General features: G+C 54.2%; 5 protein-coding genes across 8 annotated transcripts in view; all 5 read right to left on the bottom strand.

Annotated features, from left to right (window-relative positions):
* Window positions 1–1,944: 1,944 nt before the first annotated feature.
* On the bottom strand, window positions 1,945–13,984 carry MTFR1L (mitochondrial fission regulator 1 like). Of its 3 annotated transcripts, none has more exons than XM_064398324.1 (7): window positions 13,846–13,984; window positions 10,633–10,696; window positions 9,167–9,271; window positions 8,426–8,535; window positions 7,733–7,944; window positions 7,273–7,588; window positions 1,945–2,835 (listed from the first exon to the last, which is right to left on the bottom strand). In XM_064398324.1, the coding sequence occupies exons 2-7, from the start codon at window positions 10,645–10,647 to the stop codon at window positions 2,730–2,732; spliced, it is 864 nt and encodes a 287-aa protein (XP_064254394.1). In that variant the 5' UTR covers window positions 10,648–10,696; window positions 13,846–13,984; the 3' UTR covers window positions 1,945–2,729. The 3 variants fall into 3 exon arrangements, with proteins under 3 accessions (XP_064254394.1, XP_064254393.1, XP_064254395.1); XM_064398323.1 differs by lacking the exon at window positions 13,846–13,984 and adding an exon at window positions 10,768–10,875; XM_064398325.1 differs by lacking the exons at window positions 10,633–10,696; window positions 13,846–13,984 and adding an exon at window positions 10,768–10,845.
* A 431-nt stretch (window positions 13,985–14,415) lies between these two features.
* Window positions 14,416–27,130, bottom strand: SELENON (selenoprotein N). The gene is made up of 12 exons (XM_064398320.1): window positions 26,960–27,130; window positions 23,878–23,995; window positions 22,782–22,912; window positions 22,132–22,344; window positions 21,363–21,487; window positions 20,366–20,503; window positions 19,492–19,573; window positions 18,420–18,608; window positions 17,397–17,502; window positions 16,161–16,273; window positions 15,355–15,456; window positions 14,416–14,586 (listed from the first exon to the last, which is right to left on the bottom strand). Exons 1-12 carry the CDS (start codon window positions 27,101–27,103, stop codon window positions 14,416–14,418), a joined length of 1,632 nt encoding a protein of 543 aa, XP_064254390.1. The 5' UTR covers window positions 27,104–27,130.
* Window positions 27,131–29,387: 2,257 nt separating this feature from the next.
* MAN1C1 (mannosidase alpha class 1C member 1) lies at window positions 29,388–85,668 on the bottom strand. Its single transcript, XM_064398319.1, has 13 exons — window positions 85,332–85,668; window positions 83,689–84,617; window positions 65,382–65,478; window positions 47,712–47,827; window positions 45,035–45,115; window positions 43,087–43,181; window positions 39,392–39,515; window positions 37,344–37,437; window positions 34,135–34,250; window positions 33,738–33,957; window positions 32,132–32,304; window positions 31,472–31,587; window positions 29,388–31,101 (listed from the first exon to the last, which is right to left on the bottom strand). The coding sequence occupies exons 2-13, from the start codon at window positions 84,253–84,255 to the stop codon at window positions 30,981–30,983; spliced, it is 1,920 nt and encodes a 639-aa protein (XP_064254389.1). The 5' UTR covers window positions 84,256–84,617; window positions 85,332–85,668; the 3' UTR covers window positions 29,388–30,980.
* A 14,606-nt stretch (window positions 85,669–100,274) lies between these two features.
* On the bottom strand, window positions 100,275–115,836 carry LDLRAP1 (low density lipoprotein receptor adaptor protein 1). 2 transcript variants are annotated; one of them, XM_064398409.1, is made up of 9 exons: window positions 115,669–115,836; window positions 113,895–114,037; window positions 111,795–111,907; window positions 111,233–111,347; window positions 108,137–108,209; window positions 107,782–107,865; window positions 106,147–106,259; window positions 104,296–104,330; window positions 100,275–101,994 (listed from the first exon to the last, which is right to left on the bottom strand). In XM_064398409.1, exons 1-9 carry the CDS (start codon window positions 115,751–115,753, stop codon window positions 101,850–101,852), a joined length of 906 nt encoding a protein of 301 aa, XP_064254479.1. In that variant the 5' UTR covers window positions 115,754–115,836; the 3' UTR covers window positions 100,275–101,849. The 2 variants fall into 2 exon arrangements, with proteins under 2 accessions (XP_064254479.1, XP_064254478.1); XM_064398408.1 differs by having other exon boundaries at window positions 106,147–106,262.
* Window positions 115,837–127,069: 11,233 nt separating this feature from the next.
* The window catches only part of MACO1 (macoilin 1), a 29,175-nt gene continuing 16,984 nt past the window's right edge, over window positions 127,070–139,260 (bottom strand). Inside the window, exons 7-11 of the mRNA XM_064398179.1 lie at window positions 135,544–135,702; window positions 133,547–133,729; window positions 132,230–132,350; window positions 129,591–129,765; window positions 127,070–127,816 (exon numbers count right to left, since the gene is read on the bottom strand). Coding sequence (XP_064254249.1) covers window positions 127,614–127,816; window positions 129,591–129,765; window positions 132,230–132,350; window positions 133,547–133,729; window positions 135,544–135,702 — 841 coding nt within the window. The 3' untranslated portion in view covers window positions 127,070–127,613. The remainder of the gene's footprint in view (window positions 127,817–129,590; window positions 129,766–132,229; window positions 132,351–133,546; window positions 133,730–135,543; window positions 135,703–139,260) is intronic.

The following is a 139,260-nucleotide window of genomic DNA, read 5'->3' on the forward strand; positions in this document are numbered from 1 at the left end:
CACAGGGACACACAGGTGACACACAGAGGACACACAGGGACACACAGGGACACACAGGGGACACACAGGGGACACACAGGGACACACAGGGGACACACAGGGGACACACAGGGACACACAGGGGACACACAGGGGACACACAGGGACACACAGTGACACACAGGGACACACAGGGACACACAGGGACACACGGGGACACACAGAGGACACACAGGTGACACACGGGGACACACAGGTGACACACAGTGACACATGGGGACAGCAGTGGCGCTGCGGGCTGGCTGCCCCCGGGCCGTGCTCTGTCTCACCAATCCCTCCTTGTTTCCAGGCCAAAGGGACAAAGAGAACCGCAGCCCCCGGGAGGAGCCCCCGGGGCTGCGGGGCACAGCCCGCGCCTGGCCAGCACCCCGGGGTGCCCTGCAGCTGCAGGAGGCGCCGCGGGGGCCGGGCACAGCCTGCCCTGGCGCTGGGGAGGGCTCGTGGTGCTGCAGCTGCTGCCAGGGCAGGAGCAGAGCCCGGCCGTGCCCCGCAGGAGCAGCCCCGGAGGGCAGGGGGGCAGAGCCCGGCGGGGCAGGTCCTGCCGGGGCTGGGGACACAGAGCCCGGGGACACACACCTGGGGGCTGGGGACACGGACCCCGGGGACACAGAGCCCGGGGCTGGGGCTGCCCCCACGGGGGTTTGCTGCTGCTGCTGCTGCTGCTGCTGCTGTGCCCGGAGCCCAGAGCCGGCTCAGCCCCTCCGGGAGCGGGGCCAGCTCCCGGCAGGGAGCCGCAGGCAGCTCTTCTGCCAGGACTCGCAGGGGAACAGGGTCATTGCCCACGGGGACAGGGAGAGGGACAGGCACAGCCCCCTCGGGGACAAACACAGCCCCCTCAGGACCTATCCCAGCCCCCTCAGGGACAGCCACAACCCCTTCAGGGACAGGCACAACCCCCTCAGGGATGGGGACAGCCCCGTGAGGACCATCCTCAGCCCCCTCAGGACCAGCCCCAGCCCTATCCCCAGCCCCCTGAGGGACAGCCCCAGCCTCAGCCCTCTCAGGGACAGGCACAGCCCCCTAAGAACCATCCCCAGCCCCCTCAGGGACAGGCACAGCCCCCTAAGAACCATCCCCAGCCCCCTAAGAACCATCCCCAGCCCCCTCAGGGCCAGCCCCAGCCCTCTCAGGACCATCCCCAGCTCCCTCAGGGACAGGGACAGCCCCAGCCCCCTCAGGGCCATCCTCAGCCCCCTCAGGGACAGGCACAGCCCCCTCAGGGACAGCCCCAGCCCCCTCAGGACCAGCCCCAGCCCCCTCAGGGACAGGCACAGCCCCCTGAGAACCACCCCCAGCCCCCTCAGGGCCATCCCCAGCCCCCTCAGGGCCATCCCCAGCCCCCTGAGTTCCAGCCCCAGCCCCAGGCAGCCCCAGGAGCTGGGCTCTGAGCCCCTGTTCACACAGGACTCCCAAGGGAACAGGGTCATCAAGCACTGGTGAGTGAGCCCAGCCTGGCTCTGCTCACAGTGGGGAGTGAGCCCCTTGTGCAGCCCCCAGCCCCTCTCTGTTCTCTGAGATGCTGCTTGAATCCAAATAAAATGTTGTGGAGTTTGTTTCTGAGGGTCTGGCTGTGTCCCTGTCCTGCCCAGGCTGCTCAGGGAGCAGGAGCTGCTGACAGGCCCCAAATGCACCCCAGCCTCGTGCAGAGGAGCCCTGTGGGACAGGGACAGTGATCACATCACCCAGGGGTGCACCCAGGACGGGGGGAGCTCTCCCTAAAACTGGAAATTCCTTCATCTTCCTCCTCTCTGCCACGGAAGTCTCTCATTTTTAAGGTGGGGATGATGATTTAATTTTTCAAGGACATCAAGGAGGATGAAGAGAGCCCCTGGCACCTGAATTTCTGGGATTGCACCCCCAGAGCAGCCCCACCCCGAGCATCAATAACCCCACACACCATCAGTGTCTTATTAAGGCTCCATTTTATAGAAAGGAAAACAAAAAATCATACTTTAAATACAGCCATGGGGGCACTGCAGGGAACGTGGAGCTGGGGGAGAGCTCTGAGTGAGGGGGAACTGCAGCCACAGCCAAGGCCAAGCTCCTGCCCTGGCCTGCTTGGGGTGCTGGGCCCTTGGCACTGGTGCCAGGTCAATGAACAGACCTTTGGGAGCTGAAATAAAACCCAGGGTCATGGGATGTTAAATTACTGGCAGGAAATTAAGGCCATTCTGCCATGCAAGTGTGGGCTGTGTGAGAGAAAGAACACCCAGGGCACACAGAATCCCTCAGAGCCCAGCCAGGGGGTTTTTGGGGAAATCAAACCCCTTTTCCCACCGTGATCCAACAGCCCCAGAGAGCTGGAAGCACCCAGGAGCTCGCTGTGAGCAGCTCTCAGATAAAGGACTGGGGTCTGTCCTGTTCACACTGGGCATGAACTGGTTCTGTCCTTACAGCTCAGCTGAAACCTAAAAAGTGCAGCTACAAAGGACTTCATCCAGCAGCAGGTCCTCGCCAGCCACCAACACCAAAACACAGCTGGAGCAGAGCTTCCATCTTCTTAAAAAGGTTTTTCTTAAATAGAACACCACATGGAAAACACATCAAATCCGATTTCCTAACGAAGTGTCCGGCGCACAAACCGCGTCTGATCAATACAAAGGCAAAGGCTCAATCCTCGGGAGAAGGCAGCTGCTGTGGAGGAGCTTGTGGGAGCAGGAACTCTGCTTACAGAGCTGAGTGCAGCAGCTTCACTTCTCCTTCAGGGCCAGGTCTTCATCCTTCAGGGCAAACTTCCTCCTGAGCACCTCTGCGATGAGCACGGCCGGGTCCTGCTCCTTCAGGGAAGGGCGGCTCCTGAGGGCAGAGCACAGAAATCACTGCAGCCAGCAGAGAGAAATTCCTGTGTGAGAGCTCTGCCTGGCTCCTGAGGGCAGAGCACAGAAATCACTGCAGCCAGCAGAGAGAAATTCCTGTCTGAGAGCTCTGCCTGGCTCCTGAGGGCACAGAGCACAGAAATCACTGCAGGCAGCAGAGAGAAATTCCTGTCTGAGAGCTCTGCCTGGCTCCTGAGGGCAGAGCACAGAAATCACTGCAGCCAGCACAGAGAGAAATTCCTGTGTGAGAGCTCTGCCTGGCTCCTGAGGAACACAGCACAGAAATCACTGCAGCCAGCAGAGAGAAATTCCTGTCTGAGAGCTCTGCCTGGCTCCTGAGGGCAGAGAGCACAGAAATCACTGCAGCCAGCAGAGAGAGATTCCTGTGTGAGAGCTCTGCCTGGCTCCTGAGGGCAGAGCACAGAAATCACTGCAGCCAGCCACAAATTCCTGCCTGGATCCTGAGGAACACAGCACAGAAATCACTGCAGCCAGCAGAGAGAAATTCCTGTCTGAGAGCTCTGCCTGGCTCCTGAGGGCAGAGCACAGAAATCACTGCAGGCAGCAGAGAGAAATTCCTGTGTGAGAGCTCTGCCTGGCTCCTGAGGGCAGAGCACAGAAATCACTGCAGGCAGCAGAGAGAAATTCCTGTGTGAGAGCTCTGCCTGGCTCCTGAGGGCACAGAGCACAGAAATCACTGCAGCCAGCCACAAATTCCTGTCTGAGAGCTCTGCCTGGCTCCTGAGGGCACAGAGCACAGAAATCACTGCAGCCAGCAGAGAGAAATTCCTGTGTGAGAGCTCTGCCTGGCTCCTGAGGGCACAGAGCACAGAAATCACTGCAGCCAGCAGAGAGAAATTCCTGTCTGAGAGCTCTGCCTGGCTCCTGAGGGCACAGAGCACAGAAATCACTGCAGGCAGCAGAGAGAAATTCCTGTCTGAGAGCTCTGCCTGGCTCCTGAGGGCAGAGAGCACAGAAATCACTGCAGGCAGCAGAGAGAAATTCCTGTCTGAGAGCTCTGCCTGGATCCTGAGGAACACAGCACAGAAATCACTGCAGCCAGCAGAGAGAAATTCCTGTGTGAGAGCTCTGCCTGGCTCCTGAGGGCAGAGCACAGAAATCACTGCAGCCAGCAGAGAGAGAGAAAAACTCCTGTCAAATTGCTGAGGGCACAGAAATCACTGCAGCCAGCCACAAATTCCTGTCTGAGAGCTCTCCCTGGATCCTGAGGGCACAGAGCACAGAAATCACTGCAGGCAGCAGAGAGAAATTCCTGTCTGAGAGCTCTGCCTGGCTCCTGAGGGCAGAGCACAGAAATCACTGCAGGCAGCAGAGAGAAATTCCTGTCTGAGAGCTCTGCCTGGCTCCTGAGGGCAGAGCACAGAAATCACTGCAGCCAGCCACAAATTCCTGCCTGGATCCTGAGGAACACAGCACAGAAATCACTGCAGCCAGCAGAGAGAAATTCCTGTGTGAGAGCTCTGCCTGGCTCCTGAGGGCAGAGCACAGAAATCACTGCAGCCAGCAGAGAGAAATTCCTGTGTGAGAGCTCTGCCTGGCTCCTGAGGGCAGAGCACAGAAATCACTGCAGCCAGCAGAGAGAGAGAAAAACTCCTGTCAAATTGCTGAGGGCACAGAGCACAGAAATCACTGCAGGCAGCCACAAATTCCTGTCTGAGAGCTCTCCCTGGATCCTGAGGGACTCAGCACAGAAATCACTGCAGCCAGCACAGGGAGAACCAAATTCCTGCCTGGATCCTGAGGGGCACAGAGCACAGAAATTACTGCAGCCAGCCACAAATTCCTGTCTGCATCCTGAGGAACAGCACAGAACTCACTGCAGCCAGCCCAGGCAGAGCCAAACTCCTGCCTGGCAGCTCTGCCTGGACTCTCTGCAGGGCTTTCCTGCAGCTTTTATCATGTCACAAGTGGAGGAGGTGCAAGAAGAACACCACAAAACAGCAAAAAGGGGAAATTCAGCTCCTTGTGTGGCTCCAGGGGGATCCTGGAAATCTCATCCCCAAAGCTCTGGGTAATTCTTATTCCTCTGTGTAAATAACAAGCAATGAACCCAAAACTTCATTAATTATCCACAGCCTCCATCCCCTCCATATAAACCAACCCTCAGTGAGGTGTTTGGGGGGAAGCCCTGGAAGTTTCTGTTTTTTTCAGTATTTTGCTGCACTCTGGATTTCTGCTTCCCTGTTTCAGTAGGGGAGATCCCAGAAATCCCAGGCATTTCACAGCAGAATTCCTTCCACTACACGAGTTCTGTTCCCAGGGCAATCTGCCTCCTTCAACAAGTTCACACAAGCAGCTCCTTTTAGAGGATTATTTCACAGGAGGCCAAACTCAGTTCTTTTCCCTCATGTACCATGGTTTTGTTCACAGCCTGCAATGATAACCTCAGAGCTTTATTTTTTTTTCCATAGCTGAAGCCCCTCCTCACTCAGAAAACATTATGGGAAGACATTTTGTCTCCTAAAAGACAAAAAAACCCAAACCCTGGAATATTTCCACCAGACACTGGATCAGGCACATTTCTGCAAGCTCCTCACTCGTTCCTGAAGCTTCCAAGGCTGAATTTAAACACAAAGGCTGAGTTTAAACACAAGGCTGGGTTTAAGCACTGACTCCTACACAGCAGCAGCAGAACATCCATGTAATTATCTTTTCAAGCACCTTTTGCATCTTTAAGCACCCTTTTTCCTCCACTTGAAGAGCACCTGACCCTCTTCAGGCCTCCCAGTGCTGCCCAGTTCAGCTGGGGGAGCACAGGGGCTGCTCCACAACTGCACCAGAATGAGGAATTAAAGCTCATCAAATAATGAACATCAGTAATTAACTTAATTTTTCAGCTACCTGCAACTCTTCAGGCAGCTTTAATTAAGCTGTAATAACCCCAAACCAGCACTGCTGTGTGCAGGAGAGGATGATGAGGGCAAAAATGGCTCAGCTGCAGCCTTTGTGTGGCAGGAAAACCAGAGCAAAGGGGGAATTTTGGGAGGGATGGAGCTGTGACACCCCCTGATGCTCTGGCTGTGGAAGCTGAGCTTGTTCCTCTCATCTGACTTGAATTTTTTTTTTTTCAGTGCTGAGAATCTGATTCCTTTCAAACCAAACGAGGAACCAGCAAGTGTGGTGTTTTTGAGAGTGGTATTTTTGGCCAGGAATCTCACACAGCAGAAGGGGAAGTGTGGAGCCCGAGAGCCGAGCCTGAGGCAGGCAGGTGGCACGGCCAAAAGCGGGGAGAACGTTCCCAGCTGGGCAGGATCTTGCCGTGGAGCAGCTTCAGGAGCTCTCATGCTCAGAACTCCTCAGGAGACAAGAGCAGACTCACCCTGCCCACGCCACACGTGTTAAATCCCTGAGTGCTCCATGCTGAGCTTCCCAGCTGCCTGGGAGGGGGAGCAGGGCTCAGGGCAGCATGCCCTCACTCCGAAAGCTGCCAGCACACAGCTGCCCTGCAGCTGGGCAAGCACAGCTTTTGTGTCAGGTGAACCAGCTGGCACAGCCAAGCATTTAAGCAGTTTAAATTGCCCTCCACGATTTCCTATCCAGGAAAATTCTCCTGGATAGTTATTTAATAAATTAATTTTTAATAAATTATATATCACATATATAATTTATTAAAAATAATAGATATATATATTTATATATTAAAATATATATTATATACAACATATAAATTACATATAAATAAATACTATTGTATATATAAAAATAAATTATATATAATTTTATATAATATATAAATAAATACTATTTTATATATAAAAATAAATATATAATTTCATATATAATATATAAATACTATTTTATAGATATATAAATAAATTATATATAATTTTATATATCACATATAAATAAATATTATTTTTTATATATATAAATAAGTTATATATAATTTTATATATCATATATAGGTAAATACTATTTTATATATATAAATAAAGTATATATAATTTTATATATCTATAAATAATATAGATATTTATATTTTAAATATATTTTAATATATATTTCAATATATAAATATGTATTTATATTTTATTATGATATAACTTTATAAACTATATATTTATATATATTTTTATACAAGAATATATAGTTTATAAAGGTATATAGTTATATCTATATATATAGATATAGATTATGCATTTTTATATATAATAGTAAAATATGTATGTAATTAAAATATATTTAAAATAACAGATAATATTTATAATTTTTAATAAATTCTAAATAAAATTACCCCCATGAAAATTCTCCACTATTTCCTATCCCAGAAAGGCAAAAAGGCCAGGACTGAGTTCCCAAGTCCTGTCCCCCAGACCACAGAGCAGCCCCAGCAGGAGCAGGGGGCCCAGGCTCTGCAGGGCCTGACAGAGCACACAGAATTCCATGCAGCACTCACAAGTCTTTGCTCTGCTTCATCCTGTGGATGTCCTTGAGGATGCCCATCATGTCGGCGAAGCTGCTGGCCTTGGACAGGGACACCGAGTCCTCGTCGTCGGCGTCGCGGGGCTCGGGCCGGGCCTCGGGGCCGGGGCACAGCGGCGGCAGCTCGGCCACCGAGGGCGGCTCGGGGCTCTCCAGCTCCGCCTCCTCCTCCGTGATGTCGCTGATCACGAAGGACGTGGTGGACTGGAAGGAGGGCCCGAAGCAGTGCACGGGGGACGAGGCATTCGAGCTCCCCGGAGAGAACAGCTCTGGGGTCAGCTGGGCCGAGGCTGCAAGGGAAACCAGAGGGGATGGGTGAACTCGCAGCAAGGCTTCTCCTCAGCACAACAGAATGGAAAACTAAACCCACGGCCCCTGGGCTGCCCCCAGAGCTGGCAGCAGCCACCCTGAGCGAGGCCAGAGCCCGGCCCCACCTGACTGTGCAGCCACGATCTTGGCGATCTGGCTCCGCAGGTGGCTCAGCTCGTCCTGCAGCTCCGTGGTGCGGCTCAGCGCCGGCAGGCCAGGCTTCTTCAGGGCCAGCAGCTTCTCCTCCTGCTTCCTCAGGTTGGGCACTGAGGCGTTCCTCTGGATCACCGTGAAGGGACTGGGCTTCCACTTGTGCTTCAGCGGGCGAGTGTCACTCCTGGGGACAAAAACCTGTCAGTCCCCAAGTGCAAACCTGTCCGTGACAAAGCCTGGCCTCCCTGAGGGCAGCAGAGCCTCCAACAAAACAAATGAAGCCTCTGTGAACCCTCAGAGGTGCTCTCTGCAGCACAAGGAACACAGTGGCTGCCCCTGGATCCTGGAAGTGCCCAAGGCCAGGCTGGACAGGGCATTTCAGTCCTGGGAGAACTCAACCCTTCCACTTCCTGGCCAAAAACCACCCTGGAGCCCAAAAACCACTCTGTGCACAGAGCAGGGAGTGACACAGGACATGGCACAGGCTCCTGGCACCTCCTGCACGAATTCCTCTCCAGCTACTTTGTCTTTTTTTTCCCCCCTCTCTGGGGAAAAAATGTCATTCAAGAGGCACCACACCAGAGCCTGAGGGGACTGGAAGTCGTGCTCAGCTGAGCAGAGTCTGGCCTGAGCTCTGTGCCAGAGAGCAGCAGAGGAAAACCAACCTGACCCTGGCGTAGGTCTCCTCATCATCTGCTGCAATCCACACGATGTCAGCCAGGGTGGGCACGGGGGGCACCTCGCCCAGGTACAGATCCGAGACACTGGGCAGGACCTGGCAGGGAGGAAATGCTGCTGAGGAGATGGGCTTTGCCCTCCTGGAGCTGCCCCACGTGTGCTGTCAGAGCGCCTGTGCTGTGAGCAGCTGTGGCTGGCACAGGCACAGCAGCAATTCCAGCAGGTTTGCTTTTGTTTGCACAATCATTCCACTTTTTGGAGCTGGGAGATGAAGCCTTTGTGCTTCCCTGGGCCAGCTCCTGCTCCTTCCTGCTGTGTGAGCGAGGCAGGAGGGACACCTGACCCAGGCCAGGCTGCCAAGGCCACGTGCCACCCTCTGGCACGCCAAGTGCCAGCCCTGAGCTCCAAGGGTGACGTCAGGGACTCCACAAATCTGGGAACAGGCCCAGAGGGCTCCAGGTCCCTTGGAGGTCACACAGCAAAACCCTGGGGCAGCAGCTCCACCCTTCCACCTCCCTCAGCTCAGACACTGCCTGAGCAGGGATTTCCTCAAGCTGCCAGTGATCACTTTACAAAAACAGAATTAAAGAAAAAAGAAATTTTTAAAAAAAATTATTAAGCTTCACTGTACTGGTGCAGTGTTTGTGGCTGCAGCTCTGCAGATGTGTGGGGACAGAACAGCACCTGATGGCAGTGCCTGGAACTGCCCCAGGGCAGGGGTCACTCACCTCGAAGGTGGCCCTGGGACAGGGCTTCAGGGGCAGGTTGGAGCCGATCATCCTGACCACGCTGCGAGCTGAGCCATGGGGCTTGTTCTGCCAGATGGGGATGGTCTGCAGGGACACAGCACACTCAGTGCCTTCTGAAACCCATTAAACTGGAAATTCTCCTTGTCAGAGTCTGATTCCTGACTCGTTATCTCTGCACTTGTAACCGAGAACCTGGTGGGAACTGAGGTCCCTGTTTCACAGAGCTGTGTTAGCTGAGCTGGTGACAGCCAGGCAGGTGCAGGGGCGTTCTGGACATGGGTGTTGGACTGAAAACTGAAAGCACTCAGTACCAGGCACTGCCAACAGGCATTTTCACAAAGGAGAACTGGCCAAAGGAGGAAAACAGCCACACAACAAGGGCCCAGGAGGAAAGTGACACCAAAAGAAAGCGTCACCCAAGGGACACTCCTGCTTTCAGACCACCTTTAGCACAAACATTGTGAAATAACCTGGGCAGCTGTGAGTCTCCTTCCCTGGAGACACTCACTGCACCTGCTGCTGAGGAACAGCTCCAGGGCTCCCTCCTGACCTGGGATGAGGCTGAGCACTGCCTGGGTGACAGCAGGTGACAATTCTATCCAGAGCCTGTCCCAGCCCAGGGCACGGGGAGCAGCCCTGGAGAGAACAGCAGAGCTGGTTCAGAGCTCTCGGGACACTTCTGAGCTGGGCTCCAAGGGTGAATGCTCAGGAACAGCACAAGGCACAGAGAGCAGCACAGTGACAAAGCTCAGCCCGCAGCACCCCCAGCAATCGATTCATTGCTGCAGCTCGTTCTGCACTCTGCCTGAGCCCTGCTCCCTGCTGACACCTGCAATTCCTGATGAGCCCTTCAGACTGAACCTCGGGGCTGGGCAGGGAGGGGACAGATCTGTGCCTGGGGCAGGGAGGGGACAGATCTGTGCCTGGGGACAGGGCTGGGGCAGGGAGGGGACAGATCTGTGCCTGGGGACAGGGCTGGGGCAGGGAGGGGACAGATCTGTGCCTGGGGCAGGGAGGGGACAGATCTCTGCCTGGGGACAGGGCTGGGGCAGGGAGGGGACAGATCTGTGCCTGGGGACAGGGAGGGGACAGATCTGTGCCTGGGGACAGGGAGGGGACAGATCTGTGCCTGGGGACAGGGCTGGGGCAGGGAGGGGATAGATCTGTGCCTGGGGACAGAGGCAGGGGCTGGGAGGGGACAGATCTCTGCCTGGGGACAAATCTTTCTCTGCCTGGGGAAGGGGCTGGAGCAGTGCCTGGGAGCTGCTGCCGGGGAAAGGCGCCGGGGGAAGGTTCTGGGGCAGCTCCTGGGGCCCGGAGCCGGGCAGTGCCGGGGCAGGGTCGGGACAGTGTCGGGGCAGGGTCCGGGCAGTGTCGGGGCAGTGTCGGGGCAGGGTCCGTGCAGGGTCCCGGCAGGGTCCGGTGTCCCGGCCCGTGTCACTCACGGCCTCCGCGTCCATCTCCGCTGGCTCAGCGCCGGCCGCTCATCGCACCCGCTCCGCTCGCTCACTGCAACACACAAGGAGGGCTCAGCCCGGCCCGGCCCGGCCCGGCGCGGCTCCCCGGCCCGGCCCCGGTACCTGCGGGCCGGCGGCGCCGCTCGGGGCCGCTGCCAGCGCCGGCCGCGGCCGCTCCGCCGCCATCGCCCGGAACCAGAACCAGAACCCGCCCCGCGCCTTCCGGAGCGCAGCGCCTGCGCCGGGACACGGACGGGGACAGGGACAGAGAGAGGGGACAGTATGGGGACACCCCGGTGCACGTGGACATCACGGTGTAAAGGGGCATTGGGGACACCCCGGTGCAAGGGGACATTGGGGACACCCCGGTGTAAAGGGATACCGAGCACACCCCGGTGTAAAGGGACATTGGGGACACCCCAGTGCAAAGGGGGATATTGGGGACCCCCCAGTGTAAAGTGACACTGGGCACACCCCGATGCAGGGGGGACATTGGGGACTCCCCGGTTCCAAGGGACACTGAGCACACCCCGGTGCCAAGGGACATTGGGGACCCCCCAGTGTAAAGGGACACCGAGCACACCCCGGTGTAAAGGGACACTGGGGACACCCCTGTGCAGGGGGGACATTGGGCACACCCTGGTGCCAAGGGACATTGGGGACCCCCCAGTGTAAAGGGACACCGAGCACACCCCGGGCCGCCCCCGCCGCCCCTCGCCCCCCAGCCCCGGCGCAGGAAGGAGCGAGGCCGAGCTGAGGATGCACGGATGGTTTTACCGGGGCCGCTCCGCCGCCCCTCCCGGCCGACATCGGCCCGGGCCCGCCGCGGGTTTCGGGCCGGGGCGTCACCAGGCACGGGAGGGGCGACAGCGACAGCCGCTCACCGGAGACCGACAGAGGGAACGGGGACAACGCCAGAGGGAACGGGGAGAACGCCAGAGGGAACGGGGAGAACGCCCGGGCAGGGGAGAAGGGGACAGGGACACGGACGGGTCCCCTCGGGATGCCCCAGGCTGCCCCGGCTCGGGGGTGGCTTCTGGGCTCCTCTGCCACTGTCCGGGCTCACCCCGAGAGAGATCACGAGAGAATGAACAGAGACTCAGTGGGAACCCAAAGGCTGGAGCCCTGCAGGGATGGAAGAACCCCGAGGGCTGCAGGAACCCTGCAGTGCTCCCCAGGGGCTGCAGGAACCCTGCAGTGCTGCCCAGGGGCTGACAGAACCCTGCAGTGCTGCCCAGGGGCTGCAGGGACCCTGCAGTGCTCCCCAGGGGCTGCAGGGACCCTGCAGTGCTGCCCAGGGGCTGACAGAACCCTGCAGTGCTGCCCAGGGGCTGCAGGAACCCTGCAGTGCTCCCCAGGGGCTGCAGGGACCCTGCAGTGCTGCCCAGGGGCTGACAGAACCCTGCAGTGCTGCCCAGGGGCTGACAGAACCCTGCAGTGCTGCCCAGGGGCTGACAGAACCCTGCAGTGCTGCCCAGGGGCTGACGGAACCCTGCAGTGCTCCCCAGGGGCTGCAGGAACCCTGCAGTGCTGCCCAGGGGCTGCAGAACCCTGCAGTGCTGCCCAGGGGCTGCAGGGACCCTGCAGTGCTCCCCAAGGGCTGCAGGAACCCTGCAGTGCTGCCCAGGGGCTGCAGAACCCTGCAGTGCTGCCCAGGGGCTGCAGGAACCCTGCAGTGCTGCCCAGGGGCTGACAGAACCCTGCAGTGCTGCCCAGGGGCTGACGGAACCCTGCAGTGCTCCCCAGGGGCTGCAGGAACCCTGCAGTGCTGCCCAGGGGCTGCAGGGACCCTGCAGTGCTGCCCAGGGGCTGCAGAACCCTGCAGTGCTCCCCAAGGGCTGCAGGAACCCTGCAGTGCTGCCCAGGGGCTGCAGAACCCTGCAGTGCTGCCCAGGGGCTGCAGAACCCTGCAGTGCTCCCCAAGGGCTGCAGGAACCCTGCAGTGCTGCCCAGGGGCTGCAGAACCCTGCAGTGCTCCCCAAGGGCTGCAGGAACCCTGCAGTGCTGCCCAGGGGCTGCAGAACCCTGCAGTGCTGCCCAGGGGCTGCAGGAACCCTGCAGTGCTCCCCAAGGGCTGCAGGAACCCTGCAGTGCTGCCCAGGGGCTGCAGAACCCTGCAGTGCTGCCCAAGGGCTGCAGGAACCCTGCAGTGCTGCCCAGGGGCTGACAGAACCCTGCAGTGCTGCCCAGGGGCTGACAGAACCCTGCAGTGCTGCCCAGGGGCTGACAGAACCCTGCAGTGCTCCCCAAGGGCTGCAGGAACCCTGCAGTGCTGCCCAGGGGCTGACGGAACCCTGCAGTGCTCCCCAGGGGCTGACAGAACCCTGCAGTGCTCCCCAGGGGCTGACAGAACCCTGCAGTGCTGCCAGACCCCAGCCTGTCCCACTGGGGTGTCACAAAGTGCAGAGCTAATGCATAGTTACAAAACCAACACTGAGAACCATCCCGGGTCAGTAATTAACCTCACTAGAGCAATTAGTGAAGTGACACTGGTCCAGCCCAGAGGTGCAGCCAAGCTCAGGCCCCAGGCTCAGGTATGGACAGGAGGGCTGGGCAGGCTGGGGACAGGGTAATTGCCACCACCGGGCTCCTCCCAGGACTGGAAATACCTCGTCAGGAAAATTAAAAATTAAAAAAAAAAAAAAGGCTTTTCCCTTAATTTGATTTGGTCCAACAAAATTGTGCTTCAGAGAGCAGAAAAAGCATCACCAGCCAGGGCTGGCTGCAGGCAGCTACTGAGGATGCTTTGTCCCCTCACGTGTCTGTAGGAATATGCCTTAAAACCCGTTTCACTTAACCCTTCCCTCTCTGAATTACAAAGTGATGCTCATTCTGCACCCAGGCATTGGCACAGAGTAGGAGCAACTGCTCAGGGTGGCTTCAGGTAAGGGATAATGGCTTCTGAACAATCTCTTTGGAAAAAAAATCCTGAAAAGATCTTTTTGGACTTCTGGCTTTTAGAACTGCCCAGTCCTCAGCCAGGTGAGGATCTCAGGGCAGTTCCCAGAGGGAACTTCATGGTTCCTCACCCAGCATGACCTGGAAGCTCAAAGCAAAGAGGGGCAGAGCAGCAGGGAGAAGCTCCCAGAGCTGCTGGGGAGGGAGCCCTGGGAGGGATGGATGGGTGGGACACTGCCCACTGCCGTGTCCCTGAGCCTGGGGTCACTGGGGGAGCTCCTGGGGGCTCAAACTGATCCTCACCTGACCCCTCTGATGCCCTGCTGCCCACTCTGGTGTCCCTGTGCCACCCTCAGGGCACTGACCCTGCCTGAGCGAGGCCACCAGGTCACACAGGGCGCTGGGGGCTGCTCAGGGCTGTCACACAGATTGTCACTGTCAGTGTCCAGAGCTGCCCAGGACAGCAGCTGGCCCCGAGGGGAGCAGGGAGCTGCCCAGGGCTGTGGCTCTGTCCTCAGCACGAGTGTTTGGTCACGATGGCAGTGCTGCTCCCTGCACTCAGCAAGTCCTGGAGATCAGCAGCTCTGGCTTGCACCAGTTCCACCAGGCTGAACAGGAGCTGCAAAGACATGAGGGTGGGTGGCACAGCCAGGCAGGTGCCCTGGGAATGGATTCAAGTATTTGCACTCCTGTGGAAATGTGCCTGAACTGAGCAGGAACTCAGGCTCAAACCAAGACCCAGAGCACAGCCCCGGCCTGGCCCTGCCTGCAGTTCAACACCAACGCCTGGCAGGGGATGAGGAGGATTTGCTGTAACCAAAATAGATCTCTGAAGTCTTTGGCCATCTCAGTGGGGCATTCAGGTGCCTGGTTTTAGGGCTGCAGGTATGGTTTTGCTCTGTGCAGCCCTTCCTTCAGGAACTGGAGGTAAGTTGCTGTTGAAGGGTCTTCAAAATTGGTTGAGAAACTAAAGATGCTGCTTTCAACATCTTCAGGCTTCATAGAAGTAATGTCCAGGAAATAGTTGGCATTGATGTGGTGAATCTGGCAAAGAAAACAGATGAGAGGAGATTTTTAAGGGTCAGAAGAATTGCCCATGGCCTGCCTTGGCCTGCAGCCAGCACAGAGCTGACAAGGCTGTAACAGCTCCTACAGAATATCTAATTCTTTCCAAGTGCTAATTCAGGAACCAGAATTTGGGTCTGAATTTCAGTCAGAGAAAAATGTGTGATCTTCCCCCAAGGGTGCTGACCCCTTGCTTAGGTTAAGAAGAATATGTAGGTGATTTGGGAAAACCATGGAGGCTCAGCTCATGTCTGTGAGCAGGACTGGGGAGATGGGGCCTGGGCTGCACCTGAGCTCCCAGCACTGCCTGCTGCCCCACAGAGCTGGGAAAGGGGACACTGAGCCATTGTCACAGCCCAGAGCCTCATGGGGACAGCGAGGGGACCCTGCAGCTGTGACCAGGATTAGCCCAGCCCAGCAGAAGCAGAGCATGTGAGCTCACTAATGGCTGATCTGCTGTGACCAGTCTGGGGAGATAAATGTGCTGGAAGGTGCTGATCAGGAGATTTTCTTCAAAGGATGAGCACAAAGGGCCATGGGTGCAGGAAACAAAGCTACAGTGGCTTCCCAAAGCTCAGGGACAGTGAGGAATCACACTTGGCTCAAGTCTGTTCTGCCCCTGCCCAGAGCTGCTGCTGTTCTCTCTCTGAACTAAAATAGATTTGTTTCAGATTTCTAGTGGAGGGGCAAAGGCCCAGGGGCAGTCCCAGGTCTGGGAGACCCTGCAGAGGAGGAGCCCAGCCTTACCACGGTGCCGTTGGGGAGGCACAGGATCATCTCCACAGGGAAGTTATATTTCTCCAGGTGCAGCTTGGCCAGGTTGCTGTGGAACTCGTTCTCTCTGTTGCTCTGCAGGCAGATACCAAACCCACACATTGGCACACCCCAGAAGTGGCAGAATGGCACAGGGGGAGCCCACAGGACACAGAAGAGAGGGAGGGAGGGAGGGAGGGAGGGAGGGAGGGAGGGAGGGAGGGAGGGAGGGAGGGAGGGAGGGAGGGAGGGAGGGAGGGAGGGAGGGAGGGAGGGAGGGAGGGAGGGAGGGAGGGAGCAGAGAGCTGCTCTGCAGTGCAATGGTAACTGGTACCACTCTCACAGGCTGCTTTCCCATTCCCTTTCAGGCTCTCTCTCTCATTTCAGCTGCAGATCACCCCATCAACTCTGATCCCAGCCTTTCCCAGAGTCTGCAGCTCTGTGACTGATCCCAGCTGACAGCACAGCTCAGAAGTGGGGAAAGGCTCAGTCAGGAGCCTCAGGGTTCAGACAGTTATTTGGGTATTTGGTCGTCCCCTGGGTTGCAGGGGAGTCAGTTGGTTGATGGCAGCAGAGGCCTTGGGCAGGGCTGTCTCACAGAGAATCATCTGTTTTAGCTTTAAACCTGGCACCAGGACAGAGCCAAGGGGGTCACAGTGCCACTTCTCAGCCTGCTCCATCTGGTGTCTGCCTGGCCCCTGCAGCGGCCGAGGGCTCGGAGGGCTCGGAACAGAAATCCCCCCTGGCACAGGAGGGAGCTCCCCCTGCCCCTGGCACCCCCAGCAGAGGGTGAGCCTCACCTGCAGCTCCTCCAGCTCCTTCACCAGGGACCAGCTGCTGATGAAGCTCTCGTTCAGCAGGGCGAGGATGGGCGAACTTTCCAGGACGGTCTCCCGGAGAGTTCGCCCCGAACCTGGCACAGGGAGAGGCACAGGAGGCTTTGCTGTGGCTTCCCCAGCCACTGTCACCATGCTCGGTGCCACCTGCTGAGTGGCAGCTGGCTCTGCTCCCCCCAGCCCTCCCCACTGTCTTTTTGCTCTGTTGTTGGCAGTTTTCCATGGCTTTTGCTCCCCACAGGTGCTGCTGGCACAGAGCACTCAGCAGAGCAGAGCCCAAGCCAGGCACAGAAGGTCCAGGAGAAGTCAGCCATGGAAGCCACCCCGAGTGCCACCTGCTGCTGATGCCAAGCACAGCCCAGTGCTGAGGGGTTTTCAGGGCAGACAGGACTGAAGAGACCCTTCCCCTCCCATCCATCCCTCCTGCCAACGTGGCACAGGCTCTGAGGCACTGAGGGAAAAGCTGCACATTGGGACAGCCCCACGGCCAGGCCTGGCTCTGGCCTCTCCTGTGCAGGTGCCAGACAGAGCAGTGTCCCTTTTCCCTGCCAATGCTGCCTCTTCCCCAGCAAGAGAGAGGAAGGGGAAAGACCAGAGCCATGTCTGCACCTCGACAAAGGCACCTGAATCACAACCTGTCTCAGACAGAGCTGGAGCTGCAGTGGGCAGCTGAGCTCCCAGCAGTAATTCCTACTCCCACTCCAATCAGTGATTCCCACTCCCAGCAGTGATTCCCCACTCCCAGCAGTGATTCCCCACTCCAATCAGTGATTCCCACTCCCAGCAGTGATTCCCCACTCCCAGCACTGATTCCCACTCCCATCAGTGATTCCCACTCCCATCAGTGATCCCCACTCCCACCAGTGATTCCCCACTCCCAGCAGTGACTCCCCACTCCCAGCAGTGATTCCCCACTCCCAGCAGTGATTCCCACTCCCAGCAGTGATTCCCACTCCCAGTAGTGATTCCCCACTCCCATCACTGATTCCCAGTCCCATCAGTGATTCCCACTCCCAGCAGTGATTCCCACTCCCATCACTGATTCCCACTCCCACCAGTGATTCCCACTCCCATCAGTGATTCCCACTCCCAGCAGTGATTCCCACTCCCAGCCTTTGTCTGTCCAGCACCTCCAGAGCCAACAAGTGGCACAAGGTTCCCTGACCCCCACGCCTCCAGCCAGGCTGGCAATGCCCTCACCTCAGCAGGACTGGTCGTCCAGGGCACCCCAGAGCAGGATGGAGTGCACCAGCTTCTTCTCTGCTTGTGCTCTCTCAAAGGCTTCTGTGAAGGGCAGGTAGGAGATCTGGGGGCAGAGGGACAGCGTGAGGAACAGGCACACAGCAGCCCAGCCCCAACAGGAGCAGCTCTGAAGGAGCCAGCCCCAGGGGTGACACACACACAGCTCAATGTGCAGCAGGACCTGCAGATTTAAACGAGTGACAAGTGTGGTGGTGTCCCCAGGGTCCCTGTGTCCCTGGCACCTGCAGAGCCCTGATCTCACACACTGCAGAGAACACCTGCACCAGGGTGGCCAGGCTGTCTGCAACCCCCCCTCAGCTGCTGGGAAATCTGGCCTTGAGATATTTATTCCAAAACCTCCTGAAACAGCCTGAGAACTGGCTGTGAGGGAGCCTGCTCCAATCCCTCAAATGAAAGGAACTGATATTAACATCTTGGCAGCCTGAAGGGACATTTGTAAGCTTGGGCACAAGGAGGCAGCCACCAAAACGTGTCCCTTCAGCCAAGGAAGCAGTGACAGGCAGTAGCCATCTGCTCCACAGGCATGTTAAATAGTTTGGGTCACCCAGAGCTATAAATTTGTGCCTGGCTGCAGGCTGCAGAGGCACAGGCAGATCATGTGTTCTCTGCTGATAAGGAAAGCTTGGTCCAGAGGCACCTGGCTGCTGTGGAAGTAAAAGCCAGAGGAAAAACCCATTTGTAAGCAGCATAATTACCTGCCTGCTCCAAAATCACAGCAGCAGCCATTGATAAGAGGCAGGAAGGATGAGCTACACCCACAGTACAATCCTGGGGACACCTGACACGGAGAATTTGCTCTTGTCTGTGCTGCTGTGTGACCCCAAACGCCCTGGGACACCCCCCAGTGCCCTGGATGCTGCTCAGGCTGTGGCCTCTGCTGGCCCTCAGGTCCCTGGATGGCTCAGTGAGGACAATCTGCCCCAAATCAATGTGCCAAGGAGAGCCCAGCCCCTTCCTCACCTTCTTAAACGGATACATGGCCACTTCCAGCCTGTGGGCTGCCTCCTGCCAGGGGATCTCCTGCTGCCAGGTGATCTCCTCAAACACAAAGTGGATGGGCTCCCCCGAGGGGTCCCTGCTGTCCAGGACCTTCCCGTTCTCATCGTGGATCACGGTGGGCACCGAGGGCCCTGTGGACTCCAGCTCCATCTGCAGGGGAACAGGCTGGCTTGGACCCTGCACTCAGCCCTCTCCTGGCTCTCCCGGGCTCCAGGACAGGACACAGATCCAAAATAACACCCACAGCTCCTCAGGAAGATCTCCCACCTCCTGCAGCTGCACTTTTCCAGTGAAATACCAGGAGAGGAACTTCATTTCCCTCAGTGTGGCTGCACTCTCTGGACTGGAAATGCACAAACTCCACGTTCCCACCTTCCCAGAGGAGATTACTGGCTGTGGGACACCAGATCCTTTCAGCCATGAGGATCTGCAGGGCTCATTGGAAGCTCTTGCTCCTGTCAGCAGCTCAGCCCTGGGAAGCCACGAGAGGGAGCAGCAGGAAAAGCTGCCCTGTGGTTTGTGTTCTGGTACAGCTGAAATGATTCTGCTAAATCTGCCTTCCTGACTTCTGCCAATTAAAAATAATCACGACTCTAGTCTGTTGAATTCAGGCATTCAGAATTCTGACTTATGTTTCCTGTCCCAAGAGCTGGGATTACCACAAAAAAGGGGAACAACCTCGTGCACTTTCTAAATCCAGACCCACAGTTATTCATACCCTGCTCTGGGCTCAGGGCCTGGGCTCAGCTCCTCACTTTCCCTTCTGCCTGTCAGGAAATGTTTTAAAAAAAGGAAAAAGTCTCCAAAAGCTTAGGATTCAACCCACATTGAGGGAAAAAGGAAAATATCAGAAGAGCTGCCAACAGGGCTGCAGAGGACAGCCAGAGATAAATGGCAATTCTACTGTTGTACTGAAATGATCAAGGGAAAGCTCTAAGGAATGGGTCACAGGGGTTCCACAGCTCAGGGCCGTGGCAGCACAAACCCCTGGGGAGAAGCTGGACAGGTGTGGGGCACAGCAGAGGGCACAGACCTGAGGCAGGTATCCAATGTCCACTTCCATGTTGCTGCTCTCGCTGGCCCCGTACAGCCACTCCATGTCCACGTTCAGGGACCTGCAGGGGAGCCCACGAGTCACCCAGGGCTAGAGCTGAGCACAGGAAACCCCAACCAGATGGGAACAGCCTCCTGCAGGGTCAGCACTGACCCAGAGCCTCTGCAGAGCTCTGTGCTCCCTGCAGCAGCCCAGGAACACCAGATCCTGCTGGAGCAGGGCCCAGGCACCCACTCAGCACTCTGGAAAACACTCAACACCTCTGAGCTCTGTCAAATGACAGGAAGGAGAGATGCCTTTGCTCCCTCTTCCTTCCCAGCACTTCACTCGCACATTCTGATCCTGCTGAACTTTTAAAAGTGGTTTTTTGGAAGCAAAAGGCTGCTGGCAGAGCCCAAAGTGTCTGCTGGCTGTAGGAAATGTGCTGACAGAGCCACTGGGGTTGAGTCGCCAGGGTAACGTTGTAATAGAATTGTCACTCTTGTCATGGGCAAAGAGATTTGAAGCTTCTTCCCCCTGAAGCACTTCCAGCTCCTTGCCAGAGAGCAGGAACGAGCTGCTGCAAAGCTCTGCACACAAAATCTTAACCTGTGAGACCCCAAGCAGAAAATCTGTTGGAGGAGGAGCACCAGGCCTTGCTGAACTTCAGTGCCTGCAGCCAGGAACTGGGACTGCCAGTCCTGCCACACCCTGCCTGTCCCTCCCATCCTCCCAGCACCAAGGGACAGTTACTGGGCACGAATCAGGCCCTGGATGGCTCAGGGATGCTCAGTGAGGTAGAAATACATTTGCAGGCAACTGCAGAGCTCAAATCACTGAGATTTTCCAAGAAATGAGAGGGAAACAGCTGTACCTGTTGTTAGGAACAAAGAGCCTGAAGTCCCTGACGTGGGAAGAGTCCTTGGACAGAACAATGTAACCTGTGAACTGCCCCGGGGAAAACCAGAAGGGGAAGTTTGGTGGCTCGTTCAGCTGGAATTCAGCGTGGATCCTGAAAGAGAGAGGAGCCATCAGCTGGGATCCTGCACTGCAGGTGACAGCAGGAAAAGCTGTCTCCAGACACCTGAAACTATGAACCTAAACTGGGCAAGACAGGGGGAGCTTAACAAGCTTTTCATGTCACACAATGAAGAGGGTGAAAGACTGGAACAGATGCATCAGGAGCATCTCCAGTACCCATGCCTTCTGGAATGGGGCAGCCAGGAAGGATGAAATAGTTTATCATTCCTTAAAACACAGGGACAGAACAAGCCTCCCCTCCAGCTTGCTCAGACACATCAAAGCTGTGTGCAACACTGCCAGCAAAACAATTCTGTGGACTCTCCCCCTTGGAAAGACACTCTGATAAACCTAAATCTAACAAAACTCTTGCCAGCCAGATTCTCCCCTTTCAGCCAGGGGTAGAACAAGGGTGATGCCCTGTGTGAGGGCACAGTGGCACTGGCAGCAAGCCCAAGGGTGATGCCCTGTGTGAGGACACAGTGGCACTGGCAGCAAGTCCAAGGGTGATGCCCTGTGTGAGGACACAGTGGCACTGGCAGCAAGTCCAAGGGTGATGCCCTGCAGGAGGACACAGTGGCACTGGCAGCAAGTCCAAGGGTGATGCCCTGTGTGAGGACACAGTGGCACTGGCAGCAAGTCCAAGGGTGATGCCCTGCAGGAGGACACAGTGCCACTGGCAGCACAGGTGACCTCTGGCTTGCAGCTCCCTCCCCTGCCAGCCACAGCACCCGCTGTCCCTGGGGAACACGCTGCACGTGCCACGAGTGCTGTGCCCTCTGCCAGGGCTCCCAGCAGCCCCGCTGGGACAGGGGACAGGCCCGGGGGTGTCCCCAGCCCCCGGGGCTCACCGGAAGGCTATGGTGTAGTAGAAGCTGCTGCTGGCCTGGATGCAGGCCACGGCGCCCTGCGGGGCGAAGCGCGTCCTGACGAAGGGCCGCGGGTGGAACATGCTCAGCAGCTTGTGGATGATCACCTGCAGGGGGAAAGGCAGGAGCAGCACTGAGAACTGCTCCTCCACTCGGCTCCAAAGCAACCCCCACCTGAGCAGGAAGGCCGGAGAATGGCTGTGATTTAACAGCCAGCTCAGAGACCGACCTAATCACACAGCAAGGAGACAAAGCAAGGCACTGCTGTCACAAATAAATCCATCTTCCACGGCTTCCGTGCCATTCCCGTGGTCTGCAGCTCTCCATCAGCCCAGGCAGAACAGCAAACTGATGTGCAAGGCTGCCTCCACCAATGCTTCAGCCTTTGAAGGGGTGGGAGTGCAACCACTGGTCCCAGCAGCACCTGCCTGCAGCCAGGGGAGGGGATGCACAGCCAGGCTGTACCTGCTGGGCACACACAGAGCTCCACCTGCTCACTGCTCCACCAGGAACGATCCCAGGTCCTTTTGGAACAACCCTCTCTGGGAAAAACTATCCTCAAATCCCACACAATTAACAATCAAGATGGAGTGACTCAAGTCAGCCTCATCTGGCTGTCACAGACACACAGAGCTTCTGCCTGCTCTCAGTTTTGCCTCCAGTTTAGGTGCTCCTGGCTATACACTACGGAATTCCTGCTTCCCTGGAAAATCCAGGGATACACATATAAAATCTGAGTTTCATATCTCACCTCTTTGCCCTTGGGAGGTGGAGGGTAAAACCTGTTGTTGGAGAGATAGCCAGTGAAGATGTTCAGCTCACTGGGAATTATCCACCACGGATCCCCAAGATCCAGATTATCCTTTGGAGGGAGAAAGGCTTTGAACTGCCTGGCAAGCAGGACACTCAGAGGGGCTGCTGGGGCTGTCCAGTTCCTGAGCCCAGACAGAGCCACGTGGGAAATCTGTGAACAAAAGATGCTGTCAGAGCCCACAGTGGAGTCTCCCAGCGTGCAGTGATGTCATGGATGCAGGCTTTGGAAAAGGGGGGAAAAATGTTTCACATCCCAAATTCTTTTCCCCACCCAACAGTTCTGTCAGCCTTCAAGAATGTGAGTAGCAGAGCAGAGGGGAACACGCCATGTAACAGCAGTGCTGCTGCACTCAGCTGGGCAGAGCCAGCTCCAGTTGCTGCTCCCAGCTCCCAGGAAGGCTGTTCTAACCAGGGCAGGGCACTGCTGAGTGTGCTGAAACCCTGGAATGCTGAGGGGGCAGCGAGCTCACTGTCACAGCAAATCCCACGGGATCCAGCAGGACCTGTCCCCTCCCAGCCTATTCCTGGTGCTGTTCCCAGCCCCCCAGAGGTGTTTATCCCAGAATCTGTGGCCTGCAGGACACCTACTCCCAAGAAACCATCCTTGCTCTTCGTCATTGTTTCCATGAGCAAGGGCTGGAATTTGGCCACGATGGACAAAGTCTCCCCGTCTGGATCCAGCGTCTCCTCCTCTTCAGATTCTGAGACTGGAGCCACCCCTGCACAAAAGGACAGCAATTCAAGCAGCTGTTTCCCCTCCCTCCCCTTTGAAGCAATTGGGAAATGATCACATGTTTATCCTGGCAAATCCAGGAGCACTGGGAGTCTCCCAGCTGTCCCCACACTGCAGAGCTCAGACCCATCCCCAGACCAGCTTTGGCTGGGACAAACTCAGTGGCTTTAAAGTGGGTTTAGGTTGGACACTGGGAAGGAATTGTTTCCTGTGAGGGTGGGCAGGCCCTGGCACAGGTGCCCAGAGAAGCTGTGGCTGCCCTGGATCCCTGGCAGAGTCCAGGGCCAGGCTGGATGGAGCTTGCAGCAGCCTGGGGCAGTGGCAGGTGTCCCTGCCCATGGCAGGGGTGGCACTGGATGGGCTTTAAGGTCCCTCCCAGCCCAAAGCATTCCATGATTCCCTGTTTCCCTGGCTGCAAAGCCCAGGCAGACTCACAGCCCCTCAGAGCAATCCCAGCACGTGCTGGAGGCAGTCCAGGAGAGCACAGCAAAGCCTGGCTGTGTCCCCACTCATTGTCACCCCCACTCCTCCCTCCTGGCACCAGCAGAGCCACTTGCTCTGTGCTGACACAGCCTCCAGAGATGATCTGCCCCAGCTCAGTGGAGCCCTGGGACTTCACTGATGCCTTTGGCCTGGCCTGGGCTGAGCTGCATTTGTTGCATTCACCCATCCCAAATCCCCTTTAAGCTCCACACAAAGTAACTGATGTACTTTGCTAGTCCAGCAATGGGATCCCCCACCTTGTAAAAACTGCACTTTGTCAAAGTGATGTCTCGTGCTTAAGCCTTTCCAACAACATGGAAAGCTGCACAGCCTCTCTTCATGTAAATAAGACCCAAAGCAGCACCCAGAAACAATAAAGTGAATAAAATATTCAGTGAATTCAAGCTGTGGGGTTCATCATGTTTGGCTCTGTGCAGGGAAGGCTCTGGAAGGCAGACAGGAACCCACCTGTGAGCTTCTCAGCAATGGGTTTGAACTCCTCTGGGCTCAGGTACAGGTCCTTGTTGGTGTCCAGGGAGGAGAAGAGGAACAGCCCCTCATTCCCCAAGGACTTCAGAGCCAGCTCCTGGTTTGGGAAGAAGAGGAAAGAGAGATTTCATTGGAGCCTCCTGCAGGAGCCCACTCTGGCCCCTCTGGAGTTAATCCCATTCTTCCCAGCACACCCAGGGGAAAGACTGACTCCCCTTGGCAGGATTTGGGGCTATTTGCAACGTGTCCAGGAACTGCTGGCAGAGGATATTGAACCTGCATCTGCCTGAGTAATTCCAACTGAACCATTTGCTCACGTTCAGTGTCTTTTGCCAGAAAAATTCCCCACTTTTTCCAGCTAGTTAGGCCTAAACCTGCAGCCATGGGGAGCACCTGGTGATTGCTGGGGTAAGCTGATGTGCAGCCAGACAAAGGCAGTCAAAGATGTCAGCACCACACTCCACAAGCACAGAGGGACTGAGCTGAGCCCTTGGAATTAGAAACTTCCACTCGTGGTGGGATCCACTCCAGCTTCACTGCCCTGCTCTGGTCAGTGCCCCTCCAAATCTCCAGCCTTGGAACTGCATGGAATATTTTGGCTCCCTGCCCCCTCAGCCATCCATCAGGGAGTCACAGAACCCACAGTCTTCTCCAGAAGCTTCCACAGGATCCCAGCTGCTCTGTGCCTCAGTTTCTCCCTCTGCCAAGCCCCCACAGGGGGGTGTCTCCCTCGGAGCAGCCCCAGAAGGGCTCTGGATGCTTCCACACATTTCCACTCTGCAGTCTGAAGGGAAAGGGACAACTTGGAGGCAGAGCAAGAGCTCCGGGTTGGTGTGACAGGAGGGAGAGACACAGGGCGGGCACCACAGAGCCCTCAGTGCCAGCCAGCCCTTGGCACATGCCCCAGGATCCAGCAGCTTGCCCAGCCTGGAGCTGGGAGCACAAACACTCTGCATTCTGCTGCTCTCCACTGCCTGCAGCAGCAGCACCATCCCCAGAGCTCCTGAACCAGTTTATTTTCCATCTGCTGCCTGCCAGCCTGAAGCAGCACTAATGCAGCCTGGAAGGCTTTGCTCCCATCAACTGCAGCTACAAAAGCACTTAAGAGCCTTCCAGGGCACTTCCAGGGCTGGGACTGAAATAGACTGGAACTCAAAACGAAGATCTGGATGAGGACATGGCCAAGGACAAGAAAAAATGGAGAAAGATGTTTTTTTTTGTGCAGAGGGACAATGCACTGTGGACTGTCCACAGTTAACCTGCTTTTATTCCCTGAATGGATGGGGATGAGCACCCTGGGCTCTGGAAACAGGTCACAGCTCTGCTGAGCCCCTGGCTGCAGGTGCTGACACACCTCCCAGGGTCACACAAGGCTCGTGCCAGGCTCCAGATCTCACCCATGCTGGCACACAGGTCAAGGACTGGGATCACTGCTGGGCTGGGAGCCAGCTCAGGGCCCTGGGCAGGGAGCAGGAGCCTCCCCTGGCAGGGCAGGCTGTCCTGGATGTGTGCTGAGCTCTGAAGGGATGCTCCACTGCCTCTGCTCTCCCCAGCACAGCACAGCTCCTCTGCTGATGGATCTTTCAGAGCCTCTCCTCATTTTGCACTTCACAGACACAGACCCCAAGGGATGGGGTTGGAATTTGTACAGCTGGAATGTGGGGAAAAAATAATTTTTCCCTCACTGAATGGGGCTGGAGGCAGGGGCAGCTGGTCACTGCTGGTCACTACAGCTCTGGCAGTGGCCACCTCAAGCCCATGTCCACTGGAGTGTGGCACCACAGCTCAGCGGCCACCTCAGCCCAGTGTCCACCTTAAACCCCCCTGATGCCTGGTGGTCACCTCACCTGGCCACAGCCCAGGGTCCACCTTAAACCCCCACAGAAGCCTGGTGGTCACCTCACCTGGCCACAGCCACCCCAACCCCAGCAGCCACCGACGCCTGGCAGTCGCCCCAACACCTTTAGCCCCCATGGCCACTGACGCCTGGTGGTCACCTCAACCCCAGTGGCCACCCCAAACCTGGTGGTCGCTCCAGCCTGGCTACGGCCACCTCAGCCCCATTAGCCACAACGCCTATTACTCCTCTTAGTCCGGCGGTGGCCACCCCAACCGCCCTGGCAATGGATTCCGGGCGGTCACTCCAGAATGGCCATGGCCACCTCAGACCCCATCGACGCCCGGTGCCCCCTCAGCCCAGCTACGGCTCCCTCACCCCTGGTGCCCACCGGCTCCTGGTGCCCCCTCAGCCCGGCTACGGCTCTGTCATCCCTGGTGACCACCGGTTCCTGGGGCTCCCTCAGCCTGGCTACGGCCCCTTCATCTCTGGTGCCTCCTGGTGCCCATGGGTTCTGGTGCCCCCTCAGCCCCTCTACGGCTCCCTCATCCCCGGTGCCCACCGGTTTCTGGTGCCCCTTCAGCCTGGCTATGGCCCCTTCATCTCCGGTGGTTCCTGGTGCCCACCGGCTCCTGGTGCCCCCTCAGCCCCTCTATGGCTCCCTCATCCTGGTGCCCACTGGTTCCTGGGGCTCCCTCAGCCTGGCTATGGCCTCTTCATCTCCGGTGGTTCCTGGTGCCCACCGGTTCTGGTGCCCCCTCAGCCCCTCTACAGCCCCCTCATCCCCGGTGCCCAGCGGCTCCTGGTGCCCCTCAGCCCCTCTACAGCCCCCTCAGCCCCGCTGCCCACTGGTTCTGGTGCCCCCTCAGCCCCTCTACGGCTCCCTCATCCCCGGTGCCCACCGGTTCTGGTGCCCACCGGTTCCTGGTGTTCGCTCAGCCCCTCTACATCTCCCTCATCCCCGCTGCCCACCAGCTCCTGGTGCCCACTGGTTCCTGGTGCCCCTTCAGCCCCTCTACGGCTCCTTCATCCCCAGTGCCCACCGGTTCTGGTGCCCCTCAGCCCCTCCACAGCCCCCTCAGCCCCTCCACAGCCCCCTCAGCCCCGCTGCCCGCCCGGCGCCGCCGCCTCCCCTCACGCCGCCCGGGCGGGCCGCGCCCGCCATTCCCCCTCGCTCCGCCCGGCCCCGCGGGCCCGTCCCCTCCCCTGCCCGCTGCTCGGTACCTGCTGCCGCGCCGCCTCCGCGTCCCGGTAGTACTTGACGGCCACCAGCGCGGCGAGCAGGGCCAGGGCGAGCGCCAGGCGCGGAGGGGCCGCGCCGGGCCCCGGCCCCGCCATCGCGCCGGGCCCGCGCCGCGGAGCCGCCATGGCCGCCCGGCCGGGGGAGGCGTCAGGCGGCGAGGAGGGGCCGCGGGCCCCGCGGGAATAAAAACCCCTTTTTGGTGTGAAATCAGCGCCGCTCCGTCCGGGGAAGGGGTTTCGTGGTGTTCAGTCAGCGGACGGCGGTCAGGGGAAAGCGTGTTTTAGGGTTAAATGACCGTCGGTCCGTCTGGGAAAACATCGGGTTGGTGGTAAATGAGGGGCACCCGTTAAGGAAAAAATGTGTTTTGGTGTTAAATCCCTGCCGCCCGGTTAGGGAAAAGTTCTTTTTAGTGTTAAATGAGCGGCACTTGTCAGGGTAAAAACACGTTTTAATGGTAAATGAGCGGCACTGATTCAGGAAAAAAGTGCTTTTTAGGCTGAAATGTCTCTGCTCTGAGGGCTCCTGGGGGAATGAACCCCCTCCTCCTGTGTCTCCAATGACTTTTTCTTTTATTATCCATGCAAGAGAGAGGTATGTGTCCATCCCCACATTCCCATTTTGTCCTTAATTCAGCTTTTCCCAGAAAGAACAAAACCCTGAACTTGTTCGGCACTTCCCAAAGCCGTATCCTGTGCTTGTTTGGTTATAGCTGACCAAAATGGGTATTTTTTTAACAAAACAGGTATGGGTGGGATCGCTTGCAGTGATTCCGCTGAGGTTTGAGCCCTAGGGATGGGAATTGGGGATGGGAATGACTTGGCAGCCCTGGGTGATGGTGCTCAGCCTCCTTTCTCCAGCATTACCCCACATTTTGGGTCATTTTTACCACCATGCCACATTTTGGGTCATTTCCACCCCAAGCTTTTCAACCTCCCATGTTTTCAGTGTCCCTCCACGCCCGCCCATTGCTGCCACACTGTCCCTTGGCAGTGGCTGGGCCAAGACACACAAATTTATTATTTAGCCACACAAATTTATTATTTTAACCTCTCTCCGCTCCTCATCCTGCTCCTCCGTGCTCCCAGTCCTGCTCCAATCCCCCCTTAGCCGGAAGATTTCTGCTGCAGGGCCAGCACCGAGTGTTTGATCTCTCCGAGGGAAGCGTCAGCGTTTAATCCTTTGAAGCTCTGCTGTATCCTAAGCCTGCCTAATCGTTTTTGTTTTAGGTTTAAAGAAGTCTGGAGATGGAGATGAGCAGAGCATGACCGAGCCATTAAGGGAGGAGGAGGGAGGATGAGGATGGGAGCAGGCAGAGGAGCCCAGCAGTGGAACCAAGGGGGATATTTGGGATTCACGCCAGGGTGGTTGCACCGAGGGAGGAAGAAGAAAAATCTTTCTGCAGCACAGCAGAAAACTTCCCTGGAACTCTGCTCCATAAAGAACCCGGCCGTGGCTGTGGGATTAGCAGGGCATGGGAATGACTCTGGGAGCAGGGACAGGTCTGGGAGCTGCCGTGTTTTATAGATGTGCTGTAAAACCTGCTGCTGCTTCCCTGGATTGACCCAGAGTGTAACGGGAGGGATGGGTTTGGAACAGGATAAAGGTCCTGGTTTGTCTGGGACAGGAGCAGGAGGGGCCCTGGCACGGTGGTGGCAGAGCTGAGGTGGCTCTCTTTGGATGAGGGCTCATTTTACACCCAAACCATTTCCAGTCACTACAAAAAGATGAGAAACGGGGGGAATATTTGATGGGAAAGACTTAAAGGTGAAATAATTCAGAGTGGCTGCTGCTCCTTGGAAGAGAACAAACCCAACCTGGCTCTCCACTGCTGGGTCCTGGGATTACAGCACTCGGGAAGAATGTTAAATATCCACAGAGCTGCTGTGGGGCCCACCCAGGCACACCTGGATCAAAGGGAATCCTAAAAACAGTAACAGGGAAGACTTCCACCCAGCAGGAAAAACTCCCCTTGGTCAGAACCTCCTGGTTTGTGGTGTGGCCCCCCAAGAGCTGCAGGAAACTTCCTCTGGAAGGGTGAGGGATGTTCCCACTCACCTGTGTGAAATGGGAACCAACCATGGGCCTGCTCCTAAAGGAAACCAGAACCACTCTGTTTATTTTGGGGGTTTAAATTCTGCCAGGCAAAGTGTTCCACGTTACTCCAAGAGCAGGTCATTCTTATTTAAGAAATTCCCTTAATCCATTATCAAAATCCTTTGAGCTACAAGAGCTCCCCGATCCCCAAATCTCCTGGATAACACAGCTCACTCCCAAGATGTTTATTTACCAATACCCATCCTCTAGGCCAGGCTTAGCAGCAGCAGCTTTATCCCTGGGATAATGCTAAGTCCCCATCTGACAATCTTATTTCTCTCGGGGAATTACAAAGGCAGGAATTTAGAAACAACATTTTCTGTTTTCACAACTTGCTCAAAGCAACTTTATTTTCCCCCAAGTTGCTGAATGAAGCAATTGTCACGAAGCTGTCACAAGAATGAACAAAAATGTTCCATCCCCCAGGGCCACAGAGCTTTGCAGTGATCAGAGGGAATGCTGATCCCAGATCCAGCAGTTTAAGAAAGCTGGGAACTCAACCACTGCCTAGATTCCCCCAGAAATCAACTTCTGCTGCACAAAACTCTTGGAATCCACTCTTTAAATCCAGTATTGTCTCATTCCAAGCATGGAGTGACTGGTCTTTTACAGGATCAACCCCAACAGGCATTTTATTTTACAAGACTTTTATTCTGTTTCACAGATCTGACTATTACAGCAGTAAAATTATTACAAGTGACTCGTAACATTTAGTTCCAAATAAAAGTAGAAAAACACCAAAAGAAAAAAAAAAAAGGAAAGTTAAATGAGATGTGATGGGTGGTAAATGTGTTTTAAGAGCACAGGAAAAAAGTATATAAAAATACATCAGGAGCAAGGATTTTGCAGCCAAGTTTTGGTTTAGTTACAGTTGAGTCACAGAATGGCTGAGGCTGGAGGGGACCTGTGGGGTGGCCCTGTCCCAGTCCCTGCTCAGCAGGGCCACCTGTGTCCCTGTCCCTCTGGAGACCTCCAGCTCTGCTCGGCTGCAGCCCAGGCTGGAGCTTTCCCCCTCCCTCCTGCCCTCAGGATCCTGAACTCACCACCCACGGCCTGGGCAGCCTTGGATCTCATCTTGGATCTCATCTTGGATCTCATCTTGGATCTCATCTTGGATCTCCTCTTGGGCTCTGCAGAGCCCCTCTGCTGGCTCCTGTGTCCCTTGGAGGGGGAATTCATCACCAACCCACTCCAGGAGCCTCCTGGACTGCTCCTGAGTTGCCCCTCCAGCAGGGATCAGCGTGGGTCAAGTCCCCCCTGAAATCTGCAAATTCCAGCCTGAGGCTGCTCCTGTTTGTGGAGGGTTTGATCCTCTTATTTTCCCACTAAAGCATCACCTTTCCCTGTCCTCCCTTCATTCCTGAGCTCCTCAGCCATCCCCAGAATTCCAGCTGCTCTCCCTCAGCGAGGACAATTTCCTTTCCTCATTCTCCTGAAGAGCCCCCAGAGCCCAGCACCAGAAAGCTCAGAACTGTTCACTGGAGAGGTGATAAATCCAAGAGCAGATAAAAGGCAGAAATGAACCAGAGAAAGGAAAGGAGGATGTGTGTGTGTGTGTGTGTGTGTGTGTGTGTGTATGTGTGTGTGTGTGAAGTCTATTTTATGGCAAACTTCCAGTCCTTTGGCCACTATAAAGCAAAATCAGTGGATTTCATATAAATTCTCTGTATAAAGGAATGTCTATGAACTGTGTACAGTATGGCCCAGAATAAACATCTCATCATCAGCCTATTAGAGCTCCTCACAGAGGAAAAGAAGGTGCTTAGTCATGGTTCATCTTCCCAAGAAAATACTGTCCGGAATTGGACTAGTGCCCCAAAACACCATTTCAGGAACAACAGGAATTCCTTCAATGGAAAGGAAAAGCAGAGTCTGCCCAGGCTGGGGGAGCAGGAGCTGGGCAGAGCCTCAGGGCTGCCCTGCTGCTCTCAAGTCCGTGTGGTTGATGGGCAGGGGGTGAGCCTCGGTGTTGAACACCCAATCCTCCAGGGACAGCACGTCATCTTCACAGAACAGAAGATAGAGGTACCTGCAGCCACAGCAGAGGGACAGGCTCGGAGCAGCCCAGCAGGGCTCCAGGCAGCAGCATGTGACATGTTCCCACCTCCCTGGAAAATCCCCACCCTTCCCACACTCTGGATCACAGCCCTTCAGACCCAGCCCCTGAGCAGGAGCCTCCAGGGAGCCAAGGGCAGCAGAGGCTGCAGCAGGAAACTCCCAAAGATTTACAGCTTTGCCCAGTTTCCCCCCAGAATGGAAAGATCCTGAAAGCTCCTCTGGTTCCAGCCCCCTGTCCTGGCAGTGACACCTCCCCTGGGAAGAGAAGACTTCTCCTTTATTGTCTGAGGCTCCTTAAGGAGCTGTGCTGCTCTGGAAGGCCCCTGTGAGCCCAGACTTACTTCAGAGTCTCTGCGAGGAAGAAGCTCTGCTGCATGTTGTCGTGGGTGGGCGTGGTGGTGTACACGTCTCGGATGCCAGAGAAGCCAGCTTCCACCCTGCAGTGCTTCTCCAGGGCCTGGCAGGGGGAACAGAACCCTCAGCCACCCCCAGCAGCGTGGGGTGACCCCTCCAGCACCAGCAGCTGCGTTCCAAACCAGTTTACAAATCCAGCACCAGGTTTCCTGTCCCTCACTCAGAGGTTACTCCACACTCTGGGAACCAGCCTGGCTCTAATGGAACAGCAGAGGAAACAGCAGCCACCCGAGCTGGCTGATTGACTGACGGCAGTGCAGCCCCCAAGGGAGCAGAAAACCTCCACAGTGGAGATAACACTGACCTGAGGCACTTTGTGAACTCCTGCCCCATTGCTCGTGGCTTTGAGAACAATCTGGGTTGAAAGGAACCTTAAAAATCACCCACTTCCACCCTCCTGCCACGGACAGGGTCACCTCCCTCTAGACCAAGCTTCCCAGAGCCCCACCCAACCCAGCCTTGAGCATTCCTGATGTTTCTCAGCATTTAACACAATTTCAATAATTTCCGCTCCTTCCGCCGACCCAAGCAAAGCTTTTTGCAGCAACGCAGGAACCCACGGGGCTCCGTGGCCTCTGCAGCCTTACCTGGACCACCTCCCAGCCCCAGTGGCGGTACTTGGGCTGGTGGGTGAGCCTCCAGAGGTACATGTAGCTCTCCACCACCTCGGGCCGCAGGATGTAGTAGCGCTCGCTGAGCCGCGTGGCCGTGGCCTCGCTGCCCGCGTCGAAGCGGAACGCCTCGGGGCCCAGCTTGGTGTCTGGGGACAACACACAGCACTGTCACTGCCAGGGCAGCACCAGCAGTGCCTTCAGGCTGCTCAGGATGCCAGGGCTTGGCTAAGGCTGTGTTGAGCCTTTTCTTCAGCGCTGCCTTTGGAGGGAAGGGGTCAGGGTGGTGATAAAACCAACTGCAGTGGTTTTATAAACAATAATCAGGAGTGTGTTGGTCTGTGCTTAGGAATCCCAGTCTCTTGCAAGCACTATCCAGCACTCAGATCCCTGCTTTCAACACCAACCCTCTCCCCTGCTGGAAAAAAATTTGCTCATGAGGGTGCCCAGAGCAGCTGTGGCTGCCCCTGCATCCCTGGCAGTGCCCAAGGCCAGGCTGGACAGGGCTGGGAGCACCTGGGACAGTGGGAGGTGTCCCTGCCATGGCAGGGGTGGGATGGGATGGAATCTAAGGTCGTTTCCAGCCCAAACCACTCCATAATTCTGTGATCATGGCACATTCCTCTGGCTGTGTCTGCCCCAGTGCTTCACAGGGAGTCATTATCTGCCTCTAATTACCCTGCACACCTTCCCCGGGCCCTGCTGTGGGTGTGGGGCCCTGGCAGTGCTGGCAGGAGCTGGGCACAGCCACTCCCTGCAGCACTGGGCAGCCTGCTGCTGGCCTCTCTGATGGTGAAAACTGGCTCCAGGCACTCACAGGCACAGGGCTGTTAGTTCAGAAACCTTGGTTTAGTTCTGTAAGTGCTGCAGGAGGGAAAAAGAGTTATTTGCAAAGATCATTTCAGGTTAGCTTGGAGTTTGTTGGGCAAACATGCTGGGCTGGCTGGTGTGGGGAAGGTGTGGGACAATCCTGGATGCAGTTGTGGACAGACCTGTGCCTGCCAAGGTCCTGGAGAGCTGCCCTGGCTGCCTGCAGCCTCACAGGAGCTGCAGGGATGCCTACAAAGAAAGGAGGGGTGTCCAAAGCAGCTCCTGCAGGCAGAGAACCGAGCCAGTCCCTCACTCATCTCCACTCACTGCTCTCCACAGCTCTGGGTGGTGAAAGAAATTGTCCTGAGCTTGTGAAACGAGGATTCAGTTGGAGGGGCTCAGCAACTCCATTCTCCTGGTAACACCAGCAGCTGCAGGTCTGCAGCACTGCCCTGCTGGGCTGCTCTGCTGCTCTGCTGCAGAGAGAGCCACTCTGCCTTTAACCCCTGCTAACCCTCCCCTGCTGCCTGCAGAGGGGTGAGCAAGGGCAGCCTGGAGCCCTGCTGGGACCGGCTGGGATTCAGCCCCAGCTCCATTCCCAGCTCTGCCCCAGCAGCTCCCAGCTGCCTCTGCTGCACAAAGCACATTTCTGTCCCTTCCACACATCCCAGGAAAGCCCAGGGGAAGCCACAGCAGGGCTGCAATGCTGCTGAGGCACAGAACCCCCCCTGGCAGGCAGTGCCCACCCTCCTGGGGCTGTGGGCTCGGGTACCTGAGCGTGTGTAGGACTCGTGGCAGGTGCTGGTGATCTCTGCTGCCAGCTCCATGTGCCTCTGCCTCCTCTCCCCCGTGCTGTGCTCGGCCCCCAGGGCAATCATGCCCCCGGAGAAGCAGGCCAAGTGGCCCATCTTGTGATCCAGGATGCCACCCCTCCACTCGGCGATGTAGGTCAAGCCTCCTGCAGATTTTTTCACCAAATGCTTTTCTATTGCCTAGAGGGATGAAAATCAGCATTTCAAGAGAGTGGACAGTGAGTAAAACTTACTCAGTGTTAGTTAGTGACAGGAGTGAGTACCAAGGAAACCCAAAGACTCATTCTGAAGGTCTGAACCCTTCTGATGAACCATGTTCACCCCAAAAAAACCACAGAGCAGCACCTGGCTCCTCACCTCCAAGGCATCGTCGTACATCTTTTTAGCTTCAGAGTCCTTCTTGTCTGACATCAGCCAGGATTTGATGAGATATTCATAAAAGCTGTCCCCGAGGCCCCCGATGGAGACGTGGTCTGTGGTGGGAAAGCCAGGAAAGAGCTTCAGGTTCATGACAGACACTGAGCAGCTGCCTTACAAAGGGGAAACAATCACGTCCTATTTAATGCCCTTGTTCTCTCCTTCCTCTTCCCAGCTTCCTGGGGAGAGCTTGCAGCATTGCTTTTCAGAAAGAAAGAAAGGTGGAAAGTGCAATCAGGAGAAAAATGTTCTGTCATTTTCCAGAGCATTAGTATCCCTTACCAGAACCATTCAGAGGCCTCATTTTACAAGTTATTTATACTGCAACGTGAAGATGCTTCCTGTTTATGGAGCCATCATCATAAATCCAGCCTCATAAACCAAAAGCAGTGGTGGGTATTGATAGATTTCCATCTGGATGGAGCCCCTGGGAGCTGTCTCCCTGCCTCAGGAAAGGAAGGAGAGGCGTTTGGATCCCACAGAGCTGCCAGCAAGGGGCTGTGGACACACTCCTGGGTTTTGCCATTTGTATTCCTGCCTCACGGAGGGACTCTGAGCCCTGGGGAAGGCTGGGGGTTGCTGGCACATTAAAATGATAAAGTCAGGTACAGGGATGTGCACTGCACGTTTTCCTCTGCAGCAATGAAATTTCTGAGGCTGTCTGCTCAGAGCACCCCCTGCTCTGACCTCACAGGAGTGCTGAGGGATTGCAGTGTGACACGGGCCTGACAGCTGCACCTTTGTGCCTGGGGAGAGCTGCTGCATGCATTTACAGCTCCAACTCTGCCACAGGGGGAACAGCAGTGTTCTCACTCTTTAAAGCACTCAAGCACTCCCATTTTTAAGAGAGCAAGACAAATGGCCCTCGCTGGCCTGAGCCATCCCTGTTAATTAACATTGTCCTGGCTCTCATTTCCCAGCTAAGCTCGTGCAGCAGGTGTTAGAGCTGCTCAGATTTTCGTTTCCCCTCTCCTTGGACACAGATAAGGCTTATTCCAAATGCTGAATCCTCCCAGCAGCACAAACCAACAGCCATGCATCATTTTCCTGACCTGAAGAGCAAACATCCCTGACACACTGTGTCCAGTGATCCAGGGAATAATCCCTAGCAAAACAATGAGATTAAACACCCAGCTTCCCTGCAAGCAGAGAGGGCAGAGGATTTGCAAACACAGGCTGCCTTTAGAGAGCAGCTCTGTGATCCTGAGTGTGTCATTCATAAACTCACCAAAGCTGCAGCCCTGCTCCAGAATTGCTTTCCATCTGGCAGCAGCCCTGGCAGCGTTTGCCTCGCAGGCACCTGCATCAATAAATCCCTGCCTTCCCACAGGTAAGAGCTGCCCTCCCACAGGGCCAGCACAGCCTCTCCCCTGGCAGCATCTGCTCCTTCAGCCAGGTCAAAGATACAGCTTTTAAGAAAATCACAGCAATTTCAAGGAAAACAGCTTCCTGCAAAGAGCTTTAATGGCAAGAGAGAAAATGAGAGCCTGGCCTCTCTGGGGAGCAGGCTGCAGATGCCTCCCTGCTCTGGTCCTCATCTGTTTCTCCCCAGCAGCACTGGGGATGCAGAAGGGGCTGATGACTCTTCTCCCTCCCTGGAATATGGGGCCAGATCCCAAGGTCACATCCTGAGCAATTGCCACAAAGAGCCTGTGGAAGTGTGGCTGGAGTCAGGAAATCCCCAGGCCTGTGGCAGGCACCTCCCTGTCCCACACGAGCAAGCAGAGGCTGCTTTTAATGCTCTGAAAAGCACCACCAGGCCCCTCTCTACATCAGCAAGTTCAGGGCAATGCAGAGAAATCTGAGGCAGAAAACAGAATTAAATTTGTGGCAGAAGAGATGAGGGCTTCCTCCCAGCACCAAAGGGCAGCTCTGGCTTAATGTGGCCATCCCAGACACTTTGCAGGGACCAGCCCTGCCAGTGAAAGGTCAGGGACTGCTCACAGCCAGGGTCTGTCCCTGCCTGTTGCCACCAGAGCCACAAAAGCAGCACTGGGAGAGGTCTGGAGTGATCCAGCCCAGCAAAAAGTGCAACAAAGCATGGGGACACCAGGAGAGGCAGGACTCAGAGTGACCTGCCTAGATAATACATGTCACCCACTGACAGGCTCAAACCAGTCTCTGGAAGAGATTTTTCTTTGACAACATCAAATGCAGCAGCCAAAACAAGCAGATCAATAACAGAGCAGAGAGTGCAGGTCACAGATCAGGGCACAGCTGCACAAGTGGCTCCTCCTGCTCCTACCACAGGGCAAACTGCTGAGGAGGGGCACAGCCTGTGTGTCACCTTCCCCTGGCAGCCTCCACAACTCCCCTGCCCTCTCCAAGACCTTCCCTGATTATTGCTCCAGTGCTGGGCTCCCCACAGGAGAGAAGCAAACATTCTTATCTCATCCCTCCTTCCCAAACGGCTCTGCAGAGCTGCCATGGTAACAGGAACAGGAAGGCACAGGAGAATTCCTGCCTGGATCCCAGGGGGATCCAGGGCTCCTCCAAGCCCTCTGCCTCTGCAGGGGAACCTCCACTCTGGAGGGGAACCTCCCTGTGCTTCCCATGCAGCTCCTGTGCTGAGTGCAGGATCCAGGCTGGGCTGGCTCCCAGCACCTGTGGGACGAGCCCCTGTGCAGGGAAGGCTGCAGTTCTCTCTGGAGCTGGGACACTCAGCTCGGACACTCAGCAGGGCCCCAGTTCTCTCTCTGGAGCTGGGACACTCAGCTGGGACACTCAGCAGGGTCCCAGTTCCCTCTCTGGAGCTGGGACACTCAGCTGGGACACTCAGCAGGGTCCCAGTTCCCTCTCTGGAGCTGGGACACTCAGCAGGGCTCCAGTTCTCTCTGGAGCTGGGACACTCAGCAGGGCCCCAGTTCCCTCTCTGGAGCTGGGACAATCAGCTGGGACACCCAGCAGGGCCCCAGTTCTCTCTCTGGAGCTGGGACACTCAGCTGGGACACTCAGCAGGGCCCCAGTTCTCTCTCTGGAGCTGGGACACTCAGCTGGGACACTCAGCTGTGGGTAAGGGCACAATTCCTGCCCTGCCCTTGCAAAGCCTGATTTATCTCCTGTGGCACAGCCCCAGGGGCTGCTCCCTGGGGAAGGAGGGAGGGAGGGAAGGCTTCTCCTGCAGGCAGGGGGGAGGCAGGGATACCTACGCTGCACCCAGCTCCCCGTCACCGGGCTCAGGAAGTTGGGGTACAGGCCCTGTGGCTTCTCCACTCTGCTGAGCACCTTTCTGATGTTCATCACCTGTGAGAGAGCACAGACAGCCCGGGTTATGCTCTGTCCCTCCCTCCCTCCCCTGCCCTGCTCCAGCCCAGCACACAGCTCAGGAGGGAGATGCTGTGGGGCTCAGCCCAATCCTGATTTCAGAAATGGTTCTGGAAACCCTGCACAGCCCCACTCCAGCTCACTGCCATGGAGAGAAGGGATCCTGGGAGACTTTGTGCTTCCAGGACCTGAAGGGGCTACAGGGAATTGGAGAGAGACTTTTCCCAAAGGTGTGGAGTGACAGGACAAGGGGGAATGGCCTCAAGGTAAAGGAGGCCAGGGTTAGATGGGATATTGGGAAGAGATTCCTCCCTGGGAGGGTGGGCAGGCCCTGGCACAGGTGCCCAGAGCAGCTGGGGCTGCCCTGGATCCCTGGCAGTGCCCAAGGCCAGGCTGGACACGGGCTGGGAGCACCTGGGACAGGGGAAGGTGTCCCTGCCATCGCAGGGGTGGCACTGGGTGGGCTTTGAGATCCCTTCCAAACCCAAGTCTGATTCTGTGCTTGGGGATCTGGGTGGAAATGGGAGATGTGAGCGATGCCAGGGGTGATTTCTTCCATGATCCAAAGGGAAGGGAGTGGCAGGGATGAGTGACTCACACAGCACTTAAATTCACCATGTGGTCACTTAATGTGATGAATTGGGGCCTTTAATTTCAACAACAGACAGTTCCTTTAATACCCCAGAACAACCAGCACTTAAGTCTCTAAAGCCTCCCTTGGTTTCACCCCCATTAAATCCAATAGGCCTTTCCCTTAAGGGACCCAGTTAAATTCCTTGCAGCATAAATATTCTATTATAACCTACAGAGCAGCTAATTTGCCCTAAACCTTTTACAAAATCAGACAATTTGCACACCAAAAGCTGGCTGCAGCCTTAAGCCAGTGCTTCCAAGGAAGTTGTCAGGCTCCATAATATTTACTGGAGTTTAGGAGCTTGGCATGTTAATGACAGGTTTGAATAAAAGACACAGATGGGCTTTAATTCCTGCTAAAATCACCCAAGTCCCAAGCTGGGAGCTCATGAGTTGATGTGCTCCACTGCAGGAATTTCCCACAGGCTGGGCTGTTAGAGCCCACAGCATCCCACATTTTCCCTCTCAGGGTGGCTGGGATCCATTTTCTGTGCACACATCAGCCCAGGAGAGTCTCTCAGAAAGGTTTTGCCCTTTTCCCTCCATGGGCTCAGGAGGAGAAGAGGAAAAATCTCTTAGGCTGGGGACAGAGGTTTGACCCTGGCTCAAGATGCCATGGTTTGAACCCAGAATGAGGATGCAGTTCTGGTTTTTAGCAGTGCATCCCCAATGTTTCCATCATCTTCCTCACACATTTTCTCTCCACAGCACTGCTCCCTTTCCTGGCCTCTCCTCAGCTCCCCCTCCCTGGGAGCAATTTGTCATCATCCCTGTCCTCAGGAACCTCAGCCTTGTCCCCATCCCACATCACCAGCCTCTCTTGATCTTCCCACACTTTCCTGGGTTTCCTGTTTCCCTTCACCCTCTGCTTTTCCCTGCTCTGTGCCTCTCACTGCTCATCCCACCCTCACTGCTTCCCATCCACTCCATCCCAGCTCCACTTTGCTCTCCCAGCTTCTTCCTCCTCTTGTTTTTCCTGTCTCTCCTTCAAATCCCCTCCTTGTTTCACAGCTGACAGACCTGCTTGGACACACCCTGGAAAAGCAGAATTTGTGACTTTTTTTGGCAGCCCTGTCTGTTTGTGGCACTCTGGACCAGCCCCATTTCCCCTGGGCTCACGGGGGCAGTTTGGGTTCTGCCTGGCACAATCTGTGTCCCTCAGAGCAGGCTCCTGAGGGATCTGCATCCCCTGATGGCTGCACCTCGGCTGTGCCCTGCTCTGGGTAAAATTCACACCAGGAAAAACACCCCAGGGGGATGAAGAGGCCAAGCCATGGCAGCCCAGGCTGGGCTCACTTGCCTTTTCTGCAAACACTGGGTTGCCAGAGAGCTGGGAGAGGTGCAGGAACTCCAGGTGCAGGGTCCCAAATTCTGCCAGGATGCTGCTTCCAGCAGATGCCCAGCCCCAGCTCCAGCTCATGCCACTGCAAGGAGAGAAAAGAGAGCCCTCACTGCCAGCAAACACAGCCAGAGCCTGGGGTGGGCCTGCCCCAGGGCAGCCCTGCCTTTGCCAGGTGTCCTTTGGGGGTTGGAAAGGACACACACATGGATTTGGGACACACACGCAGATTTGGGGCACACACACACACATTTAGGACACACACACACACACAGATTTGGGGCACACACACACACACACACAGATTTGGGGCACACACACACACATTTAGGACACACACACACACAGATTCAGGACACACGCACACACACATTAAGGACACACAGATTTGGGACACACACACAGATTCAGGATACACACATTTAGGACACACACACACAGATTTGGGACACACACACACAGATTTGGGACACACACACACACACATTTAGGACACAGAGATTTGGGACACACACACACATTTAGGACACACACACATTTAGGACACAGATTTGGGACACACACACACACATTTAGGACACACACACACATTTAGGACACACACACACATTTAGGACACACACACATTTAGGACACACACACACACATATTTAGGACACACACACACATTTAGGACACACACACACACATTTAGGACACACAGATTTTCAGCAGCAGTTCCAGTGGTACTGAGCTGTGATCTTCCAGAGATTCTTTAGGACTAACACACAGACTGCACAAACTGCATTTCTTTGTGGCAGAGCTCAGCTGACAAACAGCCTGGGAGGAGCACTGCCAGCCTGGCCCACACAGATATTGTGGGATAAAATAAATATCCTTGTGGTACCCCACGGCTCTGGGTGTGCCTGGAACCCTCCAGGCAGGACAATGCCCTGGGGATGCAGGGTTGGATGTAACCAAAGCAGCCTCTGTGGCTGCTGCCCCAGAGCCACCTCAGAGGTGTGGTGGCTCCAGTTTTGCATCTCCTGGCAGTGAACCCGGGGAGGGGACAGCTCCAGGGACAGGGAAGGGTGGGGGTGACACTAGATGGCGCCGGGAAGCTTGGCTGGGAGAGAGAAGGGCTTGTTGTTTACAGGAGGTTAAAACTAATGATCCTTCTGAGCACGAAAAGAAAAAAAAAAAAAGTTTCCCTCGCTGTGATGGAGAGGAAAACGTGGCAGGTCCCGAGCTGGCTGTTTGCCTGCAAGGAGAGCCCTAGGCAGGCTCAGCTCAGCTTGGCTCAGCTCAGCTTGGCTCAGCTCGGCTCAGCTCAGCTCAGCAGGGCTGCAGCTGCCAAGTGGGGCCGTGTTTGTTGTCACAGCAGCTCTGTGGGGTCACAGAGCCCATCCCAGCCCTGCCCTCCCCAAAACCACAGCACGGGCTGTGCTGCTGCAGCCTGAGCTTTGGGTCAGGCAGCACAGGAGGAACCAGAGCCCTTCTGCAGCCTGCAGTGACCCCCTGCAGGAAAAGCTTTTGTCAGCCTTGCAAACTGGGCCTTCACAGCTGCTCTGCCTCTGGCAGCTCAGAGGAAGCTGCTGTTTGAAGGACCTTGGCCTCCAAGGGAAAGGAACACATCCAGAACTCCTTTATCTCTCAGATAAGCGGGTCTGAAATGTCAAAGTATTGCCTTCCCCATGGGGATCCAAAGCAGCAAAAGCAGTGAGAGAGGCCAGGAGAGAATGCTGAGGGAAAATCTGGAGGTACAGAGGGTTAGGGAGACGTGAAGGAAAGGACTGCAGCACAGGGAGAGCTCACAGAGCAGAGCACAGAGCAGCAGCTGGAGCACACAGAGCTGCCAGGGCCAGCGTGGCAGCTGGAGCAGCAGGATGGAAAGAGGGACAGACAGCCAGGGACAGCAGTGTGAGATGGGACAGACAGCCAGGGACAGCAGGCAGTGTGAGATGGGACAGACAGCCAGGGACAGCAGTGTGAGATGGGACAGACAGACAGGGGACAGCAAGCAGCCACAGGAAGCTCATCAGCAGAGAGGGGACCCCAGAGGAAAAGGTGACAGAAAGAGATAAAGGCAGCTGGGTATGGGAGAGCTGGGGGGGCTGGCTGTGCTTGGACCCTCGAAAATGAATGTGCAGAATTGACTCAATGCCAAGGGAGTTTTTGGTTTCAAATTTCTGAATGTCCTTCTTAACCCACCCCCCAAGCTGCCTCCAACAGAGGCCCACACACGCTGCAGGACCCTCCTCCTTTTGGGATGCTCAGGTCTCTCTGGAATTAGCACACCCTTGCAAAAGCAGAAGTGGAGAGAGAATTCCTCGTTGCAAAACTCTTCTGGGCTTTGTTCTGGCCCTGATGTTTGGGTCAGTGTGGTCTCACAGCCTCACCTCGCCCTCCTCTGCTCCACTTGCACACTGAATAATTCCCTTTCCCTGGGGGTTCACAGCCCTTGGCTGCTCCTCGTGCTCCTGCAGCAGCTCGGGCTGTGGATGCAGCTCCCTCCGTGCCTGCTCCTAAACCAGCTGCACTGGTTTAGTCCTGCAGCCCTCCCAGCAGCCCCAGAGCTGCAGGGGGGCTCTGGCTGTGGCCTCCGTGTTCTGTCGATTTTCTCTGCTCTCACTCAAGGTCATCAGCAAAACATTTTGGGAATGTCTGGGCAGACAGAGGCTGCTTCAATTGTCTTCACAAAGGGCAGGGGAGGGTTTGGCATTTCTGTGAAAGGTTAGTCTATGCAGAGCCTTTATCAGCCACAGAGGAAGCAGGATGTCTGTGCTGTAAAAAAGGACAATTACAGTGCTGCTGGTGGCTCCAATTTTCCCTGGGATCAGGAGCACATCAGACAACTGAGGGGTGACAGTGATATTTGAGCCAAATATTTGGAAGTCTTTTGCTTGCAGAGCCAAGGAGGAGATTTGGGCTAAGGGCTGGAAACGACTTTGAGTGTTTTGCAAGAGGTGAGGATGAAAGGTTTTGTTAACCCACATTTCCTGCAGCTCTCACCCGTGGATTTGTTTGGATGCATCAGAACCAGCAAATCCAAAATCCCTGCCTGGCTGGCAGGGAATTGTCTGCCAGGAGAGCCAGGAGCAGCAGGGCAGCCCCAGCTCTGCTCTGTTTGCTGCCAGACCTTTTGCAGGGATTTACTGAACTCAGCTGCCTCCCTGGCCATGAGAACATCACCAACCTGAATTCTGGGCACTAAGGAAGGACAGAGCCTGGCTGAGGGCTGTGTGCTGTGTTCTCCCCCTTTCCAGCACCAAAACTGTCAGCCAGTCCCATCCACTCCCTTGCCTAGTTTTTCCAATTTTTTTTAAATCCATTTTTTCTGGCTGAATTCACATGCATCTAGCTGGGCACACTGCAAAAATCCATGCTACGAGCAGACTAGAAAATCACCTTTTCACAGAACACGAGAGTGAGGAAAATGCTCTTGCAGCAGGGAGCCCTGTCAGGAGGCAGAGGAAGAAACTGTGGCCAGCCCCAAATGAATAAAACACAGCTGGGTTTGACCTGAGTCACCTGCAAGCTGTGCCAAGGTCTGAGCTGGCAAAGCAAGTGACCTCGAGGAATCTGCTCTGGAGGGGCCAGCTCTGAGGAGCTCTGCTGCTCCTGGTCCTTCCCAGCTCCAGAGCTAAAGGGAATGCTGCTGAGGATGTGTGCCTTGCCTGCCCAGGTTGATGACTCCACGTGGGATCCCAGTGGGGGTGTTGAAGGCTGGCAGAAGTTTCTCTCCAAGTTCCAGGGCTTTGCTCTTGAACACCTGTTAAAAGGGAGGATAAATATTTGATGGGACGAGTCACAGAGGATTCTCCCACATCCCCTTTTGCAAACACACTGTCATGAAACACTGGAGGTGCTGCAGAACCCCTGCTCCAGGTGTGCTGTGCCCTGGCTCCCCTGCACAAAAAATCTGAACCAAAAGTCTCACTGGACTTTTGCATCTCTAAATTTCCTCTCCAATCTGCACTAACCCAGCCCCCAGTCCCCTGCCAAAGCCTCAGCCTGGAGCAGAGCAGCTCACCACAGCACCCTGTGATCTGAGCTGATCCAGAGTGCTCTCCAAACCTTCCCATGCCCAGGATGGCAGAGAACACAAGGAGCTGCAATCACTGAGTGAAAATCAGAAGAAATCCTTCTGGCCTGAAGCACTGCTAGATTTACAACGCAGGCTTGCCCAGATTTTGTTTTCATCCCCTGTTGTAAAAACCATGATTTCCAACCAACCATCTTCTCCTGGCAGCTCCTGGCCAAGAAGGATTGGTGGTTTCATGGCTAAGCTGCTCCTTTTCCACTGGTAATGCCTCAGTTTTGGGCTTTCCAGTCAAATTGCAGCTTATGGTGCCTTGCAGCACAAAGCAAGCACACACAATTATTTTGGGACAGACTGATACCAGCACTAATCTTCACTGCAGAGATTAGTCCTGATCAAGAGAAGCCTCTAAGTGACTTAGGAGATAAAGCACAAGCCTTTTACCTCTAGCCCTGTGGTGGTGGCTCTCAGAAAGCAGGAATTCATTGCTCTAAAAATACAGCACTGAGGAAACCTGAGCTCTCCTGTGGGCTCACAGACCTTTGATACTCTCACAAGGAAACAGGGGGTTGGCTCAGAAGGGAAAGAAAGGGACAGGGACTGGTTTTTGCCTTTCAGGGACACTGACTGGGTAAGTGACAGGCGCTGCCCCAGCTGCTGATGGGACTTCAAGAGGTCACTGCTGGAGTTCTATGGTTTAATGTGGTTTCTTTTTGCTCTGTTGATCTGCAACCTGTTGAAGTTGTCACTGAGGCAGATTCTGAGTCGGGGCACTGAGTCTTTGAGAGTTTTCCCTGGAGGGAAATCCCAGAGGGAAGTCATTCCTGGAACACATTTCAAATGCAGCTGAAGTAAGAGAGCTGCTCCTGCATCAACGGTGCAGGAGCCATCCCACCCTCTGTGCTGGGGCAGCAGCAGAGCTGAGCTCTCATTTAGGGCCAGTCCTCACAGAACTCCCCCTGAACCAGAGCTTCAGCTCACCAAAGACTCCCAGGGCAGAGGAATAATCTCCTCATCTCCCTGCAGATGTGGAATTGCAGCCCAGGCACACCATCAAACAGATTATGGCATTGTGGGAGGAGGGAGGGCAGTGGGAATGAGATCTCCTGCCTCACCCAGGGCTCCAGCCTCCACCTCAGGGGTGACACCAGGCTCTGCATCCACCTCAGGGATTCCTGCTCCACAGGGATGTGCAGTGAGAGGGGAGCACCTGCCCCTCTCAGCTGCCCTCCTGAGCCCGAGGCAGGATCTGGATGATGTCTGGTGAAACCTCACCCGACTTGGAAGAGAGAGGAACAAGCACAAAGACGAAGATCCTCTGCAAATGGCATTTCCCCGGGGAGCAATGTGTCCAACTGCAAACGTGTCCTGCTAGAATTGCCCACAGGAGGAAAGATCTCTGGCAAATGAGCCGTGCACGGTGTGTGCAAGGTAATTATTCCAGGCTTAATTAAAGGAACATTAGTGGCATTTCCATATTCACAAAAAGGATGGGTTCAGCCTGTTGTTAAGGGGGATTATCTGATGCTGAGGGCAGAGCTCCCAGCTGGTTCCTGGGGCTGGGGGACACTGTGGGGACAAACCTCCTCTCCAGTCAGGTAGTAGGTGGCCAGGAGCCCTCCGATGTAGCGGATGTTCACCTCGAACAGGGAAGCTTCTCCATTCTGCAAAGACACAAGGACAGCCCTGAGTGCAGGACAGCCCTCAGCTCTGTGCCCCTCTCAGCTCTGTGCCCCTCTCCCAGCTCTTTGTGCCCCTCTCTCAGCACTTTGTGCCCATCTCTCAGCTCTGTGCCCCTCTCCCAGCTCTGTGCCCCTCTCCCAGCTCTGTGCCCCTCTCCCAGCTCTGTGCCCCTCTCTCAGCACTTTGTGCCCCTCTCTCAGCACTTTGTGCCCATCTCTCAGCTCTGTGCCCCTCTCTCAGCTCTGTGCCCCTCTCCCAGCTCTGTGCCCCTCTCTCAGCTCTTTGTGCCCCTCTCTCAGCACTTTGTGCCCCTCTCTCAGCACTTTGTGCCCCTCTCTCAGCTCTTTGTGCCCCTCTCCCAGCACTTTGTGCCCCTCTCCCAGCTCTGTGCCCCTCTCTCAGCTCTTTGTGCCCCTCTCTCAGCACTTTGTGCCCCTCTCTCAGCTCTTTGTGCCCCTCTCTCAGCTTTGTGCCCCTCTCCCAGCACTTTGTGCCCCTCTCCCAGCTCTGTGCCCCTCTCTCAGCTCTTTGTGCCCCTCTCTCAGCACTTTGTGCCCCTCTCTCAGCTCTGTGCCCCTCTCTCAGCTCTTTGTGCCCATCTCTCAGCTCTGTGCCCCTCTCTCAGCTCTGTGCCCCTCTCTCAGCACTGTGCCCATCTCTCAGCACTTTGTGCCCCTCTCAGATCTGTGCCCCTCTCTCAGCTCTTTGTGCCCCTCTCTCAGCTCTGTGCCCCTCTCTCAGCTCTGTGCCCCTCTCTCAGCTCTTTGTGCCCCTCTCTCAGCTCTGTGCCCCTCTCTCAGCACTTTGTGCCCCTCTCCCAGCTCTGTGCCCCTCTCTCAGCTCTGTGCCCATCTCTCAGCTCTGTGCCCCTCTCTCAGCTCTGTGCCCATCTCTCAGATCTGTGCCCATCTCTCAGCTCTGTGCCCCTCTCTCAGCTCTGTGCCCCTCTCTCAGCTCTGTGCCCATCTCTCAGCACTTTGTGCCCATCTCTCAGCTCTTTGTGCCCCTCTCTCAGCACTTTGTGCCCCTCTCTCAGCTCTTTGTGCCCATCTCCCAGCACTCTGTGCCCCTCTCTCAGCTCTTTGTTTGCTCTGCAGGGACAGGGGCAGCCTGGAGGGAAGAGAAACCCCAACTGCCCCATTTATCACCTGAGGCAGCACCTGGGTCAGGCTGGGCAGATCACACAGTCACACAATCCCAGAATCACAGTCACACAATCCCAGAACCTCCTGAGCTGGAAGGGACCCACCAGCATCATCCTGGTCTGCCCAGACACCCCACCAACCCCACCCTGGGCACCCCTGGAGTGCTGTCCAAGAGCTCCTGGAGCTCTGGCAGCCTCAGGGCTGTGCCCATTCCCTGGGGAGCCTGGGCAGTGCCAGCACCCTCTGGGGAAGAGCCTTTGCCCAAATTCCACCCCAAACTTCCCCAACACAACTTCAGAGAGATCACAGCACTGAGTTTCAAGCAGAGCTGGTGGGTCCTGCAGTCCCTGTCCTGCCTTTCTGGACTGTGAGAGCTCCTTGTACAGAGGCAATATTGAATTAATTTCCCCCTGCCTGCCTTGCTGTGCTCCCTGACTCCACGGATCAATCCATAGCATTCACTCTTGTCTTTACAGATCAATCTATTCTGCAGGCCAAGATTAAAAGCTTTTATGAAATCCAGATAAATTATCTCCCAGTTGATTTTGTCCCTTGTTTATCGATTCAGTAACAGACTGAGACCATTCACCAAATTTATCAGCTGTGGGCTGCTTTTATGAATCCATGAATGCCAGTGGTGCCCTCCCAAATGATGCTTCTCTATACAGGCAGCTGCAGGCATTGTTCCCGTGGGAGAACCATTCCTCACAACAACTAGACTGGCTTTAAACAAATACAAGTTTAAGCTGCACTTTGGTTTTCACATTCTCTGTGTGTGCCACTGATGAGATGCCATCAGCTGGGGACGGGGGATGCAGGAGCTGGGACAGAGGAGGCACCAGAGCCCCAGCACAGCCCCTCGTGTCCAGCACAGCTCCAGCAGCCCTGGAGAAGCAGCCCTGGCTGTTTTCAGAGGTGATGCCCTTCCTGACAAACCCTGGCTCCTCTGTGCTCCCCCTCTGCTGCTGAGGTGTCACACAGGTCCCAGCAGTGACACCAACAAAGAACCCAGACAAGGGGAGCTGGGTTTACAACCTTAATCTAATTTAATAAGAAAATTTAATGAGGAAATCTCGTTTTATCACAGGCAGACATTTACCTGAGACCAAACAGAACTCGTTCTTTGATGAGCAACATTTCCTTGGGGTGTCTAAGAGTGAGTGTCTGTTTCCATTACCCAGACCAGAGCCATTAAACCCTGAACCTTCTTGTCAGCCAGACACGCTGAGGCTGAGCTGCTGGCCCCTGCTGGAACCAGCAGAAAATTGGGGTGAATCACTGCACTGCTCCCTTTGGCCTCGGAAAGAAAAGCAGCTGAGTGGTTTCTGCCCCTACAGAGCTGTGCTTTCCCTCCCCAAAGGCTCCTGGGGAGGACTGTGCTCAGGCCTGGCAGTTTAGGTGGCACAGCAGGCATTGCCAGCAGCTGACTCACCACGTTCAAGTCAAAGCTCTTCTCCACCCACTGCTTGGCTTCTTGGAATTCCTCCTCGAGCTCCATGATGTAGAGGGTATCTAAGGCATCTATCACAGTTGCTCCTCGAAGGCCTCCTGTGTGGCACAAACACAACAGAGGGATGAAAGCACAGCTCTGAGTCAGCCTGGGGGGCTGGCACAGGCAGCAGCTCCCAGTCCCCGTGCTGGGGGTGTCTGGGTGGCACCAGGGCTGCTCAGCTCTGCACCCACAACTGCAGAGGTTCAATTTCCAAAAGTCTGAAAGAATGCTGAGTTCTGGAAGAACTGCCCCAAGGAGCAGCTCAGGGTGCACACCTGAAGCCCCCAGCCACAAGTGCAAGCCTTGTCCAAGTCAGTCCTGCCTGGCCAGAGTGGCTCAGCAATGTCTGTGCTGTCACCAAGGGACACGGGGACTGTGACTCGATGAGCATCATCCCTGCAGCCCAGAGAAGTGCTCAGACCCACCCATTCCAGGCTCCTTCCTCCTCCCAGCGCTCCTCTCCCCCAGGGAAGGATCCTGCCTTATTTTGTTGATGCTTCAAGATTGCAGTTTTGACACTTTTCAGCCAGCCAGCACGTCATTGCTTTAATAAAAACCCAAGCAGGACTTTCCTGCTCCACTACGGATTGCTGCCTTTCGGATGCTGGCTGCATCAAAAGCAGGGGCTGTGGGAGAGGAGGGAGGCAGAAACAGCCCCCAGAAATGCATTTATTCCTGCAGGCCTGGGAAATGGCCAACTCACTGGAGCCAGCTCCAGGAGCAATGGCTGCATGGAGTCAAACAGTCACTGGATCAACTGGTGGGCTCTAAAAATCAGCTGGGCTGACGTGGGCCTGGAATGCTTGCCAAAAGCACTGAGCATGGAAAACAACACCACGGCAGGCAGGGCTGCTTTCATCAGCCCTAATGACTCTTCAATATTAATGATGATGTGATTTTTACACACTTTCCTGTTAGCAAGGAGAGACGTGACAGGGAGGCAGGGAGAGCATTTTAAACAGGGAAGGAAGGGCAGTGGCACCTGAGGCACAGCTGGTGCTGTGATAGTCTGAGAGGAAAATCACACTGCTGGGCTCGCCTTAATTTGATGATATAATCAACAAAAGCTTTTCATAATCTGCAGAGAGACAATGAGGAAAGTTGGATTTGCTCAAGCTAAATGGAGACAAAGAGACAACAAACTCACCATTTTCTGGGATGATTAATTGAAGTGAGGAATATTGCTGGAATTGACAGAGCCTTTTATGTTTTTAGCAAGTCAGGGTTTTAACTTGGGGAATGGCTCTGGGGACTGGGAACTCTCTGCTTGGAGTGGCTCAGCTCTCCTGCCTGTGTTTGACAAAGTGGAGGGCAAACCTCGCTCCCCTGCTGCTTTGTCTTTGTGTCACATTAAACATTTGTTTTAAATCCTCCCTCACCCTCTGCATCAGAAGAACCTGGGGCTGTGTGTTCTGTACCAGGGGCTGGGCCGTGTTCCCTTTCTTCTGCACCAGCTTTGAAGCAGCTGCAGCTGCTCAGTGGCTCCTCTCCTGCAGCCCCAGAGCTCTCCCCACGCCAGCCCCAGCCCCAGAGAGGGATGAAAAGGCAGCTCCTGCCCCTCCTCAGCAAAGCAGGGCTGTGCCTGTCCCTCGCCAGGACAGAGGGCACCCAGAGAGTCCCTGAGCCTGTGATTTCTGTGCCAGGGCAGCACCTTCCCTCCTCCCTGCTCAGCTTGGCTTGCTCAGAGCAGGAGGGAGCTGCAGGGGCAGCTGTCAGAATTTGGTGTGTGCACACCCCAGCACTCACTGCAGCACAAACACACCCAGCTGGCAGCGTGGTGCCACCTCCTGCCACCTCCTGCCAGCTGTGTTACCCCATCAGCACCTCCCTGCACCTGCACATTAGGGTGGGAGGGCTGCAATCAAAGGGGAGGCAGCTCCAAACCAAATCCAGCCCCTCTCTGTCACTTCTGACTCTTGCTGACACCCTCATCTCCAAATTGCTGGTTTCAGTGTGACTGTTCTTGCTCTCAGGGAGTTTTAAAGTAGGAACCAAGAAACCCTCCCAAGAAAGCTGTGACAGAAACCCTCCTGGCTGTCCCCAGGGCTGGGAGCAGTGGCTTTAGAGCAGGACCCCACAAACCCAAGCGTGCAATGAAAACCCCTCCTGATCCTGCTGCAGACTGGCTGGGGTGGGGACACCTTCACCAGGGAGAGAACAGGGACCTCAGGGGCTCTGGGGACATTCCTGAGTGTCACAGCAGCTCTGGTGACAGGGCCCCTGCCCAGAGCTGCCCCTGAGTGAGGAGCAGCAGCTGATGGGAGCAGACAAAGGTTCATCTCTCCCTGAGCTGCAGGAGGGCCTGTGCCACCCTGGATTTGCTCTTTTGTGCAGCAGAAGAATGGAGAGAGGAGTGTGGGCAACAAGGCTGCTCTGTTCCTGCTGCCACCCACCCCAGGAGCTGAGCCCTGCCTCAGAGAGCACCAACCAACACTGACTTCATTGATCTGGGCAAAGGTGCTGGCTGGAGAGGAGCTGGCACCGCTGGCTCTCAGGGGTTTTGCCTTGTTTTGTTTCTTCTTTTCTTAATTTCTTTGGGGTTTTTTTAGCCCAGATTCACCTGCCTCTTCCAAGACCTGAACAAGTGACCTAACCCCAGCATTCATGCAGCACCCAGAGCTTAGCAAAAGTTGATTTTCTGAAGAGGAGCAGCTGTGATGGGAGGGATGGAGAGCACTGCCTTCCCTCTTCCCAAAATAGCCACCATTCAGGTGGAGTATCACTGCCCAGACAGACTTGAAGGGCTCCCAGCTGCAAGTCTGTCCCTTGAGAGCCTTAAAAAAAGCCACCAAAGTGATGCTTCAGCAGCCAAGTAGCTCTGAGTGGGGTCTGAAATAGCCTTTTCCTCATGAAGGAGAGCTCCTCCCAAAGGCTCTCCTGAATCCACCACACTCTCTGTGCCTGGGCATGGAGAACAAGGACCCTGCAGAGGCCCCCAAAGCACAGGCTGGACCCTCCTGTCCCACCAGCTTTGCTTTGGGGTCCAAGGACCACGGAGGAGTTCAGGGTGTGCCTTTGGGAAGGTGAACACAGTGCCAGGATTGCCAAGCAGCAGGAGATGGGAGCATCCTCACCAGGATCTCCAGCAGCTTTCCAGCACTCCCTCACGCCAGGGTTCAGCTCAAATAAAATTATCCTTTCACAGGCTGGTTTGGGTTGGAAGGGGCTTTAAAGATCATCCAATTCCAACCTTCCACTAGAAAATTCCTTGTGCTGTGTCCCCCCTGTTTAGAGCCACGTTCCCCCTGTGACTGCCACCACCAGGGAGGGATGGAAGCCCACCCTGACCCCAGCCAGCCCTGCCAGAGCCCTGCAGAGGGCTGGGGGAACCTCATCTCTAATGCCCTCAGCCCCAGGGGGCCTGCTGCTGCCATTTGGCAAAGAATCCCTGATGAAGTGACTCAGTGAACAGAAACCAAATCCTTCATCTCCAACAAAGCCATTTCAGAGCCCGTACAGCGACGCTTTGTGCCACGGCCTCAGATGAACAGCACGAGCCATTAGGAAGATATCAGACTTAATCTTGCATGCAGCAGGACTGTTTAAATGCCACAGAACGGGGGGCTTCAAACAGCTCTTTGCTAACTTTAATAACAGAGTTTACAACTGAAAAGCAAGAGCAGAAGGGGGAGGAATTTAGATCAGCGCAATGTAAACCCAGATCAAAAATGAAAGGTCTTGACTCCCACTGTTCTTATGTCAGATTGTATTTGTCAAAACAGAAATTAGTGCTGAAATCTTGTTTGGAATAAAAATTAGGATGCAGTTTCTATGAAACACGATGAACTTGTTAAGTGCCAAGGCACAAGGGGCTCTGATTGTCACTGGTTGTTTACCTTCACCTCCTGGGGTACAGGGGGGAAAACACCAGATCCCTTCCCCTGCTTCTGCTACTCTGAAGGCTTCAATTAAAATCAGTGCCCTGTTACAGCAGCAGTCTGAAAAATTACTATCTCCAAGTGCTGCTTTTCCTGTTCTTTTTGGTCCTTTTTCTCCATGACAGGGCTTGGAGAGCAGCCTGAACTCCTGACATTTATCCCAAACGTGTGTGAGAAGCCTGGGAGCTGCCTGGGACCGCGTCAGCACACAGCTCCTGCCTGGTGGCAAACTGTCCAATTCTGGGAGAAATCCACACAGAGACGTTTTACACAGCTCAGGATTATCTTGGCAACCAAATAAACTGTGAAAATCACTGCAGCTCCTTGAAAGATCTGCCCTGCAGCCAAGATTTGCCAGTCCCTGTGCGGAGAGCTCCAGGTCAGGCACAACCAGAGGCTGGGAGCCTGCAGCTCCTGGGCTGGATCTGGGCTCAGCCCAGAGCTCCTGCCTGCTCTGGGCTTTAGCTTGTCCTGCCAGCCAAAAAAAGCAGGAGGAATTTCCCTCAAAGCATGCAAAGAAAGAGGGTTTAAAGCAAGAGAATGTGATGGTTAGAGAAATAAGGATGAATTTATCCACCAGATCCCACCTGGTGTCTCTGCTCTTCCCAAGCACTTTGCAGCAGCCATCCAGCCAGCTCCCCTCTGGAATGGTGCAGGAACACTCCCCTGTTTATTTTGTAATATTAAATAAACACCTGTTTATTTCTTAACATTTCACCTGTTTATTTCTTAACATTTCCTGCAGCCCTCACAGCAGGGATGGGCACTGAGGATGAACTCCAGCTCCAGGAGGTGCTCTCCAGTGGAAAGTCACTGCTCCCACTGCAAGGATCAGGAGTCAGGGACCCCCAGGACAGGGCTGTACCACTGGTCCAGAAATTAAACAGAGAATCCAAATGGAACTGGGAAATGGGTTTGCTTTTCAGGGAGAAAGAAAATTTCTCAGTTAAATCCACGATCATCTCATTACAGTCCTTCAGCTGCCTGCGAGTGGTACCTACTGCAGATGAAGGCAGAAACACCAGACCTGAGCTACAGCCCTGCCAGTGCCTTATTTATTGAGTTTTTGTCTGGGAACCTGATAGCTGTAACACAGAGTAACTACATTCCCTTTATTTAAGGCAAACTAAACAAATTACATCTGAGCAACAAGGTAGCAGAAGCAAGAGATGGAGGAGACAAAGAACTAGTCCAAGAATTAGAAAAGATCTATTTCTTTTTGTATCAGCACATTCTCTTGCAGAGTTAGGGGGAAAAAAAAAGTCCATTAGCTTTTGAGCAACCTCATTTTTCTTTGCTTTCCAAATAAACCACTGCACCTACACTTCAGGGACCTCATCAAAAACCACTCCATGGCCAAGGTTATTTTCCCATCTTCCCCACATTAATCTTCCTCACTCTCCTCTCCAGGTTTTGGTCACAGGGTCACCCCTGAGTGCTCTCCATGCCCTGATGGGCAGAGCCCTGCAGGGTCACAGGCAGCCCTGTCCCCATCCCTGTCCCTCAGCTGGGAGCTGCCACCCATGGGGGTCTCAGGGTCACACCCTGTGCCAGGCCCCACACCCCAACAAACCAGCTCCCATCAGCCCAAATCACAATTCCCCCCAGTTTCAGTCTCTGATCTGCTCTCTCCCCCTTCACCCCCTGGCACATTCAGCACTCCCAGGATGCTGGCCCTGCTCTGCAGGTCACCAACCTGTCCAGCTATCAGTCCTGGCCCTGGAGATGTGGATTTCCATGCAGCTCCAGAGGAAACAGGGATCCACTGGAATTCCATGCATTTATGAGCCACAGGACATCACTCGAGGTCACACCACCCTCTGAGCTTCACACCCAAAGCAGCTCCAGCCCCGTCCTGGGCATGCAGGGTGGCAAAGTCACACCTGCCCCAGCCAGGGGAAGCTCAGGGGCTGATCATGGCCTGGAAAGATGCTCAGGAACAGCAGAGCAATCACTCCTGCACGAGGCTGGCAGGGAGCAGAGCCCCAGAACTCCACCTGCCAACCCGGGCTGAGCCTCCCACCTGCAGCCAAGCAACTCTGAAGGCTGGCACGAGGGAAATCACCCAAACATCTGGCTCACACCACAGCTCAGGCTGCTTTTTGTTGTCATCAGGAGAGATCTTCCAGGTTCCTGGGAAGTGCTGATGAATGCCAGTTCCACGTGCAGCACGGAGCAGCCTCAGCACATGGGCTGCTCAGGTAAAGCTGGCACCAGACAGGCAGCTTCAAGTGCTGCCTTTTAGGCTGCTGTGATCAAATTTAATAGAGAGCGTGTTCCAGCTGGGGAAGAAATGGCTTTTTTGGATTACAAACCACTCATGTTTTTCAAATATCAATTTCCCCTGGAGAATTAAGGCTATCGTTCAAGCTGGAGCAGCAGTGGCAGCTCTGCCCCGATCCAGTGATGGGTGGGAGACACAAAAGAGAGCTTGGGCTCATTTAGGGACGTGGAAGAAGGCAGAGTCTGGGGGGAACAGGTTAGCAATATCCTTATTAAGCACTGGGAAAAAGGAGAAAAAGGCGTTCAGCACAAAACTGAATCACTTGTCACAGCACCAGCCCCTCAGATAAGTTCCTTCCTTCAGAGGAATGGGAGAGCAGACACATGATGAGCACCTATTGCCAGCTGATTCTTAAATATTTAATACTTGGCAGCACTCCCCAGTTTAATCCTCTTTTCCCCAGTTCCTCCAACCATCTTTCAACGTTTAGTGATCCTCCAACAAGCAGCTCTGGTTCATCCCTGCACGACTCCAACACCTCCTGGAGCTGAAATCAAACTGCTCCTGTTCCAAAGCGTCAGGGAGGAGGGGAGGCTTGCCTGGGGCTGGGAACACAATCCCTGATACAGCAGAGACACCGCAAATCCACTCTCCACGTGCCTCCCATCTGTCTCCCGTGACACACAGGCAGCTCTGCAGGAAATTGGAAGTGATAATCGTTCAAATGCTCCTCTGGGAAAGAGCTTCCCTCCTGCGTTTGGGCACGGGGGCTCAGATGCTGGCCAGGCAGAGGTAATTACTTCTGACAAAGATGGGTCATTTGACGAGGCAGGAGCACTTCTGGGAGGAGCAGTTCAAGGAGGTTAAGCACAAGACAACAGCTGGGGCAAGGCACTGCTGGTGCCTCCCTGTTCTGGATGTTTGAAATTAATTTTGGAGTGGTTAAAGGTAATCTGATTATATTCAATTTATTGCTCCTCCACAGACCTCCTGGAGGACCTGCAGCATTTAATGTGAGGGGTCCCAACAGGCCCATTAAAGCAAACACACACGTCCTACCTGCAACTATTATCCTGCTCTGCCAGAGCCACAGGTAGCAGTTAATGAGCAGAGCTGCTAATTCACCTCAGAATTCAAAGGGGAGATGCTTCATTACAACAATGAGGAGAAGGTGCCCTTCTGCCTCTCAAACACACTTCCCAAAAGTGGCAGATGTGTTATGACAGCACAGCCTGGAACTCCTGACAGTGATTTTCCCTCAGATCTGGATGAGCTCTGCAGAACAGGCACCACGTTGGAGCTGGGGCTGTAAAACCACTCATCCCTGTCGTGGTTTTATCCACAGCCCAGCCCAGCAAACATCACCTCCCAGAAATTATCTGGCCCTTAACCCCAGCCCAGGTGGGAGAGAATTCAGAGATGAAGAAACCAAACCACCCTTTGCCTGAAAATGAATAAACACATCAATTGTGCTGTTCAGTACGGGGCCTGGCTACCTGCTGAGAGCCCATGAGCTGAGCTTGGAACCCTCATAATCATCGAAGGAAGAATCTGAACACATTTTCTCTGTGAATGCAGTGGGTCAGGAGAATGCAAATGCTCCATTACCACCAGCACAAACACATTAAGCCACGGAACTCCATCACTTGGGACCATCTGTCCCTGTTCTTCCCTTTCTCTCCCATATTGTTAAAGTCACACCAACAAGACCCCAGCTGAAAGCCTCCAAATGCTCTCCAGTATGCTGCTTGACAGGATTAGATATCAAAATAATCTCAGCAAATTGGGAAAATGGTCAGGAGCAAGCGGGATGCAATTCAATGAGGCCGCACGGCGCGCTCCGCCCCGGGGGAAGCACAACGAGCCATGAAGCAGAAGGAATAAATGGTGAGGCAGCACTCTGCAAGCCATGGCCAGGCTGCAGCCCAGCAAATGCAGCTCAGACCAAGCATTTCCAGCTCAGACCAACGACTTCCAGCTCAGACCAAGCATTTCCAGCTCAGACCAACGACTTCCAGCTCAGACCAACCATTTCCAGCTCAAATCAACGATTTCCAGCTCAGACCAATGATTTCCGGCTAAAATCAATTATTTCCAGCTCAGACCAACGACTTCCAGCTCAGACCAACGACTTCCAGCTCAAATCAACCATTTCCAGCTCAAATCAACGTTTTCCAGCTCAAATAAACAACTTCCAGCTCAAATCAGTGATTTCCAGTTCACACCAATGATCTCCAGCTCAGACCAATGATTTCCGGCTAAAATCAATGATTTCCAGCTCAGAGCAATGTTTTCCAGCTCAAATCAACAATTTCCAGCTCAGACCAAGGATTTCCAGCTCAAATCAACAATTTCCAGCTCAAATCAACGTTTTCCAGCTCAAATAAACAACTTCCAGCTCAAATCAATGATTTCAAGTTCGCACCAATGATCTCCAGCTCAGACTAATGATTTCCATCTAAAATCAACAATTTCCAGCTCAGACCAATGATTTCCGGCTAAAATCAATGATTTCCAGCTCAGAGAAACGATTTCCAGCTCAAATCAACAATTTCCATCTCAAACCAAGGATTTCCAGCTAAAATCAATTATTTCCAGCTCAGAGCAACGTTTTCCAGTTCAAATCAACAATTTCCAGCTCACACCAACAATTTCCAGCTCAAACCAAGACGCTGGAATGTTGGGAAAAGCAGCAAAGCCCACCCCAGGAGGAGCAATAATGTCTCTCACAAGAAAGGGCACAGAGTCTCCTTCCAGCAGCACTTGGAGATTCCAGGGCTCAGCAGGAGGAATGTGCCCTGCAATTAAAGCTGGGTAGGTCTGAGGCTGCTCAGCCTCCAGGGGAGAAGGCTGGAGGAAACTTGACAAGGTTTTTGAGATGCTGCAAAGAAGGAGAGGGTGAAAGCACTCAGCACATCCCCAGGGAAAGGCCAAGGGGTCACTCTGAGCTCTGCAGGAGACAGGGGTCAGGCACCAGGAGCAGCTCGAAAGCACTGAGGCAGAACTGCCTGCCAGGACCTTCCAGCCTCAGGAAGGGAAGCACTGCAAGAGCCCTGGCTGCTGCTTTCTGTGCTTTGCTGCTCCCTGGCATGAGTGGGAACTGCAGGTTTCCAAAAAGCCTCCTGAAGATGCCCTGGAGAGGCAGCAGAGTGATCCTGAGAGAAGGAAGAACTCCATGAAACGTTTCCTGATGGCTCCATCCCCTGCAAACCTTCCCCAGAGCTCCCTTAGTGACAGAGAACATCACAGCTACAATTTGGGATGTACACACAAAAGTCAGGAAATTAAAAATGCTGGTTCCCACAGCAACCAGGATGGAGCCTGCCAAGAGAGAAGGAATGTTCTAGTCTGGGCTAAAGGTGTCAATTTTAATGCCTGGAGGTGACTTCCACTTCCAGCTGCCTGAAGGAGAAGTCCATGAAAGCTCTGCACTCCTGCACGGGCAGACCTTGATCCTCAGGTGCTTTGTTCCTGAATTCCCTCTCCTCCTGGCAGACACAGCACAGACTGGAGCTTGGAAATGGAGAGGAACCAGAGCTGTAAACGTGCTGTAAACCCACCCCTCAATGCTGGGATCCCCCACTTCAGCATTCAGAGTTTGTGCTTTCCCACCCCCAGCTCTGTGAGGAATCCACCCCAGAGCAATCCTGTGTTCAGAGGAAAGCACTGTGCAGAGAAACAGGAATAAAGGAATAAATTTGGTGTTCTTAACCCTGTGCTTGTGCCTGAGAGGTAAATTCTGGGTGTATTGAAATTAGTAGGAAACAACCTCTGCCTTTGGAACTTTCTCTTGAAATGCTTTTATTTTCCTGCACTGAACTTTTTCTTCCCTTTTTTCTCCCTTTTGGAGCTGCATATAAAGTGTGTTAGGGTACAGAAGGGGTGTTGGGAATAAAACATCACAAGAAGGATGAACAATTTTAGTCAGGCCAAAAAAAAAAAAAAAAAAAATCCTCACCGTGTTTCACACTGATGCCTCAAGCAAAGGCTGAGGGATTTCCTTGAACCTCCAAAAAAATCCTCTCTAGAGACAGGAACAATCCTGGGAGGCTAAAAGGAAGCACTTTGTGAAAGCAGAAAGGTCTTAGAGTGACAAATGCCTGCCACAGCATTCTGAGCACACAGAGCCAGCCCCGAGCAGTGACAAATCTGAAAGCTGATGTCCTGTGGGAGGAACTTAAACCCACTGATTAAGTGAGATAAGGGACTCCTCTCCCCCAAAAAGGCAGCAGAGATGAAAAAAAAAAATCAGAAACAAGCACCTGGAGAAATTAGAGAGGAAGAAATTCAGTAGCAGGACCCATTTGATATATGATCTCCTGGAGGTGAATAGAAAAATGTCAAAATCCAACACTAATCCAGATGAATATCCAATGAGATACATAATGAGGGTGGAAAGAAACCTCAGCAGCAGCACAAAATGATTTGATAAAGCACTTAAGTTCTAAATGTGAAATCCAACACAGCAAAGCCAGGTTGGACCCTGCTTAATCTCTTCAGGAGTTTCAGGAGTAGGAACCAAGTGAATTAAAACCAAAGTAAGTGGTTTTATTTTTTTTTTTGCTATACAGTTTCCATCTCCTCTGAATAAACACAGAGGGATAAAGCTGAGAAACCCACGAGTCTCAAGATATTTCCAACATTAAAAGGCATGGCTAAAAGTGTATTTTCAAAATATTCTTAACCTGCTCTGGATTTTATGCAGTTGCTGGTAGTGCAGGGGGGGCTGTGGCTGCAAACTCCTGGAATAAAGCTGGAGCCAGAGGGGTTCAGGCTCTGCTCCCAGGAAACAGGGACAGGACAAGAAATGGCCTCAAGCTGTGCCAGGGGAGGCTTAGGTTGGATAGAGGGAAAATTTCTTCCCTGAATGGGTTCTCAAGCATTGGAACAGGCTGCTCAGGGAGGTGCTGGAGCCAGCAGCCTGGAAGTGCTCAGGAACGTGTGGATGTGGGGTAGTGGTGAGCACAGGGCTGGTGCTGGGGCAGTGCTTGGATTTAAGGCCTTTTCCCACCTTAATTCTGTGATTCTGGCAAAAGCCTCATCAACAATCTGCCTGCAAGCAGTGGCCAGAGCCACCTGGCCCTGAGCATTCCCAGAGCCACCTCCAGCCAGGCAGGGCAGCCAGGAGCCCCAGGGGTGGCATTTACCTCCCTAGGGAATCCCAAACTGGTGTGGGTGGGAAGGGCCCTCCAGGCCCATCCCATCCCATGGATCCCATGCCATCTCACCTCATCCCATCCCATGGATCCCATCCCATCCCATGGATCCCATCCCATCCCATGGATCCCATCCCATGGATCCCACCCCATCCCATCTCATCCCATCCCATCCCATCCCACGGATCCCATCCCATCTCACCCCATCCCATCCCATGGATCCCATCCCATCTCACCCCATCCCATGGATCCCATCCCATGGATCCCATCCCATCTCACCCCATCCCATCCCACCCCACATTCCCAGTGACTCCCAGGCTGTGCCCAGCTCCCTGGAGCGGGTGCTGGATGTTTGTTCAAACCAGCTGGAAGTGCCAAGCCTCCAACTCAGCTTTTGCTGTGGAGCTGCCACCAAAGCCTCCTAATCCAGAGCTGGATCTGTGAGCAGTCCAACTCCACCCACTCTCAGCTGGCTGCCTTTTAATCACACGCTCAATATCTCTGAAGATTAGACAATTATTTCCGCATAATTAGTGTCCAGAATGAGGCACAAGCAACATCCATAATGGGGTGCTTAAAGAAAATATTAAAAGGAAAGAAGGCAAAATCTTAAAAGACGAGCTCACTGTGTTTTAAAATACACCCAGAGCCTGAAAAAAGGATTAAAAAATAGCTCCAGCCTGATTGTTCCCCGTGTGCTGTGCCACGGGGCTGCTCACGTGTGGCTTCCTCCTCATCTCTGCCTGTTCCTCTCTCTGCAGCCCACAGAGGCTCCACAGAACCCTCTCCACTCCCAGCTCAACGCAATTTTCTCCCTTTTTCTGCTCCCATTTGCTCCTCTAATGGCTGTTTTTCTATTTCTTGTTTTGTTTCCTTCTCCCCCGTTTTGCTGCGCGAAGCACTTCTGACAAATCCCACGGCACTCCCTGCTACTTCCAGGCCTCATTAAGCTCCAGCCTCAGCTTGGGGTCAGTGGAAAGTTCAGGAAGCTGCTGAGGAAGCCGGGATGATAAATGGGGTTGGGAGATAAGGTGGAGCTCGCCCAGTTTGCTGCTGGTGCTGGGCTGGGCAGAGCCCAGCTGCCCCAGTCCGGGCTCTCCCATCGCAGCCTCTCCACCCCGCTCTCCTTCCTGACTTTATTTCTCTGCTAATTTCATCATCTAAGATGAGCCCACTCTGCCCTGCCCAGCCCCAGAGCCAGGGTTTGATGCCAAGGTGTTTGAGGAGGGCTGGAGGCCACTCTTGAGACATTGGGGTTTTTTCTGGTTAAACTTTTGGAATGAGTATTTCAAGCTGAGAAGTCAGCTGAGCCGCTGTAATCAGCTTAAACCCCTGCTTAGGGGGGGTTTAGGTCCCTGAAGTTTGAGCCACCCCTGCCAGCAGGACCCAAGGTGAGAGGGGAGTGGGGACAGATCTCCTGAAGGATTAATTAGCTTGGGAATGATCTCAAAACAGGGAAAAAAACCCCACAACAGGGATTAATGTCAGCTCCAACAGGCACCAGACTCCAGTGAGTTTGGGATTTGGAGGACATCCTGAGTCCCTGCTTCCTGCTGCCAGGAAATAAGTTTGTTGCTGCAGATTTCACTGACATCAAAAGCCAAAGTCAGCTCAAAATGCCCTCCTGAAAATTATCCATCTGGGGAACATTACACATGAAAAAGACAAAAAAGATGATGATGCCAGGGAGCAACAGAGTTCCAACAACATCTTCATTACAAGGTATTTTTCTCTTTAAAGAGCCCATGGAGCCAAGCATCCAATGTCATGTGCAATAGGCAGCAGGCATAATTCAGCATAGAAATTAAGAGAGCCATTATTATTATTATTATTATTATTATTATTATTATTATTATTATTATTTTAATCACATAAAAGGACTCTCCAGGGTTTTGCAATTTTGTGATCACAGGGAAAGAGTCCCAGAGACAGAAGAGAAAAGGTGCAGTAAGTGATTGCACAATTGGAGGCTCCCATTTCTCTTCTGGTAGTGGGATGTTGCTGAATTAATATTTTCATTCAATTATCTCTGTTACATATTCACAGACCAACTCCTGTTGCTTCTAAGTGAGCTGGGTGTGTTTGCTGCCTGCTAAGACCTGGATGAAGGAAGAATCCAGGGAGATGTTTGGGATTTGTTCCCCAAATTTGTTCCCCAAATGTTCTCTCTGGGAAATGTTTGGCTCAGCTGGCCAGACTGGGGGCACTAACCCTGGCACTGGAGATTTTGGGGCCCAGCTCCTGAGCTGGCAGCCCCAGAGCTGCTGCTGTTAAAAGCTGCTGGTACAGGAGCTTGGGGGGGGTTAAATCCAGTGGGGATTCCTGGGATTTCCAGTGGGATCCCTGGAATCTGCATCCAGATCTGAGCCTGGCAGGTCGCAGTGCCACAGGGCAGAGAAAAAATCTGCTGGGATTTGCCAGGCAGAACAACCTCAAGGTTCTGGACCTCAGGAAAATCAGCTGGGTCCTTTCCAGAGGTTTCTCTGGATATATTCCTGCGGTCACTGCTCTTCTTCCCCAGCCATTTCATCCCTTTTTTTATCCTTAGAGCCAAACCAGCCCCATTTCCAGGCAGCTGAGGCCAGTGACCGCCTGTCCTCAAAGCAAACAGCTCCGGCCAAAGTCTGAGCCCAGCACACAAACACAGCCATGGATTTTCCAGGAATTTCTCCACCCTGGGCCCTGTCACCAGGCAGTCAAACGTGGAGCAACACGAGAGCCCTGCTGCAGGACGAGGTGTAAACACCTGCTGTCCTTTCAGTGCAGCTGCTGGCAGAGCTGTGCCACCCCTCCTGCTGGCCTGGCAGGGTCCTGGCTGTGGCAGTTGTCACTTGGGCTGCCATCAGCTGAAGCCACACAGCCTCACCACGCTGAAGAAATTCAGCATATGCTGAGAGGAGCAATGGCTGCGACGAGGCAATTCATGATTTCAGGCATGATATCGAGTGGGGAAAGAGGAAAAAAGGGGAGAAACCTGGTTAAGGCTTGCTATTTTTAAACTAAAATTAATAAACCAACGTGCATTTAGGTGGTGAGAAACGCCTAACAGCACAGCAGGGTTCCATATTTACTTGCTGTCACTGATTTCAGAGCAAATTGGCTCAGGGTATAAGTCAAAGAAAGATTCTCCTTCTGCCAGCACTGCACACTTCAAGAGATATCTGAAAATCAGGCTTCTCACCTTATCATTGTTAAAAGACTGTGCAATCAAAATGTAACTGACAATTCAGCTGATGCACGAGCAGAACGAGATGCCAGCTCACTCTCCCGTAGCTACAGAAGCTCTGTAAAGCTATCAGGATTTTAAAAACATTTTGTCAGAAAAATAAGTGGCTCTGACAGAGCTGGGGAGTGGGCAGAATAATAATGCAGTGCTCTGGAGCTCAGGGTGACAGGTGCATTTCAGGGGCCGTGAGACACAGAGCTGCTGCCCTCCCCAGCAGCCCTGGAGCCAAGGTCTGCAAACATCACTGAATTTAATCCCTACAGCAGTGCTGAGGTGGTTGAGAAGGGTTAAAGCAACTGCATCAGCAGGAGCAGAATTTGTACCTGCACATCTCCAGTCTCACCCTCAGCCTCAAGCTCAGCTGTGCCATTTTCCTTAAATGTTCCTAAACCAGCTCGTTTGGGGCCAGCTTTGACAGTGCCTGGCATCCTGCAGCTCTTCCTTGAGGAGCATCTGGGGCCACTGGAACCTCGTGGTTTGGGGTTTGCTCCAGCAGAGATCATCCCCCAGCCTCTGTGGGGCACGGTGCCCGCTCCCATGGCACCATTTCCAGGGCAATCATGCCACATCTGAGAGCCTGAACCGTGTTTACCCCACTGCAGGGCACGGGCTGGGCTGTTCAGCGTGGCACTTCTTATCACAAGCATCACTGATGAATAATTAATGCTGATGAAAGGAGCACAGCTTGTGGGTTTAAGGAAAGGGCTCTCAAGCTGCAGTGATTGTAAATGACAGCAATCACAGGAGTTCTGTGCAAATAAACTCTGTCCAGAAACGTGGGAGAGGCTTGATGAGAGAAACAGGAGCTGGAGAACACCAAGCACCAGCAGGAACGTGAGACCAGGTCTCCAGATCACAGTCCAGGAGAGGGGGAATGCTGGAAAACACCTGGGAAGTGGCAAGGTTGGATCTCTGGAGAGATTAATGAGGCTGGAGATCCAAGTTTTCCTACCTGGGCAGGAAAGTGAGGAGGGATGCTCTCTCTTGGCTGTCAGGAGAAGCAGGACACTCTGCAGGAGCAGAATTCAGAGTTCATTTTTATTTCCACTTGGACTAGAGGGAATATCTGATCCACAGCAGCTCCCCCCAGGCTGAGACTGCCAAACTGAAGGCTCCAAGTGAGCAGCAGCACATCCACAACAGCAAAATGTATCACCCTTCAGGAACTTGATTGCTTCCCATGCATGCAAACACACTCAAAAATAGCCCCAAAGAGGTTCCTCCCCTCCCACATGAAAGCAGCTGCAGAGAAATCTCAGCTTAATATTGACATTTCCAGCCTGGAGAGCACCCAGTTTGCCTCCTTTCCATCTGGAGTTTGGGATAAAGAGGCACTTGATGTGGCAGGAGGGGGAATGGGCAGTAATGCAGGGCCACAGTGCCCTGTCCTCGTTTCTCAGAGCCTCTGGAGGCCAGAGGGACAGAGGGCTGCACCAGGGGATTGCCTGATGCTGCCCTCCTTTAGAGGCACAGCTAGGAGGAGGAAAAGCCTATTAAAAGGCTGAAATGTACCATGTAGCTGCTTTTCTGCAATTGTCTGCAAATCCTCGTGCTCCGAAGCATTTTTCTTGAGAGTGCTCACAGGCACACTGCAAACAAGCATAAGTACTGTCAATTGTTTTAGCATGATAAATGCATTTTAAAGCTTTCAATATTTTTGTCTGTTTACTGGCACACTCCTTGAGGAATTTTGACAAGCTTGCCAGAGTGGAAGAGCTGCAAAATGCTTCAGCTTGCTCTGAACTCCACGCAGATCCTCAAGTAAAGAACGTGGCTGTTGCTGGAGGGGGTTGGAAGAGCAAAGCAAAGGCCAAACCCACCCAAATCAGTGCTCCTGGCAGAGAGGGGCTGGCCAGGGGCACTGGCTGCTCACACCCAGCCTGTGACAATCCCAAACCTCCTGCCCTGAGCCTCCGCCAGGGTTAATGGGGCTTCCTTGCAGCCCAGCCCTGCACAGCCAGCTGTGAGGCAGATGTGGCCTCACCACCCCCACAGCAAAGAACCTGTTCCTGCTGTCCCAGCTAAGCCTGCTCTCTGTCCCTCTGAAGCCACTTCTGACCCTCCTAAATGGTCTCTCCATCTTTCTTGTCCTCCCTTCAGGTCCTGGAAGGCCATAATCAGGTCACCCCAGACCTTCTGATGGTGTCAGAGACACCTGATGGCATTTCCACCTTCACAACTCCCTTCCCCACACCTCAGCCCCCAAAGCTGAGCAGGATTAGGGCTGGGGTCCACACAAAGCAGATCTCCACAGGCTGAAAGTTCCCCTCCAGGTCCTGGAGCTGATGTGGAGAAGGACCTGGGCACCTCCAGAGTGCAAAACAGGATGGGAGTGTTCTGCAAACCTCAGTCCCACCCTCTGCACTGAGGCAATCAGCCCACGGGGGAACTCCGCTCTGCCCCGAGCTGGGTGAGAACTCCAGGAGATAATCTCTGCACAGATCCTTGGAAAGGAGCCCAGAGCCCTCTGCACAGCAGGAATTCCCCAGGGATGGGAAGGGAAAGGAAGGGCTCCTCATGAGGAGCTCAGGGAGCCAGACAGGGAAATGCTCTGACAGCAGAGCAGCAAAAAGACAATTTCTATCCCCAAAAGCCAACAAATACCCCAAACCCACGACAAGTATCCCACCAGAATGAGCAGGGGAATAGCACTGAAAGTGGCTCACATAAAAAAAGGTAATCTGCTAAAGAGTGAAATTATACAAGCCAGTTAGCACAGAGTATAAAGAGCTTTTAATATTGATTCACTCAATATTTCATGGAATTCACATCTTGCTCAACAGTGGAGAAACGAGAGAGAAAATGCTCAATTTGGTCAGGTCCTGAAGCCTACAAGCCCAGACAAATAGCAGCATTGTCAGCTCTGGGCTGGCTTCATGTTTTAATAAAGACACTTTCATTTTAGCACTCTGCCAAGCACATTTGGTGCTGCCTGTGCACAGAGAGGGGACTGGGAGCTGCCTGAAGGGACGAGGCTCCCAGCCCTGGGACACCACGGATTCAAAGCCTTGCACCTCACCAACAGCAAGGGACGAGGACAAAGCTGTGGCAGACACCTCCCTGCCCTGGACAGGTGAGTTCCAAAGCCCAGGAAAGTGGAATTGCAGCCAGCTGAGCCCCACTCACCGAACATGTTCCCGATGTGGCCGTTCTTGGTCAGCGGGCGCAGCTCGTTCTTCCCCAGGGCATACTGCTTGTAGTTATCCCAGGCAAACTTCATCATCTGGGAGGGGAAAAGGCAGTGAAAAGAGTCAGCAGAAGGGAGGATTTCCAAACCTGAGCTCTGGGAATCTGTGGCAGTTTCCCACTCACTGCTAAACGCGTGGTGCGTTAATTATAAAATCTTAATTCCCACTGAACACGAGGAGTGGGGCTGCATCCACAGGTTGGGTAAGTCTCCATCCAGCTCATCATCTCTGGGGAAGAACCTGGCACATCTCCCACCAAAACCCCATGTTTCACCTTGGCCCTGCAAACCACATGGCATTTGTAGAAAGCTGTCTCCATCTCGGAATTTCCAACCTTCTTCAGAGAGCAGCAATATTTCAGAATGCTTGTTAAAATGGGCCAAGAATGTAAGGCCAAAGCTGACCTGTCCTTAAGTACAGGGAGAAACTGATCTTAGGGACTGCACAGAGGTTTTTGTTCTGTTAATTGACAGAATACATTCACAAAGACCAAATCCACGACATTTTGTTATCTCCCATCAGAACTCCACAGTGCTTTCTTCAGAGAGCTCTGCACAGGGCCTGGGTGATTTCTGAGCAACCCCTTCCAACTCAAACAATTCCTTTTGGGATGTTTGAGCTGTGCTGCCCGGGCCCAGCACCCTGAGGGCTGCAGGGCAGTGCTTGTGCAAGTTCCAACACACACACGCATCCCAGCGCAGCTTCCTCTGTCCTCCTGCCCCTCTGGGAGGAAAAATTAAACATGCAAGTGTCCTTTCTTCACCTGGGAGAGACTGGGACTTGTCAGCTTCCAAAGAGTTGGAAAAAGCTGCCTTTTCTACCCCCCCAGTCTGGCTCTGAGCAGCTCCAGCCCCAGCACTGCACTGACCTGAACATCCTTTGATTCAATCCCTGGCAAAAAAAAAAGATAACAAAGGGGAAGAAGGGGCCTCAGAGAATCAGCCATGTTCTCCAACAAAGATAAGAGAACGCTGAAACGCTTCTCTCAGACCAGACTTTTGAGGGAAAATGACAGTTTAAACAAAATCCTTCCTCCACAGAGCGCTCCTGGCCGCTCTGTTTCAGGATCAGAATCATCAGGTTACCTTGGTCTGAAATTCCTCCTCTCATCTCAGCTCCTGCTCTTCCCTCCAGCTGTGTGTTTCACAAACCCAACATCACAAGCCCCTGGCAGTATCCTCCTTAATTAGCAAAAAGCCACATCCCCAGGTTCCCCCCTCCTTTTTAAACATCGAGCTTCCAAAGTAAAGTTTCCTGGAGCTGTTCAGATGGAGGAGGATAAACATTTGCTGAACTGATTGTTAACACTCAGGCTCCAACACCACCAGGAGATGGAATGCTGGCCAAACAAATAAAGGCAATTTGGGGTTTAAAAACTCAGTGTGGGATGAATTAGTCAGTGGAGAGCTCTGCTGAGGAAACTAAATAATGACCCAGGGAGGGGGAAAAAACCCTCCACAAATTGCACTCAAACATGTCCCAGGCATATGACTCAGGGTGTTCACTTTATTTTTGTCAAATCTCTGGTTTTTGTTTTTTTTTTTCCCAGTGGCAGCAGGTTCTAAATGGAAGCTCTCACTCTCCATGAACACAACAGGGTGAATCTTTGAGGAGCTCTGGGCAGTGCAGAGCAGTTTGATGTGTCAGAGCTTGCTCCTGAGGCTGGTAGCAGGAAGGATGCTCTTTGTCAAGGCAGCATTCCCCCAGCGAGCAGCAGGGCTCCTGCACCAGAGGAAACAGCCAGGCACCCCCTGGGCTCCTCTCAACCAGAGCTGAGGAAGGGGGACCCACCCTGCTGGCACACAGGAGCCTGGACATGCACAGGATGTGCAAATCATTCTGTTTGTTCCCTAAAACTCCTATCGCTGGAATCCTGACTCAGCCTCATTTTAAGCTGAGTATGAAATTTTAATTTATTTCCTTCCCTCAGCTCCTTTAACCCCTCCACTGCAGAAGGTCCAGGGTGGACCTGGACACAGCTCCCTGGGACCCAGAGGCTGCAGACAGCCCATCCCAGGGAGGGCATGGCAAACCAGCCAGCCTTCCCTCCAGCCTCCAACAGCCACAGGGAACATCTCTTTTCCTGTCTCCTCATCAAGGAGGGACAGCCTGAGGCTCCCCAAAGTGCCCCACTTCCCCCAGGGCTCCGAGTGCTGATGCCTCATCTGCCTCCTCAGCCATTTCAGCTCCTTGCTCACACTGCTGGGAGAAGTTCCCCAGCAGAAATTTCTATCCCAAGCTCTGCCTCTGCTGATCATCAGGGGATGGCAGTGCTGCCTCGTCGAGCTGCCAGGCTCCCTTTAGGTGAAGCACACTGCTGGCTGCCTTCAAACCCTGCAGATTTGGGAGGCAGGATGCAGAACGTGGCAGCTTTTCATCTCCCAGCATCCCAGAGCTTGCCTCCCTCCACTGACGGCTCCAAAAAGCAGCAACTGGAAAAGGTGAAGAGCCAAAAAAGCATCTGCACCACTCTGCCCGTTCTGGCTCCCTGCAGCTGCCTCTCCAGTCCAAATTTAGCACCTCAGCTTCCAAAGCAGCTGAGGAGGGATGCAGCAAGGTCCTGAAAGTGGGGGCTCCACATCCACAGCAGCTTCCTCTGAGCAGAGATTCCAAATTCCAGGCTGGAAGGGAAGGGATGGAGGTGCAGGAGGGAGGGGAATGTGTGTGGTGAGGTGTTCCAGGCTCATTTCTGATGAGCCACCAGGATTAGAAGTGAATATTTTATGGATTCTGGTCCTGACACATCACAATACATCAGTGTTAACATTGTGCCATTTTGCATTTGAAAAATGGCACCGGAACCACAGAAAATTATGGAAATAGATCCATAATTTCAGATTTTGTTCTCACCAGTGAGCCATCTGCCACCTAATAGACAATTATCTATTTGGGCCTGGCATTCTAAGCAATCTGGGTCTCCACTGATTTACAGCAGAGACTTCCAAATTTATAACTTCATTTGTCACATTGCTCTGTCTTTCCTTTCACCTGTAAGTCACTTGTTACTTTGGAGAGTTTCAGCTGCCCAGCCAGACAAGTCTGGATTAAAATCAACTAGAAATGACAAAACTGACCTCTGAAAACCTGCGCTATCCTTTTCACCATTTCATCCCTCTCTTTTCTGTGCTTTGCTCCATCCAAACCCAAAAAGGACCTGGCTTTCCAGCCCACCTGTGCTTCACAGAGGCAGCAGCAGAACAAAAAGCATTTAGAGGATGCTGTGATCCAGGTAATGAGGAAATGGTCTCGGGATAAAAACCTGACCAAGAAAGTGTTTTCACTTTGAAGAGATGTGCAAATCTTTAGCACATTTAATAACTGAACCACTCCAAATCTCTGGGTTTATGGACTTGCAAAAAGCAGAGAGATGAGAGGGGAAGAAAAGAAGAAAGAGCTCCCCCCACCATCACTTGCCCTCCTTTTGTTAACATGGAAGATTTCCAAAGGCAGAGCATTCCCAAACAGCGATTTGATTAGTTTTATCCATCTAGACTGGGATAATTAGTAAATGCTTAAAGATGAAATCTAAATATACCAACCAATCAACCCCTTTCAAGCACTTCCAAGGAACACTACACAAAGCCATTATCTTCACAAGATAACCACTTCCGTGGCTCTTTAGCCTCCTTCCTTCAACTTCCCTTCAAACATTTCCCTAGAAAATATCAAAGAAATTTCCATTTCCAGTTAAAAAAAAAAAAAGGAGGGCAGGGGGGTGAGTGTAATTTTAATATTTATTTCCCTATTGTATTCCTAACTTGTTTTTTCCCCACCTCTCTTCCTTTTCCTGCAGCTGGAAGCAGATTATTTGTGCTGACAGTTTCCCAAGCAGGACCAGCTCTTTCCCACTTTTAACCTCCTTGCTGCCCCACAGTAGCTCTGTGCCACTTTGGCTCTTTAAGCTGCAATAATGCCATTTATTTTCCCCTCCTGTAAAAAACATGATTTGCCAGATGAAAAGAAAGAAAGAAAAAGAGGAACTGTCAGTCTTGTAGGAAGAAGTCTGCCTGAATACATTGGGATAACTCATTTCTGCTTGGAATAATGGATGCATTTTTCCCTTATCAGACTTGCATAAACCTGTATAATTCAGGATCTGCAGAAAAGGTAATGAAACAGCATCATGTTTGTGTTGCTGCCTTTAGTATTATCACATGGAGATATAAATATCCAGGCAAACAGCAGGGCAGAATGCTATAAAAAGGCTGGAATTCATTTGAAAACCTTTAATAGAAAGCTGAGCAACTTCTCAGGTTACTTCTCTGGGCCCGTGTCCCCGGTAATGCTTTTATGTAACAGCAAAATGATAACAAAAAGGCTGTGTGCTCACTCCAGTGTGTGGAGATGTTCCATTTAGGCAGACACTGATACCCAGAGCCTTCCTCTGGCTGCCTCTAAAAGCCTGGAAGTGCAGAGCAGGAGGAGCTGCAGCTCCAGGGACGTTACCAAGCAACTCCCGCAGATGGACACCAACATTGATAATCCATCCTAAAGTAATTACACTTTATAATTAAAGATTACAGGAAATCCAATAGATCCCAACAGGAACTCCAGCAATTTAAAGGCAGGCTGGCTAACCTGCCTGTGCTCCAGCAGCCATGTTCTCTCCTGCTGGAATGGAGCACTCAGGAACTGCAGAGATTTCCACTGAATGGGTCCCCAAAGGCTGCCAGCACCTTGGGATGTGGTAATCCAACATCCCTCTCTCCTCCCACTTCAAATCAAACTCATCCTTTTAAGTGATGGCAAAGGGGTAAAACCTGAGCCTGTCACTGCAAAGGAAAGCCAGCAGAGCACAAGCCCAACTCCAGCAGGATTTCCTCTCCGCTGGTGACTGACACATCCTCTGGGCAGCTTCCACTGCTCCTCAGCTCCTCCAGCCAAAACACATCAGCCCCTTCCTCCCACAGACTGGGCAGGGTGGAAAGATCCAGAAGGAACTGGACACAGCAATGTCCAGAGGGCACTGGACACAGAAATGTCCAGAGGGCACTGGACACAGAAATGTCCAGAGGGCACTGGACACGGAAATATCCAGAGGGAACTGGACATAGCAATGTCCAGATGGCACTGGACACAGCAATGTCCAGAGGGAACTGGACACAGAAATGTCCAGAGGGAACTGGACACAGAAATGTCCAGAGGGAACTGGACACAGAAATATCCAGAGGGCACTGGACACAGCAATGTCCAGAGGGAACTGGACACAGAAATGTCCAGAGGGCACTGGACACGGAAATATCCAGAGGGAACTGGACACAGAAATGTCCAGAGGGAACTGGACACAGAAACGTCCAGAGGGCACTGGACACGGAAATATCCAGAGGGCACTGGACACAGAAATGTCCAGAGGGAACTGGACACAGAAACGTCCAGAGGGCACTGGACACGGAAATATCCAGAGGGCACTGGACACAGCAATGTCCAGAGGGCACTGGACACAGAGATATCCAGAGGGCACTGGACACAGAAATATCCAGGGTGCACAGCAATGCCCAGGGTGCACTGGACACTGAGCCTGAGCTGACTTGGTCCATCAGGGTGCCCAGAGCAGCTGTGGCTGCCCCTGCATCCCTGGAAATGCCCAAGGCCAGGTTGGACAGGGCTTGGAGCAGCCTGGGACAGTGGAAGGTGTCCCTGGAACACTGGGGTTTCACCCTTTCCAGGCTGATTGGCCTCCCAGACAGCACAGGGCTGGCTGCTGTCAACAAGCAGCTCCCTCAAAAGCAGATTTCTCCAAACACACCCTTTGGAATGACCCCCAAAGCTGAGAAAGCCTCACCTTTCTGACACCTGCCACTGTTCTGCTCAGGTTCTCCTTAAACACATGAAAAAGGCTCATTTTTCACATCTAAAGCAGAAGCCTGGGCACAGAGCTCCTCCCTGGGGCTCCACTCTTCCTGGAGGATTCTCACCCACAATTTCCATCCCTGTCAGCTCCTGCCTGCAAACACATCAGCTGAGAGCTCAGTGGGAGATGGCAGATAGAGGAATTGCTTGCTACAGGCAGCTTTATCTGGAAGTAAATGTAACAGAGCAATTCCAGCAACAGGTGAGTGGGGCTTTGCTTCAGTTTCTTTCTGGCAAACTCCTGGCAGCTCCTTCTCAAAGCTGCATGGGTGGATTTTTCTGCCATCAGCTGCTACCACAGCTCACCCCTCTCTTGCACAACAGCCAAAGACATCGCTCAGAAAAATGATCTCCATCACTGGAACAATGGGGGAATTCTTTAGAAAGTCAGAAGAAATCAGTTTCCAGCAAGTCACAATAGAAAAAAAAAATTTTTAAACTCTCCTTGCTGTTCCCAGGCAGCCAGGTCACCGTGAGCTCTCCAGCACAGACCTGCAGAGCCAAGCACTCCCTGCCCAGCACAATCAGGGAAAAGCAGGACCAGAAGCACTGAGAGGACAGAAAAAAGCCCAGCACAGAGCAGCCCAAGGTTGTCAGTGTCAGTGGCAAGGACAGAAATAGAAGTCAAGATTCTCCCTAACTCAGTCCCTGCTAGGAAAGCTGAATGGGAGAAAACAGCTCAAACCACAATTAAACTAACACCTAATTAAATTCCTAATGCAACTAGATTTAACTGTGTCAAGAGGGGAAAAAAATAAAACCCTTCTCAGGCTATCTGAGGCACTAAACCCCAGCTGGATCCAGCTGCATCTAAATCAGGAAACATGTCAGCAAGAGCAGTTGATTTTGCAGTTAGCTCTGTAATGAGATGCTAGCCTGGAAGAGGCTGACAATGGTTTGGAGAACAAATTTGCAAGTCTAGACCAAAGCACGGGGTGATTTAGTGGAGAGATGAGGCAAACTGCAGCCTCCCCTTCCTTCGCTTCCCAGAATCAAAGCTTGGGGAAAATTCTGGTGGGAATAAAAGGAATTTGTGCTCCTGGCCACCCTGACACCTCAGCTTCGTGTTCCCTGCGAGCCCCCAGAGCTGATCAGACTCAGGATATTCCAGAGCACGGCCAGGCTGGCATGCACAGCCACACCAGCAATAAACACAATTAATATTCCTTCTGCCCTAAGCCTGTCACCACTCAGGCACTGCTGCCACTGGGTTTGGGAGATGGCAGCACAAGGCAATCCCTGAGCTCCAGGTTGCACCCGGCCAGGGGAGCTGACCCTGTTACATCTGAGGTCAAACACAATTCCTGAGCTGCTGCCAGGACAGCAGAAAGCCACCAGCACCCATCGTGTGACACTGCTGCTTGCATTTTTTCAAGCCCATTTCACTCCAGGCTGGACGGTCTGGCTTTTCTTAGTGACTACTATTGCATTCCAGCACACTCTAAGGAAAGAAAGTGGGGGAAAAATTACTTCCCGAGTAATGATGCTCCTTCAAATGTCACCTCCGAGTCCCCTCCTGGGTTTTGAGCCTGCAGCACAAACCACGCAGGAAATTCCCTGAGCTCTTAAGATTTTGGGCACTGTCTCATTCCTGCAGGCTGCCTTGAGGGCTCTTCCATTTCAGCTACTTCCCTTCAAGCATGTACAGCACCCGGGCTTTGTAAATCCCTAATTACACACAGACTACAAATTCTCCTTGAAAGTGCCCAGCATTGCAGGTGAGCATGAGCAACAGCTGAACAGCCACAGAACCCATCAGCTCCTCCCAAAATCCCCCCACGCTGAATGGGAAAACACAAACACGAAGCAGGATTGTTTTTACAGGCCTGCATTATGGCAAGGGAAGGTTTTTTCCTTTCCCCTACAGATACCATCTGCACAGAATTCTCATTTCTGGAGAGCCACAGCCCAAGGGGATGCTCAAAAGGAGCTGTAGCCATAAGTAAACCAAAATGCTGCAAGGAGAAGGAAGAAAAGGAAAAGGTGTGGAAATATTTTGCTTTTCTTTTTCAAGGAAAACAAAAAAAAAGAAAAAACAAAGTCTCTAGAATGTATTGGGCCTGTCTGTTTGACAGCCTGGAGGACAAATGTCAAACAGATCAATAATGAAAAGAAACAAAAGGAGGAGAGGAGAGGAGAGGAGAGGAGAGGAGAGGAGAGGAGAGGAGAGGAGAGGAGAGGAGAGGAGAGGAGAGGAGAGGAGAGGAGAGGAGAGGAGAGGAGAGGAGAGGAGAGGAGAGGAGAGGAGAGGAGAGGAGAGGAGAGGAGAGGAGAGGAGAGGAGAGGAGAGGAGAGGAGAGGAGAGGAGAGGAGAGGAGAGGAGGCTGTGTACTCCTGAGCCTTGGATGAGGGGGCATGGCAGGAATCCTCAGTGGGCTGGGAAGGGTTAAACAGGCTCCAGAGCACATCTGTGTGCAGATGTGCCACCGAGCCATGCCGAGGCAGGGCAGCAGAGCCTCCCTGCCCAGAGCAGGAGCTCCCTGCCTGTCCTGCCTGGGATGGAGGTCAGGATGGGGCTCCCACCCCAGCAGCCCCGGCTGCACAGCCAAGAGCTCCCGTTCAGCCAAGGGAACGTTTCCAGAGCATTCTCAGAGACAGAAAGCGAGGAGCAGCCTCACAGCCACCACATCTGCCAGAGACAAAAGGAACAGCCCCGTGCCAGGCTCCCCCAGATGCTCAGCTCGCTCTGCCTCCCCCCATTTCAGCCTCACTCCCCCACTCCAGGCCCGGCAGCTGAGCTGCCTCTCCCCCCAGCACCCACAAGGTGTGAATTGCTTCTGACACATGGATGGCTCAGGGGCCCAAAACACAGCAGAAGCAGATGGGAGAGCTGAAGGGAAGGAAGAAGGGAAGGAAAAAATGTAAATACAGGCCAAGAGTCATCCTGCATCACTCCTGTTCTGCACTGTGAGAACGGATTTAGGGAGCAGGAGGAACATCTGTTTGGAAACTGGTTTTGTCTCAGTCCAAATGCTGGAACAGGAGAAAGAGGGAGGCTGAGGACTGCCAGCACACCTTGTGCTTCATCTCACACTTGGATGGCTTAGCAGGAGAGATCTGGGAGGATGAGTTTAGTTTAATGATTTCTTGCTGGTTCACCTGCTCCCCATCTGTCTTTGTAGTCCTTGCTCAGAGGGACAGATTGGAGCACTGCTGTCCTCTCCCTTTTCCAGAGTTCCTCGTGATTGGAACTTCTGAAGAGAGGAACAGAGCAATTCTCAAGTATTAAGTAGTCAGCTGAGATTAGTCCAATAATTTATCACAGGTAATAGCTAATAACAGACACGAGAAACTCACTCAGAGCCTTCCTAGAGCCACGTGTCAGAGCTGTCACCTCACAAAAGTGGCGCAAGAAATTCTTGGACCACAGTAGCAAATTTATTAGCCAGAGGCTGATAAACCCTTCCAAGAGTCCCAGAGCCCACAATAAATCATTGCAAAGCAGGTTACAAACACCGGATCTCTGATGAAAATGAGGTTGGAGGGGTGGATGTGAGAACAATGTTAGGGTTCAGCTGGCAGGATGGAGGGACCTGCCCTCCCATCCCCAGAGGGATCAAGGCTGGGCCCTGGCACTGCTCCAGCACTGCCATCACAGGGCAGTGACTAATGGACTGCTGACAGAGGAAAGCAGGGAATGGCAGCTTTGGGGATGTGGATAATAAACTACAGAAAACAGCCATAAAGGTTCATCAAAATTAGAGGCAGGAGGCAGCTCCTTGCTCACAGACTCCACGTCAGCGCAGAAGTGGCACCCACAGAACTGCTCAGGAGCCTCCACTCACCAAATCCCACCCCAACACTCAACTCAAAACTTGATTTGAGCCTCTGAAAGGCAGAAATGAAAGAGCCAAGGGGAGAGAGCTGCCTATGGCTTCGTCCTCCGCCAGCCAGAGCTGGAATCAGCCTTTGGAATTATTCTGCTGTGCAGCCACCATGAGGGTGGGCAGAGCCACAGCCAGCAGCAACAGTGTTCTGGTTGTTTGGGCTCTGCAGCACAAACCTCTGAGAGATAAGATAATCAAACCCAGCCACGGTGGTTCAGCAATCCTGACACAGTCTTGGTGCTGGAGAAAGGCCTTCAGGAAAGGCAAAACAGCACCAGAAATCAGCCAAGGGTTTGTTTGGGTTCATCAGCGCTGAATTCCAACATAAATACGTGTCCTTCCTAGAAAACTCCAGAGAAAAACGAGGCTCAGATGGAAGGAGAGCCAGAAACATCCCTTTTCCACTGGAAGGATTTTATTTGTATTTTATCCTGCTGGCTAACGCAGGCAGCAGGAGGCTTTCAGGATGGATGAAACGCGATTATTTTATAATTATCCTTTGTTACTTCTCAAAGTACACGGTTCTGCACTTCCCTCCCTGCCCAGGGAAATCATGTTAACACAATTAGAGCAAGAGCCCTGCTTTAAACACGGCTGCTCGGACCTTGCTAACACGGCTCCAATTCTCAGCACAGACAGTCTGCAGAGCCATCCTGCTCCATAAATCAGCAGGAGCTCTGTCACCGAGTGCCTCTGAAGGGAAGGGACACTCTCTAGGAGGAACACTCACTGTATATCATCATCCTGTGCTAGTGCTGCTGGCACGAGACGCTGCAGGATTTCTCCATCTCTTGCATTTAATATTCTTTGCAGCCTTCTTCTTGCAATGTCTAAGAGAGGAAATCTAACAACAGCTCTAGGGCCATGCAAGGCAAGTATTGGAGGCCAGATTAGAACTAATGAGCTCCTGGCTCCCACTCAATCCCAGCCTTTAGAACAATTAGCTCAAATAAACCCAGGAACCGTTTTCTGCTCCGCTGTCGCCTGCCCGTCCTCCCCGGTACCTCCTGAGCTGCAAAACTGCAATTGGCTTTGACAGAGGGGAGAGGTCACAGAGAAACCAAAGTTCAGAGCAAGCTGCCGGCATGGGAGACCCCCGGGGTGCCCCATGGACGGGGGGCAGTGCAGGGCTCCTGCTGCCCCACTGAGGAACAGGCACTGGGGTCAGGACGGGGCTGTGCCTCACACAGGGGACACGGGGCAGGGGACACGGAGGGACACAAGGATGGGAAGCCCCAGGCTGCCTGATGGCTCTAAGGAGGTTCCAGCACACAGGGCTCCCATTCCTAGAAAGCTGCACTCCGTTACCTCTCAGCCCAGGGATGAAGTCCCAGGAACTCAATTCCCCTTTCCAAACCCGCTGGATTAAAGCTGGAGATCCCTCCTTGGACTTCACTCCCACAGGGGACTGTGCAGCTCTGCTGTCAGCAGCAGGAGATGCAGAAGGCAAGCACAGCAGTCACTTCAGGTTAGTGCAGCCTCGTGCTTTACTCACACTCCAGTGCTTTACTCACACTCCCAGGGAGTGCTGGAGTGCCCAGGAGGAACAGCTCTGCTGCACATTTTCCTGCTGGATTAGGGCTCCAGCAGCGTGTGCCCATTTCACAGAGGTGCCACGATGGATCTGCCCTCAGGAACAGGACACAAAGTGTCCTGCTTTAATTAGCAGAGGGTGCTGTGCCCCTTAGCCAGGGTACCAATGAGTGCCATCCTGTCCCGTAACGAGGGGATGTTCATTATCCAGTCCTCCAGCACAGCTCCCAGGGTGCTCTGGCTCCTGCCATGCTCTGGGTGCATCGTGCACAAAGCCCTCACATTATGTGCAGCTCACAGACACCACTGCCCACGACAGCTCCTCTGGAGCCCTTCCAAAATGTGGTGTCAGATGATGAACTCAAGCGCCAGGGGACCGAGAGTAAAGACAGCAATCATGGCAGCGTGTGCTCCTCATGCCAAATCCACTCACAGCATCCACTGAAAAGTATTTTTCTGGGGAATGTAAATGTAGTCTCTTCCTTAAGTTTAAAAATCAGAATGCTCCCAGCTCCTCTTGCCACCACTGGAGTGAATTTTCCTTCCTGCCTTCTCCTTCTGACAGCTCCATGTCAGTTTTATATTCAGGTCAGTCTCTCATTTAGTACTAAGGTACATTTCCCTTTCTCCCTCTCAGCTGCCCCATCTAAAATCAGAATTGTTTTCAATACTGGAGAACATATTCACAAACATCAAAATGATAAACAATCTGTACAATAACAGAATCACAGAGTAAACCAACCATGATGGATTAGCCTCATCTGGCAAAGCCTTGCATACAGAACCAAAGGAAAGAACACTTAGCACGAAAATCTTTCTCTAATTAAGGGGCAGATTTAATCATTGATTAAAAGTTAATCATGAGTCCATAAAAATTTTGGCTGGGAAGACGGAATCTTAATGCAGGTGACTGCTTTTTAGTAAATATTTGAAGACCTGGAAGTGCACAGACCCCAGACTGATGGAGGAGCAGGGAGGTTACAGCAGATTACTGACAGCTCACAGCCAGCCTCCATCCCCCTGCCCTAACCCCATCTTCCTGTCCAAAGAATTTCAAGGAGCTGATGTGCATTTCCTGAAGTGATTCAGGAGAGTGCAGGTCCTTCAGCACATTTGTGGGCTTCCTAGAAAGTCATTTCCCCACGCCCAGCACTCGCAGTCACTCATCACCCGCCCGCCACCAGCTCTGCAGAGCTGGAGCCGTGTGCTGGCTCTAAGTGGCAGTTCAGAAACCAGTCTAGCATCAAATTTAGTTGTTGTGGAACAAGTGCTTTCGCTGCTAGACTTGGGGAGAGAAGAGCAAATGACTGCAAATTGCAGAGCACTCCCAAATTCCAGAGTGCCCTCAGCTCGGGAGAGCTGGGTCAGAGCGAGCTCTGAGGTAGCACTGAGGCACACAGCTCTGCAGCACTGAGCACAGCACGCTCACATTCCTGTGCCTCTGCACTCCACCAACAGAACAAATACATTTTTAGTCAATTAACTGTATCCCCCACAGCTAAAACAGGCTGGAGGTCAGGTCTAAATTCTGTTTGCATGAATCCACCGGAGGCTACTGAAGCAAAAAACCCACTGCATGCACCCTTTGTGGGATTTACACTACAGGACCCCTTTCACAGGTTCAGTAAATAAATGCATGAGGAGTGTGGAGCAAAGGAAAATTCCAGCAAGGCTGGAGCCAGCCCGTGCTTCAAACTGCAGAGAAATTCTGTCTTGCAGAGGTATTTCTACCCCAGAGAAAGAATTACAATCACAGCACATCTGACTGGCTTGAGATCATAATTCCGCTGCACCATAGTAAATATTTTACAGAGAACTGGTTTCCTTACCCCCAGCAGCCAGAGCAAGTCTGCTGGAAGTCCCTGGGCTTGCATCTGGCCAGCAGGCAGGATGAGACCCTCCCCACGTGCCTCAGTGAGGAGATGAGCACGGGAGGAGCATTTCCAGCTGAACTGCGCGTGGTGCTCCTCACGTACAGAACCATGGATGGATTAGAGCCCCGAGTGCTGCTCAGCCCCAGCTCTCAGCACTGCAAGGCATCTGCTCCAAATGTACCCACAGAAAGTTGCACAGCGCAGGCAAAGGGAGAGGGCTGACACATTTTTCCTGTTGGCTGTGGAAAGGAGACGGTCAGAAATGAACAATAATGGGATTCACAGCCCAGCTCAGCCTGAGAGCTGCTCTGAGCCTTGCTTTTGGCAAACTGGTGATCACAGCTCACCCCCAGGGCACCTGAGAGCTCCAGAACACCCAAACCCACACAGGGGTACCAGAGGCAACCAGCACCAGAGCTCAGACGTCTCCTGGCAGGGGTCAGGGCTGTGGCAAAAAAAAAAAAAAAAAATCAGGAGAACCTGCAGCATTTCCCCAGCCCTGCCCCAAAAATGGGCAGTTTGTTCACTGCAGTCACAACAGTCAAAAACCACACAAAGAGAACTCGGCAACCTACACCAAGGGGCTTTCAGCAGAGGCTGAGCTCCTGATAACGTTCCTGTCTCTTGCTAATTATCTTTTAGTGATAAACTGTCAAGATATTTGTGTTCCAAAGACGGATCCACCTGCTGATGTGCAGAGTGATGCAGGATAACTGTGTGAGCTGGTGCCTCCTTCCCCCCAGGGGCTGATTTTTGAGAGCAAATACATCTTTAGATTTGTGTTAGAAGAGGACAGGGGAAAGACAGGTAGAGGTGGAGATGGGAGGAAAAGCCAGGATGAAGAGAACTGCACTGGGAAACAAACAGGCTTTGGTATCATTAATCCAGAGGAAATGAATGCAGGTGTCAGACCCAAGGGGACAATCCCTGCCTGGATTTGACACATTCCCTCATTTGAAAGGGACAAAAGGCACTGCCAGGTTCAGGCACCAGGCATTCCCACACCCCAGGCATGGAAACGTGCTTTTGCACCCAAAAAAAGAGAAGAAAAATGAATAAATCTCTCCCTCTGTTCACATTTTTCTCACATCCCATGACTGAGCTGGAAGTATTTAATGATGAACTTTCTGTTCTGGCTGGTTCCAGTGGTTGTCTTTAAGCAGTGGTTGGTATAAAAATACTTGAAAGAAATGCTCTTCCCTGTCTCCCCCCTGCTCCCCCACCTGAGATCCAGGAGTGCAGCAAGGAGCAGCCTGTTTGGCTCCATCCATCATCAGCAAAACTGTCAGCTCAGCTCCACCAGCAAAATCTTTATTACTGGTTATGATGCAGAAGGCAGGAACCACACGGTCTGGTTTCCTCAGATCTGAGGCTGAGTTTGCAGAGGCAGCAGTTAGAGGGGAAATAATTTTGACTTCTCCCCGAGCCAATTTGATCTGGAAATTGTTGAGAGCAAATAAATATGGAATCCCACCGTGGAATTTCTGCAGTCACTCTCCAGCTACAACCACTTGTCTTTTTTTTTCCTGAGCATCAGTGATTTGTATTTGGCACATGTAAAAAATCAGCTAATCCCCAAAGCCATGCCTGACTGATCAATTACACAACTAATACCTTTTCCAGAGGTCATCTTAAGAGAGGAATAATCCCTTCCAAAATTTCCCAACTTGCAGCATGGGGACATTTCTTATTTGGCTTTCTGCAGCTTTGCTGGAAAGGTCAGAGTGCCCCAGCCCTGGGCTGCCCACAGGAACACACAGCAGTGGATCCTGTTCTCCAGGTGACCAACGACCTTTAGCAGCAAAATTTGTGCAATACAGCTGCTCTCTTTTTTTTTTATTTCCAAGAAAACAACTGTTAACTGACCCTGGGCTTGTGTTTATAGGTGAAGGTACCTGCACACACACGTCAGCCCAGCAGGTCCAGCCCAGCCTGGCTCCTCACTCTGCAAACAGCCCCAGCGCTCCTCACGCCCCAAAGGCTTTCCCAAACAGCAATAAAATGGGAGAGGCCATGGGGCTTCCCACTCTAAACTCTGGTTTTTAAGCAGGGAAGGTCTAGCAGGGCTACATGAGCTGCCAGGAAAGCCATGGCACTGCCTCTTCTTTAGCTGAACATCAGGTGGTGGGAAAGGACGGACACCAGCTCGGATTCCTGGCTGGAATTCCTCAGACTGGAGGGTCCTGGGGAGAACAGAAAGTTTGCTAGAAACAGAAAGTTTTCTCTAGGCTGGGCATCTTTGGTCATGCACCAGTTTTTCCTCCTTGCTTTCATCAGGCAGGTGGGGGGAAAAATATCCACAAATCCCATCCACACCCATCCTCCCTGTTACAGAGGATGGCCTGAGGGAAGGCAGAGAAAAGAACAAAATTTCCAGTGCAAGGACAGCTGGGGACTCCTTCTAGCAATGAAAGCTCTGGAGGAAGGAGGGAAAAGCAACTCCGAGCAGCCAGCACAGCCACCACCTGCCCTGCTGGCATCTCACATCATGTGAGCAATATTTGCTAATCCAAAGGCTGTATCATCACTTCTTGCAATTCTTTTTTTCTCCATCTGTTTCTTTTTATGCAGCACTTGTCTTCTAACCTTCCTGGTTTGTTTTCCTCTTGTCTTTTTGATGAACAAAAAGAGACACACCTTATCTCTTCCCCTGGCTGCACCACCCTCCCTTGTTTTGCGTGTTCAGCCTCATATCTCAGCACCATATTTGTTTCTTTCTCTCTGAATAAATAGAAGCGTAGGCACTTTTAAGAAATAAGGGCTCTGTTTGAAGAGTAATTAGCTGTCAGCATAAAACTAATATTTATGGATTCTCATCCTTGAAAACTCTAACTCTGCTACCCAGCACTGATTATGGCTGTTAGAAACAGATGGGGCTGAATCCATACAGCTCGAAATAATGCTGTATTTAAAAAATAATTAACTCCAAATGAAGGACTGAATGCCGCTCGCTTCCCCTAAATTTGATTTTTCAATTTGGTTTGTCTGCACGGAGTGGAAGCCGGGTTATTCCCGGGCGTGTCGTGCTCCCTGGCACACCTTGGAGGTGGGAACGTGCAGAGAGCCAGGCACACGTGAGGGCTGGGCACTGGAACATTCCAAACTCCCTGCAGCAGGAGAGGACGGCTGGATCACTCCTGGGATCCCAAAGGAACCCAGCACCCCTGGGTGTGCTGTGCCTGGCTGCCTGGCAGAGCAATTGGAATTTCACCAGCAGTGCAGCCTTTGTTTTAGTGCCTGACAAAGCTAGCGGGAGGGGAGCTTTAAAAACTGGTTTTCAGATGCAGGTTGGAGAGGATGAAAGCCCTCGGTGTGTTATTCCCTGACTTGATTCTCTCTTCAATCCGGGGCAGCATCATCACTGGATGCCTGCACCTCTGCGAGAGCACAGACCCAGGAAATTTATACTCTGCTTAATTAAATCTGTGCTTTTTACTTATTGGCACCTCTTGCGAGAGCAGAATTCCCTCCAAGTTGGTTATCCATCACGGCGAGGGATCCGACAGCCACAATGGAGCCCCACACCAACCTGGTTAAGCGGGTCACAGCCTGCTCCGTGGGTCTGGGGGCTGCCAGGCTGCCACACACCGGCTGCAGGAATGGGTCAAACCCTCCCCTCGCCCTGGCAGCCCCCCAGAGGGTGACATTTCCAGTGCCAGCCCCACAGGGACGTGCAGGGACAGAGCCTCCCACTCCTGCATCCTGTCCCTCCATCCCCCGGACCAGCCAAGTTCTGTCATCTACTGTTTTTTGTGCAAATCTGCCCAACCCCAGGGATGGAGACTTGCACAACCAAAGACATCTCCCACCAAGTGAATTTCTTCCCCCCACAAGCCTTTTTCCCCCCCAATAACCACGCTGAAATTTACATTCCGTTAATTTCTGTCACGCCGGGCGAGTGGAGGTGTGTGCTCAGTGACAGGGACGCTGCCCTGGAAAGGGACACCCCAATTCCTGCCACCCTCCTTGGGAAAAGGGCAAGGGAATTGTGTGAGAAATGGGGGCGAGGTGGGGAGGTGAGGGGCAGGAGCAACGAGGGGGGACATGGCTGTGAGGGGAGGTGACAGGATTGAGGGGGGACATGGCTGTGAGGGGAGGTGACAGTGGATTGAGGGGGGACATGGCTGTGAGGGGAGGTGACAGAGGATTGAGGGGGGACATGGCTGTGAGGGGAGGTGACAGAGGATTGAGGGGGGACATGGCTGTGAGGGGAGATGACAGCAGACTGAGGGGGGACATGGCTGTGAGGGGAGGTGACAGAGGATTGAGGGGGACATGGCTGAGAGGGGAGGTGACAGTGGATTGAGGGGAACCTAGAAGTCAGGGCTGAGGAGGACATGGACCCAAAAACTGGGGAGCGTCATGGCCATGAGAGGGGACAAGGGTTGCTGAGGGCAACGTGGCTGTGAGGGGAGGCAAGGCCTGGCTGAGGGCGAGACGTGGCCGCCGATGACAGGTGAGGGCTGAGGGCACTCACACCTGAGGGGAGGTGAGGTCTGATGGGGACATGGCTGAGGGGACACACACCTGAGGGGAGCTCTGAGGGGACATGGCTGAGGGGACACACACCTGTGAGGGGAGGTCTGAGGGGACATGGCTGAGGGGACACACACCTGTGAGGGGAGCTCTGATGGGACATGGCTGAGGGGACACACACCTGTGAGGGAAGGTCTGAGGGGACATGGCTGAGGGGACACACACCTGTGAGGGGAGGTCTGAGGGGACACGGCTGAGGGGACACACACCTGAGGGGAGGTCTGAGGGGACATGGCTGAGGGGACACACACCTGTGAGGAGAGGTCTGAGGGGACATGGCTGAGGGGACACACACCTCTGAGGGGACATGGCTGAGGGGACACGCACCTCTGAGGGGAGGGGAGCTCTGAGGGGACATGGCTGAGGGGACACACACCTGAGGGGAGCTCTGAGGGGACATGGCTGAGGGGACACACACCTCTGAGGGGAGGGGAGCTCTGAGGGGACATGGCTGAGGGGACACACACCTGAGGGCAGCCGATGCTGTGAGGTGAAGCAAGGCGAAGGCTGCCTGAGGGATGAGAGCACTGAGGCGAGGCGAGGGCTGCCTGAGGGGGCTATGGAGGGACTGAGGCAGCCCCGAGCGCGCACTCGGCCGGCAGCGCTGCCTGCGCTCCTCACCCACCTCTTTAATCTTCATCCTGCGGGCGCGGGTCTCGGGGTCCTCTCCGCTCCGCCCGCCCCGCACCGGGTGCCGGAGGCTCCGGCGGAACCGCTCGTAGTCGAAGCGGAACGGGGCCCGCGTCTCCCGGGCCGGGGGCGCGCCGCTGGCGGGCTGGGCTCGGCTCTCGCCGCCCTGCACCTGCTGCCGGGAGCCGGGCGCGGTGCGGGCCGCCGGCCCGGCCATGCGGGCGGCCGTGCGCAGCTTCTCCCGCAGGCGGCGCGGGGCCGCGGGGCTGGCGTGGCGGGGCTCGGCGGCGGCGGGGGGGCTGCGGGGCAGGTCGGTGTCGCGGGTGGAGGAGGAGGAGGCTGAGGACGAGGAGGCGGAGGATGAAGAGGAGGCGGAGGCGGTGGCCCGGCGGGGTAGGAAGAGGCGCTTGAAGCGGGAGGAATCGGGCAGGAGGAAGAGGGCCCCGAAGCAGAGCGTGAGCAGGCCCGAGAGGAAGAGCAGGAACAGGAACTTCTGCGGCAGCCGCAGCCCCAGCGCCGCCGGCCAGCCCGGCATGCCCGGCAGCTTCCGCAGCAGCACCATGGGGCACCGGATCGCGGCCGCCGGGCGGGACCCGCCGCCACGCCGGGGGCTGCCGCTGCCTCCTGCGGCGGAACGCTCAGCGGGGCCCGCCCTGGGCACCACCGGCCGCCTTCAGCGGGGACCGCACGTGGGTGGCTCCGGGCCGGGCGGAGCGGCGCTTCAGCGTCCCCGCTGCCGGCATGAAGGCGGCGGCGAGCGCATCCCGCCGGGGCCGGGGCCGGGCGGCGCGGGGCTGGGCTGGGCTGCGCTGCTGGCGGTGCGGGCTCCCGGCCGGACGGTGCTCCGGGGCTGGCTCAGGCAGCGGCGCCGGGGCGGTGCGAGCCCGTCTGTCTAGGCGGCGGTGGGTTCATGCTGCAGCATTTCTGCGGGGCGGGGGAGACAAGAGCGCGGTCATTCAACACCGCCGAGGATGCGGCCGGCGAGACGAGCCTTTGTCCCCGGCCGGTCCCCCACCCTCTAGCGGCACTAGTTCGGTTCCCTCTGTCCGGACTTGGCATCAACTCTCCGGTCTGCGAGCAGCTCGCAGCTCTGCACCATCTCCCATCCAGCCGGGATGCCGGGCTCTGCTGGCGGGGCAGCCCGGGGGACAAGGGGGAGAAGCCCGGGGGGAACGAGGTGCTCTGGGACACCCCAGGAGGGGCAGGGTGCCCTGGGACAGCGCACACAGACAGGGACGAGGCTGCTCCGCTCCTCTGCCGGGAGCTGCCTTCGCCCGCGCCGGGCTGGGGACGATGGGGCTGCAAACCAGCCATGCGGAAAGCTCGGCTCGGGCTGAGCTTCTCGAGGCAAAAAATAGTAATTAAAAAAAAAAAAAATCTACGGGTTTTCTTTTTTTCCTAATAGATCCCGGCAAATTTCTCCCAAATCTCTGCCTGCTAGAGTTATCCATACCCCCGCACCAGTCCTCTCCTTGCCGAAGAGACAGAGCTCAACTTTCAGCCGGCAGGACGCGGCTCAACCCCCTACGTGCGATCCCCGCATCGCCCGTTCTCCTGCGGGCAGGGACAGCGCTGCCCCCGAGCGCCGTCACACCCGCTGGGGCGGACGCTCTCCTACCCCCAGCGCTGTTTACTCACCCCTCTGCCAAATCCAAGCCTCTCTGGCTCCTACAATGAGCAAAATCTTCTCAGTCCTGCCCGCTCATCCCAAAAGCGACAGCCCCTCGCTGCTGCCAGCGCTCACGGGTGCCCGCTCAAGTCGGAGAGGGAAGATGCTGCGCTCCCCAGGGGACAGCTCCTCTCCCTGCCCATCCGAGCACGCAGGAGGGAAGCACCTAAGTGCACCGAGCCCCTGGGCAGGCTGTGTTTTTGCCCGCCCCCGTGCCGGGCGCGGGGACCGGCGGGGCAGCGCTGCCCGGTGCCCGCGCGGAGCCCCGCCCGCGCCGCCGCTCACTGCGACAGCGCCCGCGCCGCCCCCGCCGCGCCCCCTCCCGCCAACGGTCACTCCGCCGCCGCGCCGGCCAATCAGCGCGCGCGGCTCTGCCCGCCCTCCCTCGCTATTGGCTGGTTGTCCCCTCCTGCGGTCGCCCATTGGCTGATGCCCGCGACAGGGAAGGCGTGGGCCCCGCCCCCTTGTTTACCACAGTTGCCCGGCTCGAGCTCGGAGCGGATGGCTCCGCCCCTTTCCTCCAGCTACCGCCTCCCATTGGCTGCGAGGAACGCCCCGTCCGCGCTGCGATTGGCGGAGGTGGGGCGCCGCTACTTTAAAAAGGGGCTGCGGGCGCGGGGCGGCTCCAGAAGCTGTGAGGGCTCGGCCGGGGCGGGTGGTGCTCGTCGCCCCATTTCCCCTCCTCACGCACCGTGAGGGCTCTGCAGGACCGATTCACCCACAGATTCCCCACCAGGGGCTCCGTACCCTACGGGTGCCACGGCCCTGGGGGCACTGCCGTGCTGCCTGGCACGAGAAGGGGAGCAGGAGTTAGAGAGGAGCAGGAGGTGCCTTGGGAACCCCTTTTCTGGTTTATATGAGCCCATGTTCAGGTGCCGTGAAACACTTCTTGATCCCAAATTGTTAAATCTGCACCTTAACTTTCAATGTAACACCAGGTAGATTTGAGGTGACCCTGTGGGTTAATACTGTACCTGAGGGGAAGATGGTGAATCAGAGTTTCTGCTCATAAATGTGACAAAAAAACGCCCTCAAACCTGCAGAATTAGCGATGAAAGGGAGAAAAGGGCATCACCCACACCCGGAGGCACCTGGAACCCCTCAGGAATAACTGGATGGGGGAAGGGGGCAGGATGAGGCTCCCAGGAATGGGTAAACGCAGCCGCCAGAGAACGGCTGTGACTAAACTTGGAAGAGCTAAAAGGGAACATTTTGTAGGCTGGAAAGGAGCTGGAGCGGCGAGGAAAGGAAAGAAATCATCTGCTGTTTGTGTGCTCAGCGTGTGCCTCCTGCACAATAACCAGCACGGCGGGGGACAGATACCTGAGCTGATTGCCGCGGGGCCTCTCTGGGAGTCGGACACCGCTAACATTGTCATTTTCCCGTGAAAACTGCTTTAAGGGGCATAAAGCAGGCGGCACACCAGGACTGTGGAGCTGCCCTTGACCCCGGGCTGGCCGTGGTCCCGCTTCACCTTCCCCAGATTAGTCCAAATAAACCCAAACAATCGTGGTGCTTTCGGCCCCAGCGGCTGCCCGGCGGACCTTGAAGGTGGCCGCCCTCCGAGGAGGATTTGCATCTTGATGCTTTGGGTTTGGTTTTTTTTTTCTCTGTGGTTGGAGGCAGGGCCTGCTGAGCGTGAAGGAGCTGTGGGGACTGTGGCCACCACAGGGCACCGTGGCCACAGCCACCATGGCCCACAGGGCACCATGGCCACGATGGCCCACGGGGCACCATGGCCCACAGGACATCATTTCCCACAGGGCACCATGGCCACCATGGCCCACAGCCACCACGGCCCCCGGGGCACCATGACCACCACAGGACACCATTTCCCACAGCCACCATGGCCCACAGGACACCGTGGCCACCACAGGGCACCATGGCCCACAGGACATCATTTCCCTCAGGGCACCACGGCCCAGGCACGGCAGGCTCTGCTCTGATCAGCCAGCCTGGCACAGCTCCTCTCCCACCTGCACCACGAGGGATCACAGAATCACCGGGCTGGAGGACACTTTGAAGATCATAGAGTCCAACCCAGCCCCAAGACCTCAGCTAAACCCTGGCTCGCAATGCCACATCCAGGCTCTTTTTAAACCCATCTGGGGATGGTGACTCCAGTACTTTATCACCCTTTTTCCTGATATCCAACCTGGATTTCCCCTGGTGCAGCTCAGACTCCCTTCCGGAGGTGTCGGGGTTTGCTGTTGTTTGTCTCTGCCCCGATACAGGACAAGGTGGTTCTGGGTGGCCACACTGTGAGGGACGTGTCTGGACTCTCAAGTTTTCTGCCTTCAATCTTGTTTATTAATTCTTATCTGCAATATTTTCTCTCTGCCCAGCCGAGGTCTGCTCAGCAGGACAGCCCAGTGCACTCTCTCCCGCCCACGGGATGGTTGTGTCTTTTATAGTGAAAATTACATCTATCATATTCACCTTTAATTCCCAATACTTTTCACCCTTGTTGACAAGTGTACCTTCACCATGAACCAATCCAAAAGTGCCAACATCACCACAGAAAATGGAAGACATGAAGAAGAAAGAAGAACCCAGGACCACGCCCCGAATCCGCCATCTTGTCTTCATGACCCCCCTGTACTTAAATTCTAAAATTTATACTTCACCTTGCAAACACGCTATTCACACCCTAAAACTTTCCATTTCCTCATACACAGATGTTGCATCTCTAGATGGATCAAAGTCCAGCCACCAGACACTTTTGGCAACATTCCAGGATCTCCGAGCCCCCCGAGGGTTCTCTTGGCGACTCTGGACGTTCAGAGTGATGTGTTGAGCTCCCACACGGAGGGAGGAGTGGGCTGCTCCTCCTTGGCAGGCTGGCAGATCTGCACGGGCTCCTCTCAGGAGGAAGGAAGGGTTGGTTCTGCTCAGGACAGGGGGAGCTCTCCGAGCCAGCTGCCACTTCCATCACCTGGAGCAGGGATGGATTTTGGCAGGGTTTGTACCTCGGGCAGCCCCCAGGGACCAGCAGAAAGCAGAGAGCATCGCCCCGTGGGCTCCCCACACCTCAGCTCAGAGTGAACTGAAATAATCCTTCACCTCCCTCAAATCTCCTCTCCCCTCACACAGCAGGCAGGCTGCGTTTTGTCTCTTCATTATTGAACAAAACAACCCCAAACCAAGGGAACAAAACCCCCAGACCCAAGCTCTGTGTGCTGCCGTGGTGGTCCCTTGATCTCCCTAGGGAAGGAGCCAGGATGGGAAAGGTTGGACAGCTCTGCTTCCTAACAGGATTTGGGGGCATCAAGGAGGATAATAAATAAAAATCAAGAGCAGAGAGCAAAGCAGGGGGGTGATAAAGCAGCCAGCTCTGAGCAAAGCGGAGGGCTACGCCTCGCTCCTCATTCCAGGCAGTGGCAGTGCAAAAGTTGGAGGCTTATCTTTTAATTAGGTTAAATTAGGAAATCTTTTTGTTTTGCTTTGTGTTTAGCATAACATTGTCTTGGAGGTAAAAGCTTGGAAATGGAAGGTTCTCCAGATTAGGTTAAATTAAGATATTATGCTTCTTAAAGAAGACAAAGCATTGTCTTCAAGGTAAATGTTTAATTACATTTTAGAAACAATTTTGTCTGTGCAGTAATAAGACAGAGCCCAGCTCTGCCCGTGACTGCAATTCCAGACAGAAGCCAAATAAATTGAGAAATTGCTGTTGAAGGAGTTAGGAGGCAGAGTGTAATTACTGGGGAAATGGGGGTCCTGCTGCATTATGATTCTTGGTTTTTTAGCAGCTCTGGAAGAAATAATTTAAAGAAAATTACTTCTTTTTTTTTTATGGGCATAAGAAAAATAGAATTTAATATCCACCTTTCCTGTGAGGAAGCAAACTACAGAGTGATAGATAACACTCAGGGCAAAGGAGTTTGGCCCAATTATTGCACTCGAGCCTCCAGACTATCTTTTAGCGAGCCTCAATGTTTATTCCTCTCTCAGAGCAGAAAACATTTCTGCTTCTGGCTGTGGGATGAATCCCAGTGCTGGAGCAGCGCGCCAGAAAACCTCTCTGGCTCCCAGGATCGCTCCAGCCGGGGATTTTTGGGCATCAGAGCCGGGAAAGGATGGAGCAGGCAGATGGGAGAGAGGGCAGAGCCAGCACAGCGAGGATGGGAGGGGAAATGTGGAGAGGGGAAGGAGACGGCAGGGGAAAGAAGGGAATGAAGGGAAAGGAGGGGAAAAGGAAGGGGGAAAAGGAAGGGGGAAAAAGGAAGGGGGAAAAAGGAAGGGGGGAAAAAGGAAGGGGGGAAAAAGGAAGGGGGGAAAAAGGAAGGGGGAAAAGGAAGGGGGGAAAAGGAAGGGGGAAAAGGAAGGAGGGAAAAATCAAGGGGAAAAAGGAAGGAGAAAAAAGGAAGGGGGAAAAGGAAGGAGGAAAAAGGAAGGGGGAAAAAGGAAGGAGGAAAAAGGAAGGAGGAAAAAGGAAGGAGGAAAAAGGAAGGGGGAAAAAGGAAGGGGGAAAAAGGAAGGGGGGAAAGGAAGGGGGGAAAGGAAGGGGGGAAAAGGAAGGGGGAAAAGGAAGGGGGGAAAAGGAAGGGGGAAAAGGAAGGGGGGAAAAGGAAGGAGAAAAAAGGAAGGGGGAAAAGGAAGGAGGAAAAAGGAAGGAGGAAAAAGGAAGGAGGAAAAAGGAAGGAGGAAAAAGGAAGGGGGAAAAAGGAAGGAGGGAAAAAGGAAGGAGAAAAAAGGAAGGGGGAAAAGGAAGGGGAAAAGGAAGGGGGAAAGGAAGGGGGAAAAAGGAAGGGGGAAAAGGAAGGGGGAAAAAGGAAGGAGGAAAAAGGAAGGGGGAAAAGGAAGGGGGAAAAGGAAGGGGGAAAAAGGAAGGGGGAAAAAGGAAGGGGGAAAAAGGAAGGGGGAAAAGAAAAAGGGAAAAAGGAAGGGGGGAAACGGAAGGGGGAAAGGAAGGGGGGAAAAGGAAGGGGAAAAGGAAGGGGAAAAGGAAAGGGGAAAGGAAGGGGAAAAGGAAGGAGGAAAAGGAAGGGGAAAAAGGAAGGGGGGAGAAGGAAGGGGGGAAAGGAAGGAGGAAAAAGGAAGGGGGGAAAAAGGAAGGGGGGAAAAAGGAAGGAGAAAAAAGGAAGGGGGAAAAAGGAAGGGGGAGAAGGAAGGGGGGAAAAGGAAGGGGGGAAAGGAAGGAGGGAAAAATCAAGGGGAAAAAGGAAGGAGAAAAAAGGAAGGGGGAAAAGGAAGGAGGAAAAAGGAAGGAGGAAAAAGGAAGGAGGAAAAAGGAAGGAGGAAAAAGGAAGGAGGAAAAAGGAAGGGGGAAAAAGGAAGGGGGAAAAGGAAGGGGAAAAGGAAGGGGGAAAAAGGAAGGGGGAAAAGGAAGGGGGAAAAGGAAGGGGGGAAAGGAAGGAGGGAAAAATCAAGGGGAAAAAGGAAGGGGGAAAAGGAAGGGGGAAAGGAAGGAGGAAAAAGGAAGGGGGAAAAGGAAGGGGGAAAAAGGAAGGGGGAAAAGAAAAAGGGAAAAAGGAAGGGGGGAAACGGAAGGGGGAAAGGAAGGGGGGAAAAGGAAGGGGAAAAGGAAGGGGGGAAAAAGGAAGGGGGGAGAAGGAAGGGGGGAAAGGAAGGAGGAAAAAGGAAGGAGGAAAAAGGAAAGGGGGAAAAAGGAAGGGGGGAAAAGGAAGGGGGGAAAAGGAAGGAGAAAAAAGGAAGGGGGAAAAAGGAAGGGGAAGAAGGAAGGGGGGAAAAAGGAAGGGGGGAAAAAGGAAGGGGGGAAAGGAAGGGGGAAAAGGAAGGGGGGAAAAGGAAGGGGGGAAAAAGGAAGGGGGGAAAAAGGAAGGGGGGAAAAAGGAAGGGGGAAAAGGAACCCAAGCCAACAGCCCAGCCTTGCTGCCCTGCCGTGGGAAGGGATGGCACATCTGAACACGTCCCCAGAACAGGGCTCACCAGCGTGTACAGCAGACGTGGAAACGCTGCTGATAGCGACTACAAAGTGCAGCAGTGACAACAAACCCTGCTGGGGCTGCCAGCCGTGAAGGGAAGGGATCCCTCCCCTCCCGGGAACGAGCTCGGCGCTGACACAACAAGGAGCCGTCTCCAGCGCTGGAGCAGCTCTGACATGCCCCAGCCCTGCAGCCTGGCCTCAGCACGCTGCTGGGAGCACAGGCTGCTGCTGCTGCCATGGGCCTGGCTGTCCCCAACCTGCCCTGTCCCACCGGGGGGACAGCAGGGAGGGATTGGGGCATGAGGGGATGGATCCTGGGTGGATCCTGGGTGTCCCCTCCTGGCCCTGCCTCACCTGGGGGCCAGCGGGGAGGGGTTGGAGAGGATAAAGGGATGGATCCTGGATGGATCCTGGTTGCTCCCACCTGCCTCTGCCTCACCTGTGATGCAGCAGGGAGGGATTGGAGGATGAGGGGATGGATCCTGGATGGATCATGGCTGTCCCCAACCTGCCCTGCCTCACCTGGGGGACAGCAGGGAGGGGTTGGGGCATGAGGGGATGAGGGGATGGATCCTGGCTGGATCCTGGCTGGATCCTGGCTGGATCCTGGCTGGAGCCTGGCTGTCCCTGTCTCCCCTGTGAGCCAGCAGGGAGGGTTTTCGGGAGGGTGAAGCTTCCAAGGCTGCCGTTCCTCACCTGGTGTTATTTCATGTGTCACTGCAGCTGCCCTTGGTTCATCTGCTTGGGATCAGATCAGGGCAAGCCCAGACATTTAAACCTGGCTCAGCCATTCTGCAAACGCCAGCTCGGAGCAGGGCTGGTCTGCAGTGGGGAGAGTGAGCAAAACAGTCCCTGGTGACCTGTCGTGACTCAGGACAGGAGAATCCTGGGTGGTATCGATTGTTTGGAGGCTTCAGAAACACGAGCAGAGGGCAGGAGGCTGTGGAGAAGCCCGGGTAATTAAGGAAGCTCGTTATCTCCTCCCTGGGCATGGATTGCAGCGCTGCAGGGAGCGAGGGCCAGCACTGCTTGGCACTTAAAGCACACCTGAGGGATCCTCTGGGCAGCAATGGACACCAGCAAGGCTGAATTGTGATGGAAATCCAACCATGGCAACGTCACCTGTGCAGGGTGGATGGAGAACCCCAGGAATTGAGGCAGCCCAGCCTGGGCACCCACCTGCAGGAGCTGGGGGAAACCTGGGGGAAAGGCAAGGGAGGGAGAGGATAAAGGGGAGGAAAGGCTGCCCCAAAGAGCAGCTTTCTCCTCCTCCTTCAGATGATCCCCTCAGCACCTCTTGTGTTGCCAAGGAGGACTTTTCCAGGCTGGAAGTTACAGGAATGGATAAGCTGCAAGTGGGGCTGGCCCTGATTTCGTGTGGGGAATTTCAGTGAGCTAAACCTGCAAAAAAGGGGTTCCTGAGCCCCTGGGTGCCAGTGAGGAGTGAATGACAGTGCAGAGAAAGCAGCTGCCTCACTAAAGCTACAGAAATGCTACAGCCACATGCAGACCACAGAACATGGGACGTTTGGTCCCCCAAAGCTCTGAGGTCAGGGCCATCATCACACACTGATTGCAGCTCTGCCTGCTTTGCCTTTAACTCCGCATTCCTACATGCAAGATGTTAATTATCTGAATTAAGAGTCACACTTAGGGATGCACAGAAGCCTCGCTGAGGATTCCAGCAGCTCTCTGCAGGCAGCAGAGAGACATTAGCACGATGTAAACCCCGTCACCTCAGCCAGACTCGTGTTCCATCCCAGAAAACCCATTCACATCTGAGATAACAACCCAACCTGAGTCCCTCACCCCAGAACTGGGTAGGAACAAGCTCTCACAAGAGGAGGAATCTCGCTTAATTATGGGAAAGGTCTACATCTCAGCAATCCTACCTCCTGTGTGCCAGGGAAAATATCAAAGACGCTGAAAAATAGCACAAAAGCAGAAACACAACATAAGGTGCATGGAGGAGAGAGCAGGAACATTCCTGGTTTATTACTTCCCTGTAACACCAGGTGACTAATGGAGCAGGCTGCAGCTTTTTTCCCCCTGTTTTTTCATTAAAATCAGCATCATCACAACGCCTGTGTTCCATTTTGCCCTGCTCGAATCAGGAGAGGGCCGGAGGAACGCCGTGAATTTGCTCCTGTGAATGTGGAGCAGCCCGTTTTAGATGGCTTCAGAAACAAGATCCCAAGTGGGAAAGGTCTAAGAATAATTTTCAGCCAAAGACTTCACCTGGCAGGAAAAGCAGCTCGGGAGAACCAGAGCTGAAGATAAATCAGGGAGGAACTTGGTGGAAGCAAAACAAGCCCAGCTTTTCCCTGGGTGCCCAAACCCCCCGTGAGACCAAACCCCCTTCAGCTGCTTCTGCAAGCCCTGAGACAAGGAGAGGGTTCTCTGCAGCCCCAAAGAACTTTCCAGTCACCTTGAGGGTGAAGCTCACGCGTCCTGACCTGAGCAATGGGTCCCTCCCCAGCTGGCAGGGATGAATCACTGTCTGCACTATATTTATACCCAGCCTGGGGAGGCCAGCACGGAATTGTTGTCATTGTGCCAGTCTGGTGTCCCTGGTGCTGTGACACAGCACAGCACTGAGCTCACACTGGAGGTTTCCAGTGTCCCCCAGTCCCTGGGGATGGCCCTGTACTGGTGGCACTGAGGAGCACAGCCCCTGCTGCTGCTGCTGGGAGAGGGGGTTTGATCCTCCAGGTCCTTCAGAAATGTCCTTGCCATTTTTCCTGGGTCAGTCAGTAGAAAATGAAACCATTTTGAGGTGCTGGTGTGAAACAGGGAAATGTTTTCCCTTCCTGGTGTCCCAGCTCAGACTCATTCCCTTGAAATGACAAATCTCCCACAGGCACCCACAGACCCACTCAGATTTCATCTTTCCTTTTCCTCCTTGAAAACTGCACACGGGGCTGTGCCTAATCCACGTGGAAAAAAAAAAAAAAAACAAACAAAAAAACACAAAAATCTTTTCCTTGGAGCCTCAGCCAGCCTGAGCAGGTCCTGCCCACCGTGTCCCTGTCCCCACCCTGGTTTTGGGGAGCCCTGAGCTCTCACCAGGGCCCAGACCAGGGGCAGGGGAGGTGTTTGTGCTCTGTGAGCTCAGTTTTCAGCGCTGCTCCAAGGGGCTGCTCCAGCCACGCTGCCTGCAGGTGGAGAAGGCTCTGCCCGGGTGGCCGGGCTGGAGCAGAAAAAGGGCTGGGAAGTGGCTCCAGCCTCGCTGCTGCCCTTGGATTGCCGCACCGGGAGCGCTCCCCTTCTCCCTTCGCATTCCGCAGCCGTGAGTCAGGCCAGCTCGAAATACACGGAGGAGCAGGTGACCCCGATTCTGACAGACCTTCCCCAATCTCATCCTGATATACACCACCGGCTGGGTCACGGCGTTTAGCCAGCGTGAAAAACAAAGTGAGCCTCTCACGTCCCCTGAAAGCAAAGCTCCTGCCTGCCCAGCGCTGGCTCTTTCCACACAAAGTCACGTTTGGCCGACTCATTAACCCCTAAACTCTCCTTGGGTCTCATTTGATGGATCTCAGGATCCATGAAAGCTTCAAACATAAATGCCAAAGATCAAATGTGGCCCCACTCAAGAAGCAAATCCTCGACAGAGCAGCACAGCCCCATCCCAGGGGCACACCGTGGGTGGCACATCCTCCCCAGAGCCTGCAGCCGGGGCTTTGGCATTTGTCTGGCTCCTCTGAGAGGTGGGAAGGTGGATTTGGGGAAGCTGTGCCTCCAGCTGTGGGCAGGGAGACCTGACCTGGAGTGGAACAGCAGGGAGGGAGCTGAGCCTGGGCATTGCCAGTCCCAGCTGAACCTGGGCAGTGCCAGCCCCAGCTCTGTGCCTGGGCAGTGCCAGCCCCAGCTGAGCCTGGGCAGTGCCAGCCCCAGCTCTGAGCCTGGGCAGTGCCAGTCCCAGCTCTGAGCCTGGGCAGTGCCAGCCCCAGCTGAGCCTGGGCAGTGCCAGCCCCAGCTCTGAGCCTGGGCAGTGCCAGTCCCAGCTCTGTGCCTGGGCAGTGCCAGTCCCAGCTCTGTGCCTGGGCAGTGCCAGCCCCAGCTGAGCCTGGGCAGTGCCAGTCCCAGCTCTGTGCCTGGGCAGTGCCAGCCCCAGCTCTGACCCTGGGCAGTGCCAGCCCCAGCTGAACCTGGGCAGTGCCAGCCCCAGGTCTGTACCTGGGCAGTGCCAGTCCCAGCTCTGAGCCTGGGCAGTGCCAGCCCCAGCGCTGACCCTGGGCAGTGCCAGCCCCAGCTCTGTGCCCAGTTCTGCAGGCAGGGCTGGCAGTTTGGTGCTCCATGCCCAGTAAATATCCCTGACTCCAGCTGCCCACAGCTCCAGTGAAGCTCTGCCAGAGCCAGCTGGATCAGCTCTGCCTCGTGCACCAACCCTGAAATTACAGGTTCCTGCTGAGGCTCTTTATGAGCAGGTGATTTCACAGGAGCTGGGAGTTTCAAACCTGAGCCAGATCTGCAGGTCCAGCAGATTTTTTTGCATCATTCTCATCCCTCTTCCACCACCCACCTCCCGTGCTCTGGCTGTTTTGAAGCCACACGTGGAGCCAGGTTGGTCTGAGGGTCTGTTTTGAAGTCACACGTGGAGCCAGGTTGGTCTGAGGGTCTGTTTTGAAGCCACACGTGGAGCCAGGTTGGTCTGAGGGTCTGTTTTGAAGTCACCCATGAAGCCAGGTTGGTCTGAGGGTCTGTTTTGATGTCACACGTGGAGCCAGGTTGGTCTGAGGGTCTGTTTTGAAGCCACACGAGGAGCCAGGTTGGTCTGAGGGTCTGTTTTGATGTCACACATGGAGCCAGGTTGGTCTGAGGGTCTGTTTTGAAGTCACACATAAAGCCAGGTTGGTCTGAGGGTCTGTTTTGAAGTCACACAAGGAGCCAGGTTGGTCTGAGGGTCTGTTTTGAAGTCACACATAAAGCCAGGTTGGTCTGAGGGTCTGTTTTGAAGCCACATGTGAATCCAGGTTGGTCTGAGGGTCTGTTTTGAAGCCACACGTGGAGCCAGGTTGGTCTGAGGGTCACTGGCAGAAGATGCAGCTGGCTGCTGTCCCTGCCTCCCTGCTGGCACCCTGAAAACCCCAAAAGCTGCAGCCCCTCCTTTTCCACGGACACGGAGCCTCCTCCAGCCTCCCCCACAAACAAACCCAACCACCCAACGACACCTTTTCCTGTTTTTTGAACATTTTCCTTTGGGCTGGCCGAGCCACGGGCAGTTCTCTGCACACCAGCCCGTGTTCTGGGAAGGTTGAAATGATCAGAAATATTTCCTGTGTCTCCAGGCTGCCTCATTCCCCTGGCTCTTGCAGGATCTCTGCACGAGTGGCAGACATGCAGGACAGGGTGAGCTGGCAGTGTTCCACAGGGCAGTGACACCCAGGGGACACCAAAGGCAGATCCCTTGTGCTGGGCTCAGGATGCTGCTCCTACACACAGGACTCTGATTGAAGCCCTGCTCCTCCCCTGAGCTGCCCGAGGGACACCTGGACATGGTCCCTGTCATCATTTCACTTGCAGTAACACATGAGCTTAGAGGAAGCCTCTCAGCTGCAGCTTTTTATATCTGAACTCTTTCTGCCTGAGCAATCTCAGCCTACTATTGATCCACATGACGCATTTGATTCCTATAATTGAGATTGGAATTTGAAAAAAAAGCGTTTCTGTCTCTCCCAGGGAGTTTGTTTCTCACGTGTGACAGCTCGGAGCGTGCAGCACTCGGGCTTTTGCCGTGATTAAAGTGATTTAAAATGTTTTCAGGGTGGAAAGCTGTGACTGCTGCAGCCCAAAAGTCAGTGATGGTGGAAGAAAAGCACCTGGGGGTTCTCTCAGCCATCGCCTTTCAAATGTCAAGCAGCTGCTGAAGTTGTTTTTGGGGGTCATGGAATGGTTTGGGTGGGAAGGGACCATAAAAATCACCAGGTTCCCACCCCTGGCTGGGCAGGGACACCTTTCCCTGTGCCAGGGTGCTGCAGCCTGGCCTTGGGCACTGCCAGGGACCCAGGGCAGCCCCAGCTCTCTGTGCCAGGGCCTGCCACCCTCACAGGCAGGGATTTCTCCTCGATATTTCATCTTTCCTTGAGCTTTAACCCATTCCCCTTTGTCCTGTCGATAATTTGGAATGAATAAAATAAAAATAAACCCGTGGGCAGCTGAGAATCAAACAGGGTTTTTGCTCAGCCATCCTCCCCTGCTGCTTTCCCCTGGTCCAGGAGAATTTGCAGCAGCTGAAGTGGACAGAAATCCCAGTTTCACACGGAATAAGCCCTGACTCAGAGGAGAAAGTGATTCAAGAGAAGCCTGGAGCCCCTCCTCTCTGGGTAGCAAAGTGAGCTGGCACTTGCTCACTTTGGATCTCTCTGTAGGAACTGCACTGATGGAGAAAGTGCTGTGTATTCGCTTGTTTATTTGCAAAAAAAGGTTAAAAAAAAAAAGTCTATTAAAATCCTGCACCTCTGGGACTGCCTGGGGAAGGCGTGTGATGTGGCTCCAGCAGAGAAGTGATCAGCCTGCAATAATTTAGATGTTCCTGTTGCTATGGATACTTTCTTTAAGTGAAGCATACCATTATAATTTAAATTTCCAGTAACTCACCAAAAAAAAAAAGCACATTAAAAGTAATAAAAAATGCCAGGGACGCAACTGTTTTATTCCTTGCTGTCAGTTCTGCTCGCGCCGTGACAGCGCTGGAGAAGTGATAAAATTGTCACTTCGGAGCAGATTTCATTCCTTTACTCATTTATTCTGTTAATTAGACCTGGGGCACGTGGCTGTGATCGAGGCAGGGCCTGGTGACAGGCTGGGAGTGGGGATGGGACACTGGGATGGGACACTGGGATGGGACACTGGGATGGGACACTGGGAGTGGGGATGGGACACTGGGATGTCACCCTGGAGCTGGGATGTCACCCTGGCCGTCACCCTGGAGCAGGGATGTCACCCTAGGAGCTGGGATGTCACCCTGGGAGCAGGGATGTCACCCTGGGAACTGGGATGTCACCCTGGCCGTCACCCTGGAGCAGGGATGTCACCCTGGGAGCTGGAATGTCACCCTGGGAGTTGGGATGTCACCCTGGCCGTCACCCTGGGAGCTGGGATGTCACCCTGGGAGCAGGGCTGTGACACTGGCTGTCCCCTGGGAACTGGGATGTCACCCTGTCCTCACCCTGGAGCAGGGATGTCACCCTGGGAGCTGGGATGTCACCCTGGGAGTTGGGATGTCACCCTGGGAACTGGGATGTCACCCTGGGAGCTGGGATGTCACCCTGGGAGTTGGGATGTCACCCTGGGAGCTGGGATGTCACCCTGGGCACAGGGCTGTGACACTGGATGTCACCCTGGGAGCTGGGATGCCACCCTGGGAGCAGGGATGTCACCCTGGCAGTCACCCTGGGAGCTGGGATGTCACCCTGGGAGCAGGGATGTCACCCTGGCAGTCACCCTGGGAGCAGGGATGTCACCCTGGGAGCAGGGCTGTGACACTGGGATGTCACCCTGGCTGTCCCCTGGGAGCTGGGATGTCACCCTGGGAGCAGGGCTGTGACACTGGGATGTCACCCTGGCTGTCACCCTGGGAGCTGGGATGTCACCCTGGGAGCAGGGCTGTGACACTGGGATGTCACCCTGGCTGTCCCCTGGGAGCTGGGATGTCACCCTGGGAGCAGGGCTGTGACACTGGGATGTCACCCTGGCTGTCCCCTGGGAACTGGGATGTCACCCTGGCCTCACCCTGGAGCAGGGAGCAGCACTGGGGCTCAGCTCAGAGCAGCCCTGGGTGCTGCAGTCTGGGGTTTCCTGCAGCACCAGCGCAGGCAGATGCAACCACGCAGCTCCAAGGTAACAAAACTCCCTGCACAGGACCCCGGGCAGGCTTTGGGCAAAACCTCGGCCTGGAGTGGTGCTGCCATCCCTGGGACTGCAGCAGCTGGGACAGAACTGCGGCTGTGGCTGGCAGGGAAGAGGCTGGGGTGTTTGCTGAGGGAGGAACTGCTGGTGGTGAGGCTGGAAAGGAGAAATAAAAAACCCTTGGAGGCAGAAAGTGAGAGATGTGGGGATTGCAGTGCCTGGGTGGAAGGGAGAGGAAGGAAAATCCCCCAGACACCTCCCCTGTGACTCCGAAACAGAACCTGGCGTGGAAAAGTTTGGGGCAAACAGGGCTGGGGGAACACTTTGGTGTCCAAATCCTGCTTTTCTCTGGCCTGCAGCCCCACCTGGGTGTCTGCTCCGTGCCACCAATGCTCTTCCAGGACAGGAGCCTGGTCTGAGCCTGTGGCCCTTAAAGCCAAGCTGTAAAATCCATCTCCTCCCTCCTCAGGGCTGTTTCCCCAGCTGTAACTGCTGCCTGAGTGATAAATGTGGGGTTCAGAGCCCAGCCTGACAGGGGGAGTGTTCACAGGCTGCCCTTGCCCTGCTGAGGGGACAGGGACATTGCTGAGGGGACAGGGACATTGCTGAGGGTCACAGCTGGGAGGTGGCACAGCCCTGCTGGCACTGCTGTGCTGGCACAGGTGAACAATCCCAGCCCTGGGCTCCCTTCCCTGCCCCAGTGTGAAAAATGTGTATTTTATTATTGGGGTTTTTTTTGCAAATATTAAAATGAATATTGTGTGTGTTACGTTAGAAAGTGGTGCTGTATTAATTTCCTTAAGTAGTGTGTTAAATATAGTTTCAGGTTATAATGTTAAAATAGGAACTATGTGCGTGGGATATTTTTTTAAAGAGAGGGATGAGGCACTCTCACCAAACAGCAGCCACAGGACACCTAAATCTTTCAGAAAAAGAGAATTTATTGCTCCCTTATCAGAAAAAACCAATTTCTTCCTGCCTCCTGAGCCCTGAAGCCTCAGGATTGAGAGGAAGAAGCTGCCACTGAGCAGAGCAGGGCTCAGCTGAGCCCCTGGAATCCCTGCCCAGCCCTTCCTGACCCCATCCTGTCCTGCAGGGACAGGCAGGAGCCAGGCACCCCCAGAGACACGAAAGGAACCACAGGGGAAATAAAATCACCCAGCACAGAGGCTCCAAAAAACGGCAGTTTTTATTCCCCTCAGTGCAGAATATTCTTTACAGCATCAGTTTTTCTTTAAAAAAAAACCAAAAAAAACACTCGAGACACACACAGATAGTGTTGTGAACTTCAGGAATTGCTGCTCCAGGGAAGGAGAGAGGTGAAAGCAGAGGAATCCTCCCACTCCATGCCAGCTCCTGGGCAGGGCAGAGCTCTGCTGCTTCCCCCTGCCCACACATCCAGGGGGGCACGGGCACTGCCCTGGCAGGAGGTGGAACTGCCTGAACAGCACTCTGCAGAACCCCCAGAGCACAGGTTCCCTCAGAGAGCCCGTGAGTCAGCCCCACGAGTCCTCCACACCTTCTCACACTCACACTCAGGGGGAAAAAATATCTCCAGTCTAAGTCAGAGTCACTCAGCTGCCTCCTAATGAATTCTTACAGCTGACTGAGAGGGGTTTGGGTTTGGTTTTTTTATCCTTTCTGTGAGCAGTTTGAAGGGAGTTCTAAAGAGCTATCTGGGGAATGAATTAGTGCTTCAAACCCAAGTTACAAATCTATAAAACAGATTAGTACACTTCACGTAAGGCCACAATCAGTGAGACTATTCAGGATCGTTCAACCTAATCTTGTACTTGGCAGAAGTTGTACCTCCATGGCTGGTTTTCAGTCCCAGGGGCAGATGGAGCTTCCTGAGCCCCCTGGGAGCTGTGGCTGTCGGGGAGAAGGGTGGGAGCACCACGGGCAGGTGCTGCCCTGCCTGAGCCCAGCTGGGCAGCAGCCACGTGGCTTCGAGGCAGGAGCAAGTCCTGGACAGACAAACCTGCTGGGCCGAGCTGGGAACGTGGATCTGTGCTCCTGCTGGTGCTCCCAAGCTGCCCTTTCCAGCAGGATTTAACAAAACCAATCCTTTTGCTTTTAAAGCCGACGGAGCTTCGGGATCTCGAGTCCCATCAGAGGTGAGGGGTCAGAGCTGCAGCATTGCCAGGGTGGCTCTTTTTGGGTAAATAGCTTCTGAGGAGAGGTTCAGGCACTGCTTACACCTTGACAATCCGGACCATTGCTTTCAGTTCAAGTTTTAAAGTGCAAAACTTCTTGGAGTCTTTGGGTTAAAAAGCGTCAACTCCCACAAGAGCCGTGGGGTGACTGACAGCTGTGAGAGTGCCACAGACACGGGCACAAAAGCACCAGCTCTGCTCCCTCTTTGATTTCACACTGTCAGCAGCTGCTGCAAATCCCCTCCCCGGCAGGCAGGCGACGTGTTGTTCAGGCTGGGGGGATCAGTGACACCCAGAGCTGTGTCTGCATCCCAGCCTCGGCTGGGGGATGCTCCAGGGGGGCTTGGGTGGTGCTCAGGCTGCCTGCAGGAGGAGCAGCCCCTGCAGATCCCCCCGTGGTGCACAGGTGCTCTCCACACCTCCTTGTAAACTGTGAATAAATACGTCCCAGAGCATCTCGTGGTTTAGGTAAAAGCAAGGCCCAAAAATCGGCGTTAGGTTTGTGAAGCTTTGGTCTGAACTGGGCATCCCTGGAGCTGCTGAGGAGCCCTGGGAGGGTTCCCTGCTCTCTGCAGGTGCAGGCAGGGCCCTCAGAACATGAAGAGATCGTCCTGCTCGGCCGTGCTGGGCTCCAGCTGCCTCCAGCCCGCAGGGGACAGAGCCTGGGCACTCTGCATGTCCTGGGCTGACAGCCCCGTGTCCAGCTCCTGAGGGTTTGTCCTGGACTGGGCCAGCCTGGGGGCACAGAGACACGGGAAACAGGGTCAAATCAACAGCAAAACACGGGCTGAAACAACAGAGAGAAATGCACAGAGGAAAAACAAACACAGAAAATGCACAGAGAAAAACACAGAGAAATGCACAGAGTAAAACAAACACAGAGAAATGCACAGAGAAAAAACAAACACAGAAATGCACAGAGAAAAACACAGAAATGCACAGAGTAATGCACAGAGAAAAACAAACACAGAAATGCACAGAGAAAAACACAGAAATGCACAGAGTAATGCACAGAGAAAAACAAACACAGAAATGCACAGAGAAAAACAAACACAGAAATGCACAGAGAAAAACAAACACAGAAATGCACAGAGAAAAACACAGAGAAATGCACAGAGTAATGCACAGAGTAAAACAAACACAGAGAAATGCACAGAGAAAAAACAAACACAGAAATGCACAGAGAAAAACACAGAGAAATGCACAGAGTAAAACAAACACAGAGAAATGCACAGAGTAAAACAAACACAGCGAAATGCACAGAGAAAAACAGAGAAAAACAATCAGAGGAATGCACAGAGTAAAACAAAAACAGAGGAATGCACAGAGAAAAGTGCAGAGAAAAACGAACACAGAGAGAAATGCACAGAGTAAAACAGAGGAAAGCACAGAGCAATGCACAGAGAAAAACAAACACAGAGAAATGCAGAGAGGAAAGCACAGAGGAAAATAAACACAGTAAAGCAGAGTAAAACAGAGTAATACACAGAGTAAAGCACAGAGTAAAATAAACAGAGAGCAATGCACAGAGTAAAGCACAGAGAAAAACACAGTAAAATAAAAACAGAGAAATGCACAGAGTAAAACAAACACAGAGTAATGCACAGAGTAAAGCACAGAGTAAAATAAACAGAGAGTAAAGCACAGAGTAAGGCACAGAGTAATGCACAGAGTAAGGCACAGAGTAAAATAAAAACAGAGAAATGCACAGAGTAAAACAAACACAGAGTAAGGCACAGAGTAAGGCACAGAGTAAAGCAAGCACAGAGCAACACACAGAGTAAGGCACAGGGCAGTGGTTCCACTCCTGCTGCACCCCACGTTCCACCACCCTCCCCTGGAATGGAAACGCTCAGCAGAGGGGAAGAGGCACCGGGGGAGCTGCCCAGAGCACGCCCAGGGTGCTGCTGGCATCCCGGGAATGTGGGGCTGGACTGCCACCCATCCCTGGGAGCTGCTCCAGCCCCAGAGCACTGACTCGGGACAGCCCCGGGAGCTTTTCACCCCGGAGCTTGCACAAAACCCCAGCAGCCTGGGTTTGCTGCTGTGTGATTTAAACCCCGCTGTGAAGTTCTGCAGCACTGGGGCTGCAGGTCAGCCCAGCCAGTTTTGGGAGGCACAGTGTCAGCCCAGCCTGGGACAAAGCCCCAGTTCTCAGAAAAGAAAGGACTCGTGCAGGGGTGGTGATGTGGCAGGAGTGGCTTTGGGGGTGCTGCAGGACCAGCAGCCCAAACCGAGTCACCAGAGGGCCCAGGGTGATGTGGCAGCTCAGCAATGCAGAGCAGGGCCCAAAACCAAGCACAGAGGGGCAGGACAGACAGACAGCAGGACAGACACCAGCCCCGTTATCAGCCCAGTCTCAGCAATGCAGAGCAGGGCCCAAAACCAAGCACAGAGGGGCAGGACAGACAGACAGCAGGACAGACACCAGCCCCGTTACCAGCCCCAGCCTGGGACCAGGAGCTGGGGAAGCCCTAAATCATCCCTGAGAGCCAAACAGGAGCCCCAGGGCTGAGCAGGAACTGCTGCAAAGCCTTCTCCTGCCTCGCTCCCTCCCCCAGCACCTCCCAGGCCGGGGGGGAGGAAGAGGAGGAGGAGGAGGAGGAGGATGGCACCCACATAAAAGCACAGCCAGGACAGGCAGGCAAAGCCAGCTGAGGGGAAAGGGGTTTGTTGGGCTGTGCTGCATTGCTCAGCAGCACGGGCAGGGCAGCTTTAATCTGGAGTGAAAAGAGGAGTGAAACCCGTGAGCTGATGGCCACACGCCATGAGGTGTGGGATGAGGAAGAGCAAAGCCCCCAGTGCCACAAGCTGGGAGCTGCAGCCTGGGGGTTAAACTCCCCATCACACACAGCCTCTGTCCATCCTTCAAAGGCTGCCAAAACATTTGGCTCCTCGGGCAGCCTTGGAGCCCATCCCTCAGTGAGCACTGAGGCACTGCCAGGGCAGCTGCCCGGGTCAGAGCAGAGCCTGAGGAGGTGAGGGAGCAGCAGGGACAGCCGGGGCTGCCGAGCTCCAGGGAGGGAGGAGAATTACCTTGAGAACGCCTCGTCCAGCCCATCATCCATCTCCTTCGTGAAGGGATAAAAAGAGAGACAAGTAGTTGCTAAGAGAACTGCACAGAAGTGTGTTTAGAGATCTGGCTCTGCGCTCAGACAGGAAAATATCCGTGTCTGTCTGTTGGGTGCTGAGTGCCTCCATCACCTCCCCTGCAGGGAGAGGTGAACTCCAGGTGGAGCCGGGCCCGGCCCCTCCCTGCACCCCCAAAAAGCTGCCTCTGCCCCCAGCTCCACCCCGGAGATGGAAACCAGCACCCCTCACTCTGTCCTGCTGCAGGAGGGGCTGCACAGCTCCAGGAGCCCCTGGGGCTGCTCTGGACCTGGACCAGGACCAGGATCAGGGTCAGGACCAGGACCAGGACTAAGATCAGGACCAGGATCAGGACTAGGACTAGGACTAAGATCAGGACCAGTATCAGGACTAGGACTAGGACCAGGACCAGAATCAGGACCAGGACCAGGACCAGGATCAGGGACAGGACCAGGGTCAGGGTCAGGACCAGGGTCAGGGTCAGGGTCAGGATCAGGATGAGGATCAGGATTAGGAACAGGATCAGGACCAGGATCAGGACCAGGATCAGGATCAGGGACAGGACCGGGGTCAGGATCAGGACCACTGTCAGGATCAGGACCAGGACCATGACCAGGAGATCCTGGATCAGGATCAGGATCAGCACCAGGAGGTCCTGGATCAGGATCAGGATCAGGATCAGGACCAGGAGATCCTGGATCAGGATCAGGACCAGGATCAGGACCAGGATCAGGATCAGGACCAGGACCAGGAGAGCAGCTCTGCTCTGGCACAGCAGGACAGCAAAAGCAGCCCTGGGACCCTGTGTCTCTGCCCTGCTGCCAGGGTTTCCAGGAAAGCATGGGAGGAAAATTTCCATGCTCTGTGTGAGGGCCCTGCAGGCTGCTCCCAAAATCCTGTGAGGAACCTACAGCCTCAATGCAATTAATAATTAAGTATGAGAACTCTGCAAGCAGGGAGGGACTGGGGATGGCTGAGAAGCCTCCAGGATTTGATTCAGCCTTAGGGCTGATCTTCAGCTTTCACCTGGAAAGCCTCAGGCTGCAATTTACCCTGCAGCTCCCCAAAATCCAGCAGGGAGGGCTCTCCAGGGAGGGGCTGTGCTGGGGAGAGACCCCAGGGCAAGAGGGGCTTTGGGGGCAGCCCCAGCCTGCCTGGGGGTCAGAGAGCCATAAAAGGGTTTGGCTGGGAAGGGAAATCCCATAAATCCCACCCAGGGACACCCTCCAGCCTGGCCTGGGGCACTGCCAGGGATCAGGGGCAGCCACCTCTGGGCCTGCCCACCCTCCCAGCCAGGAATTCCTCCCCAAAATCCCACTGACCCCACCCTGGCCCAGTCTGAGGGGGTGATGGAGCACTGGGCTCCTGGTGGATGCACACCCAGGGCTGCAGCACCACTCTCCTCCCAGAGATCCAGGAAACATTAATTAAAAATTAACCCAGGGGACTGAGGACGTTCCCAAGGAGCCACCCCAGCTCCCAGACAGGGAGAACAGGACCAACAACAGGCTCCAGGCTGCTTTTGGTGAGCAGGAACCAGGGGGACACTGACTCCTGCCCCTGGACAGAGCAGGAATGGTGTCAATAAGTGACAAAAAAATGAGAGATGCTGCCCCAGAGCAGGAACATTCCATCACCTGCCAGCAGCATTCCCCACAGGGCTCTGCCACCCTGCTCCTTTATCCCCCAAGCACTGAGCACCCCTGCACCACCCGGAGCTGGGACCCCTCCCAGAGCTCCCAGTTCAGCCCAGTTCAGCCCTGGGGTGCAGCTGGGGCTCTCCTGGCTGCCCCTTACCCACAGCACGTTGTTGTTGACCGAGGGGCTGGGCCCAAAGCTGCTGTTGTCCAGCTCTGGGGACTCCGTGCTGCTGCCAGCGTCCTCAAAGTCCAGCAGGTTCCCCATGGCTGCTGCTGTGGGCAGAGCAGAGGGGGCACTGAGGGCACAGGGACGGGCACAGCCACCCCTCTGTGCAGGAATCACTCCCCTGCACCGAATTCCTGCAGCACAGCCCCGAAGCTGAGCGCTGAGGGGCTGCTCCCACCCCACTGGGGGCTGTGCTTCAGGCTCCTGAGGAGCTCCCCGTGCCTCCAGCAGCTTTGGGAAGGCTCCTGGGTGCCCAGTGAGGCTCAGGGTGAGCCCCAGGGCCAGGACAGCCCCTGGGGAACACCCCCAGCACCCCACAGGGCTGCAGCAGTGTTTCACAGCCCTGGGGGCAGCTCAGAGCCTGGGAGGCCTCAAATCCTCCCCAGCAGCATCCCAAGCCCTGGCAGCCCCCAGGGAGATGGGGAGCCCATCCCAAAGCTCATCCCAACCCCAGGCTGGGCTGATGCCAAGGTGCCACCCTTTGGGAGAGATTCCTCCAGTCCTGAGGGATCTCAGGACGTGCCAGCCTGCAAGGGAGCCCAGTGTAATGCTGTTTTCCTGCATGCCAAATCCTCTTATCTCATGGCCAGCACGGGGAGGGATGAGCCTTTTGCCCCACTCCTCCTGCCCTGCACCTCAGAGGAGCCAGGGCCAGCCCTGAACTGTGAGGGATTTGTGATTTAATTGCTTCATTTCACACACCTCCCCTTGCTCAGGGGCACCTGGCTGTCCTCCTCCCTCAGCCCAGGGCAGGGGGAGTGTCTGGGGTCTGACACAGCCCCAAAACTGAGCTGGGGACCTGCAGAGCCAGCCGAGCTCTGGAGCACACCACAGACACTTTGCCTGGGGCAGGAGCAAACAGATCTGGGAAGCACCCAGCTGGCAGCCAGGGACTCTGACCTGCTGCTCCTCCTGGCCTTCAGAGCCCTGCCAGGAGCTGCTTGTGTTTGGGGACAATGCCTCAGGCTGTCCCCTGCCCTGCTCAGGGACACCCCCAGTCCCTCAGGGACATCCCCCATCCCTCAGGGACATCCCTGATCCCTCAGGGTGTCCTTTGCCCCATTCAGGGACAATCCCTCACCCCTCAGGGACATCCTCCATGCCTCAGGGACCGTCCCCCATCCCTCAGGGGACAATCCCCCATCCCTCAGGGACATCCCAAATACCTCAGGGTGTCCTTTGCCCTGCTCAGGGACAGTCCCCATCCCTCAGGGACATCCCTGTGCTGTTCAGGGGCAATCCCTCACCCTTCAGGGACATCCTCCATGCCTCAGGGGACAATCCCCCATCCCTCAAGGCTGTCCCCTGCCTTGCTCAGGGACATCCCCAATCCCTCAGGGCGTCCTTTGCCCTATTCAGGGACAATCCCTCACCCCTCAGGGACATCCCTGTGCTGTTCAGGGACAGTCCCCACTCCCTCAGGGACAGTCCCCACACCCTCAGGGACAGTCCCCAATCCCTCAGGGACAGTCCCCACTCCTCAGGGACAGTCCCCACACCCTCAGGGACAGTCCCCACTCCCTCAGGGACAGCCCCCACCCCTCAGGCTCTGCCCTGGTGGCTCACGTGTGACAGGGTGGGCAGGAGCTCCTGAGCCAGGGCTGCTCGTCCCTTCTGCTGCCAGGATGGACCTTTCCCTCTTCTCCTTCTCTGCAAAAGAGGAGATGCCAGCACTGCCTGCAAGCCTCCAGGGACAGGGACAGGGCCAGCGGGGCCAGGCCAGCCCTGGTGCTCCTGTCACCTCCTGGAAGTGGAAGCAGAACCCCACCATGACACCCCCAGGGGGCTCCTGCAGGACAGCACAGCCAGAACCTGCCTGGACCCACAGGGCTGTCCAAAGAAACCTGGAAATTCGGGAGGCAGGGGAGGGGGAGCACCAGAGGGACCCCTGAGGGGCAGCAGGGCAGGGACACAAACTCACCTTCCTTGGCTGCCTGCCAGAACTCAAAGGCGATCCTGAAGGCCTGGGCCACGGTGAGGGTGACAGCCTGGGCCTGGGGACAGACAGCAGGACAGGCTGACACCCCTGACACCACTGAGACCAGTCACTGGAACCACTGAGATCAGTGAGATCAATGAGATCAATCACTGAAACCACTGAGATCAATGACATCACTCACTGAAATTACTGAAATCAATGACATCACTGAGATCAATCATTGAAACTGCTGAGATCAATGAGATCACTGAGATCAATCACTGAAACCTCTGAAATCACTGAGATCACTGAGATCGATCACTGAAACCTCTGAGATCAATGACATCACTGAGATCAATCACTGAGATCAATGACATCACTCACTGAAATTACTGAGATCAGTGAGATCACTGAGATCAATGAGATCAATCACTGAAATTACTGAGATCAGTGAGATCACTGAGATCAATGAGATCAATCACTGAAACCTCTGAAATCACTGAGATCACTGAGATCGATCACTGAAACCTCTGAGATCAATGACATCACTCACTGAAATTACTGAGATCAGTGAGATCACTGAGATCAATGAGATCAATCACTGAAACCTCTGAAATCACTGAGACCACTGAGATCAATTAATGAAACCTCTGAGATCACTGAAATTACTGAGATCAATGACATCACTGAGATCACTGAGATCAATCACTGAAATTAGTGAGATCAATGATATTACTGAGATCACAATCAATGAAACCTCTGAGATCAGTCACTGAAATCATTGAAATTACTGAAACCACTGAGATCAATCATTGACATCACTGAGATCAGTGAGATCAATGAAATCAGAGATCAATCACTGAGATCAGTGAAATCACTGAGATCAATCACTGAGATCAGTGAAATCAATCACTGAGATCAATCACTGAGATCAATCACTGACATCAATGAAATCACTGAGATCAGTGAAATCAATGAAACCACTGAGATCAATCACTGAGATCAATGAAATCACTGAGATCAGTGAAATCAATGAAACCACTGAGATCAATCACTGACATCACTGAGATCAATGAAATCACTGAGATCAGTGAAATCAATCACTGAGATCAATCACTGAGATCAATCTCTGCCACCTCTGCAGCCCCCCTGGCCCTGGCAGCTCCTGCAGGGCTGGCAGAGCCACCAAACCCTGCAGGGACACGTCCCCAGGAGGGCAGGGACGGGCTGGCACAGGCTGGCACAGGGCTGGGGGCACAGCAGCTGCCCCCCAGCCCAAATCCCAGCCCCAGCCTGTGCCACCCTGCCAGGGAGAGCCCCCAGAGCCACCCGTGCCACTCGAGGCTGGCAGGAGCTCTTGGAGTGCTGGAGCTATTTACATCCTTGATGGAAGTGCAAATGCTTTATGGCAAAAAAAAAACAACCCTTAAATATGGTAATTAAGTATGAAACTCCTCACAGCTGTTTACAATTTAGGCTGTCACATCTGAATCAAGTTTAATAGACCCAGCTACTGTTGAGAATTAGCCAGGAACTAAAAATATGGACTAATTACAGGGCTGTGAGTGGGAGCTGTGGTGCACCCAGAGCCCCTGCCCTGGGGAGGGCTGGCCCCAGCCTGGGAGCAGGGATCACCTCAGCAGCAGGATGCTCCTGCATTTGACACAGCAGGAAAAAGGAAATTATTCCGAGTTTTTTCACCACAAAAGGCTTTGGAGAACTTTATTTGCAGGGGGATGCACTGAGCTGATGCAGCACTGAGATAATTCTTTTAGCAGCAGGAAGATTTAAATTTTAATTTGCAGAGCCGGGCTTATCTTGGCCGTGCAAGGATGGGAGCACACGCTGAGCAAAGCACAGACAACTTGTGGCTCCCATTCTTCTCTCCAGGGGGAAAAAAGGAGCTGGGAGAGGCAGGGAATATTAACAGAGCTGGGCTGCTGCTGGGGACGGCCTCAGAGGGGCCTGGGACACCCTGCCCTGACCAGGGAAGCATTTTGGGGGGTCTCACCTGCCCTTCCTCTCCCCTAAAGGCCCCTCCTGGCACGGGGAGGGGGCTCAGGGCCAGCTCTGACACCCCAGGGCTCTCCTTGCCCCTCTCCTCCCTCTGTTCCAGGTCCCTTCCCACCCTGGGGCAGGGAGTGAGCAGGGGAAGGTGCCAGGAGGGCCCAGAGCTCAGCCCTGACCCCCTGAAAGGTGCCAGGAGGGCCCAGAGCTCAGCCCTGACCCCCTAAAGGTGCCAGGAGGGCCCAGAGCTCGGCCCTGACCCCCCTGAAAGGTGCCAGGAGGGCCCAGAGCTCAGCCAGGTCTCTGCTCTGTGCCCAGCAGGACACAGCCCCAGCTGCAGAGATGTCACAGAAACTGGGCAGGGAGCTGGGGCTGGCTGCCCTGGGCACCTCCTGCCCAACCCTCCCTGCCCAGGGGGTGCCCAGGGGGGCTCAGGAGGTGCCATGGGGGGCTCAGGAGGTACCCAGGGGGTGCTCAGGAGGGCTGAGGAGGTGCCCAGGGGATGCCCAGAGGGCTCAGGAGGTGCCTGGGGGGCTCAGGAAATGCCCAGGGGGGCTCAGGAGGCACCCAGGGGGGCTGAGGAGGTGCCTGGGGTCTCAGGAGGTGCCCAGGGGATGCCCAGGGGGGCTCAGGAGGTGCCCAGGGGATGCCCAGGAGGTGCCCAGGGGATGCCCAGGGGGCTCAGGAGGTGCCCAGGGGATGCCCAGGAGGTGCCCAGGGGATGCCCAGGGGGGCTCAGGAGGTGCCCAGGGGATGCCCAGGGGATGCCCAGGAGGTGCCCAGGGGATGCCCAGGAGGTGCCCAGGAGGCTCAGGAGGTGCCCAGGGGGTGCCTGGGGGGCTCAGGAGGTGCCCAGGGGATGCCCAGGGGATGCCCAGGAGGTGCCCAGGGGATGCCCAGGGGGCTCAGGAGGTGCCCAGGGGATGCCCAGGGCTCTCCAGCCCCTGGTGCAGGCTCAGCTCCCCACAGCCTCACCCCACAGAGGCTCCCAGCAGCCAAGGCACGGAGCCAGCCCCACTCCAGCTGGGCTGAGCTGTGCCCAGCCTTCCTCCCAGCCCTGCAGCCCTCCTCCTCCTCCGTGCCCGCACTGACCATCTTCCTCTTGGTGCACAGGAAGGCGTGGCACTCCAGGCTCTCGCTCAGCTGGCTCTGGGCAATGTAGGCAAACACTTTGTCGTGGGCCTTGTCTGCTGTGCAGTAGGAGATCCTGAAAGGCACAAAACACCCGGGCTGGGCTCTGGGGACAGCCCCAGCACTGCCCAGGGATGGCACCAGCCTGGGACATCCACGGGCAGCACAGGGAGAGGTGGGACAAGAGAGAAGAAGAAATGTTGGGGTTTTTTTTTCACACTGTGAGACAGCACGGGCTAGAGAAGGGAAGATTGCAGCAGGGCAGCACCTCACACTGCCCTGCCTCCAGGAGAGAGGCTGGCCCAGGCTCTCCTTGGAGGAAGGAGCTGTTCCCAGCCTGGCACTGCATCCTCAGCCCCAGGGAGGGGCAGGGCTGGGATCCAGGTTGGCACTTGCAGCAGTGGATGCTCAGGGGGTGTGGGAGGAAGGCTCAGCCTCCTCCCTGCAGCCCCAGCAGCCCTGTGCAGCAGCCAGGGGTGGGGAGCAGGCCAGGGCAGAGCCCTGGGCCCAGCAGAGCACCCACCTGTAGATGGAGATGTTCTCGATGAGCTCGTTGGTCCTGCTGTCCCTGAGCACAATGCCCCGGGGTGACACCTTCAGCGTCACCTTCTGCAGCTTCTTCCCACTCGCCTTTGCCTTGGGGGGGAAAGAGGGAGGGGGAGCCCCAGGCTGGGAGCACTGGCACCTCCAGAGGTGTGTGAGCTTAACCCCTCCCTGCCCTCCCTGCAGCAGGGATCCGTGCTGGCACTCAGCAGCAGGCACAGGGGTGTCCCCAGGGCCACCTGGCAGCAGGACAGGCCTGGCACTGGTGGCCCCCAGTGGCAGAGCACCCCCTGCACAGGACATCAGCTTGAATGCAGACTTTTGGGAGCCACTTTCTCTTCTTTACTGGCCCGGTGCTCCCAGCCTGCAGCTCACATCCAGCTAGGGCCAGCCTGGAATCCTCAGCCCCACTCCCTGAGGGATTTCCAGTCCCCTGGGGGACCTCAAAGCCTCACCCAGAGCACTCCTGGCCCAGCCCAGGGCTTTTTAAGGGCTCCATTCCCCATGCAGGGCAGATGGGAAGGGCTCTGCAATTCCCTCCTGCCAGGAGAGGATCCAGCACTCCCCACTGGGCCTTGTGGCACAGCTGGGGCTCTGCCTCACCCACCTTCACAGGGGCTTAAAACAGCCTGAACTGCACCCAGAGCCTGGTGAGCAGGGAGGCGCCGAGCTGGGAACTGGGGGGTGGCTGGGAATGGGCTGGGAATGGGCTGGGAATGGGGGAGATGGCTGGGAATGGGCTGGGAATGGGCTGGGAATGGGGGAGATGGCTGGGAATGGGCTGGAGGAGAGCTGGGAATTGGGGGATGGCTGGGAATGCTCTAGAGGAGGGCTGGGAATTGGGGGATGGCTGGGAATGGGTTGGAGGATGGCTGGGAATGCTCTGGAGGAGGGCTGGGAATTGGGGGATGGCTGGGAATGCTCTGGAGGATGGCTGGGAATGCTCTGGAGGAGGGCTGGGAATTGGGGGATGGCTGGGAATGGGCTGGAGGAGAGCTGGGAATTGGGGGATGGCTGGGAATTGGGGGATGGCTGGGAATGGGCTGGAGGAGAGCTGGGAATTGGGGGATGGCTGGGAATTGGGGGATGGCTGGGAATGCTCTGGAGGATGGCTGGGAATTGGGGGATTCAGGAAAGCCACCCCTCTGAGGTCACAGTGGCTGTGTTGGCTGGGATCTGCCCTGCTCCCCTCCCCTCTCTGCCCTCCAAGTCCTGGCAGGGAAGCCCAGGGCAGCCCTGGCCACGCTCCAAGCCGTGTCCCTGCCCTGACCCAGCCCCGGGGCAGGCTGGCCCCAGCAGGGCAGAGCCCCCTCACACACCCTGGCTTATCACAGAGCCAGAGCTCACCACACTCCCAGAGAGCCCCATCACAGCCGGGCTGCCCAGGGGCTTCCAGAGCCTGGAGCTGCCTGCAGTCCCAGCCACACCCCTGGAGGGGCTGCAGCTGCAATCCCAACTGCCTTGGAGCTGCAATCCCAATCCTCCTGGAGCTGCAATCCCAATCCTCCTGGAGCTGCAATCCTGACATCCCTGGAGCTGCAATCCCAATCCCCTGGACCTGCAAATCCCAATTCCCCTGGAGCCACAATCCCAATTTTCCTGGAGCTGCAATCCAAATTTCCCCTGGACCTGCAAATCCCAATTCCCCTGGAGCTGCAACCCCAGTTGCCTGGGAGCTGCAAATCCCAATCCCCTGGAGCTGCAAATCTCAAACCCCAGGAGCTGCAATCCCAATTCCCCTGGAGCTGCAATCCCAGTTTTCCTGGAGCTGCAAATCCTGACACCCCTGGAGCTGCAAATCCCAATTGCCCAGGAGCTGCAAATCTCAAACCCCAGGAGCTGCAAATTCCAATTTCCCCAGGAGCTGCAATCCCAATTGCCCTGGAGCTACAAATCCCAATTGCCCCAGGAGCTCCAATCCTGACACCCCTGGAGCTGCAATCCCAAACCCCTTGAGCTGCAAATCTCAAACCCCAGGAGCTGCAATCCTGGCTCCCCCCAGCTGCAGCTCTGAAATTCTTCCCTGTGGGACTCCCCCAGGGCCAGCAGGGACCACCGGGGGCCAGCAGGGGACACTCACGGTGGCCACGATCCTTTTGACAGCGGCTGCAGAGAGCTCCTCTCCCTTGGGCTGCTCCACCAGGGTCATGCCCAGGTACTTGAGGCTGAAGAGCATCCCCTCCAGCAGCGTCTCCCGCGTGTCCGTCCAGTTCTCAGGCAGCTCTGGGGACACAGGGAGGGCTCTGGGGGTCACACGGGCACAGCAGCACCCCGAGCCCCGGCTGCTGGGAGCAGGGATCCAGCTGGGAGAGGAGCAGCAGCAGCACTTCAGCCACCAGGAGTTCACCGGGAGCCTCCCCTGCAGCTCTCCCAGGCAGCACAACCACCCCAAAACGTTTCCCAAGAGCCACAACAGGCAGCACCATCCTTGAGCAGCCACCTCGGGGCCACCCCGCGCCCTGGCCCTGCCCAGCAGCACCTGCACAAGGAGGATCAAAGGGGATTGCTGCTAAGCTCTGGCTCCCAGGGGAGGGAAATCATCCCCAGCGCCCTGGGGAGCCCCCGGGGGAGAGACCTCTGCTCCCCCCGGGAAAGCACCAGGAACCGTTCCCTGAAGGGCTGGGGGAAGGGGGTTCTGAACACAGGGGGCCAAGGTGGAAGGCAGGTGGGGGCTCCTGATCCTGGAATTCCACCAGGATCCACCCGGGGCGGGCAGGCGGTGCTGGAGCAGGGCTCTGCCTCGAGCAGGGGGCAAAACCCAGCCCTGGCAGGGACGGACAGACAGACAGAACCCCCCCGAGGCTGCCCTGAGGGCTGGGGGGCTGCAGAGCTGCCTGCACAGCTGCAGGGCTGGGGGACCCTGGGGACACCAGGGACCCTGGGGACCCTGGGGACAGGACAAGCCATGAACACCGTGCCAGCACTGCCAGCTGAGCCCTGGGCAGGGCTGGCAGGGGCACCCGGGGGGGGCAGGAGGGCGGGGGTCTCACCTGGCACACCTGGAAACCGAGGGGTCACACAGCCCCAACCCTCCCCAGGTGTCACACAGCCCCCCCCAGGTGTCACACAGCCCCTCCCCCCCAGGTGTCACACAGCCCCCCCCAGGTGTCACACAGTCATCCCAGGTGTCACACAGCTCCATCCCCAGGTGTCACACAGCTCCATCCCCAGGTGTCACACAGCCCCCCCCAGGTGTCACACAGCCCCTCCCCGGTGTCCCCTGGGGGGTGCGGGGTGCCCCCCCCGGGGCCTGGCAGCGCTCGGTGGCCGCTGGCCACGGGGCCATCGATCGTGTGACAAAAGCCAGCAGCGGGACGAGGTCACAAAGTGCCCGCAGGGCTCCGGCCCTTGCCCCGGGCTGGGGGACAGAGGGACACGGGGACATGGGGACAGGGGAACACGGGGACAGGGGGACACGGGGATATGGGGACAGGGGGACACGGGGACAGGGGGACAGGGGGACACGGGGACAGGGGGACATGGGGACACGGGAATGGGGGGAGAGGGGGACACGGGGAGACAGAGGGACGGGGGGACACGGGGGGACAGAGGGACAGGGACACCCCCGGGCAGCCCCAGCCCGCCGGGCTCGGGGAGCGCAGCGGGGCGGAGCAAAAACCGCGCGGCAAAAAAAAAAAGTGGGGCAGAAAAGTGAGAAAAGAGCGAAAGTGAAGGGAGCGAGGGGCCGGGGAGAGGGAGAGAGGGGAGAGGGGAGAAAGGGCAGGGGGAGAGGGCAGGGGAGAGCGGAGCGGGGCAGGATGCGGGATGGGGGTGCGGGTGCGGGATGGGGGTGCGGGGCAGGAGCGGGGCAGGAGCGGGGCAGGAGCGGGGCAGGAGCGGGGCTGGGCTCTCACTCTTGTGCCGCCCGCCGGCCCAGGACGGTTTGTGCACGCTGGGGCTCCTCAGCAGGGCCCGGCCCGCGGACTTGAGCGCGTCCATCCCGGCCCGGCCCGGCCCGGCCCCAACGCAAACTTTCCTGCGGCGCCAGCGCTGACCGCGTCCGGGGGCGGGGCCATGCAAATGAGCGCTGACGTCAGCGTGCCACGCCCTGTGCCACTCCCACCCGCCCCCGCGGCCCCAAAGCGCGGCGGGGTCCCGAAAGTTGTGTGGGGTCCCCAAAGTTCAGCAGGGTCCCCAAAACTGTGCGGGGTCCCCAGAGTTGTGCAGGGTCCCCAAAGCTCCACGGGGTCCCAAAAGTTCTGCAGGGATCCTAAAACTGAGCAGGGTCCCCAAAACTCTGCAGAGTTCCCAAAGCTCTGCAGGGACCCTAAAGCCGTGCAGGGTCCCCAAAAACTCCTCGGGGACCCCAAAGCCGTGCAGGGTCCCCAAAGCTCCTCGGGGACCCCAAAAGTTCTGCAGGGACCCAAAAGCTGAGCAGGGTCCCCAAAACTTCATGGGGTCTCCAAAGCTCCTCGGGGGACCTAAAACTGAGCAGGGTCCCCAAAACTCTGCAGAGTTCCCAAAGCTCTGCAGGGACCCTAAAGCTGTGCAGGGTCCCCAAAAACTCCTCGGGGACCCCAAAGCTGTGCAGGGTCCCCAGAAACTCCTCGGGGACCCTAAAGCTGTGCAGGGTCCCCTAAAGCTCCTCGGGGCCCCCCGGGGGTGACAGCACTGTGGGGACACCATGCTGGGGCTGTGGGTGCCCCCCAAAACCGGGGGTTGCTTCTCCCCACGGATCGTGCCCCCCAATCCCTCCTGCAGCTCTGCAGGGATCCCCCCCTTCCCCACCCAAATTCGGGGTGAGGAACCCCCTCTGTGCCCCAAAAAAGCTGAGTTTGGCCCAGGAGGGGTTCGGTGGCCCAGGATGGGGGGATGTCACCCTGGGCACGTGTCACCCTGCGTGTCACCGGCTGCTCTGATTGAATGGAAGATTAAAGCCTCGAGGCTTTCTGAAATTAAAGGATCATAATGAGGAGGTTAAACCCCATATTTGGGATTTGGAGGGTAATGCCTCCCAAAGCCTATTACACGAGACATTTGTGTAATGGAAAATCCCCTTTTTTTGGCTCAAATTTAACGTTTCCCTCTCGGTTTGTAGCTGGGGGCTGAGGCAGGGCAGGCACCCCGAGTTCCTGCCCCTGGGACACTCCAAAAATCCCAGTTTGGGCTGGGATGGAGCCGCTGCTCCGTCCCCAGTGAGTGCCTGGTGTGAGTCTGAGCTCGTGAGGGCGAGCTGGGGACGGTGACAACGCCGGAAAGGAGAAACTTCCCGGGGCTCAGAGCACGCAGACACCAAAAATCCCAAAAAAAATCCCCCAAAAATCGCTGTGTGAGGAACAAATCTAAAGAATTGCACAGCCCCTGTTTGGTGCAAAACCCTCTGTGAGCATCTCTGCCCACGGGGAGCTCCCACTCAGCCCTGGCAGCTTAAGCCAGGCTCAAATGTTTCTGTAAATTCTGCTTCTGTAAAAAAAAAAAAAAGGTTCCTCCTTCCAGCCGAGCTCAGGCAGAGCCGTGAATTCCGCTTGGGAGGCGGCTGCAGGTGTGGATTCACCTCGGGAATTCTGCATTTATCGCTGCCTGGATGGGTCCCAGGGCAATCCCAGGGGGACAGGGCTGTCCCCCGGCTGAGTCCATCCCAGGTGGGAGACGTGGCTCCCTGCAAGTCACCGCTGCAGTTTAAAACGTCCTTGTTTTGGGGGGAAAATGAATAAAAATAAAATTAGGAAGGCAGCTCAGCAGGGCTGCCCCACACCCCATCCTGGGTGGGATCCCTGCAGGGGAGCAACCCCGGGACAGTCACATTTTTTAATTTATTTTGATTTGTTTTTGGGGCAAAGCTCCTCGCTGCCTCTCCTGGGCTGCCCCTGCTGCCAGCCATCCCTGTCGCGGGTTTTGTCCCCCTGTCCCCAGCCCGGGGCATTCCCAGCTCTCCCAAACTCAGGAATTTCCAGCTCCATCCCCTTTTTTCTGCAGGAACACGGAGGAATCCCGGCGGGCTCGCACCCACGATGAGACAACGCCGCTTTTCAGGGACCCTTCCGCATGTTGGGGAAATTCCTGCGGGTTTTTTTTTGGGTTTTTTTTGTTTTCCCAGCTGTCCCTGAATTTTCTGGAGCAATCTTTACACGGAACTCGCAGCCCAAGGCCGGCGGCAGGAGGGCGGCTGCTCGTTTGCTGCAGGATTTAATTAATTCAGGCAGCAAAGCCTGGCCTTGCTCTCTCCTCCCGTTCTCAGCAAAGTGTTCTTTGCATCTCCGGCAAATCAGCAGCTCTGGGGAGGGGGAGAGGCGATCCCGAAGGGAATCCGAGCTCCCTCCACTGTGCCAGACCCTAATAAATGTCTGAGCGGGCTCTGTCTCCCTGCCGGGTGATAAAAACTCCAGCTGCTGACATCTCCCTTCTCTGGGGTTTCACTGAGGAGGAAACAGAGCCAGCCACTCCAGACGGGCTCTCGGTGACGTTTGGGTTAGGCAGAGCTGGCCAGGGGGGTGTCCCTGGCCCCAGGACCCCCAAAATCCCCCCGGCTCAGCCCACCCAGCCCCTCGCTGCAAACCTCATCTACAGCCTGCTTGGGACTCCAATTAGCACAGTCATTAGCAGTTTGTTAATGAGTCAATTAACATGCCGTGGGAGTCTATGGAGAAAGGGCGTTATGAACATGACAGCGTCAAATAGGGCCCAGAAATGAGCTGAGAGTGCCAGGGGCTGAGCTCCTTCCTGCTGGGATGGACTGGGAGGGACTGGGATGGACTGGGACAGGGCTGGGATGGACTGGGATGGACTGGGACAGACAGGGATGGACTGGGACAGTGCTGGGAGGGACTGGGACAGGGCTGGGATGGACTGGGATGGACTGGGACAGTGCTGGGATGGACTGGGACAGGGCTGGGATGGACTGGGATGGACTGGGATGGACTGGGACAGGGCTGGGATGGACTGGGATGGACTGGTTCAGTGCTGGGATGGACTGGGACAGGGCTGGGAGGGACTGGGACAGTGCTGGGATGGACTGGGACAGTGCTGGGATGGACTGGGACAGGGCTGGGATGGACTGGGATGGACTGGGACAGGGCTGGGATGGACTGGGACAGACAGGGATGGACTGGGACAGACAGGGATGGACTGGGACAGTGCTGGGAGGGACTGGGACAGGGCTGGGATGGACTGGGATGGACTGGGACAGACAGGGATGGACTGGGACAGTGCTGGGAGGGACTGGGACAGTGCTGGGAGGGACTGGGACAGGGCTGGGAGGGACTGGGACAGACAGGGATGGACTGGGACAGGGCTGGGATGGACTGGGACAGGGCTGGGATGGACTGGGATGGACTGGGACAGACAGGGATGGACTGGGACAGGGCTGGGATGGACTGGGACAGTTTTGGGAATGGGAGCAGATTGGGGAATGGGAGCAGTTTGGGACACAGGAGCAGTTTGGGACACAGGAGCAGTCTGGGACACGGGAGCAGTCTGGGGAAGCTGCAGGATGGGGTGGCCAGGGCTGCTCCCCCCCAGCCCCACCTGCACAGCGTCCTCCCCCCAGGGCTCAGATCATCTCCTAATCCCCAGCAATTAGAGCCTGGCTTAAACCTAAACTCAGATTTAACGTCTCTCCCCAAATTCCATCCACGAATCAGCCCAGCCCTGCAGACTTCGGGACACCATAAAAAAAAAATCTCTTTTTTTTAAATTTAATTTTTTTTTTTTTTTCCTGGGAGCTGCACTCTGAGCCCTGTCCTGCACAGGAAATGCCCAGCCCAGCCCTGGCAGCAAGCTGGGCAGGGGAGAAGCCCCTCGGTGCCAGGAGGAGCCTGGCACGGCCTGGCACAGCCCCTTCCCGAGGGACAAACCCCTTGTGCCCCAGGGGCCGGGCTTGGCACGAGGGATGGACAAACATCAGCTCTGCTGGCCTGCCCCAGGGATGTGCTGGCTGGAATTATTGCTGCCAGGGTCACAAGAGAGGGACCAGGAGTTCAGTCACTTATTTGGGTTAATTCTGCTTTTTATCACGAGGAATTCAGGCCTCGTGGTGAACTGGATTGGTTTTCCTGACGGTGCTGGAGCCTCCAGATTGACACCAGCACATCTCGTTACATAACGCAGCAAAGATAAAAATACAGCAGGGTGAAATATCAGCTGTGGAGGGAGCAACTGCAGCACCCACACTTTTAATGCCCCCTGAAAAACGGGGGGGAGGAACCCCAGGGCTGGAGGGCATCTCCTGCTCCAGGCCACCCGAGCCCTGATTTACAAAGGAATAATCCTGATTTATTTCAACCTTGCTGCTCCCAGCCAGGCCAGGAGCCAGGGGAGCAGCAGCAGGCGGGGAAATGCTGAAATAAAGAGCTGAGTTTTCCTGGGAAGACCCTGCAAACCCCACCTCTTGTTTTTTGTGTATTTCCTTAGGGAATTCCTCCCATCCCTCCTCTGCCCCCCTGGTGCTGGGGCAGCCCTGGCGAGGCTTCCCTGCCAGGCTGGGGCAGGGGGATTTCTCAGGATGCCTGTGGGAGCCCAGAGCATCTCTGGGTGCCCTGGAGGTCTCAAAGCCCTGGCAGGGGCTCGCAGACCCTGGCAGGAAGCCAAAGACACCTGGATGTGAGGAAATGAGAGAATTTCAGGCCTGAATGGTGAGGGGATGATAGTCACTTGATAAAACTTGAATTGTAATGCACTGCACAGGGGGGTTTTGTGTGTTGTACAGGGGGTTTGGAATCCTGTACATGGGGGTCAGGAGTCCCAAGATGGAGGGATTTGGGCGTGCCCTGTCCTTCTTCTTTCTTCTCCCTGGCATCCATGTTCAGGATGATGTTGGCACGTGTGGATTGGTTCATGGTGAAGGTGCACTTGTTAACAAGGGTGAAAAGTATTGGAAATAGAAGGTAAATATCTAATATGTAGTTTTCACTATGAAAGAGACCCCGTGGGTGGGGGAGAGTGCCCTTGGCTGTCTTGCTGATCAGACCTCGGCTGGACAGACAGAAAAACTTTGTAGATAAGGAACAATAAACTCAACTGAAGACCAAAAGCAAGAGCCCAGATTCCTCCTTCAAAGCACAGCCTGCCCAGAACCACCTTTTCCCGTGCTGGGGCAGAGACAAGTGACAGCAGGTGCCAAGGGAGCTGCCCTGACCCTGGGAGAGCCACGAGCTGCCCGTGGGGTGCCAGCCCCCCTGAACCCCCCGGGGCTGCCTTTGCCCAGCCCGGCTGCGTTCCTGCTCTCAGGATGGGATTTCTCTCCCTCCAAGCTGATTTTTGTCCCTTTTCCCCCGCTGTTTCCCCCTCCCCTGCATCCCCGGGGGCAGATCCTGCTGCTGCTGGTGGCAGTCCCAGCCAGGCTGTGGCAGGACACGGACTCTGAGGCTCAGGCAGGAGCAAAAGCTGCCAGGCTGCTGTGGAACAGCAGATGGGCAGTGCCCGGGCTGCTCTCCAGGGCAGATTTGGGAGCTAATAATAATTGTAAACATCTCCGAGCACCGTGTTTAATCCTGATAATCCCCTCAGCCCAGCTGGGCTTTGCTGGGGGTTTTTAGTGCTGGGACATCCCTGAGTGTCCCCAGCCCCAGCAGGGCAGTGCCAGGGGTGCCAGCCAGGTGGGACAGAAAATAAAGATGAGCCCAGCTCCCATTTCAGCCCTGGCTGTGCTTCAGCCTGGGCTCAGCAGCCCTGGAGTTTTCCACAGCCCCCAGTGATGTTTTCAGCTAAAAAAAATAAAAATCTCCATTAAAGCACGAGGATTTGGGATTTTTGTGGTTGGAAATATGAAGAGCACGAGTTCAGAAATGCACACAGCCAGCAGAGAAATGTGACTTTTTTATTGGTTTTTGGTTTTTAATCTCTGGATCTGGGGGAGGAGCTGACTCTGGCGTTTGGAGCTTTTAATAGAAAAACTGGAATCTGCTCCCGTGGTGGAATCTGCTCCTGCTGGCCCAGGGACACAGGACAGAGGGACAGGGGGACAGAGGGACACAGGGCTGGGCTCCTCAGCAGTGCTGGGCAGGAGCAGTGCAGGTGGAAGGGGTAGGAAACACAAAAATCCTTTTTAAACTCAAATAAAAAGCTTTTTTTTTAAGGCAAAATAAAAACCCCAAATCAAACCCAAACCTCACGTCATTATTGTTAAAAATTCCCCAGAAACATGGTGGGAAATGTGTTTCTCACCTTGCCCTCAGCTGCTGCACCCTCCTTGGCCCAGAAGCAGAACCAAGGCTCAGTTTCGTCCTCACTTTCCTGATTAAAATGCTTTTTTCCATCATTAACTCCATTTAAGTGCCTATTTTTCAAACACCCCGAGGGCTGCAGCTTCCCTGGGAAGCCCCGGGGAGCTTTTAGGGCCGGTCAGGAATGCTGGAGCTGCCCCTCTCCAGGTTTGGGTGCCACAATTCCCTTTTTCCTTTAGATCCACCAGCACTGGCCACATCCCTAAAACCACAATTCCAGGGCAAGGCAGGCCCCAAAGTTCACTAAAATGGAAGGGTTCAAGGGTCAGGGGCTGCGAGGGGCAGGGAGAGCTCAGTCCCAGGCATTGATTGCTGGAGCTCTTCGCTGCTCTCTGCTCATTTACATTTTTGCATTCATTAAAGCAGCATTACCAATTCCCGGCGTTCCTGCTCTCCCATTCCCTGTCCCGGCCAGGATCCCAATTTATTCCTGACAAATACATTTATTTATTCAGCCAAATCCCCCGAGGCAGCTCCTGAGCCCCTCGGTGGTGCTGGGCTCTGCTGCTGGCTCAGAGGGGCTGCCCTGGGCACGGCCAGCCCTGCGAGGGGCAGGAGCATCCCAGTCCCATTCCACCCCAAATCCCAGCCCCATTCCCATGCTATTCCAACCCCCAGTCCCAATCCCATCCCCATCTCAATCCCATTCCCAATCCCATATCCCATCCCAATTCCATTCCATTCCATCCCATTCCCCATCCCATTCCCATCCCATCCTCATTCCAACTCCCATCCCCACTCCCAATCCCAAATCCCAGCCCCATTCCCATGCTATTCCAATCCCCAGTCCCAATCCCATCCCCATCTCAATCCCATTCCCAATCCCCTATCCCATCCCAATTCCACCCTCATTCCAATTCCATCCTCAATCCCATTCCATTTCATCCCATCCCCATCCCATTCCCCATTCCATCCCCATCCCCACTCCCAATCCCAAATCCCACCCCCATTCCCATGCTATTCCAATCCCCAATCCCATCCCCATCCCCAATCCCATCCCAATCCCATCCTCATTCCAATTCCATCCCCATCCCCAATCCCATTCCATCCCATCCCATCCCCATTCCCATCCTAATCCCATCTCCAATCCCCATTCCATCCCCATCTCAATCCCCTCCCCATTCCCATCCCAATCCCATTCCCATCCTCATTCCAACTCCCATCCCCACTCCCAATCCCAAATCCCATCCCAATTCCATCCTCAATCCAACTCCATCCTCATCCCAATCCCCAATCCCAATCCCAATCCCAGACTGGCCTCCCCTGCAGCCCCCATCCCCTCCCCTTAGGCCCAAATTCGGGGTGGGGGACCCCAGCTTTGTCCCAGCCCCCTCCCTCCCCGGGGTGTTTTTCCAAAAACCACAGGAATTGTTGGGAGCAGGAGCCCGGGGTGACACCGTCACTGCTGCTGCTGCTTCCATGGCAACCCGCCTTTCTTTCTGGGAGCTGCTCCATCAGAATTAAGAAATAATTAATAAAAATCCTCCCCTGCACGTGGGCCCTGCCCCGCTGCTGCCCCCGCGCCCCCGGGGCACGTGCAGGAGCAAAGGATGGAAAAAAGGGAATTTTCCTGGTTTGCTCTGGTCACAGGGACAGGCAGGGCCCACCTGGGGATGCTCCAGGAGGGGCTGAGCAGGGAATGAGCCTGGGCTCATCCCCATTCCTAATCCCATCCCCATCCCCATTCCTAATCCCATCCCCATCCCCATTCCTAATCCCATCCCCATCCCCATTCCTATTCCCATCCCCATTCCTATTCCCATCCCAATCCCCAATTCAATTCCCATTGATCCCCACCCCCTTCCTCTTCCTAATCCCAATCCCATCCCCAATCCCATCCCAATCCCATTGATCCCCATTCCCGTCCCCATCCCAAATCCCATTCCTGTTCCCATCCCCATTCCCACTGATCCCCAATCCCATTCCTACTCCCATCCTTATCCCCAATTCCATTCCCATTGATCCCTATCTCCATTCCTGTTCCCAATCCCAATCCTATTCCCATTCCCATCCCCATTGATCCCCACCCCCATTCCTCTTCCTAATCCCAATCCCATCCCCAATCCCATTGATCCCCATTCCCATCCCCATTCCCATTGATCCCCAATCCCATTCCTATTCCCATCCCTATCCCCAATTCCATTCCCATTGATCCCCATCCCCAATTCCATTCCCACTGATCCCCAACCCCATTCCTGTTCCCAATCCCAATCCCATTCCCATCTCCATTCCAACCTTTCCTGCCCATTCCTGCGCCCTCCCACCCCCCGGCAGAGTGGGGTGCCCCTGCCTGGCTCAGGGAATCCCGGAGCGCTGAAATTCCTGCTGGAATTCCTGCCCTGCATGAAACCCCGGGCTGTTCCAGCTGCCCCTCCTCCTCCTCGCGGCTGTGGGATCCCAGCAGGATCCAGGAGCAGGGATTGTGCCCTCGCCTGCCCTCAGCCACGATTCCTCCCAGGTGACCTGCCCAGTCAAACAGCAGCTCTGCAGCAAACGCTCATTAGGGAGCGTTTGCTGCCTCGAATAATTAAGGCTCTCATTAATGCACTGGCTGCACTCGCAGGATGGATGGTGCTGGCATTTCGGGGAGGAATAAATGAACCCATGGGGGAAATCCAGGGGGTTGTGCCCAGCACAAAGCCGAGCTCAAACCCGGGCTCAAACCCGAGCACCAACCCGAGCTCAAACCCGAGCACAAACCCGAGCACAACCCCAGCTCAAATCCGGCACCAACCCGGGCTCAAACCCGAGCTCAAACCCGAGCACAAACCCGGCACAAAGCCGAGCTCAAACCCAGCACAAACCCGAGCTCAAACCCGGGCTCAAACCCGAGCCCAAACCGGGGCTCAAACCCGAGCCCAAACCCGGGCTCAAACCCGAGCACAAACCCGGGCCCAAACCCAGGATTTGGGAGCTCTCTCACTTCCCAGAGGAATTCCCTCTCCCCTCAGGCTCTGGGGTCTCTCTCGGGTGTCACATTTAGGGAAAAAGGGATTTTTGCAGATTTGGGCTCGGAGCCCTCTCGCGGCTGCTGCGACAGGACACGAAGGAATTTCTTTATTTTCCACCGAACACCCAGATCGTGCCATGGGAAGGGGATTTTTGGGGTGGGAGTGCAGAAAATCCATCTGCTGCACACGGATAGCCTCAAAAATGAAATGTTCGGAGCAGCTCCTGGGCACGGGAGTGGCAGGGCATTGTCATGTCAAATAATAATGATGAGAAATAGTAAATAGTAATAAAAGAATTAAAAAAAAGAAAAATATAAAAATTAAAAACCAATAAAATTTAATTAAAATAATACTGAAATAAGAAAAATAATATTAAGAATAAAATTAAAATGAAAATAAAATAAAAATAAATATAAAATAATAAAAATATAAAATAATAAAAATAATAAAAATATAAAAATATAAAATAATAAAAATATAGAAATATAAAATAATAAAAATATAAAAATAAAATAATAAAGATAAAATAATAAAAATAGTAATATAATAATATAAAATAATAATAATAATAGTAATAATAATTCCTGATGTATATTGGAACCCAAATGCAGCTGCTCTTCCTTCTGCTTCACTGCTGCAAAAGGAAAACCTTACCTGGAATAACAAACCCAACTTCTCCTTTGTGCTTCTACACCAGGGCAGTTAAAAAAAAAAAGCAAAAAAAAAAAAATTAAAATGATTTCTTTTTATCTGCAAGAAAATGTTTATTCTTTGTAAACCCCCCAGAAAAAAGAGGGTGCAGCCAAGAGCGAGCAGGGAACAAACAGGGAGCCCGAGGGGGCACAGGGGGGAGCTCACCACGGAAATGCCAGAATTCCCTCTGTGCAGGGGCGGAATCGCGGGGAGCCCCGCGGTGCCTGAAATGCACCGCGGCATGCACGGCTGCTGCAGCGGAGCCGGGCTGCACGGGGGGATTGGGGTTGTTCTACCGCCCTCAGAGTCCTGCTCCTTCCTGGTTGTTCCATGAGGTAACGTGCCAATTAACACCATCAGTAAAAATGTGAATTCTTTTCTTTTCAGAACCAGAGCGCGTGGGTTGTTTGTGGAATCCCAAAGCTGGGCTGGAGTTTGCTTGGTTTCCCCCCCTCCCTCGCTCTGCCCCAGTGCCAAACCCCTTTTTCTCTGGATAGAAACACATTTGTCATCCTGTGCAATTCCAGTGTTTCCTTGAAAACTCCTCAATAAAACCCCAAACTCCCTGTGGGGAGCAGAACCGCTGGAGACAGAAGGGGAGATCAAGTGTCAATGACAGCTGAATAAAATAAAATAAAATAAAAAAATTAAAATAAAATAATAAAAAAATAAAATAAAATAAAATAAAAATATAAAATATATAAAATAAATAAAATAAATAAAAAAATAAAATAAAATAAAAAATAAATATATAAAATATATAAATAAAAAAATAAAATAAAAAATATAAAATATATAAAATAAATAAAATAAATAAAATAAAATAAATAAAAAATAAAATAAAATATATAAAATATATAAAATAAATAAAATAAAAAATAAAAAATAAAATAAATAAAATAAAAAAATAAAATAAATAAAATAAAATAAAAAATAAAATAAAATATAGAAAATATATAAAATAAATAAAATAAAATAAAACAAAATAAAATAAATAAATAAAATAAAAATAAAATAAAATATAGAAAATATATAAAATAAAATAAAACAAAAAAAAATAAATAAATAAAATAAAATAAGATAAAATAAAATGAAATAAATAAAATAAAACCCCCCAGAACTGCAGCTTTTATTAGGCAGCTTTGCAGTGTGTGGTGTACAGAACATTGCACAGCTCCAGCCCCCTCTCCTGCAGGGTGAACCTCCAGCCAGGACAGAACATTTGGAGCCAAAGAACCAGAGCTGGAGCCTGGCTCCTGAGCAAGGAGCCTGCAGCAGGCTCTGCAATCAGTGAAAGGGGCAAAAAAAAAAATAAAAATAGTTTAAACCATCAAGTTTCCTCTTGAAATGTCTTTTCCCCAAGGCACTGTGAACAAGACTGTTTAGCAACTCTCCATGAGTGAAAAAACCACCAGTGGGGATGGAAATATTTCACACAACAACCACCAGCACATCATCAGCTATTCTTTATTCCTTGCCTTCAACAACGCCCCTGGAATTTGTTTGGTCCTTTGAGGGGGGAAAATCAAATTATCTTCTGCAACATCCACGTGTTTGCATTTCACACATCGATAAATCAAAGCTTTGTTGGGGTGTTTGACCTTTTCACTGGGAAACTGAAGGGTTTTTCCTCACTGGATCGATCTGCAAATCCAATTTGATCATTAAATTAAAAAAAAACCAAAAAAACTGAGGAGAAAGGGTTCCAAACCAAGCAAAGCCCTGTGGTTTTTGTTTTGTTTTTTTTTTTTTTCAAGAGGAAACCATGCAAGAGTACATAAAAAGGCAAAATTGGCTACTTGAAAACCAAGAATCGTTTTTAATGCGTTGGCCGAGGAAAAACAAATCGCCAAGTTCCGTGAGGTTCCCTAAAAATGTACAAGAACAAACTGCAGGGCAGCTCCAAGCAGCGCTCCTCCCTCCTGCTGGAGTGACCCCACACACACAGCCCCACACGAACCGACTCCATCCCGGCTGCAGAGACCCCCGAGCCCCTCACTTCTTCAGGGGCTGGTACACGGAGGCGTTGGGGTCCAGGCCCGAGGGGCTGGGCTCCACGAACTTGGAGGAGTAATGGGGGGCCACGGGGCTCAGGGTGCTGGTGGCCGCCGTGTAGCTGATGCTGGGCATCACCGCCATCACCTCGGCGATCTTCTGCTTCAGCTCCTTGATCTCCTGGTCCTTCTGCAGGATCTGCCCTGCAGAGAGCCACGCGCAGCGTCAGGGGCGGCTCGGGGCCGGCCTGGGGGCGCTGCAGGCAGCCCAGTGCAGCCCTGCAGGCAGCCCTGTGCAGCTCCTGTGCAGCTCAGGGCCCTGCAGGCAGCCCTGTGCAGCTCAGGGCCCTGCAGGCAGCCCTGTGCAGCTCCTGTGCAGCTCAGAGCCCTGCAGCCCCCCCCTGTGCAGCTCCTGTGCAGCTCAGGGCCCTGCAGGCACCCCTGTGCAGCTCAGAGCCAGCCTGGGAGCCCTGCAGGCAGCCCTGTGCAGCTCCTGTGCAGCTCAGGGCCCCGCAGGCAGCCCTGTGCAGCTCCTGTGCAGCTCAGAGCCCTGCAGGCAGCCCTGTGCAGCTCCTGTGCAGCTCAGGGCCCCGCAGGCACCCCTGTGCAGCTCAGAGCCAGCCTGGGAGCCCTGCAGGCACCCCTGTGCAGCTCCTGTGCAGCTCAGAGCCCTGCAGGCAGCCCTGTACAGCTCAGGAGCAGCTCAGAGCCCTGCAGGCACCCCTGTGCAGCTCAGGGCCCTACAGCCCCCCCTGTGCAGCTCCTGTGCAGCTCAGGGCCCCGCAGGCAGCCCTGTGCAGCTCCTGTGCAGCTCAGGGCCCCGCAGGCAGCCCTGTGCAGCTCCTGTGCAGCTCAGGGCCCCGCAGGCAGCCCTGTGCAGCTCAGAGCCCTGCAGGCAGCCCTGTGCAGCTCAGAGCCCTGCAGGCAGCCCTGTGCAGCCCTGCAGGCAGCCCTGTGCAGCTCAGGGCCCTGCAGGCAGCCCTGTGCAGCCCTGCAGGCAGCCCAGTGCAGCTTCTGTGCAGCTCAGAGCCCTGCAGGCAGCCCTGTGCAGCTCAGGAGCAGCTCAGAGCCCTGCAGGCACCCCTGTGCAGCTCAGAGCCCTGCAGGCAGCCCTGTGCAGCTCAGAGCCCTGCAGCCACCCCTGTGCAGCCCTGCAGGGCCCAGCCTGATGAGCTCCAACTCCCACAGAACAAATCTCAACGCTCCCATGATGATTTGGGTTCACAGCTGCACCACCCCCAAAGATTAATGCTATTTAATGCCATTTTCCTGCCTTTTTCCATTCCCCTTCAGTCATAGAAACTTTTAATTTTGCAAACTGTCCCACTCCCCTCACTTCTCTCTGAGCTTTCACACCACCACCACAGCAATTCCTGCAGGCAGGTGATGAACAAACCCACTCCTGAAACAAAAAACCAATTTCTCCCTCTAATTAAACCTTCCTGCAATCAACCAGCCTTCTGCAGGGGAATGAAGCTGGTGTCAAATGCAGTTTTTGAGTGCTGCTCCACGGTTTGCAGAGCTGCACAAAGCCTGGCCTGGGTTTTAGGTTGGTTTTCTGCTCCCTCTGGTGGCAATGCCCACACTCCCCTCACCTGCCCAGGGTTAAAACAGGTTGGGTTCTCCTCAAATGTGGGTTTTATTTACTTGAGGAGTAATAAAACATTATTATAATAAACTAAAATATTATCAGGATGACGGGAGAGCAGCTTAATAACAGATTAAATTTAATTAATTTGTATCTTTTAAAGAGACAGCTCTTTAAAAGATCTCCAGCTCCTTGTAACGGTTTATAAAATGCAGAAAATAATCAGGAATTAATTGAAACACCTATTTTAATGCTCAGTATCAGCCTGATAATGAGCTGAGCTCAGCTGGTTCCAGCTCCACGTTGCCAAAGGCAGAAATGCCCAATTCCCCAGTTCCCAGGGAGCCCCAAAGCTCAGAGCCCCAGGCTGGTGCAGGGCAGCCCCGGTACCTTGGGCGATCTCCAGCTGCCTCTTGGCATCCCCCAGGGCAGAGAAGAGGTCCAGCTTGATCCTGGTCTCTGCGCTCAGGCTGTTCTCCAGGTGCTGCGTCTTGTCCTGCATGGCCGAGAGCGCCGACATCAGCACCTCGGTGTCCTTCTCGTTCTCCTTGTACTTCCGCAGCTCCTGCGGGGACACGGGGCTCAGGCTGCTGGGACGGGCAGCCCGGGCAGCCTGGGGGCAGGGATGGCACCCTGGGAGGGAAAAAATGGCACCCTGGGGGCAAGGATGGCAGCCTGGGGGGCAAGGATGGCACCCCGGGGGGGAAAAATGGCATCCTGGGGGCAAAAATTTCATCCTAAGAACAAAAAATGGCAGCCTGGGGGGCAAGGATAGCAGCCTGGGGGCAGGGATGGCAGCCTGGGGGGGAAGGATGGCAGCCTGGGGGCAAAAATTTCATCCTAAGAACAAAAAATGGCAGCCTGGGGGGCAGGATTGGCAGTCTAGGGGGCAGGGATGGCAGCCTGGGGGGGAAAAATGGCATCCTGGGGGCAAAAATTTCATCCTAAGAACAAAAAATGGCAGCCTGGGGGGCAAGGCTGGCAGCCTGGGGGGAAAAAAAGTCATCCTAAGAGCAAAAATGGCATCCTGGGGGCAGGATTGGCAGCCTGGGGGCAAGGATGGCAGCCCTGGGGGCAAGGATGGCAGCCCTGGGGGGCAAAAATTTCATCCTAAGAGCAAAAAATGTCATCCTAAGAACAAAAAATGGCAGCCTGGGGGCAAGGATGGCACCCCGGGGGGAAAAAATGTCATCCTAAGAGCAAAAAATGGCATCCTGGGGGGCAAAAAATGGCATCCTAGGGGGCAACATTGGCATCCTGGGGGGCAAAAATGGCACCCCGGGGGGAAAAAATGTCATCTGAAGGGCAAAAATGGCATCCTAAGAGCAAAAAATGGCATCCTGGGGGGCAAAAAATGGCATCCTGGGGGGCAAAAAATGGCATCCTGGGGGGCAAAAAATGGCACCCTGGGGGGCAAAAATGTCATCCTGGGGGGCAAAAATGCTACCCTAAGGGCTAAAATTGCCATCCTGGGGGGCAAAAAATGCCAGCCTGGGGGGCTTCACACAGCAGACAGACCCAGGAGTCTCCCCCCTTCCCACACTGGGCCTGGCATTAATTAAAATGCAGGTTAATGAAGGTTCCCTGCAGTGATTAAAGCTCATTTGCTCTGGGCCTCAGCCCCCACCCAAAAAGCCCCAAATCCCTTCCCAAGAGGCAGAGAGGGTGTGGAACACTTCCCTCAGGAAAGGTTGGAACTGCTCATGTTGGAAAAGGCCTCTGGGAGCACCAAATTAATTAAAATTAATTAAAATTAATCCCCCAGTGGCACTTCTGTGGTTTGGGCACTGCCAGGGATGTGGAATTCCATCCCTGGGCAGCCCCTGCACAGCAACATGGCAAAAACTTCCCTAAAAACCCAACCCCAAAGGCTGCTGGAAGGGATTGTTTGTATCTCACATCAAATCAAACCTCACTGGGTCAGGGCCAGAAATTCAGGGGAGAGAAAAAACAGGGAGAAATTATCCTGGCAAGCTGTGGCTGGGGGAAAAAAAATACAAAAATACAAAAATATTCTACACCTTCAGATGGAGGGACAGGGAAAATATGAATGCCTGCAACAAGAAGCTTCTCTACCAGTTTGAAGGTGCTCATAAAATGAAAAAAAGCTTCATTAGAGCTGGGTTTAATGATCTGAAAGCCATGCTCAAACACTCCAGGGATAAGCCACACTTGTTGTCAAGGGTTTGGTAAATCCAGGGACAAGGAGGCTGCACCTGTGATTGGGAACAAGTCCACAGCAGCAGCAGGTGGGCTTTGAAGAGGCATTAAAAATCCATTTTCATGCAGATTGGCAGTCTGAGCACATCTTTAGGACAGGAGGAAGGGCACACATTTGAGCTCTTTAGCTGTGACAAACCCAACCCTGTTTGCTGCACATCTGCCATGAAGGATTTGCAATATTCAGGCACTTCCACCAAAAAAAATAAAATAAAAATAGCCTGGCCAGTGCTCCAGAGTGCCCTGAACCAACAAGCTTTAGTGAAATTTATAATTCTGTACAACGAGAGTGGCCACAGGCTCCTGGCAGGAGGAGAAAATGCTGTTGAGGGGATTCGACCCTCAGCCAGTGGGTTTGGGGGAAAAATTCCCATTTCACCAAGAGAATGGTGTGGGATGGAGCCTCTGGCCCTGCTGGAACCATGGAAGGGTCTGGAAGGAGCCCCTGGCACTGCTGGAACCACAGAAAGTTCTGGAAGGAGCCCCTGGCCCTGCTGGAACCATGGAAGGGTCTGGAAGGAGCCTCCTGGAACCATGGAAAATTCTGGAAGGAGTCCCCAGCCCTGCTGGAACCATGGAAGGCTCTGGAAGGAGCCCCTGGCCCTGCTGGAACCATGAAAAGGTCTGGAAGGAGCCCCTGCCCCTGGCCTCCCCCTGCCCAGGCGGGGCAGGAGCCGCAGGAGCTGCAGGAGCTGCAGGAGCCGCAGGAGCTGCAGGCCCTGGGCACTGCTCTGCTGCAGATGCAGGGATCTGGGCGGGCTGGCAGCCATGCCTGGCTGCTGCTCCGAGCCCCGGGGCTGTGGCATTACCTGCACTTTGATTTCCAGCTCTCGGATCTGATCCTCCTTCACTTTGATGTCCAGGCTGAGCTTCTTGCACTCGCTCTCCAGGTCGCGGATGCGGCCGCGCAGGCTCTCGGTGCACTCGCCCCTGCAGGGACAGAGCCCGGGTGAGACAGCAGCACTGCCACCAACCAGCCAGCCTGCCCCTCCTCACTGCCCAAAAGTGAAATTCAGAATGAGGCACAGCCAGCCTGCCCCTCCTCACTGCCCACAACACCCAAAACTGAAATTCAGAATGAGGCACAGCCAGCCTGCCCCTCCTCACTGCCCACAACACCCAAAATTTAAATTCAGAATGAGGCACAGCCAGCCTGCCCCTCCTCACTGCCCAAAAGTGAAATTCAGAATGAGGCACAGCCAGCCTGCCCCTTCCTCACTGCCCACAACACCCAAAACTGAAATTCAGAATGAGGCACAGCCAGCCTGCCCCTCCTCACTGCTCACAACACCCAAAACTGAAATTCAGAATGAGGCACAGCCAGCCTGCCCCTTCCTCACTGCCCACAACACCCAAAAGTGAAATTCAGAATGAGGCACAGCCAGCCTGCCCCTCCTCACTGCCCACAACACCCAAAACTGAAATTCAGAATGAGGCACAGCCAGCCTGCCCCTTCCTCACTGCCCACAACACCCAAAACTGAAATTCAGAATGAGGCACAGCCAGCCTGCCCCTCCTCACTGCCCACAACACCAAAACTGAAATTCCAAACGAGGCATGGAAAAGAAGCAGCCAGCCTTGGTCTGCTCAGCAAAGCTGTTGCCCTCACAGCCATGCAGAGCTGCTGAGGGTCACACCTCAGGTGGGGGAGATTGGGAATTTTGGAGAAAATTCATCAGAATTCTTTTCTGTGAGAGCACAAAAGCAGGAATCATTTGACAGAGAGCAGGAATCATTTGACAGACATTTGAGCCCTGCAGCTGAAGTGCCCCCAGCTCGTGGGACTGCAGAGCCCCACAGTGCTGGGCACTGCCCCAGCAGGAACATTCCAGAATGATGGCCAATGCCACTGCTCAGACCCTGCATTCCCACGTGAAAGGAGATGCTCCCCTGAGCAGGACACGACATCTCTGAGAGCACAATGCAGGAGAGCAGTAATTTAGATTAAATGTCATGTCTTCCCTGCAGCTGAGCCTACATCTCCCAGTCCTGCCTTGTTTTAACACAAACCAGCCTCTCAACACAAATAAAGCTATTTTTTTCTTAAATAAAAGTGATTTTTTTTAAATAAAAGATCAAACACAGGCTCTTCCTTCCCACCCCAAAGGCTCCCAAGGGCACAGCACCTGGTAGCAGCAGCAAAGGCCACAGCTCGTGCAGCAGTTGCTTCTTCCAACTTCTTCCTCTTCTTTTCTTCCATTAATTGTTTTTCTACAAAGGTTCGTGCCTCCTGCTCTGCCTTTAGCTTCTTCTCCAGCTGGCTGATCATTTGTTTGTCTTTTTGTTTCATCTGTACAGCGTTGTGCAATCTGCAGGGGGACAGGAGTGAGCTTAAAACCTGCCTGGGTTTGCCTCCCATTTTAGGATTACTATTATTATTATTTCTATTCACTATTATATATTAAATTATATAATTCTATTAATAATTATTAATATTGTTATTAATATTAATAATTCTTGTAGTATTATTATTTTATTTACCATAAAAATCCCCCTTTGCAGCCCCCAGGACAATGTCACAAACTTGTTCTAAATGACAATACAGCTGGCTTTGGCATTTACAAGTTATTATTGATCACAAAGACTTTAATATAGCACAGTTTGTAATCCCTTTTAATTGCTTTTTAATCACCTGAAGTTTTCTTTATACCCTTTTGAAGTTTTGAGGCTGCTTTGCCTTCCTCCCAATCCCAACCCACAGCAAAAATGAGTGAACAACTCCAGAGGGTGCAGGGGCATTTGGCCAACACCGACCCCACCACAACTGGGGCAGAGAAATCTCCAACTGGTGAACCAAACCCATCACACCAAGTGGGGGTTTCTGCCTGCTTTGACCTGAAACCACCAGTTATAGATATAATAAATATATTTACCCCTTATTAAGCTTTATTTAACATGAAGAGTGAGCCCTGTTTCTGTCCCAGGCTGCAGGATGTGGCTGGGGGTATTCTCCCCAGCTGTCAGAGCTGGGCAGCTCTCTCCTGTTCATTGGGCAGTTTTCTCTATCCCTTCCCCACCCAATCCTCCCTCCAGGAGATATCTTCTGTTAATAGGCCATTAATTATTAATTATCTTCTGCTCATGGCCACGGAGTGTCCCTGCCTGGCTGATAAAATTCCATCATCCCACTGGGAGCTGCTCTGCCCAGGGGAGGAGCCAAGCATTCCTCCCTGGACACAACCTGGGATTTCAAACATTCCTACCTGGATAGAACCTGAGATTTCAAACATTCCTCCCTGGACACAACCTGGGATTTCAAACATTCCTCCCTGGACACAACCTGGGAGGAGCCAAGCATTCCTCCCTGGACACAACCTGAGATTTCAAACATTCCTCCCTGGACACAACCTGGGATTTCAAACATTCCTCCCTGGACACAACCTGGGATTTCAAACATTCTTCCCTGGACACAACCTGAGATTTCAAGCATTCCTCCCTGGACACAACCTGAGATTTCAAACATTCTTCCCTGGACATAATCTGGGATTTCAAGCATTCCTCCCTGGATAGAATCTGGGATTTCAAACATTCCTCCCTGGACAGAATCTGGGATTTCAAGCATTCCTCCCTGGACAGAATCTGGGATTTCAAGCATTCCTCCCTGGATACAATCTGGGATTTCAAGCATTCCTCCCTGGACACAACCTGAGACTTCAAACATTCCTACCTGGACAGAATCTGGGATTTCAAGCAATCCTCCCTGGATACAATCTGAGATTTTGGAATACCAGAGCAGCCCTTTCCCAGTGCATTTTCCTCTGCCCTGCCTTCCCAGAGGAGCAGCTTTCTCTCTCCTGCCCTGCATTCCCAGAGGAACACCAGCCCCATCTCCAGCAGCCCTGGAGCTGCAGAGGAAAACTCCCCCTTGTGCAGGATCCCTGCTGCAGCAGAAGCACAGCTGGCACTGCAGGAGGGCTGAGCCACCCCGGGATGGCACAGCTGCCACCACCCTGAGGTGGCACTCCATCCTCATTTTCATCCCCAACACCGACCTGTCCATCTCCACCTGAGAGCCCCCGAATCTCCACATTTCAACAACCCAGCGGGGCCAGGGGGTCCCACATCCAGGCCAGGGGAGGCTCCTGCCCCCCCCGGCAGCCCCCCCAGGGCGGTGCCCACGTACTTGTTCTGCAGCAGCTCGTTCTCCTGGCGCAGCTGGCCCGTCTCGGCGCGCGCGCCGCGCTCGGCGGAGCTCAGCGAGCTCACCTGGCTGCGCAGCTCCTGCTCCACCTGCCTGCTGGCCTGCAGGTCAGCCTTCAGCTTCTTGATGTCCTGCTCCAGCCTGGGGGACAAATGACAGCGCTGTGGTTGTAGCAGGGTGCTCCTTGTGGACCCAAGGAGCCCCGACGGAGGCGGGGATGATGCAGGTGACTCCATGTTCTCAGAGGTTCATTTATGACTTTGTAACTCCATATTATATATAAAAATACTATACTAAAAGATACAGAAAGGATACTTAATGAATGCTAAAAAGATAATAATGAAAAGTGGTGACTCTTTCCACAGCTTGGCCCCAGTTGGCCAAAGAGTGAAAACAACTCACAGCAGAATCCAGTGAAACTATCACCTGTGGTAAACAATCTCCCAACACATTCCACACAGGAGGAGAAAATGAGATAAGAATTGTTCTCCTTTTCTCTGAGGCCTCTCTCGCTGCTTTTCAGCTTCCCAGGGGAAAAAACCTGGGTGAAGGGATTTTTTCAGAGAATGTGAATGCCACACAAGTGAACAAATTACCCTTTGGCTCCTTAAAAAGGAAGAAAGCCCACAAGTTTCTCTCCCCAGTTTAATAAAAAGATACCTCATAATTCCTTGGGGACTTCACCTCAAACTTAAGGATAACCAACTGACAGAAGCCAAAAGGCCCAGAATCATTTTTGTAGGGTATTTTTACCAAGAACAAAAGCCTCTTACCCCTGACTCAAGTTTTCTCTGAAAAGAGCTTTGTTATTTTGCCTTTTAATAAAACTTTTCTGTTTCTAACACTACCTCAAAACCCACCCTACTAATTTTATGCCATTGAGGTAGCTAGGCTATCTCCAGAGTAATAAATTCTCCTAAAACCTAACTCAAAGGAAAAAAAACCTATCACACCTTGGCTTTGCATTTTTCTGTCAGCTGTTTTGATGTGGTGCAGTTCATCCTTGCTTTTGGTAGAGTATAACCTGGCAGTTTGTGTGTGCACCCTGTAGCTTACAGAAATATTAATTATATTAACTGATAAATATATTAGACATATAGGGTAATTTGTATTCTGTATTAAATAATACAAGAATCATTTGTACTCTGTATTTGTAATCTGTATTAAAATACAGACTGTGGGATGTTAAGATACCCTTTTCATGAGGCATTTTCATTCTCTAACTCAGAGAATGATGTAAAATAATTAATGATTCCCCACATTTGTGGACTATCTTACCTGAAAGACAAGGTAACAGGGACAAAAACCACAACACCTAGAGGAAGAATTTATGGACTCTTTGTTACCAGGGAGTGCAAGAACAACAGGATGGAGCGTAAAAACAACAAGAAGAAATAAAATATATTGATCTAATGACCAGTCAAAGGTTAAAACCAAGCAAGAAAATCCCTGAAACAACTCACAAGAGTGTTTGAATAATGTATAAAACTCAGGAATATGTGTGTGCCCCTGTAATGGAACAGTATATAGAGAATATTGTTTTACCCCAACATCACCAGGGCTGGATATTTGTCCCTTTTTAAACTTTTAAAAATTCTAAGGAGTGAACTTTGTTTTTCACACTGGCAAAGACAATTCCACAGGACACTTCCTGCCCCCTCACGCCAAGGCTCAGGCACATTGCATAAAATCAGAATAAACCTTGCACCATCTGCCAAACCCTCAAACCTGCAGCCTCCAAACAATCAACTCTCCCAGCTCTCTGGCTGTGTATTTAGAAAAGCTAAATAATCAGCTTTTCTCCAGCTCCACATCACCTCAGAGCCTCCCCCAGGAATTCAGTGCCACGTGCTGAACACATCCCATGGAATGACATTTCCCCCGAGGTCTGAGAAGCCCCAAACCCGCAGAGATTTCATTCTGTCCACAAATGCTGAGTTTGATTTGCTAGCCAGAGCTGAGCTGTGAATTGTCACCTCGAGGTGTTGGTGTTTTCTTGCAGCACATGATGTGCATGCCGAGTAAGAGGATGTGTTAAGTCATCCCCAGCTCAGGAGTCAGTAAATTTAGTTTTAATTGCTCTTGAACACAGACCATCTGCTCTACACTTGAAATTGTAGCTTTGGAAAGTTCTTGAAGATTCATGTAATCTTTTTAATTAAAATATTGTTGAATAAAACACACGTTTTGGAGGAAAGGCACTCAGCTCGCTTTCATTTTCCCCCCACAAATAAGGTTATTGATTCTTAGAATAAAAACACATCACAGGTGAATAACCAACCCTTTCCAAGTCTGTTACACACTTATTGAAAGCAATCCAGCCCAGCCATTCTCACACAACCCTCCTTTGCTCTGCCAGGTATTGATTGGAGAGTTTTTAAGTGTCCATAAAGAAGATGAAGGTGGTTTTATTTCCTAGGCTTGCATTCTGAATTGGTGGCAGTGGGACATTAAGAGCAGGAGAACATTGACAAAAGCCAAAAAGAGCTGCCCTCAGTGACACTCAGCAGTGCAGATGAATGGCTGCAGCCTTCTGATTCCTTAATGAAACATTTTTGGGTTTCAAGGCAGGGAAATCTCAGCCTAAAAGGCACTGAGAGATGAGCAGGGAGAACATCCCGTGCCACTGCCTGCAGAGGGGGAGTGTGGCATCCCCAAGGCTGTGGAAATCCAGAGAGGGGGGTTTGTAACAGCAAAAAGAGCCCAGAGAGGGGAGAGGGGGAACGAGGAGCCAGAGCAGCCCCAGAGGCTCAGCCCACTCCAGCCCCAGCCCCTCCTGCCTCTCCAGCCCCATGGAAGTGCCCTCCCAGCAAGATTAACTCCTTCAGTGCTCGAGAAATGGTCAAAAGCACCCTCAGAAGAAAAAAAAATCAATTTACAGGCACAAAGCAAGTACCCACCTCAAAGGGAAGTGCACAAATCACTTCAACGCCTGGTGCTCTGCTGAGGGAAAGAATGTGTAAATCTGACCAAATATTCCAACCTCAGCCCCAAAATGGGAAGAGCAGCAGCTGGCTTTGGGTGAGTGGTGCCACCCTGTGCAGTGTGAAATGATGGACAGGGCAGTTATTGGGCAACGAAATCAGAGTTTCGTTTCATCTGCCAAAAAAGCAGCAGCCCAGTGTTTTAGAGAGAGCAAATGCTTTAAGGAAAGAGAGCAAGAAGCTGTAGGAACCACCACCAGACTGGGCTGTGCAAACAGCTGATGGGTTTTAATCCAGGTTTTCACAAACAGGTGGAAAAATGCTGTTTCAATAGAGGAATGCACCTGAATGCCACTTGACACTGACCCAGAAACAACCTCAATATCCATGCCTACAGTGGAGTGATAACTGAAGATAAGAGCTGTAAATAGCTTCTACCTGTAGCTCAGACTGTGCCAACCTCAGAGATTTCTTTTGATTTCTTTTGGGTATTGAGCATTCCAGGAACAGAAACCCTGAGCAGATAAGGCCTGAGCAGCTCTGAGGGGCTGGCACAGGACAGGCTGAATTTGTGGTTTTGGCAGGGCTGTGGAGCCATCTGGCTGCTGGCATTCCTGCACCTGAGTGGGGCTGGAACAGAGCTCAGGGTGCTGGGGAGCAGCAGAGATGAGGCCACGGGCACAGCCCTCCCTGCTGTGGCCTTGGAATTTGGGAATTTGTGGGGTCAGGGCTCGGGGAGGGTGGAACACCCACGAGACATCCCCTCAAAGGGGCC

The sequence above is a fragment of the Passer domesticus genome, chromosome 24 (genome assembly GCF_036417665.1).
Source record: "Passer domesticus isolate bPasDom1 chromosome 24, bPasDom1.hap1, whole genome shotgun sequence".
Classification (NCBI taxonomy): Eukaryota; Metazoa; Chordata; class Aves; order Passeriformes; family Passeridae; genus Passer; species Passer domesticus.

Coding starts and splice junctions, on each gene's coding strand:
- LDLRAP1 (XM_064398408.1), bottom strand. CDS start 115,753: ATGGACGCGCTCAAGTCCGCGGGCCGGGCCCTGCTGAGGAGCCCCAGC. Junction 114,038..115,668: donor GGCCGGCGGGCGGCACAAGA/GTGAGAGCCCAG, acceptor CTGTGTCCCCAG/AGCTGCCTGAGAACTGGACG. Junction 107,866..108,136: donor CTGGCAGGCAGCCAAGGAAG/GTGAGTTTGTGT, acceptor CCTCTTTTGCAG/AGAAGGAGAAGAGGGAAAGG.
- MTFR1L (XM_064398325.1), bottom strand. CDS start 10,830: ATGGCGGCGGAGCGGCCGCGGCCGGCGCTGGCAGCGGCCCCGAGCGGC. Junction 8,536..9,166: donor GTCCCAGGGCCACCTTCGAG/GTGAGTGACCCC, acceptor CCTCCCTGCCAG/GTCCTGCCCAGTGTCTCGGA. Junction 7,589..7,732: donor GATCGTGGCTGCACAGTCAG/GTGGGGCCGGGC, acceptor TTTCCCTTGCAG/CCTCGGCCCAGCTGACCCCA.
- MAN1C1 (XM_064398319.1), bottom strand. CDS start 84,255: ATGGTGCTGCTGCGGAAGCTGCCGGGCATGCCGGGCTGGCCGGCGGCG. Junction 45,116..47,711: donor AGAGCTTTGACTTGAACGTG/GTGAGTCAGCTG, acceptor GTGTCTTTGCAG/AATGGAGAAGCTTCCCTGTT. Junction 33,958..34,134: donor TGTACGACGATGCCTTGGAG/GTGAGGAGCCAG, acceptor TCATCCCTCTAG/GCAATAGAAAAGCATTTGGT.